This window comes from Lasiodiplodia theobromae (assembly GCF_012971845.1).
Source record: "Lasiodiplodia theobromae strain AM2As chromosome Unknown scaffold_22, whole genome shotgun sequence".
NCBI classification, from domain to species: domain Eukaryota; kingdom Fungi; phylum Ascomycota; class Dothideomycetes; order Botryosphaeriales; family Botryosphaeriaceae; genus Lasiodiplodia; species Lasiodiplodia theobromae.
In genome coordinates, this window is record NW_023336428.1 from 1 (window position 1) to 104863 (window position 104863).

A 104863-nucleotide genomic window follows, 5' to 3' on the forward strand; every position below is an offset into this window, starting at 1 on the left:
CTCCAGATACTTGGAAGGACGCTGAAATGGTGGGGGGGGGGGGTTTGCGAGCGAAGTTGGTGATTGCCATTCATTACTGGTTGGATGCTTGGTTGTGCTGTCTTGAGTTGCCGTCAGTAAAGTGTTTAGAGTAGACTGCCCGCGAATTACCTTTCCAAAATCCTGCCTTTGCTGGGAGACCTGTATTCCTGTATTTCCGATCAGGCCGTGGGAGAATGCGGAGCCAAAAAAGCTACTCGCTTAGCCGATATGAGAAGAGGCACATGAAGCCTCGATCATCGATGCACGGGCTCTATATTCAGAGTCCAGTAAGGTGGAACATATTCTGTTCATTGGCGTTTTCTTGATGATTGTAGTGGTGTTGGTCAGTAAACAGGTATGAGGAAGGTATTTGGCGCGGGGAGCTTTTTCGTTGCTGTGCCCATGTTGTTGTTTCTGGTAGCTCTCAATTGTTTCGCGGTCTGGGGTGAATTAACGATTTGGAACATCTAGGGGAAAACAAAGATCGGCACGTCTATTAGTACTCTCTCCTCATGTCTCCTTCACATCACGCGCTGCGTCAGAACAAGAGGCAGACTTGAAGCTGTTAGCACAGCAGTGGGGGTGGCGTTGGTGTCGATCCGCCCCGCCATGTCGGACTGGCGGCCGAACCGACGACGCTCGCTGCAGCGGAGCAGCCGTCGCACAAGTTTACAGTGCATCTCACCTACACAATTATTAGAAAAGGCCACATCAAACAAACATTGCAATAAGGTCCACTTCCCATTTGTTCTGCAGCTATTCCAAAATTCCAAACCACCATGTCCGACATCATCTCAATCCTCTCCGACAAGGCCTGCGCCTATCCAGCCGGACTCTTCCGTAAGTACATACCGTCGAAATTAGTTGAGAGGAACCTACAGATACTGATTGGTAGTAAGACCACGCCAAAGTCTTCAACGGCGTGGTCTATACGACCGGCCAGATCGGCGCCGACGTTGCAGGCAACCTTGTTAGCGAAGATATCAAGTTGCAGACAGAGCAAGTCCTGAAGAACCTATCTGCAATCCTCGAGGCTTCCGGTAGTTCCTTGGAGCGCGTCATCAAAGTGAACATCTACATGGTGGATCAGTCCGCATACGCCGGCATGAATGAAGTGTACAGAGCGGTTGGTAGTAGTCTTGCTTGTGCTTTCCGATGAAAGAATACTGATGATAAATCAGATGATGCCAGACCCAAAGCCGCCGAGAGCATGTGTGTTCGTCAAGGGGCTGCCCGCCGGTGCAAGCGTCGAGATGGAAATGGTTGCTGCAGTGAAATAGGAAAAAAAGGACTTTTGATTGGTATCATGGCTGAATGCAGTCTGAAAAAAAATATCATCCCTATCTGACTTCTTGGTCTTGCATCTTCATGTCTCGAAGTTCCCTCCGAGAAGGTTCATAAATTCTTCATCTAGATCCATATCAGCTGTTTCACCTGTACCTATGCCGGCCGCCATGAATTGCGCAGCAGCATCTCCAAATGGCGTTGTCGTTGCAGCGAGACGAAAATCCGGGGGTAAGCCACTGTCCGACATAGCAGACGTGGTATTATGGGAGTCACCCACAGCGCTGCTGGCTCCCGGTGAATATCCCGTACCGGCGGCTACTTGGTTCTGCAGCTCATCAAATGACAAGTTCCCCGTGGTGAAAGATGGGAATGATATCTCATCCATGTGCAGACCATCGGGCGGTCCTCTTGCAGAAGCATTCAGCAAAAGCGTATCGCCACTCGAGTCAGCCACGTTGTCAGGGCCCATATGGGTTCTTAGTCTCTGCGAAACATCGTGAACAATGGCGCGACATTTCAAGGCAGTCGGGAATTTGGTAGCAAAATTCCCAAGAACGCTGCTTGCTCTCTCGAGATCTTTCAGGGCATCGGATCTTTGCAGATACGCCGACAGTGCCTCTGGTTGGGCGGTGATAGAGTAGATGAGGGTCAGAGTAACGGTGAAGACATTGAACAGGTTGAGCCAGTTGAAGGCGTATCGTTGGTCATGATGCATGATTTCAATCTGCCGGATTGCCATTGCAGATGCTTCTGCGATCAAATGGACTTTCTCCAGGGTGAGCACGGGGCACAATGGAGACGGCCTGTAGAGCATGATGAGGTGCGTGTAGTAGTTGAGATCGTACCACGCCGTGCTTGTGTGGGGAACTTGCAGTATTCGCGCCTGAGGCAGTGGAAAGGGCATTGTGCGGCGCCACTCAACCAGCTTAGCGTGAAGCCCTCTGAGAATCTCGTCACGATCAGCAGGAGGTAGGTAGCGGTTTTTGTTGGAATACACCTGTTCGAAAATTTCACCAGCAATCCTCCTCAAGGCGAGTAGGTGCAGCGGTACCGCCATTTCAGACGCCTTAAGCGGGGGCTGTGGCAAAATGCTATCGGGCAGGATATTCTCGTCATCGACCTCGGTGAAGAGGCCGACCTCGACGTCGTCGTCGCGGATGCCAAAAGGGCGGCCGAGAGAAATGGAAACGACTCTGTCCATCATATACAAACTCCAGAAGAGACGCTTTCTGTATTCCTGTACGTCAAGCGGCAATTGCCGCGTGGTGTCGTTGGGTGCAGTATGAAGGCCCATGCCAACGGCAAGTCGGATGGCGGAGCCCACCAAGTACCATGTGTTGGAACCAACGCGGTTGAAGAACGAGTACGAGACCTGAAGCAGCAGGGCATCCAGGGCAGCCATGTTTCCGCTTGATAAGGCACCGTAGAAATAAGTCATGGCGTTGTTGAAAAATCGTGCAGACTCGGATTCGGTGCCATCAGGGACAATGGCTGACCAGGTGGTGGATCCAATTGCAAAGACCATCCACATGGTATACAGCCATGGCGCCGAAGTTTCCAGCCCCTGAGGGTCTGTCTCGGCATACATTGTTTTCAGACGCTCCATGAACCACACCTTCCGAACAAAAGGGTACAGGGTATGGGTGTGCGACCAGTAGTACTCTGCCAGGCGGAACGCTTGCTCTTGAGGCGGTAGACAGACAGGATACTGCAGCGCTGAAGGCTCACTCTCAATGGTCGAAGTAGCGGGCTGAGATTCATTGGGCGGGGGCGCGTCGTGTTGGGTGACTTCGAAGCTGAAGGGATGCTGGTCGGGTTTCAAGCGACGCAAGACAGCCTGAGTCAAGCGCGCAAACGAGACGCCCGAAGACGAGCCCAAGTACCGGTCCGCGGTAGCCTCGAGTGACAGCTGCTTTAGCTCGGAGGCCAGGTGATCTCCGCGGTCATCCTTGGTGCTAGCTCTAGATACTCGGCCTGCAGCGCTTGAAGTATCCGTCGCCAGGTCGGAATGGACGAGGGCGGACCACCGTCGGCCTTGGTCGGCCAGCAGCGGCGGGCTGGCGTCAATGGGGGTTGCTACGGAGAGGTTGGGGCTGGTGGAGGAGGGATCGCGGAGCTGTGCCTCCAGCTGGGCTACGCGTTGCTCAAGCCCACGCACATAGCTGGGCAGTCAGCAACGACGGCGTGGGGGGAAGGACAGAGACGCACGAGATGTAGAACAAGCCGGTCTCTTCCTGTTGCTCCTCGAAGCTGCACTGGACGCCTGAGTGCTCGCATGCCTGGCAGCGCGGCAGGGTGCGGGAGCACTTCTTCTTCCGATTGTAACAGCGCCTGCAGGCTTGATTGGCGCGGGCCGGCGCGGTGGTGATCATGGCGGGCGTGTCGCAAGCATGGCGAGCTTCAGGCCGTGCAGTGACATAGGTGGTGGAAGAAGTTGGGGTGATTGCAAATCCGTTATCGCAATTGGCAGAGGCGGGGTGCTTGATAAGGCAAGTGCGTCCCTGGGCGCCTCCTACATCGGCCTCAACACCTCGAATTCTCGAGGGCGTGAACGCGTGCTCTAGCTTGCTTCCCCGCTTTCGCCTTCTGCCATCGGCGCTCCCCCGCTCTGCATCACCCACACTGCATTGGCTTATCTCAGGGTCACGTGAAAGGCGGTTGCTGTCGGTCCTGCCGACGCACCATGTCGGCTTGCCCTTCGGCTTATGCCCTGCGGCGGCGGCGGCGGCGTCCAGCTGCCTGTCGGTTGCGCCGTCCAAGCCGCTCCTTATAGAAGCTCAGTGCCGCCATTTGGTTTCGTACTTGGCAGGCTTCGACCGGAATCGCATACTCTTTTCGACCATGGCCCTATCAGCTGTTGACGTCAGTGCTTATGGGGCCGTGCTTCCCCACCAATACCTCTATCTTGCCGGTGTCTTTGTCCTGGCCTATGCACTGTACAAGGTACTTTCACCACGCCCGCCCAGAATTGTCGACTAGTGCTGATTCACCCTCGAGTTTGCAACCTACACAGACATCCCCTACATCAGGGGAATCCCGGAAATCCCAGGTGCAATCCCAGTAGCCGGCCATCTCTTCAAGCTCGGCGAAGACCATGCCACAACTTGCGAGAAGTGGTGGAAAGAGTACGTCTCCCAATTGGCCCCGAAAGATCCGTCTGCTCACCATGCTACAGCTACGGCTGGTCTGTCTTCCAAATTCGCCTCGGCAACACCCGCGCCGTTGTCTTCAATTCGTTTGAAGACTGCCGCGACGTTCTCATCAAACACCAGTCGGCCGTTATTGACCGCCCCAAACTCTACACCTTCCATGGTGTCATCTCCTCGACTCAAGGCTTTACCATTGGCTCATCGCCTTGGGATGCCAGCTGCAAGAACAAGCGGAAGGCTGCCGGCACAGCCCTCAGCCGGCCTGCATTGCGGAACTACTATCCCATGTTCGATCTGGAGAGTTTCTGCATCGTTCGGGACATGCAAAAGGACAGCAAGGCCGGCGAGCTTGAAATCAGCGTCAGGCCTTACATCCAACGATACGCCCTGAACACAACCCTGACGCTCTGCTATGGCATCCGCATGGACCAAGTCTACGACACCCTGCTCCGTGAGATCCTGCACGTTGGTTCCGCCATTTCGCTTCTTCGCAGTGCCTCGGAGAACTATCAAGACTATATTCCAGCCTTGAGATACCTGCCGAACAACGAGAAGAACAGGAGATCCAAGGAGCTGCGCGCGAGAAGAGATGCATATCTAAACCATCTTCTGGATAAGGTCCGCGAGATGATCAAGAATGGCACAGACAAGCCCTGCATTTCTGCCGCCATCCTGAGGGACGAGGAGACAAAGTTGACTGGCGTCGAGGTCAGCTCCATCTGCCTCTCTCTCGTCTCCGGCGGCTTCGAAACCATTCCTGGGACTTTGACTTCCTGCATTGGATCTCTCTCCACACCAGAGGGTCAGATCTTTCAGGAGCGTGCCTATGCGGACATCAAGAGATACTATCCAAACATCAGTGACGCCTGGGAAAACAGCTACCAGGAGGAGAAGGTTCCTTACCTCCGCGCTCTGATCCAGGAGGCCGGCCGATACTACACTGTCAGCGCCATGAGTCTTCCGCGTAAGACGGTTACCGAAGTCAACTGGAACGGTGCCGTCATTCCACCAAAGACCATGATTCTCATCAATGCTCAAGCCGGAAACCATGGTAAGTGAACGTAGAACCATGCCGTCTGCCAGTTCTGTACTGATAAGCCAGACACGAACCACTTCGGTCCCACTGGCAACAAGTTCGATCCCGAGCGTTGGCTGGAGCCCATCACCGCCGAGAACCATATGGGTCCATTTGTTGAGAAGCCCCTGCACGGCGCTGCTCACCTATCATTCGGCGCTGGCGCTCGTGCCTGCTCCGGCCAGTATATCGCCGTCCGTCTGCTTTACGCCGCCTTGATCCGCATTATTTCGTCTTATCGCATCGTCGCGAGCGAATCGGAGCCGCCAAACACCGACTACGTCGACTACAACCAATTTAAAACAGCACTTGTCGCTATCCCAAGGGACTTCAAGGTGAGGTTGATACCAAGAGATAACGGCATGACAGAAGATTGCCTGGCTTCGGCATTTGAGCGTACCAAGCAGCACTACAAAGAGGACGTGAAGGGCTTTGAGGGATATGACTAAATCACGCAAGATTTGGGTGTGCAAAGATCATCAACCTCTGATTTGTTACAATCAAAATGGAGACCACCTGGCATTCGTTATCGGCCGTGAGAAATGATCAAGAGCTCCGACAGGACTGCTAGATGTGTTGACGATTCAAGACTAAGGCAGATGATCGAGGCCTAGACGGCAACAATCTTTCTCGGCGGTGGCCCAGGCCTCCTCCACATGCACTGCATCACTTACGTCAGCACGAAACAGAAGAAGAAAGAAAAGAAAAATTCACATATAGACGTTGGGAATAAAGAGGACTTACCACATGTGATACGACACCTTCCCCGCCCCACTCCTTCATATCAAACGGCACAGTCCTCACAGTCTCAAAACCGTGCTTCTCGTACAGACCCTTCCCCATGGGCGACGCACCCAGATAGGCATCCAGCCCCAGCTCATCGGCGCGATCCAACCCCCAACGCACCAACAAGCCGCCGGCACCCCTCCTGGCCTCGTCGGGGTCCGTCACCAGGGTGACCAGGTAGGCGTGGGGGCGCGTGCCCATGATGTCGCGGTGGGCGGCGCGCAGCGGGCCGAACAGGGCCCTGTAGACGTCGGCGTTGAACTCGGGGATCAGCTCGTCGTCGGAGACGGCCGTAGCAGCAGCGACGGCGGCGTCGGAGCGGGCGTGGCGGTAAAAGTCCCAGCGGGCGCAGGCGACGAGGGCGCCCGTGGCGGCGTCGACGGCCTTGACGAAGCGCGCGGCGGCGCCGTCGCGGAAGTCGCGCACGCGCTGCGCCGTCGTCCGGTCCAGCGACGCCTGCGACGGCGCCGTGTGGTAGAGCAGCCCGCTGACGCCGTCGGGCGAGTAGTAGGCCTTGTGCAGGAGCTGCGTCATCGGCGCCATGTCCTCTTCGGTCATCGGGAGGACGGTCAGGTCGTTGCTGGTGCTCATTTTTTTTTTTTTGGTGGATGCTGGACGCATTTCTTCTGTGGCTGGCTCTCTTGATATAGAACATGATCTTGGAAGTTGATGCCTGATGGGCTTTCCATAACAGGAAGGTGGGCGGGACGGGACGAATCCTTGGCGGGGGTTTCCGGGACGAAGCTTGTTCATACAACTGCCGCGATCTCCACGAGTGTTGTCTGTTTCGATGCCCGGTACTCGGATGATGGTACAGTCTGATGCGGCTGTGAAATGCTCCAATAATATAGCAAACAACTTCAATTGGCCTTTGAAGGATTTCTCCCTGAGGAGTGCATTCCTGCGCCGTGTCAAAGCCCATGTCGTTTTTCTTTTCTTTTCCCAGAAGAGAAGTAACTGTAATATCGTTTGATGAGCCTCGAGCTCCATCATTTTGGATCCCAAGATCGCCGGGTTGTTTTCGCATAACCAGTCAATTCTCCCATATTGGTGGAAAGCCTAGACGAGCAACAGAGCGGCTGTAAACTTGCAAAAATAGTAAGAACAATATCTTTCTGTATAATGAAGATAGGAAAAGAACTCCCAGTCGACGAGAAGCTTGGTAGGAGAAACGCCATCAAGCCGTGTCTTGTCTCTTACATGAGCAGGGATAGCTCCCTGAATTCCTTGTTATTCAAAGCAAAAGAGCAAGATTCTACCCTGTTTTGCAGTTGCGAAAAGAAGAAGTGTGCGGCAGTCAAAACTTCGTGGGCCCTGGCTCCTCAGCCTTCGCCCTTGCCAACCCCAACACTGCTAGCATGATGAACCTACAAAAAGCAAAAGATATAGTCCCACTGGGGATCGAACCCAGGACCTTTCGCGCTTCTACAGTTTTGCTTGTTCGTCACCTCGGGGGATGAGAATTTGCTGCGCTGTGAAGCGAACGTCATACCACTAGACCATAGGACTTGTTGTTGAAAGGCAGTGGACTGGCAGGCATTATGAAGTTACAATCCAGTCGTGGAAAGGAGAGCCAGTTTTCCGGGCGAGATTCGGCCCTGACTGGAAGCTCGGTTGTGTGGAGTAGTGTGACATGGTGCCGAGCCCCCGAAAGCAACACATTACAGGCTGCGCCGTATGCTTGCTGAATCGGAGAGACGAGACCGCTCTGATGGCAGCGTGTAGGAGAAGAACGACGCTCGATATGGTTCTCTGCAAGTTTCATCCGCCACGGGACACTGCTCCCTGAAGACATGGTAAAAGCCTGCATTTGCGTTTCGGCGTAGGTCTGCCGATCTTACCATGATTGGCATAGACAACCCTCTCAGCCGTCAAATACAACAACAAGCACTGGGCTGTAGAAAAGAAAGAAGCAAGAGTTCAAAATTGCACCTCCGGTATTAATTAATTACTGCATACGTATGGAATGTCCCTTGGCTAGGGTGCCTAATCTGTACAGGAATTCTTGTGTACTTCATGAAATAATGTATGACGTCACTGTTCACTTCGCCAGAACGAGGCTGTCTAGAGAACCAGAGCGGCAACCAGGACACCAGCAACGCCGGCAACGGGCACGGCGAACTGTGCAGCACCGCCGGTGGACGAAGCCTGAGCGGCAGAACCAGAAGCGCTACTGCTCTGGGAAGCAGAGGTAGAGGCAGCTGAAGAGAAGTCATGTCAGCGCTGCATGAGAGACATGCACAGGGGATATTCACCAGTGGCCGAGACACCGGCGCTCGTCCTCGAGCCGGACTGAGCCGCGGTGCTCGTCTCGGAAGCAGAAGAAGAGCCGGTGGCAGTGGCGCCGGCAGTGGCACTCAGCTTCTCGGCGCCGGCGGTGATGACGAGCGGACCCCATTCGACGTCGGTGCCGGTCAGAGTCTCGGTGCTCAATCCCGGGAAGTTTGCGTCGGCGCCATCGGCGGACTCGACGCAGACGGCCTTGGTGGTGCCCTCGATGGCGCAGCTGGCATCCATGGTGAAGTCGGCAGTGTAGTCGGTGGCAACCGTGTAGTCGGTGTAGTGGTACTCGAAGATGGACGGGCCCGCGGTAACAGTGAAGCCGGCGGGGATGCCGCACTCGCCCTCCTGGATGTCCGAATAGTTGCACGCGATCGAGTATGTCACGGCCTTGGAGTCAGCGGCGATGACCGAGGCGACGGGCGTGTTGTCGAAGCCCCCGGCGAGCCAGCTGGTGGTGATGGTGCTCTGCGCCACGGCGCCAGCTGCGAACATGATAGGGAGCGTCTTGTGCATTTTGCAGTTCGAAAGAGCGACTGATTGAAAGAGAGTATGGATGCAAGTCTCGGGGAACGGGGAAGACTGGGACATCTTATTGCCATGACAGCCGGCAGCCGCATGATGCACAATGAATCCTTCGTGGAGCAACTAGTGGGCGCCACAAGGCAACAACCGCAGCACTGACCACCGCTTCGTGCGGCGGTTGTTGGCCAGATGCTTGATAAGGATTCTGTGGCGCCGCAAGCGGTAGCTTGGCAGGGGTATGGCGCCAATCGAACCTGTTCTTAACTGGTCAAGCTTCCCCAAGCGAAATAAATCTTCGGCGTGGCCGGAGCCCGACTCCGGACTCGGTATGCACTGGCCGAAGATGATTTGCAGCTACCTCTAGCTTCAACGCTTGGGAACCTTTCTGCTTCCTTCCCGCCCTGCCCTTCCAACGGCTGAGCCACGCGGCAAAGGCGTACAGGTACCCATTGAAGAGTGGGCATTGTTCAGCTGTTTGAATCGTGGGCTGAATTTGGCCTTTTCTTTGGTCTGTGCTTCACAAACGCCCAACTACAGTGAAAGAAAAAGCAAGCCAGTTTGGGGAAACCAAACAACTTGAACAATCTACATTGGAAGTGTCAGTGTTGGTGCGACAGTAGCAATGCCGCCTGAGTGACGCGTAAAAGCCTCCGAGTACCTGAATCCTCCTCAAGAATTTGGAAGCAGATTCCTTGCCGCCTTTAGACAAATGGCCCGGAGATTCATGGCTTCTATCTGCCTCATCGGAACGGCAGTGGATGCAGTCCAGACGATACTTCACAGTTCCATCTCGGAGGATAATTCAGATAGGTTGGGCCCGTCAGCCTTAAACCACTACAGGACAGAATTTTCAGCGCGTGTAACGGCATTCAAATGCATGCGGTGACGTTGGTGGGACGAAACCTGTATTGACCCCGCAGCGGATCTGTTTCCTGGGTCGGCCCCACATGAGTGAGGTTTCACAAGGAAGGCCTGATCCAATTCTGAGTTTTCAACTTGCATTGTCCTGCAAACATGAACAGAAAAGAAAAACGAGAAAGAGCCGCTCAGATATCTATCATCTTTCTCAACACAGTCATATTTCACTGACCCCGGTCACCTTCAGCCCCCGCATCTCCGTGGGCTGTCCACTGGCCTTGTTCCCCATGCATTTGTTGATACCCATGTTGGTCGTTCCCCGCTGCATGGCCTTTCTCTGAAGCATACACCCCATCGACAGGATGCCACATCTGCTCCTGCATACTCTCACGCTGCCACCGATCCATGGGGCTGAGGCCCGTCATGCTTACAGCAGGCTGCTGATACGACGTAGTCCATGTGCGGTGAAAAGAATGAAAAGTCTTTGCAGTGGCGTTGTTGTTATTCCCGCCGGCGACGCTCGTGCTTTCGTTGGTGTCCGAGTCTGCAACGATTGACTGTTGGCGAGCAGGTCTGTTCGTGTGATTGGCTTCTCTGGATCCCTCTTTCGGGCTCATGTTGAAATGACTCAGGAAGCTGGAAATTTGGGAAGTAGGGAGGAGGATAAAGTGCAAGAGCGGATGCTGGCTCAGAGCTGCTTTAATCTTTTCGAAAGACGAAATATGACCTTCAATGCTACCCCAAGAGCCTCATGGATGATTGGTTGTGCTTCGTGGCCTCACCGCATACTACAATGGTAGAACACGGGCCTTACTTCCACGCCTGAGTAGAGGCAATTGGCGGCCCCAGTGCTTGGCAGTGTTGCTCGCATGGTGCTGTCATCAACGGAAGGTTATCTCAAGTTTTGAAAAGCTAAGTCAACTCATTGCCATTGGCCTATTTCTTTTGGTATCGTGGGTGTCGCCGCCACTATCATGCCACGTCCGAATTGATAGGCCTACCGTGGTGGCCCCATCAGGCTCCCAATTGCTACACAGCAGCTTGATCTAGAATTGGCGTATTTTCTCTTGGTTTGCGGCTATCTGCGGGGTTCGTCGTCTGACATGCATACTTGTCGCACGTAAAATGTACTCCGCCAGGCACCTAAAAACTACTGGTCGACGCTGCTGGCTCCATGGATATGAGGCTGACAATAATGCATAGCCTGAAACCACCCACAAACTCATATTCAGCGGCGCTCAGATATCTTGCGTTCTTAGTAGGTGGAAACTCTGGTTCGTGATGACAGCCTGTTAGCGCCTGCCCCGCACAGTGAAGCCTATCGGCTAAGAATACCTGACAAGGCTGAGACCGGCCTTGGGCTGGGGCCACCAATTAGATCAGTCTTCTGCCCTACCCACCGGCACATAAAGCAAATATACACAGCCGCGCCCCTCTCTAGGCTCCTACTCTCCACCTTTCTCCATCTTGGTGGAACCCACCATTCTCAACTTCATTTGGAAAGGGTGAGGCTCCACAGCGAGCGGACCGCTGTCCTCCAGCGAAAGCATCTCAAGAGCTTCGGCGGTCTTAAGGCTGATAAATGGTACCTCCATCGTTGACTTCCTTGGACGCCCGTTTTTGCTGCTAAAGTGCGCCCTCGAAAGATAGCAACATTTTTTTCTACGCGCCAAGGCACAGTACCTTCACATCCCTGACACTTCGTCTTAGGCCAATTGAGGATATCTTAGATAATTCATGAAGATCGCGTTTCCGCAGACTCATTTTGCTAGGAAGGGAAAGTCATATCGCATCCAATAAGACTGGGTATGCCATCATAACGCCCTCCCAAAAGTGCCAAACACGCCTCTGGGCTTCAAATCAGAAGGGGGTAAAATGTATAAAATCGTCATCTCCAAAAAGAAAAACCGAACAGTAGAAACATAAAAGAACATATTCACAAAGCCGTGCTCCGCTCCGATGAGCGCACAGCCAGCGGCAGCGGAAACAGCTCAGTCGCAGACATCCTTGTTGGAGTATACTCGGAACCCGAATAAATAGAGCTGGTTTTAGAGTCCATGTTTGTAGACAGCCAGCTCGATAGCGGAGGCGAGATATTATTAGGGTCTGATCTGGATGCCTCGACACCAAGGTTTGGATGGCTGCTGGCGGGACATGAAACACGGGGCACCTGAAGAGGCAGTTCGGGCAGTGCCTTGGCTGACGAGGCAGAACATGTACTCCGTGTGAACGACTGGTACCTTGTGCTTCCCTTTGGTAGTCGCAGACCCGATGCTCTTGGTGATGTACCGTAAGCGAGCGTGCGCAGAGGGAAGCGCGGCGAGCTGGATGGGAGGGAGTCTGCGGAAGCCAAGTTCCTACGACTGTTGGAGTCTGAAAAAAGAGACGTGCCGCCGAATGAGACACGGTTAATGTTGTTCACCGGCTGTATTTTATGATTTGTTATTGAAGACAATGATATCTCGGTATTGACCTCGATCGAGATGCTTCGCTTGCCGCCCTTGGTAAGGGATACCTGGCGATAGGGAGCTTCCACATCCAGTGTGCTCTGGCGGCCGTACGAACGTCTGCGCCAGAGACTGTCTGGATGGCGGGGAGGAAGGCACAAGCAACAGCACCATGCCCGCATGAATGCCATGTACTCCTTTCGGAATGCTGCTGTTGTACCGAAGATACACCACGCTACAATGCTGGGAACAACGCCTGGAATGTATTGGAGGAGATCCACCCTGGCTTGTTCGATACTAAATTCGGGGTTGCTCGGTGCCGTCGAAAGTCGTTGAGCGTCGTGACTGCGCTGGAAATTGACGAGCTCGTAGACGATGAGAGCGGCCTCGAAAGCACTACCATCAAAAGTCAAGTAAATTCAGCGTGGAGGCCAGATACACTCACATCAAGACAGCCATGATCAGGCTAAAACGAATGATCAACCATTTGTCAGTAGTCCTTCCGCGGTGGCCACTTCTCGTGGTAGTGGTTGCACTCGATACTGTCCCTAAACTGGATGGGCCGCCGTTCGTGGAACCGGCACGTTTGAACAAGCGTTTGAAAAGGCTCCGAGCGAGCAAGTATTTGTAGAGGATCGCCAGCACGAGGACAAACCCAACGACCATTGAAAAAGTCACTACGCCGAGTCAGTAAGACGACGCCAGGAATCGAGATACTGACATACTGATGATGTTCACAGTAACTAAGAAAAGCATCGGGTGCTTTCTCAAACCCTGTATTTGACACACAGATACCATGACTGCGGGAAGAACCAAAGCGATCGACTTGAAGACTATGGCCATGATTCTCTTCCTTTCTGACTTGATGCGGATGTTCCAAGTTCCGATGAACAGAGTGATGGCCCTGGCAGATCTGGTTAGCCTTTTGGGCTCCCAGCAGATGTGTGCTGGCCAACGATGGCTACGTACCAGAACAACACAAGAAGGGAGTCCACGTTGTAGAGATAAATAGCTGTTGAAGGGGTCAGCAATCGGAACGGAGTTCGAAAGATTTAACACCAGGTGGTTTACCAATCCCAGCCAAGACTGAGCGCCACCCAGAATCGGCTTTGCCAAACATGGCGGTTTGATCATATTGTGGTCTCTGAGACGCTTCATATCTCCCGATTTGTATTTGTCGCCAGTTGATTGTGTAGTCGAGGTGGGTGATCACTCCCTGTACCGCGCCTAGTGTAGTCGATACACCGAGCAACAGGATATCTTGAGGATCGTCAATGGAGCATTTTATGAAGCTGGAAAAGGGAAGCTTACAGCTGAGTCCCTCGCCGTGTCGCCACAACATAAAACAGAGAACAAGCCCGAGGAAAACGGCGACGAAGCCGAGGACGTGGACAAAGACTGCCAGGCCGAAAACCTCATGGGGGACCTGGCCAGACATTGTAGGCATGATGCTCAGATGCTCAGGATACCGACTCATCCATGGCTCGTGCGGAGGTAAGTGGTATGACAAGCAGGTCCTACGAGGCTGGATATAAGAAGCACGCATTAAGCCGCCATTCGAGAAACTGAGCGAGAGGTCTGCGACAAGCTATCTCAAAGACTCTTCCTTTTGTGGAGATTCGGCCGACCCAAGAAGCGTCTGTCATATCAGTAGTGTGGGACTACTACTGGGGAGGCAATTTGTGCAGGGCGCGGCGTTGGTTGCCGGCACGGCAGATCTACAATTCGCAATCGTTCCAGCCGTGCAGACGATAGACGGAACAAATACCATTTTGATGAGTGGAGAAGGAGTAGAGGCTGAACGGAAGGGGAAGCTGGGAATTGGTGAAGACCGATTGGCCGGGGGACCCCTCTTCGCGCTTCAAACATCAAAGTCGGGCAGGTCGGCATTACCGGTTTTTTCCACAACAGCTCGCAGGTAGTGGTACCCAGATGCGGAGCTGGGCTATCAGCCACGACCATCGGCAGTTGGTCGGTTGTCGGTGCGAGATTGCGTTCGCCGCCGGCAGATGTGCACTAGGGCGGAGGCAATGGCGGGGAATGTGCCTGACATAGTGGAAAATCAAGCCGGGCACAGGCAACTTCCAGCATATTCCAGGCAAACAAGCTAGCAATCAGCCAATTGGTCTATAAATGACCGGTAGATAGACTGACTACAATCACTATGCGATCTTTTCAACTGACATGGTGTCCTCCGTGAGCACATCTGCAGGTCGCGATCGCAGAGACAGTGGCGAGCTTGCTGCATCTACGCGATAGAAGCGCAGACGCCTTGCATGGGGAAGGGCTGCAGCATACGGCCGTGAGAGTTCAGCTACTGTGGAGGAGGCGTCGGGCGCAAGGACGAGCTTGCGGTGCTGAGCGTTTGACATTGGCTTCGGTTACCAGTAGCTCATGCTGGTGTGTTTCTGTTCAAAGCATCATGCGTATTTGACGGGAAATACAACGGTGATGGATATCGGGAACACAGACGCGATGGATGGTCACGCAGGGGATGACACGGCAGAATGTTTCAGGCAGCAGCGGCAGGTCAGCCGGCCACGGAGCACCACGCGCACGGGAATGTGGCTGGCGCGTCTCAGCACTCTCATTGGCTACAGAGGCGAGCTCCGCTGGCGCCCGCACGGACCTCTTGGGCCGCCCTTTTATTCGCACCGCCTCCGCTCCCCCTTCTCCTCCTTTTCTTCTCCAGCACTTCGGTGTTCACCACGGCAGCAATGCCACCCTCGGCAACCTGAGAGCTTGATCTGAGGAACTCTTCCTCTTTCCATGACTGCGCGGCTACACGAGGGACTCTGACCGGCCTCCAGCTTCGCCGCATCAGCGAGCGACCGCCACGCTTTCGATCCCGTGTCCTCCCCCGCCGCAGATTTCCGCCGCATTCGGTCTCGCTCATCACGTTCGTCCTGCAAATGCCTTCGGGCAGTCGGCTTCAGCCTCAGCCTTGGTCACGACCTAAACGGCACAACATTTGAGCGGGAGTGGCAACGTGGCCGTCGAGTGTTCCGGCCCGGTGCTGCTCTTAGCTACAACTCTACCATCATTCCTTTTCGTGGGGCGCCTAGATCTCAGATGGTGCAAGACAAGTCAGAACTCAAGTCCCGCTCGGCTCAGCCGATCGCGACCACTTCATCGCGGGTCATCACTCACGTCAATGTCGTTGGGGAGCTACAAAGCCTATGGCCTTGCCTTTGAAGGCTCAAGAGCCGGAGAGCTTATATGGCACAAGCCATGACAGAGCACTGGACTCAGTCCTTTACTCAATGAAGAAACGTCGACCCGTGACAAGCCTGGACACAAAGGCGAATCACCAAGAATGGGCAGGACGCTTTCATACTGCTATGGACACGCGATCCTATGACAACAAGCCTTGGTAAAGGCAGTCGCTGAGGACGTGTGAGACGCTACAATCGAGATGTTGGGCAACACCCACATTCGAAAATCAACACCTCAAGGTGCATTTCAACACCTCACATGGTGCAAGTCAGACACCTCGTGGTGCAATTCAGACGCCTTACATGGTGCAAGTCAGACGCCTTACATGGTGCAAGTCAGACGCCTTATACGGTGCAAGTCAGACACCTCATGGTGGCAGTCACCTTACATGGTGTAATTCAACACCTCATGGTGAAAGTTTCAAGCGGCCCAACGAGGCGGTGGGGAGCGAAGAACCAAGAGCTGCTCAAAGCTCAAAGGTGAAGCATAGTGGAGCTGTCAGTGGATCGGCTGCTTGAAGTCATCGCAGCACGACAAAACAATCCTGTACAAGCGAACACGCACCGGTCTTTGAGGAGCAAGCGCGAGAGATAGCCCGTAAGGGTAAAGAACAGTCAGATCAGGACAAAGAAGATGCTATTTGCATGAGATCCCACGGCTGCAACCGATGATGCCCAAATGTCATAATTTGGAGGCTCCGGATTTTTGGCAAAAAGGTCACCAACTTCTCGTTGGTTCACCTTGCCCATTCCCGACGCTTTTCAGACCCAGGTTGGGCTGAACGTCAAATCACACATGAGGGCTTTGTTCTCTCCCGGCATTGGTCCACTCAGGAGAAGATGACTTGGGAAGGCCCAGTCTCTAAGTGAGTGCTTGACCCCGGGATACTGTGTCCGAAGGCTTGGTACCACAAGTTACTTTACTTTCCCGGCGGTCCACGCGAAAGTGTTCGACCCAGGGATCATTCAAGACCACCACGATGGTAAAGCTGTCCAACTCCCCTCGCACGGGACAGAGAGCACTTTACCAAAGACATCGGGTTGAGTGCTCTTTCGCCTCAAGCTTCCCGTTCACTCAAACAAATAGAGCTTTGCTCCGCGCCTTGCTGTAAGGTTCAAGGGGCGTGAATTTTTCCTTTTTCCTTCCCCATGCCTCACCCCTCAACGGACGACATTGTCTCTGCAGAGGACTGGTGCGCTTCTGCGCGCGGCTGGCGAGCCCTCTTGACATCTGCGACCCAACGGGTATGTTTAATGTCTTGTATGCGGCAGCACTCGGTATCCCGAGAGCCAAAATACCTATCCGACATTGCATTCGACGATGAAGAAGTTGATGTTTGTGGCGGGTTGTTTGCGGGAGGAGATGCAGGATCAGCCGGTCACCTTGATCACTTGTGGGAGCTGGTGGCTTTCGGGCTTCCTTCCTTTCCTCTCTTCTCCTTTTCTTTACCTCTTTCCTCTTAGAGGTTCATTCCGGCTTGACTTGTCCTCGACTCCCTGCCGCATCTGCCCTGCTATTCCAAGAGCAGACCGTCCGAAGAGCCCATTCGACTGTGCGACATGCCGATGAGGCTGAAGTCGCTTTGAGAGTTTCCACAGTACGACCAAGGCCTACCTGAAAAAGGAGAGCCGGGGAACGGACGGGAGCCGTATGTACTACGTACGTGCCTAAGCATTGCGAGCTGAGCGAGAAAAGATGAGTATTTCATGCAAGCTGTTTCGATGGGCCGCTATGATGAGAGTGTGGTTGAGACTGGGAAGAAGGATAAACCTTCTATCGTTTTCATCCTCCGTGATGGTGGGCCAAATCCCACACTATTATTTTTTTTTTTCGTTGATGCTTCCGCCTTGGTTTGCGGGAGGTCGAGGAAGAAAATAGAAGCCGAAGGACTTGCGAGATAGCCCTGGTAGATCGCGATCGAGATTGCCTGTTTGCGCAGCTGCATGAGTCAAAAGGCGGGGTGGACCGCATGTGGGTCAGAAGTGTGGAAATATACATTTGATGTGGAAACTTCCCATCCTTTACTCCTCTTTCTCTACCCACATAGTCCCCACCCTTTGGAGCATGAAGAAAGGCCCGAAAAAAAATTCGGAAAGGGGGAAAACCATGGAACAAGGCCGGCGATAACGGAGGAATTAGGCCAGATTATTTGAGATTGTGGGACTCATACAACAGATGGCTATGCAAATGAGGGAAGCTACATACATATGAACTTGTCAGACTATATCAATCTATTAGCACGTACTGAAATCAGTACAACGTCGTGCTTTTTTAGTTCGACAGAACTCAGTGTATGAATAGAGAAACATCTGTATTTTCTTTTCTAGTTGTACATCTGTTCCCCTTGTGGAGTTCCTGGATGTCTTTTATCTGTACTCATATCTGTATGCAGAATGCATGATGGGTATGATCAAATACAAATGAGCATGAAGCAACAGACGCAGCTCTTCACACGCTCGAACATTAAGGTGCTTTGTAGCAAATTTTCGTACCTCTGGTCACATTGAGTAAACCAGTAGAGAAGTTGTTTCCAGCAACAAGTAGCTTAAGTTCCCCTTTGACATTGTAGAGGAACAGCCCCCACGCACTCAGACTTCCACCCTCAGAGTCCCCTGCATCCCTTGACAGACATCATGTGACAACAGCGCAACAACCCACCTTATGCGCCTTCCAATCTCTGCGCTGACATTCAGGGGAACAATACCGTACCTTCTTCAGCGAGAACACCTCATCAGCTCCCCTCTCCCGTCCTTCTCCTTTCTCCCGCATATGGCGCATCTGTAACACCTGGTTCAGCGCTACCGAAAAGAATCCTCCCCTAGCGCAGGGAACTCCTGTTGTCTCTCCACAACTCCGCTAGAGAAGACCGGCGCGACAGCCACGCGCACCGCACACTACTTTAGCGCCGCTGCCGCCGCCGCCGCCTTCAACCCCTACCCCTCGCTGAGCCCGTCCGGAAAGACGCTCGCGCCGCACCCGCAAAGCACACCCTCTCCGTCCTTGAACGAAAGCGGCACGCGCCCCGCCAGATTGTACGCGCACCCGTCGCCAGCCTCGTGCGTCCACGTGCGCGCGCGCTCCGCCATCGCCGGTAGCGTCGCCTTTCACGCGCTTAGCTCCGCGTCGTTGACGTTGACTTGGCTGAGCGAGTAGCTTGGGTGCCCGTGAAGCTTTTGTATTACGGGAGCGATTTTATGGACAATATCGAGCGTGAGCGGGATGCATGCGGCGTCGAAGATAACGCTCTGAGATCCAAGGTCGAGGCGGAGCGTCGAGGTAAGAAGCAGGACGTGCACGCCGTCGGCGGAGCGGTTGTTGATAGGGTGTTTGTGTAAATTTGAGATGATGGTGAAGATGGAATCTTTGAGGGCGATGCGGGTTTCGGGTAGTTGACGGCTGGGGAGGCGTCGCGGATGTGGCGTTCGCGGTGCGACCACATGGACGTGAGGTGAGTGTTCAGCCACGGTGTCGTGTGAGACATCGTTGTGTCGATTACGGGGAGGTGGGAAATCGGGGGATAGAGCACATTCCAAAGAATGGGACTACTGCGGCCTGGGAGTATGGGGTGTATAAAGTTCGGGAAGTAATGCGATTCAAGGACTGGGACCTGAAAATTCAACCGAGAGTGAAGAATCAGTGCTAATCTTCACTGCGATTGTGCACGGTGAAATTTGGATGGTATCCACTGCAGCGCCATTTCCGAGTTTGCTTTCATGTCATCGAAATCAGTTGAACGCAGCTAGTCAAGTTAGAAAGGCGAGCTGTGCCCGGGTGAAAGTTTGCCGTGATCTGTGTTTGGACATTGATTTGCATTGCGAAACCATCGTTTTCTGGCTTATGTATTGACGGCAGCAGATGCGGTTCCTCAGAGATGTTAGAGCGGCATCGCGTAATGAATACATTTGCAGTGTTGTCGAGAGTGACGTCGAAGAGACTCAAGTTTTCGTTGCGCCTAGAAGCGAAACACTTGACGGCGTACGGCATAGGCTGGAGCGTGAGTTGCAACGAAAGAGACTGCGGGTTTCTTAGTAAGATAGCCGTAGGGACCAGGAACGACACCCAGAGCGGGGATTCGCCATTCCACCCTCGGCTCTTGTTTGATGTTCAAGGTGAAACTCTCCGTGTTTCTTTCTCCAGAGTATTACTCGGTTCCGAATGCTAGATGGATGACCGCAAAGGATGAATGCTCTTTTTGCGTGTAAGTGTGACAAATCAGCGGAGGAGTGCCGAGCTGTCCCTTCTCGACTTCGTGAAACACGTGGAGTCTCGACCGTGGAACTGTCAACGTCACGTTCACGATGTTGGGAACAGAGGTCTAGGCCAACTGGGATGCCTCACGGCAGGTTCTAGCCATCTGCTCCAGATGAAACTCGGGTATCAGGCTAGAGCATACGTCGAAGATATGCATCTGGACCCTCAATTCCTGCAGGAAGTTGCGGCCAAGCATGAGATTGGTATCCCTGTCAACGAGGTGGAGAAGGATTGTTGCAGCTTTGCTCTGGTCTGCTTTGACTCTGCTCTTGACGAACCGAAGGAACGCCGCACAGCTTGCGCGCGTATAATACGGTTGGCAAGATGTCGTGCACTTCGTTTGGTCGTGAGCACAACTGGATCCTCAGCCTCAAACATGGTCAAGTATGTTTGGTAGAGGAGTTGAGTCAAATCAGCCTCGTCGTAGTGAAGGGCCGATACCTTGTCACTTCCCGCTGGAATGCAAGTCTTCCAGGTCAATCTACTGTGAAGCAGGGTAGCAGTGTCCTTAGCAGAGTTCGTTGGAGGGCATGGAGCACGGTCTCGGATACCGAGGACACAGGTGACGTACTTGTCCAATACTGCACGGGAAAGAGGGCTAGAAGAGTCGATAGGGCGGTAGCGTTGCCGCAGAGGAGTGCGTCCATGGGCGGCTGGTCGGCGTCGTGTCGGCGCACGAGAGATTCCGTGACAAGGTTAGAAGCTAGGCTCCTATCTAGCAGGGGTGCGGGAGCCACCAACAGGTTAATGGAACCGAAGTGGTCGATAAGATTGGATGTGTCAATAACGCTGAAGAGCAGAGGGTCTGGCCTGACCTGTAGTCATCGGCATCAAGAATCAGTGGGTCCGGCAGGTAAGGCCCACGACACCACTGGGCAGCGTCGTCAGCGGCGGTCAGTCTCTGTTGCAGCACATGGCAAAAGGTCATAGCTTCTCCCACGATGAAGGGCAGCGTGAATTGCCGAGAACGCCTCCGGAACGCGTCGCACCAGGCTTCAAACTGCAGACGGGCCGTCTTCACGGCCGGGACCAAGCCATGGGCGTGCGCCTGATTTGGGACCAGCGGAGAGGCGTTCGCTAGCGGCAGATGTGCAGAGCATAGTGGAGGGTCAGGTTGTCCATCTGGCCGGAGAACATGGGGTTAGGCAGGGCCGTGTTTGCCGTAGCGCCAGGGCCATCCGTGGTGCCGCTACGCCAGTACTGGCCGAACAGTCTAGCATAGCGTCCACGGCGGAGGGGGCGGCAGATCGTGCGGCGGTGATAACATTGGCGACCCTTCCGGTTGCTTCCTGGGGCTGCTTGGCGCGGTTGAAGTCAGCGCGGGCAGCAGCGTTGACGTAGGAGAGCCAGACGCCGCGAACGGCATGGAGTCGCAGGAGGGGCTGCGGTGCCATTTGGCCAGGCATGTTGCGGTTTCAGTCAGCGTCTTGGCCAAACAGCTGCTGTCCAGAAAGCAGTGGTAGTAGAGGCTCCAGAGGGCCGTCGTCGAGGATCAGGCTGAAGAGGAGGAGGTTGCGGGCTGTGCGCGTCAGCGGACTGGGCAGTGCACCAATGACGGAGCGCTGCAGCTAGCGACATCGATCGGGCGGGCATCAGCACGGGCTGCCTCGCAGCAGAGGACATTGCGCGCAGCCCAGGCAGAGCACGCGGGGGCAGCAGCTGCTGAGTGAGACAGGCGGCGGGCGTGTTTCCGGGCGGATAGAAGAAGGCGGCCGCCAGATCGACGTAGGCCGGATAGAACATGGTGCTAAGGCAACGGTGGAGAGGGCTGGTCGCTGGGGTTGGGGCGCCGATTGGCGGCACGGCGGGCCAGGAGGCAGAAAAGGCGCGATCGCCAGGCCTCGCGCGCGGTCTAGATCGCTGCCACGGGCAGCCGCAGCCCCGCGGTTGGCTGTCCGCCCGGCCACCTGTAATGCATTTATTAGCGGACGCGCACACGCCTCAGCGCGGGTCGGGAAAGCTGCCGCGATCGAGAGTCCAGACCGTCGGCCGTCGCGTCTGCTCTGCTCTTGAACACCTCTCGCTGTCCTCGCGATCGCCCTCGAGTTACACAGACCTTGGCACCCTCTCGACCACCTGCCTGCCTGCCTCCGACTCTGCTGAGCCGCATCCATTCTTGCCCGCCGGCCCGCTCTCCACACCACGTCGCCGTCGATCCCAGCGATCCCGAGAACTCCCCCGACGACCTTCGCCGCCGCCGCCCTGCGTGCGGCCGTCTCCTCGCCATGATTGAGACAACCACCATCGCCCCGCTGACGCTGCGCTACACCGGCCTGGACCCCGCCGACGCCCTCGCCGTGAGCCTGCGCCCCGACCTTTCCTACCACCTGCTCGAGCGCGCCCCCAAGCTGGACGGCCCCGAGGCCTACGACTCCTGGGCCTGCAATGCTGAAAACGCCCTGGCCGAGGGCGGCTACTGGGGCTTCATCGACGGCACCTGGGACCACCTCGACCGCACCGAGTGGTGGCGCCACGGCGACGCCCAGGCGCAGGAGATCATCGAGAGCTCCTGCGCCGACGCCATCCTCCAGTCGGTCCTGTCCGAGGACGGCGAGGCCAAGATCAACACGGCCGCGAAGTTGTGGCGCTTCCTGAAGGCCGCCCACGGCTGGCTGGGCGAGGTGACATACTCGGGCCTGCTGCGCCGCTGGAACAGCGTCACCATGGCCGCCTGCGTCAGCGGGGCCCGCCCCTTCGCGCGCGAGCTGATGCAGATCAACAAGGACCTCCGCGAGCTCCACGAGGCCTACGCCAAGGCCACCCTGGAGATGAACGCCTGGTTCCTGTACACGCTCAGCGAGGATTTCGACACCAAGCCCGGCCAGTGCATGGATTTCGGCGTGCTGCAGCGCAAGGTTGCTGCCTGCGAAGAGACGCTGAAGCGCGCCGTGGCTGCCGCTGCCGTCCGCACCGCCCAGATTGAGCGCGACGCCGAAGCCGCAAAAGCAAAGCTGGGCGGCTGCGGCCGTTACGTGGACCTTATGCCCGACGAGCCCGTGGCTGCTTTTGGCTTGCGCTGCGCCCCAGCACCGCCGCTTCCCGCTTCGGGATGGCACGAAAAGAGGAGGCTGGACCAGCAGTGCCGGCCCTCGAAGAGAGTCAAGACCGAAACCTGAGTCCGATTGACCCACCCCCAACACCAACACCCCCTCCCAGCCCCTCCGCTCGAATGCGGTGTGATGGCCTAGCGGCGGCTGCAGGAACCGTTGATCGCCATGAGACACGGCGGATGATCGACCTGCGGTCGCGTTGCACAGACACAGCAGCTCATATCGGCACCGTCGCCTCGCAGCTGCAGAGCCTCCCCGGAAGCGTCGGATGTGATGCATTTCCTTCGATCCCGGAGCATTTGTGACGGGCCTTCCTGGCAAGCCGGACGTTTTGCGGCCGGGATCCTCGCCCGCCCCTTGCTGGCACGTTGCACGGCAACGGTCGATCCCGCCTCTCGGCCAATAGGAAGCCTTCCGGCTCGCCGCAGTTGAGGCCGTGGCACCCTAACCACCGCAGTGCCCTTCTGCCATGTCACTTTTCGAGCTCAACGCTTTTCAACCTGTCGCATTGTCCAACCGCCCAGCGGCAGAGTAATAACCGGATTTCCAGGGGCATCCCAGAGCAGACGTTTCGCAGAGATAGCGGTAATATACAGATCCATAGCCGAGACGTGATGTCTGCGGCATGGCGAGATGTAGTGCGAGGTAATTGAAGATGGCTGGGGCGAGCGGTATATCGCGCAGCCGCCTCCGGCACAAGAGGAGGAGCGAAGGGTCTTCTCCGCGTCCAACCTAAGCCAGCCGTCCATCGCTGCAATCTTGGAACCCAATACATTGTAATCTTCAAACTCGTCAATCAAACGTACCTTGTCAATCTTCTTCGCCCCGTATAGTGAAGGTTTCACGGCTGTGCTGAGACTCGTGCGTGACGTTCACTTGTCGTATCCTCCGACTTTTACTGACATCGTTGGCCGAAGGTTACAGTGATGCAGGCCTCGCAGATGCGCGCCCGCCTTTCAACGAGGTCAATGACGCCCGACGACGATGTTTTCTCGACCCCAGGCTCGTCGTTCTTCGGCAACGCGTTGCTCTCTTCGTCTCCCCGGAATGACTCGACGCCGCCGACTTCAGACTTCGCTGGTTCGAGCCATAATACACCCGGATCGTCTCGTCACCGGACACCAGTGAAGTCATTGGACGCCCCATGGGGGGTCAGTCTTGGGGCGCAGGACCTCAGGTTCGAGTCCACGCCCCCTCCGTCCTCGCAGTTTCCGGCTGCGTGCGACATCACCCCAACCCCCGCACCGAAGATCAGGAAAGCAACACCCAATACCGTCCGACCGCCACCATGTTGCCAAATCAGCATCGCGGTTGCGCGAGACTTCATCAACAAATCCAACCCAGGCCTACCTCGGCTCTCGAACACAACCGACGAGCGTGCCTACGAGCAGTGGGCCACAATTGTCCGCGACGCCCTGATGGCGGGCAAAATGTTCAAGTTCGTCGACGGCTCGCATCCCGAACACAGCGGCACGCGCTTCCACCGCAGTGGCGACACCAAAACTGCAGACCTCATCCGTCTCGCCTATATCGACGCTGCAGGCTGTCCCGACCCGCCCGCCCTGCACAAGAGTCTGGAACTAACCGCCGCCGGTCTCTGGGATCGCATTCGCGCCGCACACACTGCCATCCCGCCAGACAACAGCACCGCCGCCATTACCTCCACCCCGCCCCTTTTCTCGTGTTCCCTCGCCACATCTTCGCTCCCGTCTCTCCCGCCTGCCCAGCCTTCTGACCACTTCGATTCGGCGTCTAGTAAGGCGCGATATCTCATGGGGAAATTCCAGTCTGCCAAGCTGGATGAGCTTGGCGGCGATGTTGGACACTTTGCCAACCATCTTGAGGCAATCGTGCACCGGTTGGAGTCGCTCAATTTCCCCCTCCCGTCCTACGTGCTCGTCTTTAAGTTTTTAGACGGCGTGGAGTGTGAGTTTAGCAAGAAGGTGAAAGAGCTTAGTCAGAAGTATGGAGATGCGTTGTGGAAGGGCGAAGATGGTGACATGGGTGATGGGCAGGGTGGCGGCTTGCCGTTTGCCGTGGTGAGAGGGGCAATTGTGGAGGAGGAGAGAAGGTTAAGGGAGGAGAAGGAGAATATGGAGAAAGACGAGGCTACGAGGCTACAGCTTGAGAGGATAGACGAGGAAGAAAGGCGTGAAAAGGCACGGAAAGAGAGGAAAGCGATTGAGCAGAAGCCGTGGTGGTCTGGAGAAGATTTCGTCGAGGTCAGGGAAGAGTGGAGAGGAAATGTGGCAGGAGAACGAATGGGTTCTGAAGACGAAGATTCGGAATCATCCGCGTCTGTAGCGGATGCGGAGCTGGAAAGATTACAGAAAGAGATTCAAGAGTCTGTGGAGTCTGACGAGGCTGACACCAGCAAAGAGGAGGAAGATATTTCGAAAAGGCCGATCTTGCAGGCCAAGAAAACTAGCCGAGACGGTGAGGAGCAGGTGCAAAAGCAGCAAGCAAATGGAATTTTACAAGTAAAGGATACTGATGACGAAGAGTCCGAGAGCCCTCTAGAAGAAACCCACCAAGGACTGGCATCCAGCGCTGGAAGGAAAGGTTCTACAACCCCAGAGCAGGCCCAAAATCCAAACGAGCGATTGAGAGTATCGGAAACTCCTGTGGTGCGGCCGGCCGTTCAACCCCACGCATCCAGCAAGACCTCATCTTCACAAGCAACCGTTCTCGCCAAGTCTCCGTCACGCGTAGGAGAGGTCCTTGGGGACTCGGTCCGACACGAATCGAGCGTCTCTGAATCCTCAACCGCAAATCTCGGTTCCTTAACCAAACTTCTTAAAGCAGGTCCTTTCTCCTCAGCTCCTGCTACTGCGTCTATCCAGAAGCTCCCAGTTTCAACCTTCCCATTGCCCAGGGACCCAGACGAGCCCTACTCCGACCGTGAATCTACCGCTGCAGCGGTCCAGCGCGCCCGCGGCGCCAAGGCCGCTGCAAAACTCATCAGGAAGCAAAGGCGCGAAGAGGCGAAGGCGAAAAAGGACAAGCCGAAGAGACGCGAGACGAAGCTTCTCGATGCCGCTCAGCAACATGAGAGTGCCGCCGGTACCATCGCCGATGACACGGCTGCGACCAGTAAGGTGCGGAGGAGGAAGACGGTGGCGGAGGCAAATGAAGCGTTTGATCGTGAATACAGCAGATCTAGCAGCATGAGGACGCCGTGTTATAGGTGTAAGAAAACGAGCCATCTGAACTATTGTCAGTGCCCGTGGAATCCCAGCGTGGCGAGGGAGGAGAATACGGGAGTCTTGATGAATGTGGCGTTTACGAGGGGGCCGTATGTCGACTTTAAGGTTGAGAAAAAGGAGAAAGAAACGAAAGAGAAGTCAGCGGTGGTGGTGGGTAAAGGAGAGGATAAGGAGAAAAAGAAGAAAAGCAAGAAGGATAAGAGAGAGAAGAAGAAGGAGAGGAAGAGGAAGCAGAGGGAAGAGGATGAGTACGAGGTCGCAGAGGTCGGGAGCCCAAGTAAAACGTTAAGGAGGGGTTCATTGGTGCTGTAGGCTATTAGGCCTTTATTTCTTACCTCTCTCTCATTTCTCTTTGTTGATGTCCACTCTCTATTCTCTTGATTTCATTTTTTGTCCTCATGGGCTCCAGTGGTTCCAACCAATGTGCTTCTTGAGATATATTCTGTGAATCTATTAGTATTATATTTGTGGAATATCAATGCATAGCCGTTTTTCTTTGGTACTTTTTGTCATTTATGAGACTGTCTATTCTTCAACTTCTTGCAGAAAATGACACAGTGATCGCACTTGGCCTTTGCCTGAAGCTCTCTGGGGGTTGAGATTGCTGCTATTAATAGCGAGCTTGATCGGATGGAAACATCCTCGAAGCGCGGTCTGTGTGCGTTTCGACCGGTGGCTGCGAGTCGAACTGGTACGTGGCCGGATCAAATGATTGTTGATGTGTATCATTCATGTTGAGATACGCTGGTGGCGACCTCCGTGATCTGAGGAAGTAGACGGTGAACTCAAGCGCCGCGATGATGACCGCCGCAACTGGGACCACTTTTCCGGTGACTATCTTGGTGCCTTGTGAAAGGCTAGTACCGGAAGACGATGTAGAACCACCGGTAGATGCAGGTGTAGCTGTTCCTGGGAGATGGTCGGTCAGTGTTGCTGGTTGCAGATGCTCCAGGCACAGCGGATAGAGACTCGCCAGCTGCTGTTAGCTGTGCCTACTGACCCATATGGAAAACATTACGGAGCCCAATACTGACTACGTAGACAAATCCGTGCACGCTTTGACTCCCAAGGGCCCACGGTACATGGCCCTCGGACGAAAGTACCGTTCTTATCTCCCAAGTTGCGGTAGAGACGGTTTGGAAGGTACTCGGAATCTGCGCCGCAACATGCCGAAGAGCTCGGGCAGATTTTGTTGTTAGGGTAAGTAAGTCCCTGGTAACCAAAGCACCAAGCGGCGAATCCACGTTGGGCGAGGAGACAGAAGATTAACCAAAAGTTGATAGACATGCCTGCTTCGGCCACAAAAGAACCCCAGAGAAAAGAGTGGAATGGGGAATTGCTGCCCATGCCTCATTTGCGCAATTAGCTGCCTGCTAGGCTGCAGTATGACCTGCATGGCCCTCTGAGATCGCGCTTCTGCGGCGCTTAACACGCTTTCCCATTGGACCCTTGGCGCAAATGAGCGCTGCATGTTATTTTTGGCGCCTCTTTGCGGATTTCATAGCTATGAGATAGTTCGCATCTGCTTCAACAGTGCAAATTGGCATACACGTGTGAGATATCTTCATGAAGCAGGATGATGTATTGAGAAAGAAATCTTGGCAGCTGAAAGGCTGAACAAGAGAAAATACACAGTCTTGCATGGCGGCGGCGATACGTCGGTGTGATAGGTACCTACCGTTGCCGAGCAGTTGGTTTTAGCGCCGGGCTGCAGATTCCCTTCCTGGAAGCAAAACGCCTACACAGGAAAGGGCACATCGCGAGGTACTTGACTGTTGAGAGGTATAAGCGACTCTAGGGCGATGGCACGTCCTTCACGGATCGTAAAACACCCAAAGCGCACAATCTTCGAGAGATGCAACTTGAGCGGCTCATGAACCCCTGTCTGCTCCCACGAATGAAGAGGCCCCGGTTTGCTACGCCGCAATGCGAAAGCAGATGCTCCGTCCCACTTCCCAAGCGCCATGTAAATTCCATAGCGCTAATTCAGCCTTGAGTAGTGCCTACTTCGCCGCCATGAGGCTCCTTTTCTACTGAGTTGCCGCCCAACTCCATTCTTCTTCATCTCCTTTCATTAATTCTGTACAACAAATCACTAGACCATTCGCCATGGTAACTCTGTATAAGACTGCCCCAAAGTCTAGAGGACGATTCGGTGCCATATTGGCTGTCACTTTCGTTGCACTTCTGATCTCACTGCACCAATATCTCTACATTGGCTACAATCCTTCTCTCGATGAAGCCAGGTCGTATTTTCATGTGGAAATCGCGGACGGAGCTGTGGACGAAACACCACAGCAACCTAATAATAAGGCCGTTACGATCGAGATTGCATCGCAATCTCCCACGACGCCCTCAATACCAGAACTGGCCCCGCCTTCATCTACGAAGCAACTGGGGCCCGCAAAGACCCAGCTTGGAGCAGTTGTGGCAGCAGGCCGTGCTTGGACAAATTTGAGCTGGATGCATGAACTTCAAGACAGGTAAGCCATGTGTCTTCTTATAGATATATCTCCTGCACAAGGCTGACTTGATCAGGTGGGAGCTTTTCCCATACAACGTCGATGATCCTTCGCCACCACAACATCTTGCCATGCCCGCCAACAAAGGCCATGAAGCGATGCCTTACCTATCTTTCATCATTGACAACTACGACAAGCTGCCGGAATACGTCATCTTCACCCACGGAGAGCGACACAGCTGGCACCACGAGGGTGACATGGCCGGGCTTATCGACAGCCTTCGCCTCCCGGTCCTCAAGGACCACGGATATATTTCCCTTCGATGCGACTGGTACCCCAGCTGCCCTCGTGAGATTCGACCCATCTCCCACGACGTCATCGTCTGGGGCGCCGGAGTCAATCGTGAGGCGACCGAATACGTGATATCCCTGTCGTGGAAAGACCTGTTTCCCAACGAGGCGCTGCCAGAAACGATAGCATCTCACTGCTGTGCTCAGTTCGCCGTCACCAGGCAGGCCATCCGAAGGCGACCCAAGTCGGACTATGAGAGGATGAGGCGATGGATTTTGGACTCCGAATTGCCCGATGACGTGACTGGTAGGGTGTTGGAGAAGATTTGGGCATACATTTTCACTGGGGAGTCCGTGAGGTAAGCTAGGCCCAACCGTCTTGCTATTGCTTGCTGTTGACAAGCTGTAGATGCCCATCGCCTAATCGCTGCTCGTGCGAGTTTTTTGGCCAGTGTGGCCCGAAGCAGTGGTTACAAACACCCGAGGGGCTGCCAGACCTTCCAGAATGGTAGCATGACTTGAACAGCGCGTTTTTCGTTCACCTTGGAATTGTACACTGTTTTTCCTGGCGGATACCTGCTATGACTCTTAGAAGATACCGTTTGCAAAAATTCCGAGTTTGCTAAAGCAGCGATCACTGCTTCCTGAGTTCTACACAAAAAATTAATCTCAAAATGATAGGCGAGCGACATGTAACTTTAAAGTGTTCCTGGGAAGCGTTTCAGCTGAAGTTGCAGAGCCCTGCCCATTGCCAATAACTTCTCTTATCAGCCGAATAGCCTCATTGCCCGTCAAGGACAAGTCTCCGTATTGCACATCAAATACAGAAAACTGCACGGGTTTGATTTCTACAAGGGTATCTTCCCACACGTTCTTCATAAATACAAGGCCGTATTGCAGCCTTAATACAGGTCTACCCTCCATCGTCAACCTTACAGCGCCCATTCATTAGTCTCGTTCATCGGCACAAACGGTTCGTCAATCTGCTTGACAGCCAATTCGCTGCACAAAATACTGTTTGCAGAAAGCGCACATGTTAGCCACGGCAGCACTCATGAAGGGGAAGAAGGATGGCAACGGAGACACTTACCAAGCTGCTGCAACCAGCTCATCCAGCTCCCTCGCCGCCCTCTCTCTACTCGCACCCGTGCTCACGCCCTTCATCACCTCCGTCTGCAACTTGCTGATCCTGTTCGCCTTGCTCCTGCCCGACTGCTCCACGACCTTCTTGCCCAAACACTCGGAATGAAACGCGTGTTGGCAAGGGAAAACGAAGAACTGCCTTGCCAGCAGCGGAAGCCGGCAAATGTAGCACTTCTCGCCCGGCTCGACGATGGCGTAGCGCGACTCCAGCTGCTTGATGTCGCGCTTGATGTGTTCGGCCGTCTGCGTGCTCTCGTCCATCTCGCGCTTCAGCGCGTCGATCTGCCGGCTATACTCTTCCAGCGCCGCGCAAATCTCCTCCTTGAAGTCGTCGATGACGACAAAGTCCGGGAAGAAGGGGATCAAGTCTTCGATCCGCAGCAGGTCCGACCGCCGGAGGAACTCGATGGCTGGCTTGATGCCTGTGCTCTGCGAGATCACCTTCTTCGCCACTGCCAGCCAGAGCTTCTTGCGCAGTGCCGGATCCGACTCAGGCCGGTCGGCGACGGAACTGGCGAGGTCGATCTCGTCGTACTTCAACGCGAGCTCCACTGCCTGGACGTATTGTGACATGGAACTGTAGATGTGAACGCAGCTTTGTACACGCTTGTGCTGAATGCAGAGGCGAAGGGCAAAATCAGCGTCGTAGTTCTGTTCCTGCGCATACGACTGGGCCTCGAGGTATTGAAGCAATGCAGATTCGTCCCTCGATGGGTGAGAGGCGTAAATAGAGATTAACGTGTTATGCACCGCGGCGTCCGTGGAATGGTGTTGATTGATCTCGAACTGGAGATAGCGGACAGCTTGGTTCTGCAAAGGTTGTTAGCGGGCCACGGCTGTTTTGTTGATTACTTGGCTAACTTGCCTGAGACAAAGACGCCTGCACAAGCTTGTTGTAGTTGAGAAGAGCAGGTATCAGCTTTCTGGCATCCAGGTTCACCTGCCGCATAAGGATCTCAACAAACTGGACCGACACGTTCGCCATCAGGACAGAGCTGTATTTATAGAAGATTTCAGGGTCGGTCTGCTTCTTCAGGACATCCAAAGACTCAGTCCAGCGTTCCCTTTGGACCCAGTAAGCCAGGACGTAATTGTAGTCGTTCACAACGGTGGCGAAGTAGAGCAGTTCCTCCTCTCTGCCGTGGCTGCTGATAATTTCATACACAGTCTTCCTGTCAAGGTCGGACTTGTGCTTCGAAACAAAGTCCTGAAACTCTCTCCGAGTGAGTGATAGTTGGTCTTCAGTATCCCGGGCATTCATGCTCTCGGACAGCTCAGCCTTGGTGCCAATGGTATCATCCAACGCGTTGAGTTTGGATATATAAATCTCGACTAGCCAAGTAGCAAGTAGGATGCGCTGCATGGTGGCAGATTTCTTGATGGTAGAAAGTTTGGTTGTAAGATATTTGCGCAATGCATCCTGTTCACCATGGTCGATGAAAGTCAGAGCGACCTGCTCAAATGGTTTGGTACTTCGTCCGTAGACACTAGCAGCCTCCAGAAACTGGCCTTTCTTGACAAGATAGTCTCCTGAAGCGGTAGCAACAGCATCCTTCTGGGACGGAGTTTTCGCAAACTGGGAAGCAGCATCAAACTGTTGTTGGTTCAAGAGAATCTTCCACACGTCGCGGCTCTCATCGTACACACTGATCTCAAAGACTTCCTGTTTGGTAAACAGCCAGAAGGTGCTCTTTTTCTGGTCAGCGACCAGATCCAACGCGGTTTCACCAGGCTCGAGCACAGCCTGATCATAAACAATGGTATCATTCAGCCTGTTGGTGCAAACAACGCGACCTTCTACCAGTTGAATGATGTGCCAGTGGCTCAGAATCATTGAACTCGCAGGGTCTTGAATCGCCCTTGGTCGGCCGCCCGCGGTTTGAGAAGGGGGAATTTTAGACCTGGGAAACATCTTGGATCCCTGGATAACCATGTTCCCTAGATTCGAAGAGTCGGCGTTGGTGAGAAGCTTGCCATGCACGACGCCATGGGAGTTTAGCCATGCGAAGGCTCGTTCGTTCTCGGTAGCGGTGGACGAGGCTACTTCCTGGGTATCTGGTGACACAGCAAGCATAGATGGGCCGGGGCGAGACCCGCCGTTCAGCTCATACGGAGTGGGGACCTCGGACTCAAAAAGACGGGCATAGATGGACCCGCTGCCCTCACGGCCGTGTCTTCCGACCTTGCCTACGAAGTGCTGCATATCCGACGGCGTGGCAACCAGAACCCTTCGCACGTCGGGCCTCCCCGGAATGGCATCAGTCCACAGACCGACAACGGGAGCGTCGGCCTTGTAGACTGCCTTCAGGTATCTCTCCTCACGGCGGTAGAATTCGGCCGAGGGCTCAATGTAGACTTCGTAGACGGTGCCGTCGGAGGCACCGATGAGGATCTCGCGGGTAGAGGCCGTGGGCTCGGAGGGGTTCCATGAAACGCTCTCGATGGGGACGCCCTTCAGCCTCGACAAGGCCTTGGGCTGGCGGCTCTGGGTGTGGAGGTAGTAGTTCTCGGCGAGGGTGGTGGTGATGATCAAGTGGGAGGCGGTCGGGTCAAGAAACATGCGGCGGATGACGCCGATCTCCGAGGGTCTCTTGGGGAGGTCAACATCTGCAAGTGTTAGGCAGAAGGCTGCAAGTGGGAAGCGGGCGAGCATGCATACCGTCAATGTCCTCGGGGCTGTCGAGGTCGAAACGGAGGATGCGGCCGGTCTCGAAGGCTAGGATCAGCACGTTGTTGGCGACCTCGGCAGCCACGAAGTCGGAGGGCCGGTCGAACTTGAGGTTGACGAGCTCGACGTTGAAGATGGGCAGCGAGGCGTCATTGAGGTCATTCAGGCTGTTGGATGCGACATAGCCGCTAGAGGGTTCGAAGGCCATATTGGAGCGGCGTGGGTCACAGGGCGACTCGAATTGTCATGCTCGGAAGAAAGAACTTATCGCATTGCCGCGCAGTGGTGCAGGGCGCGGCGTTTGTGGAGATGGAGCCAAAGCTGGAGCTGTGATGGGCGCTGGGGCGGTGGGCAGCACACTGACGGCAGCTGCATGCGCACGGGCCACCCGCCCGAGGCCTCTTAACTCCTGCCTTCCTCCGCAACCCCAATGTCTTCGTTGCTTGCAGGAAGAGTGGGATGAAGCGTGATAACGGACCCCGCCGACGACCGCGTACATATGTAGCCACCAACGGCGCACTTTGCGATCATCCAGCATCGCTTCTCCCTCCGGATCATGTCGACCGTTTTCCCTCAGCGTGCTCCGCTTCCGAGCGCCGACCAGCAGGCCGCTGGCATTGAGGCCTGTCTCAGAGTCCAACGACTCGCCATGACTCAAGGCAAGCGTCCGTTTGCTGGAGCTCTCATCGGCCCCGACAATGAGACAGTGCTGCTCACCCACTGTTCCCTGAGCCACGTCGATCACGCCGAATCAAGTCTTGCGCGCCTAGCTGCCCTGCACTACTCACAAGAATTCTTGTGGAAATGCACGCTTTACAGCACCTGGGAACCGTGTGCAATGTGCACAAGCACCATCTACTGGGCTAACATTGGGAGGATCGTCTATGCCGCCACCAACGATCAGCTGGCCGACCTGACCGGCAAGGGCAATCCTGAGAACTTTACCATGAAATGGCACTGTCGCGACATCCTGGAAGACAGCCAGAAGGACATCCAGATATTGGGACCCCTCGAAGGACTGGACAAGATTGTCATGGAGGAAAGCGACATCTATTGGAAGCCGGTCAGGGATCGCTTGTAGAGGTTCCGCCGTAATTGAAGAGTATGGTTGGCGACAACTAAACTGAATCTGTGTTGGTACGTGCTGTGTCCACACAACGGATTAAAATACAATAGCCCCGCGCCGTCCTTCTATTCTTGTTATCGTCCCCAAAATGAGAAGGCTACTTAGACCATGTCCACAGAAACCCTCTGCTCACCGACGCGATCGCGATGGTTGACTTGCTGCTGCCTTCCCGTGTTCCCAGAGCCTTTCCCCGAGACAACAAGCCTGGATATGCGAGATGGCCGCGGAAAATGCTGAAGAGAATTCTCAACAAGCCGACTTTGCCCAGTACCGAGTCAGTACGAAACGAATCAGTACCGTGGGAGAAGATTTTTGGTAAAACCTTGGCCTCAGCGAACCATCGAGATAGAATACGGGCCACGTTCGCCAGATCTCAGTATAAATACTGTTGCAATATAATGCGTACTAGGATTATTCCAGCAACGCTTTTTGGATTTTGACAAATACAACATCGATCGGCTAGCCTTTCAGCAGCCCGTTCTTGTAATAGGTGAGTGCATCATGTATGGTCGTGTCCATAGCTAATTATGATTTGTAGCTGAATCATGCCGTCACATCGCCTGGCCGTCGTGGTTTCGTTACTCGCGAGCTTGGTCTCGTCTGCAGCAATCCCCATCGATGCAACACCCAACGTTACCGCTCGGGCGGCTGATGATTGCGATACGGGGTATTGGGTCAATGCGCTTGCCTTTGAAATGACGCTCGATGAATTCCTTCAGCACCGCGAAGCCAACGACCTGCCGTGTATAACTAAGAAGGATTGGGCGTCAAACGGGTGCACTAAGTCTCCCGATAAGCCCTTCGGCGTAAACTTCCACAGTGCGTGCCTGCGTCATGACTTCGGCTATCACGCCTTCGGGAGGCTATGCGCTCTGGACCACAACACGCGCAAAATGGTGGACAAGGTTTTCCGCTGGGATCTAGAGAAAGAATGCGCCAAGCAGGGTTGGATGACAGGTCTGTTGTGCACCGCCACTAAAGAGACGTACTACCGAGCTGTGAGACTTGCTGGGCGTTTCTGGGCTCCTAACAATTGCTAAACAGAGCCGGAAACAAGGATCCCATTCAAAACCTTCCCAACGAGGCTAACAACCCCAGCCCTGTGATGGCTGGCATTCGCCTCGTTGGCCAGATTTGGATCTCGCACTTTGCTCTGAAACAAGACGCGGCGAATACGAGCAGAACACACCGCCATTCGTCTCCACGGATCAGATTAGTTCTTCTCGAATACAAAAACTTCTGCCGCTGACATCACTGCCGCCGCCAGCTCAGAAACAAAAGTCTTGAGCCTCATCTACCATGCCACAAGTCTACGTCCGCAATCTCGGCATTTGCTACCCCGGCGTCCAATAACTCCACCGTTCATCATGCGCAGCTTACGCCACCAAGTCTTGGCCTCCTGCACCACCCCACCCCCACAATCAGTCAGCCCGCCGGGGTAACCAACACCGGATCCACTCCACCCACCGGAACAAGCCACCGAGCAGACAAACAAAACGCGGGGCACCCACAAGCTCCATTATTGCTTCGGCCCGGCCAAGACCTGCTTTATAGCCTCATACCGGTACACCGGGCTTGTCCTATATGCCGCGTCGCGTGATACGTTATTTTGGTCGACTGTACTCCGCTTTTCGCTGCGCTTGGGAGGCGTCTTTCTGGGCAATTGGGAAGCCTTCCCTTCCTGGGCCACTTGCCCGCCGGCGCCATGTGAGTCGCGTACAAGTGTACGGATCTTTCATATAAATTGCTACCTTGCTTCACTCGCTTTCGATGTTCTACCAGTGCAATTCCCCACTACTGCCCTCTGAAGCCCTCCCCCCGTCTTCTGCAGCCTTTGCTCTCTCCCGGCACGATGCTCCTCTCTGGCCTGTTCGCAGCGTCGCTCGCGGCGTTGACGCAGATTTCTTCCGCTGCCACTTTCTCCAATCCGCTCAGGGAGACGGATGGGAGCGATCCGCAGATCGTGTGGCATGACGGGTACTACTACCTCATGACAACGACGTGGACGGACGTTCAACTCACGAGGGCCACCACGCTTGAGGGATTGAAGACGGGAGAGAGGAAGACGATTTGGGTTGACAGCGACCCGTCGAGATGCTGCAGTGTTTGGGCCCCTGGTACGTGGTCCCTAAGGCATTCCCTTTTGCCTTTCGTTTTCTATTGAAAGTAAAGACCTTCGTGCAAGCACTTCGAGAAGAGTGCAGACTGTCCCCAAGACCATGTGTAGTACTTAAGAGAGGCTCATGTATTATCATGACTGGCAACTATTCGGAGATATTTTTTTTCCAGAACCTTCCCACTGACTGCTGCTGCTACGTATAGAGATTCATCAACTCGATGGTACCTGGTACATCTATTACTCTGCCGGAACTGCGGAAAATCTTGACGGCCAACGTCCCCAGGTTTTGGAAGGTACGTTACGATAGACCAACCTTTTTCTTACCGGACCTGGCTGATCCCCTGAGTTTCTAGGCGGCGCTCACCCCTGGGATGATGACTACACCTGGGTAGCTACTCTCACCGATACTTGGGGCATTGACGGCACCGTCGCCACTATCGAGGACTCGCGCTACTTTATCTGGTCCTGCTTCGAGAACACAGATATCCAGTCCCTCTGCATCGCGCCCATGACCTCGCCGACCACGCTTGGCGACACCGTCCTCCTCTCGCAGCCGCTTGAAGACTGGTTTGTCCTTCTTTTACCTTCTAGTGAAACTTAGGCTAACCGCTCCCTCCACCACACAGGGAACGCGTCGACACTCCCGTCAACGAAGGCCCCTACCTCCTGCAATCCCCCTCCAGCGGAACGTACTACATCGCCTACTCGGCCTCCTTCTGCTGGACGACGTCTTACCAGCTCGGCCTCCTCACCCTCTCCTCCACTTCCGCCGACCCTCTCGACCCGGCGTCCTGGACCAAATCCGGCCCCGTCTTCTCCTCGGCCAACGGCAACCTCGGCACCGCGCACAACGCCTTCTTCTACTCGCCCGACGGCACCGAGATCTGGAACGTGTACCACGCTACCAACGTCCCGACCGGCGCATGCAATGGGAGCAGGTACACAATGGTGGATCGGGTGAACTGGAACGAGGATGGAAGCCCGGATTTCGGTGTGCCGAGTCCGGTCGGCGAGGTGATGGAGGGCCCGGCTGGTGAGCCGGATGCGTGAGTGATGAGAAAAACAGAGGAGGTGTAGCGAACGACTTTCTGAGATTTTGACAGCGCACTAAGATAGTAGATATGAAAAGGCGATGGCTTCCACGTTGCCGTACTGGAGTTGTGAGAACCAATGGTCAGAATCTAAAACTTGAGTGCCTAAAATAAGCTCGCGTAGTACCGGATTGCGTTAGTATGCGTGGTTGTCTTATTTGATTGGTCACATTCGCCTGACTTCGTAGATCGTCTTCCCAGGCAAACTGCACTTTCGGGTTAGTGCGCGAAGGTGTACACAATCCGGTCATGGATTTGCCACAGTGCTCATTGTTCACGCAGTGCTTAACCTCACTAATCTCCAGTGATACCTGGCATCCGTGACCTTTGAGGTCGAAAGTGCATTCCCATGGGCACCCAAAAAATATTCTTCTTCTCCACAACCCTATCGAATTCAGCCTTGAATTCGCTGGTTTCGTTGCAGGGAATGAGCTTGGGCGGTTGAACTTGGCTCAACAAGCTTACTCTGTTTGTGGTTAGCGATACAACGCAAAGCTCTTTGACGTTCTGCCCAAATAGATCCGTTTCGCGTTGGATCGGCTCATGCTCCGCCCACCTGCCTCGCCTATCAATCATTATACATTTCGAATATAATGAAAGGGCCTCCAGAAGTGAGAGATTGACCTCACCTATCACCGTCATTTTGTGGAACGAGATGAAAAAAAAACATGATCGATGGATGAAAGCAAGATCTCGAGCGGGCTCGCTCATTGTAGAAGCGACAGCTGGGAGGGGGCTCCTTCCCCCTCCTGCGCCCCTCGTCATCTATTTACGCAAGCAAGAGTCGAGACCACCATCCTCCCATTACATCAACGCTTTATCCATTGTTCCTTGTCTTATTCTAATCACTAGCAACGTTCACGCATCCGAGCATTTACTGAGAAGAAGGCCTCACAACGCCCATCGTCCTCCGAGAGAGGGCATCTTTGCCATACTCCAAATCGTTCCTCAGACCGCATACGCATCCACGACAATCGACCGGCCTTCAAGCTCCAGCATGGAGGTGCTTACCGAACACGGGCAGCTGCCTCGACTCCAAGCATTGCGAGGCTGCACAAGATGTCGCGGGCACGGGCAGATTTGTACCCGCGACGTGCCGGAATGCGCGCAATGCCGGGTCCGTGGCAGCTATTGCACCTGCCTCAAGTACTACGTCGCAGATCTCAAGTCCAGGGGTCAGAAGTTGTCCGGTATGGCCTGCGATAACGAAGGCGGAGTGATGGAAGCGCAGTACATGAACAAAGTACTCCATGAGATCGTCGCAATGGAGGCCCGATTCCGATCATTTATCAATGAACTTGTCGTTCTGAAGCAAATCCTTCGGGATGCCACCGGTAGCGGCGAGGGTGCTGAAAGCACTGCCGCAGACAGCAATCCCCAGAGTAGCGCCCCGCCGACAACAGGCTCCTTCAGTGTTCCGGACGACCTGTCCGGTGATCCAGCCGACCTGTCAGATGATCCAGCCAACCCTTTCAGCGATACAGCTTATCCCTTGAGCGATCAATCCGAAGTCGACTCCCCCGTTCCGAGCACACTGTCTGAGCAACAGCTCACTGTTCCCCGCACACCAACACCACAGTCGCTTAACAGCATGAAGGTACACATATCACCACGTCGGCGCCGCAAAGAAGGGGAGGAAGAAGATGAGGAAGAAAAAGAAAAAGAAGAAGAAGAGGATGTATCGTCATGAACGACGGCGCACCAATTAATGGGCTCATTTCAATAACGTGTAGCTGCAGTAGCGTTAGATGGTGATGTATGAGAAGTGGAGGGGACTTCTGATTGTTATGGTGTGCTGTTTTTTCCAGGGAGAGTTGAAGATGTAAACGGTAGCAGGAAGCATCAACGTGGATCAAGCAGCCCGATTTTGTTTCGGGAGTTCTCTTTTACTCAACGCGCTTGAATAAGAGCACATCGGTTTCGTTGCGCTCGTTTGGAGCGCGAAGTTGTACCAGACAAAGATCATTCATTTTTCCGGAGTCGCAGCACGTGAAGAGCTTTGCGCTGGCTTTTGAAATACGCAGTGGAACTATGAGATCAGCATCCGGCTGCGGTGGTAGCCAAGCCGGTTGGCAGGATTTTATAGTTGTGGTGTAGGGTGTTTCGGAAAAAGGCCCGAAGATTGGGTGGGACGTTGACGGACGGGAGAGCTGCGGATAGCGCTGTTGCGGAACGGGCGGGACGTGAGTGGCTTGATTTTCGTTATTGCGGCGGTGCGATAGCAGTGAGAATGGGTCGGAGCGCTGACCCAATTAGGCAATTGAAAGTGTCCACAGGGGTCCACCGGCGGAAGATGCGGCATTGGCGCGAATCCTCGACCTTGCCGCAAGGGAGTAAAATGGGACGGCAGTGACTGAGGGCTTAGCTTTGTGGGGGTTGCGGGTATGGCAGAGGGTGGAGGTGGTCCTTCAGTTGCTGCAAGAGCTGGATCTCCTGCTTGGACTTGGGGAAAAAGCCCGAGATCTGCATTGGCGGTCCAAATATTGCAGATCCGAGTGCTTTCATAGGCCCAAGGCTCCACAAATATAGCACATTCCAATCATCTGAAAACAACGGCTTATATTAGTTCGCAATGCAGAATCCACCTCTTTTCCGACTTGCAAAGCCCTTTTCCCGCAGACTAGTATCCTCCCCGGGGTATATTCCGCTCTCCCAGTCAAGATTAATGAAAGGATAACGCACTCAGGTCCCGCCCCGGCGTTGCCGACAACAACCACTCGATACAAAAATTGAATTACTTCTCCTCAGCGCTTCCCCTTGATGATATTTTCCATACTCTCCGTATCGCCGCCCACTCGCATCTCGTACGTGCTTCGCACTTCGTACGAATTCGTGATGATGATTTCATCCTTCTTCGGGCTCCTCCACCAGCCTTTCGATAATCTGCCACCGCCCACCACGCCCGTCGTTCCTCTGGCCATCATGGTGAAGGGCAGGCTGAGTCTGCTCTGGCTGCGACCGCGGTTGTTGGTCGATTTCGGGTAGACTCCGTCGTCGAGCATGCTCGGCATGTAGTGCTTGATCAAGGGCTTGAGCGAAATGAGGCACTGGCAAATGATTATGACGTTGATCTCGATGGTTCTAGACAGAGTTCTAGTGTCAGCCTTTTGAATTTGGTGTGAATTGTTCAAGTCACTTACGACCACAGTGAGACATGGGTCTGCTCCCAAGTGTAATCCGCGCGCTCGCGGATCCCTTGGATCGTGATAAGTCGTATTATTGCGGCAGCCACGGCACTGCAGCTCTGTCAGCTGTGCAAATTTCTAAAGGAGTTTAGAAGGGTGTATGCTTACAGAAACCCACCAGCCATAACCAATCCTACGATCATCAGTTGGCCGAATGGGAACTGGAGCTTGTGGATAATGGAGATGGGCATTATGACTACAATGCCATCTGTGGAGATGTTCACGATCGCCTGAATGAGGGTAAGGTTGTTGAGACATTGGCTCTTGGTAGCGTCAGTTGGTCTGCATATGGCCCCAACCTAAAGTCCACTGTTAATACTAGGAGCTGGCCAAAGAGCATGCCTGCCACATACCACGACGGTCGACGCCAATGAATAACCAACTATAATGGCTATCATGACATACACCACGATACGAAAGGGTTTGCTGGGGTTCAAGCGATGATACAAGAGAAGTATCGAAAATTTGGATAGTATCGGCGCCCAACTGTCACAATGGAATCAGCATTCGCGAGGAGTTCACCAGCACGCAGAATCGACATACCAGTACATCGTGAGCACAGGTATGCTCCACTTGATTCCTATCAGCATTTACTCCAGCTCGGATTCGCTGAGGACTCACTTGCGCATACTCTTTCGCCTGTGCGACGCTCACGTTCCACAGGTGCTCACCAAATCCGTACTGCATCCCTTTGATAGGCGTCAGAATCACTTCGCGTGGACAGCATAAAAATTGGGGAAAGACACAAAATGAAAGGAGGAAAACTCACACTGCAGTTCGCAAACGAAAAAGGCAACACTGAGCAACTATTATCCAGCGTCAGCCCCCATCTCCTCTCCGTTTCTTTCGTTTGCTCTTACCCAAGCTGCCACAACCGCATCTGTCGGAAATTTTAGAATCAGCCAATGCTATGCCGAGAGTTCTTCCATGACGTACAGTCATCCAGTCCAAAATGCCTCATAACGCCCGCCCGCGCCCATATCCGCAGCGCCAGCGCCACCGTCGCACCTCCAACCAGTCCGGCGCCTGTCCGGACGACTTCCCACTGCGCGCTCGTCATCGGCCCGTCGAAGGTTGACGCCTGTCCCGCGGGCGGCTGCATGGCGGGTGTTGTCGTGTTCGCCGCCGCCATGGCCGACGACAGGAAGGTCGAGGGAGGGAGAGAGGGGAGAGAGGATTCTGGAAGGAGAATGGGAGAGAGATGGAGAAAAAGCAAGTGAGGCGAGTCAGTGCCAAAACAGGCGTCTGAGGTAGCGAAGCGGAGAGATGATATGAACCCCGGACTCTGCCGAGAGGGAAGAAGATCAAGCAAGTTAATCTAAAGTGTGGCGACAGCCAGGACCGGGGAAGGTGGTCACTGTGGCTTCGGGCTCCTGCAGGAAGGCACGTGGCCGGGGAAGTAGGGCGGGAGGGCGGTTGGAGAAGAGGAGGCAAAGGCGATCCCGCGCGTGTGTGCCGAGGCGAGGCCTATGTAAATAGATGCAGTGACGAATCGACAGGAGTGGGAATGACGGACTTGGGCCCGCAATGGGCGAGGATCGGACTTGGGCCCAGCGATGGAAGCAGCGACAAGACCAAAAAAGCACACATGGGCCGGACCAATTTCTCCCAAGGGCGATATCGAAAGCTGGTGCGATCGAGTGTTGCAGGAGCGCGAACCCTGCCCATGGCGAAACGCTGAGTCGATGAGTCTTCCCCTACGCGGCAGTTGAGCGAGTTGCAAAGGGCCTGAGCCGATCATGCATCGTCCGTGCCGCCCACGGCTCTCCCGCCGCTAGCGCGCGTTTTGTTCACTGGGAGAAACCTCTAACGGCACACGGACGGCAGTCTGGAACGCCTGCAGCGCGCGCTAGCACCACCTCACCTCCGTCAGCTATATGCCCGCTAAGTCCTCGTCGGAGATGTCTTCTGCATCCAGCCGCAGCTGCTCCTCTTCTGTACAGTGCTAAGTTTAACTGCACGGCCCTGGGGTATTTTGGGCGTTGCAATTTCCCGACTCGCGAGGACTAGCCGCACGTGGATCATCTGCTACTCACGACTGTATCGCTTTTACATCAAGGGTGTCCTGGCAAGCACGCCTTGTCATCACGGCACTCTCCCGACGCAGACGTCTGCTCCCGCCGAAAAGCGGGGATCTGCCGTCGACTCTCGGGTAAAGTCTCACCTTTTGCACTAGTTTCAACCCTTGCTGTCAGACACTTGCTGTGCCATCGTTCAATAAAACCCGACCCACGACGAAACAACGGGCCACGTGCTGCCCCGAGCACCCCGCCCACTCTGCTGCGGCGCTGTACGAGTACAATAAATCCGACCAATCCGCATTAATTCGGTGGTGTAGCAAGCCATGACTAGGCGGCTTGCAGGCCTGGTATAAGAACTTGATGTTCCTTGGCCTTCGTTTTCATTTGCCAGACGCTTTGGGGCGGCGACCAAGGGATTAGGCGATTCAGCCGACTCAGAGAAGTTTGAAACGATGCAACCTCCGTTCCAAACTGCAACAAGCGCAGGGCGAATGAATAAGAACACCGTTCAATAAGCCGTCTTGTATATGACTGACCTGAGCGCGTGGATTCGGTCCTTGCATGGAGGAAGACGCTTGTTTCGACGAGTAGCAGCTAAGCGCACACATCAAACGCGACAAGAATATGCAATCCGTAACGACTTGAAGTGTCCAAAATGACGTACCTCTCTACCTCTTTCTTTACTTCTTTCTAGAGCTTCGCCTTTCCGCCCTTCTCTTCCTCCGCCGCCCTCGCCTTGAGCACTCTTCTCAAGATCTTGCCACTCACGCTCTTCGGGATCTCATCGACAAACCGTACGCCGCCTCTTAACCTCTTGTGGTGCGCGACCCTTTCAGTCAACCACTCTATTATTTCTTTCTCCGTCTTCGGGCTGGCCTCGACGGCCTTGGCCGGCACAACGTAGGCGCGGGGCACCTCGGTGGCCTGCTCTTTGTCGTAAATACCGACGACTGCCACGTCCTCGACCAAGGGATGCGAAACAAGCAAGCCTTCAAGTTCAGCAGGCGGCACTTGGAACCCTGTTTCACGATTAGCAAGGCCATGGTGAAGCGTCCAAAACCGCACCTTTGTACTTGATCAGCTCCTTCACTCGGTCCGTGATGTAGAAGTGGCCCTCGGAATCCTGGTGGCCCACATCACCCGTCCTGAAGAAGCCGTCGTCGGTCAAGGCATTCCTCGTTGCCTCCTCGTTCTTCCAGTAGCCCTTGAACACGTTTGGCCCCTTGACCCACAGCTCGCCCGTATCACCCACCGGCACCTCCTTCTCCTCGGGACTCATGTACTTGGCGACTTGATTCGGCATCAGCTTCCCCACGCTGCCGATCTTCTTGTCCCAGTCGTGCCACTCCTGCGTATGCGTCGTCGGGCTCGTCTCGCTGAGCCCATAGCCTTGCTTGACCTTCAGTTTGCGCTTCTTCCATAGCTCCTCGACAATCTCGTGCGTTAGCGGCGCCGCGCCCGAGTTGGACATGCGTAGCGAGCTGAGGTCGTACTTGTCGACCACGGGCGACTTGCTCAGAGCCAACACCACCGGCGGCACCAGATAGGCGAAGGTCACCTTGTGCGTCTGCACGTTGCTGCAGAATTTCTCGAGGTCGAACTTGTCCATGACGACGAGCTCCACGCCCGTGTACATGCCATGGTGGACGAGGCACGTGAGGCCTGCGGAGGAATGTCAGTCATGTTGCACAAGAGGGCCGTGGAGAACTCACCGTAGATATGGAAGAAGGGCAAGAAGGCGATGATCTTATCCTTGCTCCACTCGAGATTCACGCCTTCGAGCGCCCTGTTCATCAGCACGTTGGCCACAATGTTCCGATGCGTGAGCATCACGCCCTTTGGCAGACCCGTCGTCCCGCTCGAGTAGACCAAGAATGCCAGGTCTTCTTCGGGGTTCAGCCTCGTGCGGCGGAAGCGCGCCGTGCCCGAGATGTTGCGTATGCTGGTGAAGTGCTTCACCCCGCCCTGCGGATCCCGGCCGTCGCCCATGACGATGATCCGATCCTCCGGCACACCCGCCGCGGCGGCAGCTTTCTGCACGACGGGCAGCAGCGGCAGCTGCGTGACGACGGCCTTGGCGTCGGCATTCTTTAGCTGGAAGGCGAGCTCCTCGGCGCTGTAAGTGGGGTTGGCGGGGGAGATTATTCCGCCCGCCCAGTGGCAACCCCAGGTAATTGCAGGCGTGTCGATGCAGTTGGGTGAGAAGACGGCGAGGACATCGCCTTTTTGCCAATCCCAGAGGCCCTTGAGGCCTTTGCCGAAGTCGATGGCGGTGCTTTTCACTTGGGCATACGTGTAGGAGCGGTTGGTATTGGCGTCCAGGTAGATTACTGGAAGGATGTCAGTGCGAATTGAGCGGTGTGTCTCCTAGGGACCGGTGTATCATGCCCAATTCCCTTGGGAGATGAAAATAACTTTCGGTTTACCTTTGTCGTCGGGATAAGGCTTATCCTTTCTTTCAAAGAGAAAGGCCCAGATATCCAAATTGGGCACATCTATAGAAGGATAAGGCGACGAGGTGGGCATTGCAGCAGTGACTGAGGAATGTAGGTGAAAGGGAGAAACAGCGGAGAGGGGGAGAAACGGGAGAGGAAAAGGCGGCACGCGGCCGCCTCCAACAACGCGCGCAGATAGGAGTAGTAGCCGACGCTGGCCGCAGCCGGCGCCGAAGTGGTGGCTACGGCGTGCCAACGAATGACGCAGTTGGTGGAGATGGAGCGGCGGGGACAGCCAAGATCCGGGGTAAGTAGAGAGCCGAGGCCGCCATAGGCCGAGGCCCGCCGCCGTTCATCGCACCTCCGACCCCGTTTGCCATCGCGTCGCTGCCATGTAGTCGAGAGTAGCTCCTCGTGCGTTCCATACGGCCCGCCCTCTCACGCCTCCAGTCATGGCACCGACATTCGCAGAGGCCACAGCGGTGAAAGCCGTGGACTCCCACACCTACTCGGCCAGGTTCTATTCCGATTGGTGCGTTGGCTCAGGTACGTCATGCCCCTGTGTGAGCTCTGCAACCCTCAGAACACTGACCGAACTCTCCGTAGTGCCTCATGGCGGCGTTGTCACGTCGGCCTTTTTACGAGTTGCGTCGCTGCACTTCGGCACCACGCTCGTCGCCCAGAAACAGCCGCACACCATCACCCTGCATCTCGAATTCCTGCGGCGCACACAGGAGGGTCCTGCAACCTTCAAGGTCAAGGACGCGAAGCTCGGCCGGCAGACGTCGACGATCCACGTATCGCTGGAGCAGGATGGGCGGGAGGAAGTCGTCGGCTACATCACGAACTCGAACCTCGACGCTGAGGAGGGCGTGTCCTTCGAAACCGGCTGGTCCCTCCAGCCTGCGCCGCCTCCGGTCGATTTGCCAAGGCTGGCGACGGATACAGACGCCAGCTGGGCCGAGGTGACGGACAAGCCGTACCCCCACTTCCGCAAGGTGTTGAATCGCGTGCGCATGTATGTACCGCGGAAGGGCCAGGCGCTGAATAGTCTTGCGGATGAGTGGCTCCGGCTCGAGTCGGGCGAGAGGTTTACGAACGAAAGCATCGGGTTGGTGTCGGACTTCTGGCCGCAAATTATCGAGACGTATCGGCAGGCGGAGAAGAAAGACGCTCCGTTCTGGTACCCCACGCTGCTGCTAAACTTGGATGTGAAGAAGTCACTGCCGGCAGAAGGCGTGGAGTGGCTGTTCGTGCGGGTGCGAGCGAAGAAGATCAAGAACGGACGGCAGGATCTGGAGGTGGTTGTCCAAGACGAGAGCGGGGATGTTGTCGCGCTGAGTCACCACGTCGTGTTCACCTTGAGCGCAGAGAGGAACACGGCGAAACGGAGGACGCAGAACCAGAGCAAGATCTAGAGACGAGGACATAGAACCAGGTATAGAATCCGAACGAAGCTTTCTCAACGAACCGCTCGCCAGTAAGTTGGGATACTATCACGTGCGTACGCGTCGCCAACGCGACGGGAGTCGCGCCTCTCGCTCCCCGCTCTTTCCTTAATGAACCCCAAATCCACTGCCACATTCGTCAGCGCTGCTTGGACGGCTGTCCTGCACCTTGCTTTGCTAGAACCACCTTCCGAGTCTACACAATCCTCACCGTGACTCTTTGCCTGCAACGAAATCCACGTCTCGACTCGCTGCATCCCTACACGCCATGGGCATCACCGGGTAAGCTTCTGCTGACCTCAATCGGAAACTCCAGAGCTAATCGTGTAAGCCTTTGGGATGTAGTTCGGAAAAGGGCGTCAGCACGACAGGTTGATTTGGCTGTTCTCAGTGCTGAATGCATCAAAGAAAACGGCCGACCGCTACGCTTGGCTGTTGACGTCTCCAATGATGTATACAAATATTCGAATGGAACTCAAGCTGCCAGGACCGCGGGTAAGTCTCTTATTACAGCTCCAGCTGGCGCAAAAGCCGACTGACACCCTTACAGGTGGCATGAACCACCCGACCCGCACTTTTTTCTTTCATGTCCTCCATTACATGATGGTTGGTGTACAACCTATCTTTATCTTCGACGGCCCCGAGAAGCCCCCGATGAAGCGAGATCGATATGTTCCTCGGCAACCCCCATCAAACATCCCCGTGCCTGTAGCAGTCGCATCTTCACTTCGCAATGCGGGAGACATCGAGAAGGAATTCACCTATGGACACCTTGTTCGTCTATACCGCCAGGTCCTAGACGTATTGGGAGTACCTTGGCTGGAAGCACCTGGAGAGGCCGAGGCGGAGTGTGCCGCCTTGGAGAAGGCCGGAATAGTCGATGCAATCTGCACGAAGGATGGTGATGCTTTGGCCTTCGGTGGGGTACACGTGCTCCTGCCTTGCAACAAAGACGTCCGAAAAGGCCGAACGATCTTGCCTGTACAGACTTTCGAAGCGAAATCTCCCTCAAGCGGCACCGAAGTATTACCCAAAGACGATCTGGTTCTGCTTGCCCTCATGGCTGGGGGCGACTATGACCATGGAATCCCTCAATGTGGACCAGACCTCGCCATGGCTGCCGCAGAGGCAGGATATGGGAAGGACTTGATCAACTTGGCAAACTCGGGAGCTTATGTCCCTTCGAAGCTCGTGGCTTGGAGAAACAAACTGAGAACAGAAGTCCAGAACGGCAGGTTTGGTAACAGGCACCGCCATGTAGCGGATCATATCCCGACTGAGTTCCCAGAGATGAAGATACTGAATCTTTACATCCGTCCGAAAGTATCTTCAGAAGAAGAGCTTCAGCAGCTCAAACAGACAATTTGCTGGCACCGCCAGATCGACATCCAGAAGCTGCAGGATTTCACCAAGTTGCATTTCGATTGGAAGGGCCGCAACTTTGCCAAGAAGTTCATCAACGCCCTGTGCTCACCTCTTCTGGCGCGCGCTTTGCTTCATCACAGTGAGATTGGGGAAGACGCAACGGGGCTCTTCACAGGCATCAAGAAAAGAAGGGAAGCAGTGAGTAATGAGTCACCCGACGAGCTTCGTCTCGAGTTCATACCTGAGGACATTGTCCATATCAATTGGCAAGCAGAGCCTATAATGATCGGGTACAACACTCAATTTGACGAGAAAAATCGCTATGACCCAAGCGATTCATTCTGCGACTGGTTCCCAGCATTTCTGATTGAGAGTGGGGCGCCTATTCAGTACGCCTCATGGACGGAATCTCTCGCAGTGAAGAATGGCCAGAACAAGAAGCCCAGACCTGAACGGGACCCCTCACCACCTCCTGAGAGACTTACTTCTCCCAAAAAGAAAGCCAGTGGACGCCCTCGGAAAGTGCTTGACGGTCAGACAGCAGAGACTGAGGGTAGTGCACAACCTGGTTCTGGGAGAAAACGTGGACGACCAGCGAAAAAATCTGCGTTAGATGTAATTGACGTGGGGCAACAGACAGGTTCGCGCACGGAGTACAACATGGGTGCCGCCGCTTCGTCCTCCATCAATTCGACTCCGAGGAAGAGGTTGAAGGTTTTAGCACCAATCAGTTTTCGGGCTAACGACGGAGTTGAGCATGAACAGAAATCTGTTGATGTTCAAGCCCAGCCCGCATCAACATTTCCCACGAATAAACGCTCTCTCGACCCTATGCTGCCCCCTTTCAGCGAAGATAGGATCGATGATGACGTTGTCATTCTGAGTTCCCGCGTCGTAAGCAAGGATTCCCACGTGGATCCTTCACATCCCACATCGCAGAAGGACAAATCCGACGGCTCCCTTTCTGGCCCCACTACCGTATCTGGCGAAAGCCAGGAAAAGAGCAACACCACTTCCTCAAAGCTCTCTGTCATCAAATCGAAGCCAAAGAGCAGTCGCGAAAGAATGTTAAATAATAGCGCGTTTATCAAGTGACGGCGGAATATCCTCACTGCGTAGGCAGATGAAGCGAATGTCTGGGCATAGATACGTGTACCTCTGGACGATGGCTTCGACTCTCTGTTTAAGTTTTGTTTCCCCATTGATGAAATTGCGGCCTTTCCTTCTCCCCTTACCTTTCCCACTTGATATTCTCTGCGCTATGTTTCAGGAGCAATACCGACCTGTATACACACAGACATGGATTCAATTCATAGAAAGTCTTGTTGTAGGAGACTTGGGAAAGTTATTTTTTTTTCTTTCGCGACTTCTTGTATGCCAACTGCATCACACCCTTCAAGCTAAGCGGCGTTAGTTGAAAGATTGCGTAGTAATTGTATTCTTGCTATCTACCAGTCTTCTATAGACCTGATCGTTGTTTGCTTGGTACCTTCTGGAAGTTTGGCTGCTTATGCCCAGCTTGATTTTCTAGTGCGTTCACCGTTATCCTCTTCGCCTTCGATAGACACCTCGCCGACATGCCGAGCGGCTTGTATCTTGTGAAGCCTCGTCGCGCCGTCGACATCCGTTGAGCACCCGTATACCCACCTATCTACTGCAGACGGCTGCTCCCAGTAACTCATCGCCATGCGTCGTGTATGCTACGCTTGCTTGGCTCTTCATCGGCAATCTTGAATCCTGGCATGTCCCGTTACTCACATCCCTGCCACATTGGCACCCTGTTCCAAGTAAACTCGGCTCGATGCCGTTCAGACCGCACGCCTACTCCATCTTGACGTCGCATAACCACTTCCAAATCTTGCCGAAGTACTTCTCGTCCACCGGTCTGACGTTGCGAAGCGCCGGTGCAACCTTCTTTGTCTCCTCCATGGCAAATGTCCGCCTATCGCTTCCGGATCTCACTCTTTCTTCATCTGCTGCTGAAAGATGGTCCACATTCCCGTACGCATCCTTCCAGAGCCCGAGAAGCTTCAGTGCTGGATGATCCGTCTCCCCGTTCCCACTCCTCGCCTCCTCCAGCCGCTCCAGCCACACACCGGGCTCCACGACCTCAAAATCCTCCAACTTCTTCAGCCATGACAGCAATCGCATCCAATCGGGGTCGCAATGCTCGTTCAGGACGTGATAAACCTTCACATCTTGCCCTCCCCTCCCCTCACCCTCCCCGTCGTCCTTTCGCCCAGCGACAGCATGACGATCCCCATCGCCCATCGCCCCCACCGCCTCGACGAAGGCCCGCGCCGCCACGTCCACAGGCAACCAGCCCAGCGGCTCGGCGGGCAGCGCGGGCAAGCAGCCCGTCAGCCGCCCCGTGCTCAGCATCAGCGGCCACGCCTCCCGCGCGTTCCAGACGCCGTTGCGCGTGTCGCCGCTCAGCTGGCCGACGCGGAAGACGGCGATGCGGCGGCGGCCGGGATGGCGGTTGCGCGCGTCACTACTACTCGTGTGCTGCTGCTGCTGCTGCTGCTGTTGCTGGTAGTGGTCGTGCGCGCGCTGGCACACGTGCTCGGCCACCCACTTCGAGCGCGAGTAGCCCAGGGGCGAGGCGGCGGCCGGGGAGTCGAGGAGCCGCTCCGGGATGGTGGGGGAGTGTGGGTAGTTGGTCGCGCTGGCGACGGAGGAGCAGTAGGCGAAGAAGGGAGGAGAGGGGCGCGGGGAGCGCAGGGAGAGGGTGAGGAGGTTGTGGAGGCCTTTTTGGATGGGATGGTGGGTTAGCTTCGTTTCTCCTTTTTACGGATGTATACGGTGCGGCGAGGAAGGCGCGCTTGCTTACCGGCGATATTGTCCTTCTCGAAGCTGCGCAGCCGCATCCGGAAATTCACTGACCAGGCGATGTGCATGATGATGGTGGCCTCGGCGGCGATATTGGCGTATGTCTCTTCGGACAAGCCGAGGTTTGAATCGCCCAGCTGAGCCTGGAGGACGATGATCTTTGAGTTATCGGGGTGCCCTGATGCCGTCAAGCCCGGGAGGCCCTTTTGAATAAGGGCTTTGTCGACGCGTTCGCGGGCGGTGTGCGAACTGGTGCCCCGGACAAGGCAGTAGATCTTCGAAGTTTGGTCCGAGACCCTGTATAGGTGTAGTATGTGGGCTCCCAGCGCGCCGGTGGCTCCGGTGAGTAGCTGTGTTCGTGAGCGAAGGCTTACAGTAGTTCCCAGCACTTTTGCTTACGACGACATCCTTTGCATCTTCACCGTTTACAGAGCCATTGGCTTGGAATGTATTTTTCTGTTTCTCGTTAAAGTTACCGTACTTCTCGACAAGGTTCAGCATAAGCTCGAGATCGTCTTCGCTCTCTTCGTATGATTCTCCGTGGCGCAGCTTTAGCATGAAATTGCTTAATCTGCAAAGGTTCAGTCAAGTGCTTCCTTGGATATATCAACTACGGCGACTTACCTCTTCACAGTACCGCAGTCTTCTACAACGCTTAGCGGTAGTTCTGGCGAAGTCTTTGGAAGGATCTGCCGGAGGGTCAACTCTATGCTCAGTAGTTATCATGGAAAAGGCATACCTGATTTAATCCGTATCGTATTTGCATACATGCAACAGAGTCGACGCCGTAGGAGAAAAGATCATCATCCTCTTCCAGCGTTCTCGATTTCGGTATCACACTCTCGATCAAATCGATGATGAAGTTCGTTACCTCCGAATCCGGTACCTTGGAGCCGGCTCCGGCACCGAGCTTCGTATAACTCTCCTCGATGACATCCGCATACTTCTCCTCGGCCTTCCCCCTCATAACCGTCCCCTTGCTACTCTTCTCCAGAGCTTCGTGATCACGGGGCATCGGCACCAGCATATTCCGCGGTATCCGCGCGTGCTGTTGACTCTCCTCGTTAAGCTTCTCAACCAGCGGTTTTACGGCATCGATCAAGTCTCCATCAGACGTTGCCGCAAAGCCTTCACTTGGAAATAGTAGAGCGCCGGGAAACGGCCTCCCGTTCCCGAAGATCAGCACATCGTCGAGGAATGGGCTCGCCGCGATTGCGGACTCCAGGGGTGCCGGGTCAAACTTCTTCCCTGTGACGAGCGTGAGCTGCGAGTCAGCACGGGAATGATATTTCCAGGCGTTTGGTATCGTCGGATGCGGCATCATCAGGTCTGCTGTGGCGAACGATCCGTCTTCTCTGTTAGTCTTCGCCTGTCTCCACCCAAACGTCAGTGGATCATTCTCGTCAGCCCTGCCACGTCCCAAATCAAGTCAAGAGAGGTCAAAGCCACTCACCATATGCGGCCAGCCTGGTGATACAACCAACTCCGCCAGCCCCTTCCCACCATTCCCCTCGCCCGACTCAAAGCGCAGGTACTTCCCCCCAGCCTCATCACACCGCAAATACTGCCACTCCCGATCCGTCTCGTACTCGCGATGCGATGACATCAAGAACCCGCACTCGGCACTGCCGTACCGCGACACCAGCCGCACGCCCTTCTCGACCAGCCGGTCGCCGACCTCAGCCGGCAGCGCCGCGCCGCCCACGCCGACGAGCTCCATGCCGCGCAGGCGCCGCACGCCCGCGCCTGACGCATCGGCCTCCAGCATCTGCAGCACGTACGGCACCGACGAGAAGTACCTCACCGGCGGCAACGCTCCATCCTCCTTCTCCTCCGCCCCCTCCTCCGCCTCCTCCGCCTCCTTCACCGCAGCAGCAGCAGCGACGTCGAGACAAGCGCCCACATTCGCGGCCGTGATAGGCAGCGCGTGCCCGGGGAACAGGCAGACCGGCGCGTCGCTCGTCCAGGCGCGGAAGCAGTCGGCGATGCCGCCGTGGTAGAGCGGCGTGGTCGTGAAGGTCGCCTTGGCCGCCGAACCCGGCAGGTGCTGCGGCAGCGCGCAGGCGGCGCCGCCGTGCGTCTGCGGGATGGGCTTGGGCTGGCCGGACGAGGTGCCCGACGTGTGGAAGAGGAAGGCGACGTCGGTTCGTCGGATGTGGTGCGCGGGGAACGTATTTCGAAGGGAGTCGATGCTGCTGCTGCTGCTGGCGGTTTTGATAGAGGAAAGAAGGCCTGTGGGGATCACGGAGGAGAGGGAGATGGTGGACAGGACGCCTGATTTTCCGGTACCGCTATCAGTAGCTGATGCTACGTGTTCGGCAGTTTTGGCGGCCGCGGTTTGGAGAGATGGGTCGTGGAAGAGCGTCGAAGCTTCGCAGAGATGTAAAAGGTGTGCGATGGCAGGTGGTTGGCATTGCGGCGCGACCAGCAGAACAGAATGGCCTAGGCGCATCAAGGCTAACCACACGAAAATGAAGGTCGGCGAACTTGGGGACAGGAAACCCACAGTCTGCCTTCCGCTGAGGCTTTCCCCGTGTTTGCGATTGATCATGTCGGCGACGATAAGAGATCCATTCCGGAGTTCTGAGAAAGTGATGGTCCGATGCTTCAATGATGGACTGCCAGGTTGTGGCACCTCTCCGCTGGACACGTCCTCGCCATTGAGTAACTCGAATAAGCCGACGGCAGGCTTATTTCCCACAGCCCGTGCTTGAAGATCAAGGAATTCGTTGATGTTGTTGAAGCTAGAATCTCCCTCGCTCAAGCTGGCAGCTTGGCCAAGCGTACAGACGAAATAGTTGGTGTCCATTGTAGGATGCGTGAATGAGATAGCGACAGTAACGATGCCGCAATGTCTGAAGGGAGGTCATGTTGTGGGTTGAGATGCGCATCGAGTTTAGTTCGAAGTGATGAGATCATCTCCACGTTGTACCACCTAAGCCGCTTCTTGAGTTGCACCATCAGCATGGTCCCGATGCTTGAATGTGAGGGCAAAAAAAAAAACATCGATTCGGTATTTCAGCTGCAGCAGTATGGACCATTGCCTGCTGAGACGCGCAAGATGCGGTTTGCCAGGATCAGGGCTATTTATCAACGAACCACCATCGCGTTTGCTGGTACGTCACCGGGCCCGGTCCGGCCCGGCACTGGGTGAGTGGCATCTCGATCTTGGAATTCAATTGGGTATCCCTACCCCTCCTTGAGAGCTGCACATTAATTCTTTTGCTCGTAATTTTAACCCGAGTATCGTGAAGCGGGCACCGAAATGCCCGTCGCAAACTCGCATTAGTCCCCTGCAGAGCATAGCTATACAGTTAACCAATCACTTCCCGTTGCTGTCACTGATTTGGGCATACCTACCGTTGACAGTTGTCGTCCGGTCCGCCGGCCACGAGGGTCTGCTGCTCAGCCTCACTCAGGCGAAGTCAACACAGATCATGCGGATGGAAGTCCTGGTAAGCCTGACGCTTGATCGACACGATTCACCGCCTCGCAGAGGCTGTGAGCGAATCGGCCTTGGCTGAAAGCGCGATTTAAATATGTCGCATCGAAATCAAACCACGCAACAGCCACTCTCCGTCATGCTCATCGCTCCAAGATGCTCGAAAAGAGTTGCAGCAAGGCAGATTTCCCATGCCGAGCACCTCCGGACAAACTTTTTACTGGCGTAGCCAACGACGCATCGTCCCACGGCTTCCTGCCCGAATAGGAAATGGCGACGCCACGTTCCGGGGAAAGCATGTCTACCAGACCGGCGACAAGCCCCTTCGCCAAGCGTAATTGAAGTGAGCGAATTAATGATGCTGCTGCGGCACGCGACCCTTGCTTGTGTTGTAGGTGCTCTACTAACCTCACTCCCTCCTTAACACTATCACTCCCTTCCTTCCACATCAACCCCACTTCTGAGTCTAGAATAAATCGTCGTATATCGCTATAATCTCTTGTTGCTTTGGTTCCACACAGCATGCGCGAATGCTCTCTACCTCTGTCACTGCAATGCACCTCCGAAATCACTTTGCTATGCATGGAATCTTGGACGAGGAGGCTGACATCGCCATCGCTCTTCCTTTGCCGCAGCCGGTGCTCCCCAAATCACCACTCATCCGCACCTCTCCTGGACGATCCATAGCCGTCCCCACACAGCTGCACGCATTGTCCCGCACTCACAACAATACCTCGCCCCTCGACCGCCCCTATGCCTGTATAACCGCTCCCCTGGGGACGTACGAGCGTCACATCTACAACTCCTTCGCGCCAATGACCTGTCTTGGATGCAACTGCACAGCCTCGTCCTCATCTCCAGCGCCATCTCCGCCACCCACGTCCTCATCTTTGTGCAGCGTGACCCCAAAAACGGCCACGCACCTTGCCCACCAACACCCCACGACACCTCCCCCTTCCTCCAGCGACGGCAGCAATCACAAAATACAATACCAACACCGGCCCGGCTCCTCCCACAGAGCTCCGCAGCCGCCGTCTGCAGCACAACCCGCCGTCCTGCTCGATCCATCGCAATTCATCCGGCCCTCCAGACTCGTCCGGATCCTCGCGCCAACGACCAAACCCACCCCCGCCACCGCCATCCCTACCGAGAAGGACGGCAATACTTTCAAGATAGTCGCGCACTGCCCCAAGCACTCATCCGCGCTTGAGAAGTCGCAGTGCTGCTTCGACTCTCACCCTCCAGCCGTCTGGTCCTGCCGCGGTGGCGCTGCCGAGGAAGGCGAGGCGGCGGCGACGTCGACATGGGCGCCCCGCCCGTCGCGCCGGTGCTTCAGCATAGCGATAACCCTGTGCATCATCGTCTTCGTCATAGTCGTGACGCTAGCCGTGGTTTGGACGCTTGTGATACAGAAGGAAAAGTGAGTGTCAAGAGAAGCGAAGAGAAGGCTGGCGGCGGATTTGGGAAAGAATAGATTATGATATGATTGATGATAGTTATGATGTATGGTCGCGATTGATTGGCGAACTTTTACGGCCGAATAGCATGGCGCGCGGATTGCTGTATAGTAAGGGCGCCTTGGAGTACGCGAGGGTAGACTGTATAACATGGGCATTAGCAAAGCTTAGAAGAATTTCCATCACTATCTTTTACGGTATATGCACTTGACGGCTCTCTTTGGGCATCGTGGCAAGCGTAGATCTGAGAAAGAGGTGAAATGTTTAAAATGCCAACGTCTGCAGTGCATGTGCTTTGTTTGCATCTCTAAAATCCAAAATCCAAGGAGGCTCGCAGTTCACATGTCTCGACTTTGGCTAAACTGTGCCATCTACGTTCCATGGACTGAAGTCCCAGAACCATCTATTAACTTTTGCCTTGGCCTTCCTGTTTTTCTAAAACTTCATGGTCAAAAGTCCGGTAACTCTCCACAACCCTGCCGTCCGAGGACTGGCGGAACGGGGCTTACAGATAAACGCCCAGTTCTCAATGTCTAATAGAATGCTCGAAACATAACTCTTAATTTCCTCTTAATCTTCTTAGTACGTTCTCGAGTTCTCAATCTTGGTAACGAGGATATCGGAAGCGCCGATGCTGGTGAGTTCGTCCATGACGGTCGCGATCTTCTTGCGTTCGACCATGGCCTGGACGGCAACCCATCCGTCGTCTTCGAGCGAGGTAATGGTGGGGGCGCGCTTGCCAGGAGTGACCGAGCGAGCAGCGACAAGTTGGCCGCGCTCGATGTTGTAGGTGCAGAGAACGTATTTTTGAGCGGCTACCAGCACGTGTTAGTGACTCTGACGTAACGCTAGTTGCAAGAGACCTCTTACTGATGACACCCTGGATACGCGCAGCTATTAAGTCGACAAGTTTCGGGTTGGAGGGCTTCTTGGACTTGACGAGAATGGCGGTGGTCTCAACGACGGTAGAGATGGCCTTAAGACCAGCAGCGCGCATAGTCTCGCCAGACTCTATTCAAGGCAAAATGGTCAGCATCCCACCCTTCGAAATGATCCTTGGCTTTCTTCTCACTCACCAACGAGATCAACAATGCCGTCCGCAACGCCTAGAGCGCATGCTGCCTCCACACTACCACCGACGTATTTGATGTTGGTCTTGAGCTTCTCTCCTGCGTTCAATTCCTTGCCCTCCTGCTCTGCCTCCAGATTCCTGAAGTATTGCTCGGTGAGGTTGGTGAAGCTGGTGACAACGTTGCGGCCAATCAGCTGCTTCGGGTCGGAAATGTCGCCCTTCTCGGGCACCTGGACCTGCAGCTTGCAGCCGCCAAAGTCGAGGTCGAGCACCTGCTCGACGCCGGTGGTGTCGGTGGGCGGGGCGATGGCTTCGTGCTCGGCGACCTGGTCGCGGCCGGTGATGCCCAGGTCAACGCGGCCCTCGCCGACGAAGGTAGGGATGTCGGCCGCTGGCAGGAAAACGAGCGCAATGGGCAGGTTCTTGACCAGCGCAATGTCTAGCCTCGAGTGGCGGTGGAACTGGATGTCGGAGCCCTTCAGCAGGTCTAGACAGGCTTGGTGGAGTCGGCCCTCTGTTGTGTCGGTCACACCGGCGTCAGCAGCTTGTTTACTCGGTGTATGGGTCGGACGGGGAGCAATGCGCGAGCGGTATACGGACTCTTGGGCACGGCGAAAAGAAGGCGGTCATTGAGGCTGCTCTAAGGTTAACGACGCGCGAGAGCCGGTAGACGTGCGCCCTCGAAAGGCGTATACTCACTGGTTGACGAGATCCATGGTGGTTAATGGCGGGACGAAGTTTGCGCAGAGTTTGTCTCAGGTTGGAGATACGACGGCCAGGTATAAAGTAGTTGCACAAAGATCGTTACGGCCAATTGATGCGAGCGAACGGCACAGCGGGTTCGGCGGGCGTGGGTATGTTCGGCGTGACGGGTGGTGTTGCGGAGCCACGATAATTTCTGAGTGAGTCAAGCGCGGCACTGGTGGGGTCTCCCGCCGCGGCAATGACGCTGCTCTACTCGCCGGGTGCGCAACACGCGGTGCAAAATTCAAATTTTATTCGCTGCTCGAGAGCCTTGAATTGAGAACCTAAATTGCATCCGGCCGAGGCTCATTCGCGAGGCTCATTCGCTGAGTTCTACCGTCGGGCAGCGCAGCCTTGGGTAGACTGGTCCGCTGCCCTATCGCGTCTACGTAGGGTTTGGCCGACGGCGAGCGGCAGTGCGGGCGGCGGATTAAAGCGCGCCAAGAATTGCGCGGCCGCACTTTCGAAATTCCCGCTCCACATCTCGAAGCAACGCCAGCACCGACGAACACCCAACCGCGACACCAGACCCCTCCCGATCACCGCCCTTTCTCGATTCCGATACTACTTCGTCGCATCGACCAACTTCGCACAAAATGGAGAGCGCCAAGGTTCCCGTCAAGCTCGTCAAGGTCACCCGCGTCCTCGGCCGCACCGGTACGCCCATCCTGCCTCTCGCCCTGTCGCCTCGCTTCCCCTCGCCCTTCCGATGCGCTGAACGCCATCCAATCGATCACAATATGGAGGACTGCTTGGCTAATTGAGACTTCCTGTGGTGAACAGGCTCCCGTGGCGGTGTGACCCAGGTCCGCGTCGAGTTCATGGACGACACCACCCGCAGCATCATCCGTAACGTCAAGGGCCCTGGTATGCCGCTCTCCCCGCACCTTGCCCGCTACGAGAACACACCATCCCACACGGGCGAAGCTAGAAAGAAGGCATGGATCGCTAACGTTGGTACCTATGCAGTCCGTGAGAACGACATCCTCTGCCTTCTCGAGTCCGAGCGTGAGGCCAGGAGGCTCAGGTAAATGCTGCCCGTCGCTGCCGGTATCGCCATCACCGTCCTTGCACTCCACTATATTCCGGAAATGGCTGGTCGCCATGGCGCTCTGCGGCTGGATTGGTGGTGATTAGGGGAGGAAAGTCGGTGCTTTTGCATTTTCTGTACGGACACCTCAAAAAAGATCAGGGCACTTCTTGATTGGGAACCTTCAAAATTCGGGCCGGTGTTTTTTTCTTCATTGCTTGCAAACAAAGCGGCATCGGCAAACTCGGGAGTCATGCGGAAAAAGACATGGGAATGAATGCATGATCTGATACTGTGGCTCCTGTTTTTCGAAAAATGCGCACGTTTTCGTGATTCAGTCCACTCGTGCTTTTAAAAATATTGACACGAAGCATACCGGAAGCAGAAATCACGTTTACATGATTGGATCCAGCAAAAACACCCTTTTCTATCACCAGCTAACAATAACGCAGTGTTTGACCGATTCCCAGCCTGTCTTTTTTTTTTTATAGCGCGAAGCCAAAATTCGACTCACGCTATTCTAAAAAACAACCGGAACTCCTTTCCCAGCAAATATTAGTCTGCCGCACTTGAATAAACACAGAACACCAGCCACACCTTGATCCTATCTCCCGGTTCTTTTTTTTAGCCGTGTTCTGAAGCTGGCTCTTCCTTCATCCAGAGCCTGCACCTAGCAGTCTCTCCAGATCCGCCACTCTCGCCCCCCTATCCTTCTTCTTCTCCTTACTCTTCTCCGAGAACGCCAGACGCATGAGCTTCCTCTTATCCTCCTGAATCCTAAGCACGTTCTCTTCGACCGTCCCTTCCACTACCAGCCTGAACACCGTCGTCTCACGCTTCTGACCGAGCCTGTGGACACGATCGACCGCCTGGTCCTCGATGGCCGGCGCCCACCAGCTGTCGGCCAAGATGACCTGGCTCGCCGCGACAAGGTTCAGGCCAACACTGCAGACGGCCAGAGATGCCAGCAGAACGGTGCAGTCAGGGTCCGTGTCAAGAGCCTCGAGAGAAGCGTCGCGCGCGAGCGCGGACATGGTGCCGTCGATGCGGGCGAAGCGGATGCCGGCCGCTTGGAGCTGCGGCTCAAGCACGTCAAGGAAGCTGGTCCACTGGCTGAAGACAATCGTCTTGATGCCCTTATCCTTGGATGCCGTGGCCTTGAGGATCTTGAGCAGGGCTTCGATCTTGGAGCTGTTCGTGTCCGCGTCGATGGGAGGAGGGGCCGGGGCTTCTTTGGGCGGGTGAACGAGGGAGCCGGTGCTGGGGAGCTCCGCGCGGCACATGGGGCATTTGCGCTGGCCTTCGATGACGCGCTCGATACAACTGTAGCCGAATGCGTGCGCGCAGCAGGTGATGACGGCGTCGTGAAGGGGCTCCAGGCAGATGGGGCAGTCCTCTTGCGAGTCGATACTTAGCTGGAGCATGGCTTGAAGCGCAATGCAGTTCTCAGGCGTGAGATCTACGCTCTTTTGTTCCGAGAGCAATTCCATGAGCCCAGTGATGCGTTCTTCACCGCAGAGCTTCCAGTGGTTGCATACTTGGCGAAGGCGCAGGAGGATCTCGAGGAGGTGACGATATGTCTTTGCAGCGTCATTGCCAGACAGCTTTTGACGATATTGGTCGAGCGTACCCTTTGCTTGAGCTTCCAAGGCATCATATTTCTCTTGCTCGTGGGGCAAGAATTTGATACGATGGACGTATTCCGATAGCTCTGGCAGACGCAGGTCGATGAAAGGCATGTCTTTTCTCCTCCTGAGGCAAATGCTACTCATCAGCATCTGCAGCAGGAAGCTGCCATGTTCATCTCCTTGGTTGACAGGCCGGATTAGAGCGCCATTGAACAGCTCGAACCGATCCAAACCACCAGAGAGGCGAATGAACTTGGCCAAAGAGTACAAGTCCTTTAGAGTATTGATGATCGGCGTACCCGTGAGCACCCATCTTGAGCGCGCGAGCAGGTTGGTAGCAGCAACAGCCTTCTTCGATGCAGGATTGCGGATGTTGTGTCCTTCGTCAAGCACAATCCTGCGCCAATGAACAGAGAACAGGCCATCTTTCCTTGGAACGTTTTGCGAGCTCTTGCCTTGCTTAGCCCAAAACTCTGTCATGACCGTCTCATAGGTAGTAATGACCACGTCATAGTCCTTGATCGTCTTGGGATCAATAGGCCTCTTTCGAGTGCCGTGATATGTTAGAACTCGGAGCTCGTGTTCCGGTTTAACATGACGCTTGATCTGAGAACTCCAGTTGCTCATGACGCTCAGAGGCGCAAGAATCAACGTGGCATTGCTGGTCTGATCCTGTCCCCTCAGAGCACGGTCCGCCACGATCAGGGAGATGATTTGGACCGTCTTGCCCAAACCCATGTCGTCAGCGAGAATGCCGCCGGACGCTAGTTCAGGGAGCTTGTCCTTGATCGAGTAGTTCGTGCAGATGTTGGTGAACACGTTTGCCTGATGCGGTGCACGTCTCCACAGTTGCACAACATCTGCGGATCCTGCAGCAGGGAGCTGAGGATTTTCGTGATCCAGCAACCATTGCAGGCCTTGCAGCTGGTACGGCAGCAGCTCAGCGGAAATCTCCTTGGGCTGCTTGGCCATTGGAAGATTCTGAAGGTCGGCCTCTTGGGCGCCGAACTTCTCAACCATCTGGTCGACGTTTCGTGGGTTGAAGCGCTCACTCTCGCCCACAATGTCGTCGAGGCTTTGTTCGTCCGCTTGCGAAGAACCTGGTGCCACACCAGCTGCCCACTGCTGGTCAGACTTGCCTTGGCGTGCGGCACTCTTCTGCTTTTTGGCGGCCTGTTGCGCTGCTTTGAGCCTGTCTCGCTCGGCCTTCTCAATTCGTCTGAACTCGTCCAGCGGAAGTCTGTCAGCTTTCATCTCACTGGTCAGGCTCAAGCGCTCGACGGGATCACTAGTCCCGTATAATTTGACTGCAAGAGGCATGTCGAACGTGCCCTTGTGTCCAGTGATCACCCCCTCTACGATCAAGGATCTGTTGTCCATGTAGCGGGCAAGCTTTGCAGCAATCTGGCGCGGGATATGGCCAATTTGCTGCGCCTGGACGTTGAGGACTTGAATGGCATTTCCGTCATACTGCAGTGTGTTAGCGTGGTGTAAGCACATGTTCTTACGGTCATTTCAGCGGCTGGGAAGTTTAGGTAGAGACATCAGGGAGTCAGCAGCCGCAGTAAGATGCATGCCTGCTAGTCATCGTCCGTGCAGTCAAGGATCTGCTTTTGACCATCTGCTAGTGGCCCTTGAGGCCCATGGTGCCTGGCAGGATTCGCCCGGAGGGTATTCCGGCCGTTGCGCGGTCCCGCGATTGGGAATGCACTAAGCCTTCCTGCGAGAGGCGGACGGCAAGAGAGGGCGGACGAGGGAGCAGAGAACAGCTGAGGGAAAGAGATTAGGCCTACTGGATTGTGCGGCTCCCTCCGCAGCATAACCATTTCGCCAATGGTAGCATAGCCGTTGTAGTACCTCACGCCAACGATTTTGGTGCTGAGAGTGCCTGTACGCGGGAACTTTAGCGTGCGTCTTTCCTGTTCAAGGCGTCGCAAATACCATAGAGCATGTATTGAATGAAGGCACGGTCGTTGTATTCCTGCGAAGGGTCGACGACTTCCTCCAGGGCGCTCTCATCCCATTCGTCATCGTCCGGGCCGCGGCCGATCGGCACGTCGGTTAGTCGGGGATTCTTGCGCGTCTGCGAGCCGGTGATTTGGACATCATCGTCCAGATCAATTGCGCGCTTGCGGCTTGGGCCTGCCATGATGCACGGTCGACCGAAGCTGGAATGCCACGTCGTTGTTGAACAAATGGCGCGTTTGGGTGGGACTGAGGTCGCGTCTCCTTGCCTCGAAAAGCTTGAACGGCGGCCGTTGCGCGTCCGTCGATCCGCGAAACCACGCCGTCTCACGTGATGAGGCTGAAGGCAAGGCGAGGTAAGACAAGGGCAGGCAACAAGGCTCCAGTATCGCTTGACCGGTCCCCGCAATTGCAGGTAACAGTGCGCAGTCAGGGCTCCGACCCCCCTATGCAGTGCGTGCGTGGCTCTAAATGACCGGCCACCACAAGGCCCGACCTCTGAACACGCTGTATGTGATGGCGCTGGCCGAAGTCATTTGTCACTTTCTCATGGTCGGGCCTGCGAGACACAAGCAGTCAAGAAGATCGGGCGCAGCTGGCCGCATCGAGCGCACTGGCCGGGCGGCCTCGGTCAGCTGCACCGCTGGGCGAGCCACACCATCAACGCGCATCACATCTGGTCCCCGCCGTGGTCGCAGAGAAAGCCGGCTCGACACGCCTGCTTCCCCGCGACACCCATCGGCCAGGGTCTCGTCGGCGCGCAGTGATTCGCCGGCGCAGCGCATCCTTGCGTCGCGGGCGAGCTGCAGCGCAGGCAACCGCATGGGCCTGCAGGCTGAGAGATTAGAGTGCGCTATCACGGCAGGCGGCTAAGCAGCAGAGCAGCAGCAGCGTACGAGCGCGGGCGGCAGTATTGCGGCATCTTCAGCGCGTCTGCTGCCCACACTAGTGTAAGAAATGATGGCGAAGGCGTGATCACGACTGGCAAGTCGGGCATGCGCCACCGGCGAGTGCTCTCAGCGTCGTCGCGGAGGCTGAAGCGCGGTGGTCGCGATGACGGCATTCGCTTTGGGCTGCTCGCAATGCCTGTTCTTTTAAAAGGTGCCCTCCGCATGTTACTTATCTTGCCGTATCTTAGCGCCCTATCGACAAGTGACCCGTGACTCGTCCTGCCGCCGCGAGCTCCCCGGCCGCGACCTCTCGCGCAGACCGACTGCTCGCCCTCCTCTCCCAACCACAGCACGCCTCCCCTATATACGCCGCCCTCTGATCGCCCCCCGGTCTCCCTCGCCCTCCCCGCGCTTCTTTTTCCTTTGTTCCTGCGCCCACCCGAGCCGCAGCTGCGCCTCCAGATAGCTGCCCGTGCAGCTCCAACCGCTCGCTGACTCGACCGCCTATCCCCGTACAACGCCGCCGCCGCGTCCACCTCCTCGACCAGGCCAACCAGACAAGCCGCGCTCGCTTGTGTTTCCTGCCGTCCCACCTCGGAGCCGTCGTCCGTCAAGCCTTACGCTCGCTCGCTCGAAGCTCCGCGTTATCGCCTCCGACTAGTCGCCGCGGCCCATGTCCCACGTCATTGCCTCGACCACGTACCCTCACCTCCGGTGATCGCAGCGACCTACTAGCCCCGTCGCTGTCGGCTGAGGTAACGTCCAGTCCGCCGGCCGTCGTTCACGATGGCAACTCCGACACACCCATCGCACGCCGCGAGCCCGCGGAGGTCTTCGACCATGCAGTCCGCCGCCGACAACTCGGACACCATGGTGGGCTCGTTCAGAAGGATGAACCAGATTGGCAAGGGAAGCTTCGCGACCGTCTACAAGGGCGTCCACATAGTACGTGCCTCCCCCACCCCCGCTCTGCCTCGCGCAGCGCCGCTAGACAATGCTCGGCCACTCTGATCTAACGTAGCTCGTCACTGCAGAAGAAACGGGAGCTCGTCGTAGCCATCAAATCGGTCGACACGACCAAGCTCAACAAGAAGCTCAAGGATAATCTCTCAACTGAAATCCAGATTCTCCGCAATTTGACCCATCCGCACATCGTCGCGCTCATCGACTGCAAGGAGGTACCCAAGTACATACACATCGTGACCGAGTTCTGTGAGCTTGGTGACCTGTCGAGCTTCATCAAGAAGCGAGCAACCCTTGCAGATCACCCCGCCACTGCACACATGATGAAGAAGTATCCCAACCCTCCGGTCGGTGGTCTGAATGAGGTTCTCTGCCGTCACTTCTTGAAGCAGATCGCAAGTGCGCTCGAGTTCATCCACGCCAAGAACTACGTTCACCGCGACCTGAAACCCCAGAACCTTCTTCTCAACCCCTCGCCTCTGTACTATCAGACCTATCGTCCGAATGAGGTCCCCTATGCTGCTGCGGCGGACTCGATGGTTCCAGCCGTTGGTATCGCCTCCCTGCCCATGCTCAAGGTCGCCGACTTCGGATTCGCCCGCTGGCTCCCTAAATCATCGCTTGCGGAGACTCTCTGCGGTTCTCCCCTTTACATGGCCCCGGAGATTCTTCGCTACGAGAAATACGATGCAAAGGCTGACCTGTGGTCCACCGGAACTGTTCTGCACGAGATGCTCGTTGGAAAGCCGCCGTTCCGTGCATCCAACCACGTTGAGCTGCTCCGTCGTATCGAAAAGCAGGACGACAGGATCAGCTTTGGTGAAATTCCGATCAGCAGAGACATGAAGAACATCGTACGAGCCCTCCTGAAAAAGACCCCAACAGAAAGAATCTCTCACGAGAAGTTCTTCTCTGACGTGGTCATCGCCGGCGAAATTCCTGGCTTGCACCCCGAGGATGCAGCTCAGGGCTCTATTCATGAGTCCTTGGGACGATCGGCTGACGAGAGACGTGCTCCGATGAACGAGCAAGTTGCTACGCCCCAGCCTACAGAGATGGAAATGACTCCTAGGCACAGAGTTGCTTCAGGAACAACCCCGCCTCAACGTTCCTCGCCCCGCCCCACCATCGCAGGACCATCGTCATCCAACCAACCAGTCAGACGCGTCAGCAATGCTACAGCTCCGACTCAGGACCGCCCGCCCTCTGCTCAGGCAGAGCGCCGTCCCACGGTAACGCACCACGCCACCGCTCCTGCCAAAGCACCCTTGGTCCAAGAACGGCCTACTGCGGCGGCTGTCACCATGAACAGACGAAGCAGCCGCCATTCGCCTTCACCAAGTTCCTCGGCCCTCCGAGATCACCTCGACACGCAACGTAACCCTCAGAGGTCTGATGAAAGGGCATCTCGAGAGGCAAAGGAGCGTGCCGCTCAGGATGTTGCCTTCGAGCGTGACTACGTCCTTGTGGAAAAGCGCACGGTCGAGGTGAATGCTTTTGCCGATGAATTGGCGGCCAGTCCTCAATTCAGCAGAGATCACCCGCCGCAGCAAGGAGCAATGGTCCGGCGAGCAACGACGCAGGGCACACCGACGTCCACGACTGGCGCCCAAAGCAACACCTCCCGTGCGATCCAGATCGCAACAGGCAGGCGTCCCGAATCACTTCATCACAGGAACAGCTCCTATGAAAGACGCTACGGGGCTAGCCCGGGTTCTGCCACGTCTGCTATCTCCAAAGCCCTCAACATGGCCAGCTATAGGATTTTTGGAACCGGTGCTTCTCCTCCCGGTCGCGGCCCTTCTCCGCCGAAGGGTTACACACAGTTCCCCATGTATCCTACGGCCCAAAGTAGCATGCTGGTCATCGGTGATGGAGGCAAAACAACTACCGACAAGTCTAGGGACAAAGATGTGAGGGTTCTCGAGGTCGTGGAAGAACTCGCTCAACGCAGCCATGTGATCTATGGTTTCGCCGAGGTTAAGTACAGACAATTGCTGCCTCCACCTCCCAGTGACCAAGGGCTGGGCATTGTTCAGGGCACTCATCCTCGCACAGACGATGAGGAGGATGCCCTAGACGAGGATCTGACCGTGGATGCAATTTTGACTATCTCAGAAGAGGCGCTAGTCTTGTATGTCAAGGCTCTGGCTCTCTTGGCCAAGTCAATCGACCTCGCGGGTAGTTGGTGGGGACAGCGCAACCGTGGAGAAGTTATCGGCGATAGTCATACGTCGCGCCCTTCCGGAAACTCCAACGTTGCAGCCGTCGGCACAAAAATGAATCAGATCGTGCAATGGGTGCGCACACGTTTCAATGAGTGCGTGGAGAAGTCCGAATTCGTCGGACGTAAGCTCCTTGACGCCCAGAAACAGCTGCCACTCGATCATCCGGCTCATCCCAACAACCTACCCTCCAACTCGACCTCAACCACAAGCGCAGGTACTTCTGTGGAAAACATTCATCTTCCCACGGGAATCACAGCTGAGAAGCTCATGTACGACCGAGCTATCGAAATGAGCCGAGCCGCGGCTGTGAACGAGCTCGTCGGTGAAGACCTGCCAGGTTGCGAGCTGAACTACACGACGGCGATCCGCATGCTCGAAGCCATATTCGAAAGCGAGGAGGAAATGCTGGGCCGCAAATCAGGCAACAAGAAGCAAGACGATGATGTCATTCAAGGACTGGAGGAGGAAGATAGAGCGTCTGTTCTGAAGTGTAAGTCGTTTACATTACTCATTTAGGTGGTTGTCGCTAATCGTAGGATAGTGATTGAGAGCATGAGGGCCAGACTCAAAGCGCTGCGCAAGAAGATCGAAATCCAGAGGTCGCAGAAGCGAGCCTCACTGACAGGGCCAGGCAGAGGTTCACCCTCATCGACGCCTGTTGCAGCCAACGCATCACCCCGCTGAGTTCCGGAGCATTTCACAAACTTGGTTCAGTCATACGGGAGGTGAGAAGCAGCACGATTCACTTTAGCATTATTTCACGGTACGGAGTTTTTGGGCGTGTCTTTCTCACATGGAGCGGCGACGCACGACCGCTCTCCGGCCTCTTTTCTGCATGAAACAGCACACCCCAACCATTTGTCCTTTTGACACGGCGCATGTTGGGTCCTGGCGCATAGGCAGACGAGGCCACAATTGGCGGGGCACAGAGCATGATACCACGGTCATCGGCGCAAGCATTACGAGTTTTTTTTATTTCTTTTTCTTTTCGTTGTCGGCAGATGGATGGAGGGTTGGATTCACAAAGGCGTAGGCGAAATCTGGGGCACCCTATTTCCTCTGGTTTTGCACAAGATGTTGATTTCTCTTTTCGTTCTCTTAATTTCCTCTACTTCATTGGCTACAGCATTCCGACTTGGCGCCTAATGCAATACAGCCCAGCGTAGCCATGAGGCATTTTGGCAGAGTCAGGATGGGTTTCGGGTTCTTTATGGATTAGGGATGGGAGGATAGGTGTGTATAGGGAAACGAAGCGCAGCTTCTCGGATGGCGAATCGGGGGCAGGATAGGAACACTCTTGTGCATAGGTTGGGCAGATTGAATACGAAACTGGAGTAATCGCAGTGGACCGAGCGCGTGTTCAGTGAAATTGACCAAGAACTGACTTTCTTCACGGAGGTCTTCCGTGACTCGTCGCACAATCTTCCTGGGACCGAGGGCGGAAGTTTGAGCGAGGCAGACGCAACTAAAGCCGATTAGCCGGCGCTCAGCAAAGCATGGGCATTCCCTCATCATCCGACGAGGCGAAGCACACGGGTCGACGGCGCAGCAAGAGGTGACGAGAGGGCTGTGGTACATTCGATGAGCTAATAAACTTACGGCGAAAGCTTATCCATACCGCTTCAGAAGGCGGACTGAGTCGACGCCATTCGATTTTGGCTCCATGATCAGACGACTAGACCGCGTTGGGGAGGCGCGTGGCGGGCAGCACGGCGCGTTCCATTTTAGCAACAAGCACCCTGCACCAAAGTCTAAATCGTTCACTTGCGGTGACGGCGGCGGAGACGCACGGGAAGCTAGTGCTCGCCTGCGACCCTCTTTCCGCCATTGTACATACACTGCTGCTTGCTCCTGCAGTGCGAGCTCGCAAGCTCCCGACTTCCTATCGCTCACCCCACAGCTGCGCACGCCAAAAAAAAGATGGGGCTCGGTGTGCTGGAAGATCGCTGGCTCGAGCGCGTCCCTGGTGCGTTCCTGAGGACTCCACTTTCTTTCTGACTGCCGTTGCCTGCTCTTACGTCCTACTTGGCCGTGCCATGCTGACGACAATGATGCGACCTCTCCAGGCACCGTCCTCATGGACGAGGACGCGCAGCGCAGAGACAGCTTGCCCCTGGACCCCAACCTAAAGTACGACCGCAGCGGGCCGCATCCGATCCTCTTGGTCCCGCAGCCCAGCGATGATCCGAACGACCCACTCGTACGTCCTATCCTCCCTCCGAACCGTGCCTGTACAGAGTCCCTGAACCACAATGCTGCCAGAAAGGAAAAAGAGAAGGGAGGAAAGGATCTATCGGGACTGAGATAGGCTGACTTGTGCCTCTCTTCCGGGCGTGCGATGTATAGAATTGGCCCCTCTGGCGACGCGACGTGATCCTGCTCGTGCTGTCGCTCCTCTCGGTCATCGCGTCGACGCTGTCGCCGCTGCTCGCCGCCAACACGCTGACGCTGGCCTTCGAGTTCCACCGTACCTTCACCGACATGGCGCTGCTGACGGGCTACCACCTGCTGGGCGTGGGGCTGGCGGGCTTCCTGTTCGTTCCGTCGGCGCGCATCTGGGGCAAACGCCACGCCTTCCTGCTCGGCACCGTCGTGCTGATCTTCAGCAGCGCCTGGGGCGGCGCCGCCGGCCACAACTACGCCTCGCTGCTGTGGGCGCGCATCTTCCAGGGCGTCGGCCTGGCCCCCTTCGAGGCTCTGGTCAACGCCGTCGTGGGCGACTTGTACTTTGTGCACGAGCGCGGCAAGCGCATGGCGTTGAGCAACTTGGCGCTTTTCGGCGGCGCCTTCTTCACCCCCGTGATTGTGGGCAAGATGACGGATACGATGGGCTGGGAGTGGACCTTCTACTTTGTTGCAATCTTTTCGGGCGTGCTGCTGCCGCCGCTGTTCTTCTTCTGCCCGGAGACGGCGTATCGACGCGACGAGCGGCTGAATCTGGATATGGGTGATTATCAGGGCGGCAAGAGGAGGAGGAGCAGTAGAGCTGGCGATAGCTTCGAGAACAGCAGAGGCACAGAGATGGCGGAGGCGAAGGCTGAGGAGGGCGGTGGTGGTGCAAACAGCCAGGATGGCTCAATCGTCGGCGAATGCAAGAGCGAGATGGAGACACAGGCGCTCCATACGCGCACGGCGGCGGCCGAAACAACATCAACAACAGCGCTTCCTCCGCTGCCACCCAAGGACAGCTTTGCAAAGACGCTGCTCCCGTTCAACGGTCGTAAGACTGATGAGAGCTTCTGGAAGTTGGCGCTGCGGCCGTTCCCGCTGTTCTTGCAACCCGGTATCCTCTGGGTATGTTCAAGCAGCACTTCCCAATTCAAATCAAGCCCCTTCACCCCTGTCTGTAAGCTCAGCGACTGACCCTTTTACAGTCCTGCCTCATCCAAGGCACCCTCATCGGTTGGACCGTCATGATCGGTGTTGTCCTCGCTGCTGTCATGCTGGGTCCGCCGCTTTTCTTCACTGAAGTAGAAACGGGCTACATGTACACAGGGGCCTTCGTGGGCGCCCTGATCGGCTTCGCCATCGCGGGCCTTCTGGCCGACTCGGTGCCGGCGCTCCTCACGCGCCTCAACAACGGCGTCTACGAGCCCGAGTTCCGCATGGTGCTCGTGATCCCGCAACTCATCCTAGGCTGCGCGGGGCTCTACGGCTTCGGCATCGTCAGCGCCGACATCCCACGCTACGGCTGGTTCTGGCCCGACTTCTTCTTCGCCCTCGAGGTCGCCGGCATGGTGCTCGGCGCCGTCGCCAGCGCCCTGTACATCGTCGACGCCCACCGCGACGTCGCCGTCGAGGCCTTCACCTGCCTGCTCGTCTTCAAGAACATCTTCTCGTTCGGCCTGACGTTCAAGGGCTACGACTGGATCGTCAAGGGCGGCGTGCGCGACGTCTTCGTCGCCGTCGGCAGCGTCCAGGTCGCCGTGTGCGCCCTGACGGTGCTGATGTACGTCTTCGGCAAGTGGAACCGTAGCTTCTTCGCCAGATACGATCTGCTGCGGTTGTTGCACCTGTGGTAGTCGGATGGCAGTGGGGGAATGATAATGTATTAACTGCAGGGTTGAGGAGCGGATGGATTAATAGTAATTTTGAAGCCTTTTCTGCTTGATAGCTACAAGAAATAGAACAGTTTAATAGCATATTATTGCGTGATGGAGGGCTGCATTTCTTGTGTAATCATTTTAGCTCATTAGCGGACCAGAACTCATCACTTTTATTCCGTCTCTTTTATTGGGTTGCCCCAAGTCAGCATACTAGATAGGGAGAATACAATGTGCCTACGATTATCATGCCAAACCTCACTAGCCCCCCAGCAAGACTCTACCTTTACCCACTCTGCATTGCACCATGGACGTGACTCCTTTAAGCTGAATAGACGTCAAACTGAGCCGGCGACAATCAGAGTGTAAAAGTACGTGTCAGCCAAGTCGAAGCAGCCGAAGAGTAAAGAACCAAGGATTAGAGCATGGCTAAACACCCATCGCTCTAACCAAGTCCAAGCGGTCACACATATTATCAGAAGCACAAATAATTTCTTGAATGTGACTGTTTGGATTGATGATGATCTATCGCAGCTTATCAGGAGTCAAAACTCTTACTTCCACCCAATTGCGAAACAAAGTCGAAAACGCGCAGTCTTGCAAGTACGCACTCGCACGCAATGAAGAGTGTAAAAGCAGCGATCCAGGTGATGCAAGAAAAACGGAAATGAGAAAAGAGAAGATACTTGGAAAAACACTTTTTTTAGGATCCGATCCCATTGCAGCCCCCTCGCTTGCTGTTATATAATTTCCGCGCTCTGAGGAGAAATAAAGAAGCAAGTCAAGTTCGTTGGCTTTTCCCCCTCTCTAAACGAACATTGTGCAGAAAACCCGGACCCAGGTGAGAGTACGGACCTCTCCTCTTCTTTTGACCCTAACCCGAAGATTGAATAAAAGAAGAAAAGAGAACAGACCCGCGCTTTCTTTCGTTCGTCGTAACCTCGTTAAAAGCCAAAAAGGGAAAAAGAACCGGCAAAACCCGTTTTTTCTATGGCGCTCCATCCAGCCTGAGAAGAAAGAGAAGGCCTCATATGCCATTAGGACCCATCGCGCCGTGCCCCGTCTATAAAAACTGGTTGAGGCAGCGCAACAAATCCATGCATTACTCTTTTTGGTATGCCTTCCCACTCGATATGAACGCCATCTGTGAACGTGCCCTGCACGACGGAAACCAGAGAAAACGACCTGTCGAGAAAGTCTTTCCCACCATCCCGTCGTCCATGTGAAACGATAAAAACGTGACCGGCATATGCAAGGGCTGCAGGATCGCTTTTGGAGAGGACCGTATTAGAAAAAGGAAAAAAAGAAAACAAGTCGGCATCCGAAGGGCCCAGTGAAGACGTGTCTATTTGCTGTGCTCCCCGGGCAGCACCGTCGATGGAGCAAAAGGCGTACAAAGTCGTGAAGCGTCGGCTGTCGAACCCGCGTCATTCCTCCCGTCTCGAGTCGAAAAAGTTCATCGTGGAAGGTGTGTCGCAGTTGGAAGTCAACGCTGTCTATATGCTGATCGGGGTATGAGAAAGCAAATGCCGGACCTTCGAATGGATCTGACGAGTCCAGTGAAAACCAGAAAGAAAGCAAAACCGGAAAGGAAAAAAAGAAAACCTCAATCAAAAGTTGGCCAGGCGGCGCATGTGAGGAATGTCATGCACCACAACCAGTCCGAGGGTGGTGCGTTTACCACCAAGAAGACTGGCCGCCAGGGCCAGAGGGGTTGCCGTAGCCACCGCCGTAGCCACCGCTGTAACCACCGCTGTAGCCACCGCCGCCGCCACCGCCGCTGTAGCCACCGTGGCCACCACTGTAGCCACCGCCAAAGCCGCCAGCAGCAGCAGGCGGGCCGCCCCAGCCCCCAGCGTTACCACCACCAAAGCGACGGACATCGCGAGTAGCAGTAGCACCACGACCGCGGCCGCCACGGCCACCACGGCCGCCACCGTAGCCAGAGCCCTCCCTGGCAATGCTCTCGAGGAACGAGGGCACCTCCTGGTTAGCCTCCTTAAGGAGCTCGATCAGGTCGCGCACGACGCCACGGTTGCCACGGTTGAAGAAGGCAGTAGAGATACCGGTGTTACCGGCACGGCCAGTACGACCGATACGGTGGACGTAGTCATCGATGTCGGTGGGGAGATCGTAGTTGACGACGTGGGTGACGTTGGGGATATCGAGACCACGAGCAGCGACGGCAGTAGCAACGAGGATCGGGCAGCGGCCGCTGCGGAACATCTCCAGAGCCTTTTCACGCTCGCGCTGGGTACGGTCACCGTGGATGGAAGTTGCGGGGAAGCCCTGGTTGATGAGGAAGTCGGAGAGCGAGTCGGCCATGCGCTTGGTCTCGACGAAAATCAGGGTCAGACCGGTGCCGACGGTGTGGAGAATGTCGAGCAGGACGGAGCGCTTGTCAACGTCTTCGACGTACTCAACCTTCTGGGTGATGTTCTCGGAAGTGGAACCGACACGGCCGACGGACAGGAAGATGTAGTCCTTCAAGAAGTCGCGGGCGAGCATTTGGATATCGCGGGGGAAGGTGGCAGAGAACATGAGGGTCTGGCGACCGTCGACCGGAGGCATGTCCTCACCCTCAACGATCCTGCGGATCTGAGGCTCGAAACCCATGTCCAACATGCGATCGGCCTCGTCGAGGACGAGGTACTTGATGTTCTGGAGCGAGATGCGGCCACGCTCCATCAAGTCGACGAGACGACCGGGGGTGGCGACGAGGAGATCACAGCCACGCTCGATCTGACGCAGCTGGGAACCGATATCCGCACCACCGTAAACGACGCACGGCCTGACCCACGAACGGTAGGCGAACTTCCTGGCCTCGTCGAAGATCTGGGAGACAAGCTCACGGGTGGGAGCGAGGATGAGCGAGGTGGGGTAAGCCTTGCGGCTGCGGCCGTAGCCAAAGTTGCCAGCCTGCGCCGGGATGGGGCTCGGACCAGTCTTGAACGCTTGAGAAAGGATGGGGAAGAGGAAACCACCAGTCTTTCCGGAACCGGTCTGGGCGCAGGCCATCAGGTCACGGCCACCCATCACGATGGGAATCGAGTACTTCTGAACGGGCGTGGGAACCTTGTAGCTGGCGAGGCTGATGTTGCTGATGAGGTGGTCGTCGAGAGGCGGGTTCTCGAAGGTCGAAACGGGCTCGGGAACGCCCTGGCCGGAGGCCTCGACGGGGATATCGTCGTACTTCTCGAAGTTGATGCCGGTGTGTTGCTTCGAGGGGTCGTTGGGGACGCCGAAAAGCTCGCGCTCAACACGAGGGTTGCTAGGACCGGGGATGTGCTTGCCATCCTTCCACTGTCCATCACCAGAACCCCGTGCGGCACCAGCGTTGTTGCCACCTGTGGGTTTGCCGTAAGCAGTTGGATCGAAGGAAGCCGAGGGCTGGTTGCTCCAGGACCCTCCAGCAGGAGTGTTGTTGTTGCTACCTCTGTCGTTGAATGCAGCGCGCTCGCCGCCGTTGCTCCAGTTGCCGCGACCGCCCATGCCACCGCGGGGACCGCCGTAGCTGTGGTTTCCGTGTCAGCTGCTGTTCCGAAGTGAGATGTGGTGTCGTGTGGCGACTTACCCTCTGTTACCACCCCAGCCGCCGCCGCCGCCGCCGTTCATGGGCGGGGGGCCGCCGTTCATAGCCACGTGTCCGCCGTCCATAGCGGCGGGCGGTGGCCTGTTGCGCAGGTGAGGGGGGATGTAGGCAGCGCGCTCGGTGAAGCCGCCGTTCTGGGGGGCGTGCTGCGACTCGTTCAGGGAAAGGTTTCCCATCTTCAGCTGGTCAGCCATGCTGGGTAGATGTCGCTGAGCTGATATTGTTGTTTTGGACGTGTTGGCGCTTCAAGCGTGTCGGGTGTGCAGGAGGGCGACCGGGAAGCCGATTAAGGACGATTACGGTCGGCGGACGCGGACGGGCCACGCGAAGTTGGAAAGGACAAGCTTAAGCTGTGAGGCAGAAACGCGCCTGAAACGGTTCCTGACGAGAAAAGAGAGGATGGAAAGGCCTCTATCTTCTCAAACGACAGGATATTAGAAAAAGCGCAAGATGCAAAGAAAAGCGGTCGGTGTTGTGGGGAGGAGGATGTGTGGGCGAGGGAGAGGTGGTGAGAAGAGCCTGGGCCCAGTGCTGTGAAATTTTGTAAGGGCCGCAGCAGGAGGCGAAAGCCAGCTGGAAGCGGTTTAGCGCGGCAAACGCTTGAGCGCGACCAGCAGCCGCGACGCTGCCACTGCCACCCGACGCCGCGCCCAGCCAGTCACCCGCCGCGCTTATCTGAGGGGAGCGGTCAGAGACGAGAATCTCACGGCGCCCCCAACGCTTCCCCAGCACCGCGTCCCGCCGGATGACTCTGCGCGCCCCGGCATTGTGTGCGGCGCGGCCTTTGCTCGGTCGCCGCCGCTGCTGACTGTCGGCAGCCTCTGATGTGGCGCGGTGCTCCGTCATCGTCATAGCTGCCGTCACATGCGTGTCACCCGTGCAAGGCATCCAGTCACCGCCCAGTTTATTCTACTACCTACGCTAGCCGCAGCCCGAACCGCCCTTAAGCCATGGTCTTGTCCCACTTTTCAGCCTTCGAGTGGTACCGCACAAAGAGGAAGACGAGCCCTCCAATGACGCCCAAGCCGAACAGCTTCTGCCCAAGGCTCAACCCGGCAGAGGGGCTGCTATGCTCCTCGACCTTCTCTGCCTCCGCCTCCTCCCCTGCTCCTGCCACGAACTCGGCTGTGCCGAAAGTAGTATCTTGAGGTTTCGTGTATCAGCCGACGGTGGACCGGGTGCTGCAAATGCGCCATCTAGAGCTCAACGTGGATACCTTCTTCAGGGACTTCCAGCTCGCCGCTCTTGGCGATGACCACGTTCACCACGGGCTTGTCGCCCGGCTTCTTGGCCACATTCTGGATCTTGTCGACGACATCGTAGCCCTCGAGGACCTCGCCGAACACGACGTGGCGGCCATCGAGCCACGACGTGACGGCAGTGGTGATGAAGAACTGGCTGCCGTTGGTGTCCTTGCCAGAGTTGGCCATGCCTGTCTCCCGTCAGCATCCTGTACGAGAAGAGTCGCAGCGCACTCACTCAGAACACCCTTCTTGGTGTGCTTGATCTTGAAGTTCTCATCGGGGAACTTCTGGCCATAGATGGACTTGCCGCCGGTGCCATCGCCGTTGGTGAAGTCGCCACCCTGAATCATGAAGTCCTTGATGACACGGTGGAAGGTAGAGCCCTCATAACCGAAGCCCTTCTCGCCAGTGGCAAGAGCACTGGGGTCCTGTCAGCAATTGTATCGTGGGCGTTACGTAGAGGTCGTGCCGTACCGGAAGTTCTCCGCAGTCTGCAGCAGGTCTGTATCAGCAACGTGTCATGGAGCAGGCACGAGTGGGGACATACCTTGGGGGTGGTCTTGCCGTAAAGGCCCATAACAATGCGGCCTAGGTCCTCATCGCCCTGCTTGATGTCGAAGTAGACCTGTAGAAAGCGTCAATGCCAGCTCTGCGCGTGTCCTGAGCTTGAAGCCACATATGCGCACCTTGTGGGTGATCTTGGGGCCCTTGGCGGCCTCCGCCGTCTGGGCGAAGTAGACGAAGGTAACGCCTAGGAAGACAAGCAAAGAAACGAGCAGCTTCTGAAATCCGGCCATTGTGAATGGGATTGCAATGGACTCTGGAAGGGGTTGAAGATGGTGGCGGGGAGCTTTTGTAGTTCCGCGGGTGCCCCAGCGTCCCGCGCGCGCTTCTGAAACGCAAGGGACCGCCTGCTTCTGGGCCTGCGCTGCCTCTGCCCCGTCCGACAGGCTTATCGCGACTGCGTCTTGACGGCCACTGGACGCTTGTTTCGACAGGAATTCTTCGCCCTGGATTTCCCTGCGGTGCTACACAGCTAATCCAGGGTCCTGTCACAGAAACCGGCAACTACTTTAAATCCCGCACGTGACGCGGAGGTCCGAGAAATTGTCTCCGAGCAGTCGCGCCCAGGCGTCCACCACCACGCCCGTTGCGAAAGCCATTTGCCGTCACAATGGTACCTCTCGACGTCCCGTAACACAGGCTGCAGAGAGCTAATCAATTGCCGCAGGTTTTCATCTTGGGACTGAATTTCGCCGAAGGGCATATGGTCGCAGTATGCAACGCAATACCCACCTCCGCCGCGTCCAACTAACGTGCACCGCTGTGCAGAAAGCCCTGCAGTCTTTCTATGGCATCGGCCCCAACATCACGAAGCAGGTCATGAGCCGCTTCTACATCCACAAACGTGCCACCATCGGCGAGCTCGATAGCCAACAGGTCCTCGACCTGAACGCTCACCTCTCCACCTTGAAGATCGAAAACGACTTGCGCCGCTCCCTGGTTGACAATATCAAGCGCCTAAGAGACATGGGTACCTACAGGGGGAGGAGACACGCCATGGGCCTGCCAGTGAGAGGACAAAGGACAAGGACACAGATCAATACCGCGCGGAAGTTGAACAGAGTGGAGCGCAAGGGCTGAGCAACGCTGGCTGGAGCAGGTTGTACTATTTTTCTGGCTAGGCATATGGGCGGCGCAATTGAACTGACAATGGAAGATTGAGATTCAACTCCAAAACGACTGAAGCAGATGAATAGGGAAGATCCACAGGGGTGCCACCGCTACGTTACAGATGTTTTCTGAACCAACAAATTGCCCAATCTCTCCCGCCGGAAGGCACCAGAATTCATCAGGCAAACGCATGCGACGTTGATCCGGTTCAACCATGTGGAGCTTGTCGAACTTGGTAATGTCATGACTAAACTTTGCCGTAGTCGCATTGGAGGAGTGGCGCGTGATAGGTGGTATGCAACCTCCGCAAAATCCCAGCGCTGGAAGGGAATTTGATGAGAGATTTAGCGTTAGCCACGATGAGCCCCAAAGCTGGACCAACATAGCGCCCAGGGAGGATGACTGGTTCTGTGCTCTTCGCATTCTGGGGGCTCTTTGTAATTGGCCAAAGAGTCGCACAAACGCACCGCAGGATCCATCTCTTGCCTCTTCGCGCGCAGTGCAGGTACAAAGACAGAGCAAGTGTGCCAAGGTCCCTCAATCGAATTTGAGGTGTTTATCTACACCGTTCGAATGTTCTGGGTAATGGAAAGCTCGGCCAAAAACTTATCTAATCAACATTCTAGCAGCCCTTTGCTATGGCCCACCCGACTCCAAGACTCGTAAAACTTTCAGCCAGCTCCTGTGTATGACAAAAGGTCCGCATAGTGCAGGCTAGGCAAAAGTTATGACCTGAGCGGCACGGTATGGTCTGATCCTTTGGCAACGACTTTTGGTGCAACCTCGTGCTTCCAAATCGGCCCCCTCAGACAATTCCATCCGTCGTGTTTGACAGTTTTAAAGCATTTTGTCAACTTCAAGCTAGCTTACAAGGATTAAGCGTGTACGAGAATGGAACGTTTACAGCACGTTAAAAGCTTGCGTATCTGGTCTCCGCTTCCCACCATCAAGGTACTCGATTTACGTAGACTGAGGACTACAAGGTGCTTCGCCCCAACGTCAGATTGTACATTTCACCCACCACGGCTGTTCTACAATCAAATTCTCCAATTGTGGCATTTCAACTCCTATTCAGCTTCTGGAGTGCAAAATGAACAAAACAGACTTCAAAGGAAGAGCCGACTCTCTCACGAACATCCACAACGAGTATCCTCGCTCGAAAGTCAGCGACACAAGACCAAGCGCACAGAGGCGAAGCGTTCTGCGAAGTGTACCGCTCGATTCCAAGTACTCGTTCGACCTCTCCCACGAGATTCAACGGGCCTGGTCGACAGAGCTCACCTGCTGCCCGGACCTGCACGCCGGACAACTATCCAGTCTCGTCCCTCGTCCTCCCCCCCTCTCCAACTACCGCAAACCGCTCTCTCACCACCTTTCCACGCCCGACTCCCTCTTCCAGTCCCTCACTTCGCGCCCCGTCAACCCGCAACCCGGCTCGCCGCTCTTCTCCAAGCTCCCGCCCGAAATCCGCGAGCAGATCTACTCCCACCTCCTCACATACTCGGGCGTCATTCTCTGCGTGACGGACGGCGGCCTGCCCACGCCGCGCTACGGGCTGGAGCCCGGCATCCTGACGACCTGCCGGCGCGCGGCGCTGGAGGCGCTACCGCTACTATACGGCGGCCGCAACCGCTTCTCCGTCTTCCACATCCCGAACCTGCTGCGGTCGCGCGGCGCGCCGCCGCGGTTCGCGCTGTGGCCACGCTGCTTCGCGCTCGTGCGCCGCCTCAACGTCGACGTGCCCGACAAGTTCATCGAGCGCTGGTACCGCGCGCCGTGGAGCGCCGCGGCCGACGGCTTCGAGAGCTACGCCGCCGTGACGGGCGCGCTGGTCGCTCTGGCGGCGCGGAGCGGCCGTCTGAGGCACCTGCAGCTGAGCCTGGTGCGGAACTGCGCGCTCGAGAGCTACACGTCGTGGGGCCCGTACGTCGCGGAGGAGGCGCCGCTCATGCAGGCAATTGCGAAGCACTTCTTGCCGGGCGTCTTCGGGGACGGCTTTGCGGGCGCGGACGGGAGGAGCGCGACGTTCTTGCTTGTGGTGCCGTGCGGATCGGCGAGTGCGGCTGGCGGGCCGGAGGCGCAGAGGGCGTTTGATGTGCTGAGGCCGGATGCCCCCGCGGTGGTACATGCGGTGGCGAGAAGCTTAGGAACTCTCCAGAAGACAGCGAGGCTTAATGGGTTGAAGTTGGAGGACAGTCTGAAGGTGGTGGTCAAGGAGAATGATGGAGACGGGGACGAAGTCATCTGTGGGGAATCAAGAACAGAAATTTTAGTAGACGAAGAGAGTCAACATGAGAGTGAAGGAAACAGAGTCATCGCGCTTGAGGTGTCATTTTAGCGTACTCATGGAATATCTCAACTGTTCATGCTTACAAAATCAAAAACTGAAGAGGACTCCACTTGAAGAAGAAATATATATACGGCCAGCCAGCAAGCCTCGCAATGCAAGGCGTCTGCGAATACGTTCCAGCGTGGGTTTGACATTGAGTTGTGCCCGCGGTTGCGACTTGACGTTCTGCAAAGATAGTCCTGAGACAGCCACTGCTCGTAGAGGGATTACTGCTCTTGAGCGGCATTGCCTTTGCATGATTCACGCGCGCTACCTCTCCTTTCACGTCGCCCCACGCTGGCCAGCCTTGGTGCGGCAAACCTCGTGGCGTTCGCGCGTCCATACGCTGCCTACGACGTACCTTCTGGGAAGTCGCGCCTGCCCGCTCCTCCCGCGCTCGCCTATCCGCCGCCAAATTGCCCTCGTCAATCTGCACCATCCTCTTGCGCCTACTTACGCCAGCCGCTGTGTGAGCCCTGCGCCGTGAGCCGGCTTCTGTGTGAGCATCGTGCAAGGTGCCATTCGACCGGCGCTCTGCCGACTTTCATTCCACGGCTTCGGCCTACTTTGCATCTGTCGACGCATACCATGGACTACTTTAACGGGTTTGACTCCGATAAGGATGATGAGGAACCTACGTTGTCCTCAACTTCACTCTTCCAAAACGCCGGCCAGCAATTCAAAATGGCCATGGCTGCTATGGCAGATGAACAATGGCAGCAAGTTCAAGGATCAAGCACTCAAAGGACTTCTCTAATTACCTCTCAATTTCCTCGAACCATGGCCGGGCTTTAGCAGAGTCCATACGCCGCATGACTCCAGAAGCCATTACGCTGGAATTTTGCGCCCGTAGCCTCCGCGGACAACAGGAGTTCTCAAGGACTAAAAAATATTTGGGATGCGTTTACAGAAGTCATGAACTTGTCGTAAGTCTTCTTAATCTTTCAGCGATATGCTTTACTAATGTCAATACAGCTTTGATGATGATAAGCCTCCCGGGCGTGATGATATTATCAAATTCGCCAACACCCTTATCACCAATACAAAATCTCGTACTGGTGGTACCGTTCCCTGCTTGACAACTATTCAAAGTACCCTCGGGCTGCTTCAAAAGTATCTCACGTGGAGATATTCAACGTTTGTTTGGGGTGATTATGAAGCAGCCGGCCTCGAGTCCTTTCTCAATGCTGCTTGCCAGGATAACCGCCTACTCCGAGGTATTCCATCTGAGCAGATCTGGGTTGGTGTTCATCTTGTACGCCTCATGACTACGAAATGGCTTCAACATCATCTCACCTCTGGATCCTCTTCGTGGGATATCACCGTGCTCAAGCTGCTCGGTGTTGTTCTTCTTTCGGGTGTCAGCGCTCGACTAGGAGATCTCTCTTTTAATTAAAAGTATGACTGCGGGAACCTTACCGTTCGCCTCGAGGTAGCACTGCAATCAATCAGTAGATAACTGACTGCGAATTGGCCATATGCGCATAGCCAAAAAAAAAAAAAAGCAAAGAAATGTTCCGCAGATCTCATCTTGCACAGACCAAGATAGTTGTAGAACATAAGCGTCGACATGCAGGGGTAACCAGCGCAGTGTGCTCTGTGATGCATCTCATACAGTCCCCCCTCGCAGCCGATGGCTAACGTGGATTTTTTTTTTTTGCTCATGTCATGGGTAGCTGGAGCTATCGTCTAGACGTGTATGTAGAATTCTAAATTCCACACTCTCGTCCGGACGATAGCTTCAACTACCCACATATGTTAATTTTTCTAAGGCAGAGCTGGAGCATACCTAGTTACACTATGTTCTAGAGCCCTGCTATTCTTCGCACTAGCCATCGGCTGCAACACCTCTCTGTACATCTTCACCCAGCCACCTTCTGTCGAATTCCGATCTTCCCCCGCTGTAGGATGTGAAACATCGTCGTTTGCTTGCTGGGTTATGTGATGTGTTTCTCTTCTTTTTTTACGCCTCGCCTTCAAGGGTTTGTTGGAGAGCTGACCGGGGCAATGGAGATAGCCAAGTGGTTTGATGTGGAAACAGTGGTCTTCAATAAGAAAATCTCAGAGTGGGGAATTCATATCCTTTGCTTCTTAGCGGGGAAACCCCTCTTCATTAGCTTGTTGAGTCGAAGAATCAAGCTGAAGTTATGATCACCACGATCAGGAGAGTTTTAGTTGTACTGGATCTTTAGCGGAATTGTTCAAGTGGAAACCAAGAAAAAAAAAGAAAGCAAATACCAAAAATTCTTATCTGGTTCCCAGACCCGAGTAATACTCTCTCAAAAGCGATTGGCATAATATGACCTTATTAGGCTCAAAGCACCGATAACGCCATGACGGTCCACATTATTGCACAATTCCCGCATCCCTTGGCTCTCATTGGCCTTTCTCGCCACATCCGACACGATCTTGCTGGCCGACTCATTGTAAAGCCGCAGCACCCCAACCCTGAACTTCTCCACATCGACCCCTGCTCCCGCCGGGCCTTCCCAGACCTGCATAACCAGCACTACCACGAGGACGATAAAGACGACGTTGGTAAGGAACGCGACGAGGCGGTCGGTGGCGCGGAAAGCGAGCGCGAAGCAGCTGTACAGCGGCCAGAGGACCAGGAGCGTTATGAACAGCGCGACGGCGGCCGAGTAGAGCAGGTTGGTGCTGACGTGCACGGTGGCGGCGAGGCTGGACGTCGTGGTGCCGCTGTCTTGGGAGACGAATCCGGTGTTCCAGTGATTGTTGCGGGTCGTGAAGAAGGCGATGGTGAAGGTGATGGCGCTGAAAGCAATCCTGAGGGAGGGTGGGAGAAAGAAGAGCATTTTAGTGTCGTGCTTGATAAGATAAATCGCCGGTGCTGTGGGTTGGTGGATGTGTGGCTGAAGATATACTGCTCTTTTGGATTGAGATGCGGAGATGATGATGGACAGTTGGGGTTACGAATGGAGAGGTGAAGACAAAGAATCATGCGGCAGGCCTCTGTGAAAGATGGTATACGTGATCTCTTTGTTAATTGAATATTAAGGCTGTCTCCACTGTAACTCCTTTGTTAACTTTTTTATTCCCGGCAGAGTCGCTAAATGAGGGCTTTAACAGATTTTTAGGATTTCAAGCAAAAGCTGCGACTTGCGGGGTTTCTATGGATCTTTACTGTACGTTCAGCTCTTTGCAAGAGATCACCCATATGTTCTGCAAAAGCAATTGGCCAGGGAAACTCCCACAGTCGAAACTTACTTGAGGCTTTCAACATGGGCTAAGAAAAAGCGAATACAACGCTCTTGGTTCAATAAAGTGCATCTGGAAGGATTTTCTGATTGCTGACCCAAACACTGTGGCGATTTGAAGGATGACGTGTAGTTTGTTTGACTGTAGCTTTATTGCAGGGCCGAGGACGAGATATGTTCTGAGAGCTTTGGGTGAGAATAGTGCGAAGACTCGCAGTATGGATCATCGTCAGCAATAGAGGCTCCATCACACGCTGTCGACGTACCCAGCGGCATGTACAAGTAGTTACCCCACATTAGTAGTGTGTTCCAGGAACAGACTTGACCATGTGTATGGTTCAAGAAAGCCATGATATATTGCTGGTTTCATGATATCTTCTTGGTATTTTCCTCTCTCCTCGTAATAAAGTGCGGCTTTGTCGAGGCTTGGAAACCAGCTCATCAGTTCCAACCCTCCAGCACGTGATTGTTTACCGGCCGTGTTCTGAGATAAATCAAATATGTGAAGCGACACGATGTTCGTTGAACGGTATATGAATGGCTTGAAAATAGTCTTTGTGGAGTCGGTCCTTCGCGCAACGCCGAGAGCAGCGGCTATCTATGAAACACACCTTAGCATTAAGTTTAGCTGTTTTACTGAGCATGAAGTGTTGGTGGGATTCTGTAAGGCACAAAAGTCCCTTCGGCTGAGTGCTCAAAGGATGGGCGGTTCAGTGCATAAGCGGCGATGATAGAGTTACGGATGAAGTGCGGTGGGAATCTCTGCTATCAATTATTCTTATTGATGAAAATGGGCGCTCATACGTGAAGGGACGCTCTGATGCTTTCGAACGCTCGTTGTACGCGTAGCTGTGGAATACACAAAGAAAGTCCCCGACGTTGAGCTTGGTCGCAGAGATTACTAGTGATCAAACTGCATACAGGTCATCTGCTTGAAACTTTTTGATAACGGGCGCTACCGGCATTTGCGGGGCCGTAACTGCAGGTCAGATCATGACGCATATCAGCAAATTCCACATTCCATCCGAATGAATACGCAGGTGTGCGGAGATGCCCCACAAGTGGGGATTTCATGAAGAATGTGCCAGCAAGCGGGAGGTAAGTGGAACGTTGCTAGAACATCACCATAGGTACCGCTGCATAATGGCCCCACGCAAGGCGCGAGATATCGAATGCCGTGATACCCACCAGTCGATCCTTGAGGATGCTCAAAGTAGTTTAAATTCAGCCAAGGTCTTGGCCAGACGTCCGAAGGTGATGTCCTCGGCCGCTACAGCAGGTTAGTGAGCTTCGAACGGTCCAGATCGCGAGGTTCAAAGCCAGGGACGAAGCTTGACATGCAGTGCTACGAACCAGCAGGAACGAGGCACACCCGTTTGGCTCCAGATCAGCCAAGGCCTTGGCTAGACGTTCGACGTTAATGCCAGCTTGATGGAATGTTGCAAGATGGTGCATATCATCATGAAGAGTGCTGGAACAAGTTGAAGCCTTACCCTGAAAATAGCCGTTGGGGCCCTGAGCCGTTCCGTCAGGTCCGAATACTGGCTTCAGAACCAGCAGCATGTTGCAAGAACGCTTTTGGAGACCTAAGGCCGGCAATCAGAGGTGCCATCGTCGGTCCGGCGGGAGTTGAGCGGGAATAACAACTCCTTGCATGCCGAGACAAGTGCGTCGGGCCACATCTGTCGAGTGGACTAGCTCCGATAAGGGTCATCATCCCTTTGAACTTGTGGCGCCGCTGCTGATGGAATCGTTCCTACAGGCATTAGTCTTTGCAAAATGTCGGTGCAAGGTACCATGTGATTTGGTGCGCCTCAAGATGCGCCGAATAGCGCCGCCTCTACGCCATTATTGTGGTCACCTGGGCGATTTCACATCGAAGCGTACAGACCAATGCATCTCATTCGCCAAGCTTCCTCTGCAAAGCCCAGATAGGATTGCTTCCCCTCCAGCGTTGCACAAGCTCGAGTTGCGTTGCGAGGTGAGAAGGCAGGATGCGCTACCAACGGAAACACAAGGGCTGAACTTAGGAATGGAGCGGCTGTGTCCGAAAAGGGGATTTTGGGAAAGTAAATGAATTTTTGGAAGCCTAAATAAGAGGGTAGTCATCCTGAAAGCGAGCAGAAAATCCCGGTGAACCAATCCAGGATTGAAACCTCGCTTACAGAAAGCTGCTGCTCATAAATCATCGAAACTGTCTTGATCGCATTTTTTTCTCTCCCAAGGTCAATAAGCGAAGTTGATGAGTACATGCAGCGCTGCCAAATAGTCTGGTGTCAGAGTGGATGTGCAAGCCAGGGCCCTGCCGCATAACGTCATCGACGAGGTATGAAACAGCCCATTTTTGTGATTTCAAATTCCTTAGTCGCTGTGGCTGCATGTAGGCTGATGAATCCCAGCCAAAAGACGATGCACTAACACCGACAAGGGACAGAGGCTTCTGCCCGCTCTTCCTACCTGGTGTGGAGGGCAAAAAATTTGAGTATATATATGCAACAATCTGGAGCAGGTCTCAAGAACAACAATCTCCGTTATGGTCTAGGGGTTAGGATTCTCCGCTTTCAATGTCCTTGTTGACTTGATGATCCGGAGCGGCCCGGGTTCGATTCCCGGTAACGGAATAAGCGTAGTTCTTTTGCCATTTCTTTTTATCTGGCGGTGGAGCTCCATCTGTGGTCGTTTTGAAGTTGCAGTGCAAAGTGCCGACGCGTGGTGTTGTAAACGTGGTGTTTAAAGGGCCTGATTTGACCTTCACATGGGGCGGCAACAATAAGCGAACCAAGAGACAATGCTGTTAACACAACGGATGCAGATGGACGACTTACAGCTGTCAGCTGTAATTGAGTACCATTACTATTCTCGACCTACGGCCTTAACGGGAAAACAGTCGAGCTTAGGCGTGCTTAGAATATTGGGACTTGTATGTTTGGGGCCCGTGGCATATGGTACATCATTTTGTCCGGATTGCATAGTAGCTACAGTGGTGTACCGTTTCCTTTGGAGTCTCCACAATGGGCAAGAGTGTCACGAGTTGTCTACGCGTACGACTGTAACCACGGTATAGCATAGTGGCTTAGGAATACGTTTACCATGGTCGCGGTGTGTAGGCACTGCCACTTTTCGTGTACTTAGTCTAGAACCCCGTTCTTATTTTTCCGGGTCGAGATGTCCCCACGTTTCTACCCACGGGGATTTCTCACGGCAAGGCCGCCTTGCCAGGGGCGCAACGGTTTAGTATCCTCTACATTTTCGAACGCTCTACAGCCAAGAACTCAGAAGGCGATATTTAGCTACCCAGCGAATCGGGCTGTGCTTCATGCGAACAGGCTCTTTGGTATGACGAGACAGTCTTGGAAAAGAATCAGTCCCTGCTTGCGCATGGACGTGATTGGATTGACGCAGTCAGTAATTGACGTTCAGCCTTACGGCGGTACAACCCGCAATCTCTAACCACGGTTCAAGATTCTGTCGCGCACAGTCGACTTTGATGAAGCTTGCGCTTTGGAGGAAAAGCCGTTGCAAAGTCGTATGCAAGCCTCTTCCCTGGCCGCAGCACGTGGGTTCCCAGAAACCTTCCATTAACGGTTAAGCCAGCCATAGCGAATCTCAGCTGCCGCCTGGAACTCGAACCATGATGATGGCACCGGTAACGGACCGCCTCGGCCGTAGGCTGTGCTGTCGAATTCAAATATGGACTCGCTGTCGCGTTTCCTCAGCCACCTTTGACGATTGTGCTTTATTTTCCATCATTCACTCACACTTATGTTCAGTAATGTGCTCCGCACCAGCGCCGCCGCGGCGCTCCTCTCGGCGTCTGGCGTGGCGGCATTCATGAAGTTGCCGCTCAAGGCAAGAGGCGTTCCGGCCGATGCTACCGATGTCAAGACCATCGTCTCGCCAACCAATGTCACTATTCGCTATAAAGAGCCGGGCAAGGCGGGCATCTGCGAGACGACTCCTGGTGTCAATTCGTAGGTTTAGCACTCCTGGAAAGCTTCGCCGCTGACTGTCCAGCTACTCTGGGTACATCGATATTGCTCCAAATGTGCATACCTTCTTCTGGTTTTTCGGTAGGCTCCAGATCAGAGTCGGTATAATCGAGTGCTAAATGTTGCAGAATCAAGAAGAGACCCCGCCAGCGACCCCATTACTTTGTGGTTGAACGGTGGCCCTGGCTCCGACTCCTTGATCGGGCTGTTTGCAGGTGGATATTGACTCGTCCAGAGCTCGGCGCGTTCATGGCTGACCATTTCCGTCCAGAGCTCGGCCCTTGCAATCTCACCGAGAATCTAACCTCAAACCTGAACCCGTACTCGTGGACTGAGGTATCTAATCTGCTCTTTCTTAGCCAGCCGCTTGGCACCGGCTTTTCATACGCTGAGGAGGGTGTTGGAAGCCTGGACCCCGATACCGGCATCATCCACCCGAGCAACGAAAGCACCGCAGCCGGCCGGTATCCTGTTATCAACGCAACCGAGGTCGATACGACGGACTTGGCGGCGGTTGCGGCATATCACGTCCTGCAAGGCTTCTTGGGTGCTCTCCCAATGCTTGACAGCAAAGTCAAGAGCAGGGAATTCAACTTGTGGACGGAGAGCTACGGGTGAGTAGACGTCTTGATCCCTCGAGTAGATGCTGACGGCATGCTAGCGGCCACTACGGGCCTGCTTTCTTCAAATACTTCTATGAACAAAATGAAGCCATCGCCAACGGGTCAGCAGCGGGCGTTCAGCTGAATTTCAACTCTCTCGGCGTAGGTTTTCAAGCTGGTAAGAAGGGAACGAATCTAAAAAGGAAACAGATTGGGAACGGTATCATCGATGAGGCCATCCAGGTTCCGCACTTTCCCAAATTTGCTGTCAACAACACATACGGCATCAAAGTCTACGATGACACCGTCTACGACTACGCGCAAATGGCCCTCCACATGCCGGGCGGCTGCCTTGACCAGGTTAGTATTCAAACCGCCGGTGCGATATTAACTGCTGTCTAACGCTTGATAAAGCTCAGCGCCTGCCGTACATTGGACAAATCCACGATCGCCGGCAAAGCCATGTGCTCGAGCGCCCAAGTCATGTGCACCGACAACGTTGAGCGTTTGTACATGACCTATGGAGGTAATGCAAATTCAGCCGTTCTCTCAGGCACAGGGCGAAGAATCGAATGCTGACGCGTTGTTCAGACCGTGGCGCCTACGACATCCGCCAGTCGGCAGCGAACCTCGCGCCGCCCATGTACTTTGAACGTTACCTGAATCAAGACTGGGTACAGAACGCCATCGGAGGTACGCTTAATGGCATAATCTCGAAACGCATCCCCTCGCGAGATCCGAGGGAGGAAAAGGAAGAAAGGCAGGAGAGAAATGGACGGCATAAGGCTAACACCTCCAAATCGTCTTGACCAGTCAATCTCAACTACACCAAATCCAACAACGAAATCTTCCCCGCCTTCCAGCAAACCGGCGACCTGGTCTACGACCACTTCCTCGCCGACATCGAGGAGCTGCTCGCGGCGGGCGTGCGCGTGGCCCTCTACTACGGCGACGCCGACTACATCTGCAACTGGTTCGGCGGCGAGGCCGTGTCGCTGGCCGTCGAGTACGCCCACGCCGCCGAGTTCCGCGGCGCCGGCTACGCCCCCTTTGTCGTCGGCGGCACCGAGTACGGCGTGGTGCGCCAGTACGGCAACTTCTCCTTCATGCGCATCTACGAGGCTGGCCACACGGTGCCCTACTTCCAGCCCGAGGCCAGCTTGCAGATGTTCAACCGCACCCTCTTCCACTACGACCTCGCCACCGGCACCGAGAAGGTGACGGCCGAGCTGGAGACGAACGGCTGCCCCAATTCGACGCATACCGAGGCCCATGTTCCGTTGCCCAACGAGACGGGCAAGAGGTCGGTGGCGCAGAAGGCGTGCCTGCCTATTTTGTAAGTGATTGATTTTAGAACATTGTCTTGATTTTTCTTTTCTCTTGTCCATAAATATTGTCTTTCTCCCGTTTGTTTCACTCTTCAGCAAATCTCGTAGATAGACTGCAAGTGAATGTGATACTAGAATATTACTGGAATCTGCCAGAATATGCAGATTTGAGTACGAACAAATCCCGGTCCAGTCTTAATTAGGGCTCTTCAGGTAGCCTTTGCAGCGCAACCGACTCTCCCAAGGCCGCCCGCAGTTGTCATTACCTGGAAATCGGTAAACCCACTCTTGTTGAGCCCAACTCTTATGTGGCTCTATGTGTTATTCCAGGTGACGATACTTTCGCTATTTGGTATGTGTTGCCTTCAGAAACCCACAAGATACACTGAAAGTGTTCCAGACCTGGGTGAAGTGCTTGCTCTTCCTTGCAAGGCCATCGTCCGGGCGTGGATGTCTAATTGTTAATTTTACATGTACGTCGATACCCGTGACACGAGCGGAAATGTTTGCCATTTGCCTGCTCAAATCGTTTACTCCCCACCAACGATCGACAGCCAGCAGATAGTGTGGCTTCCAGTTGCCACCTGATTCCCTTCCTTCTTTTCATAGAGGCAGCGGTATTCCTGTCTGCTGATGACTTTGTAGCTCGCTGTCGGCCCTGAAGCGAGTCTACGGAACTGGTAGTCTTTGATGTGCTGAGATTGACCAATGTTTTCAGCTTCATCTCCAGCTTCATTGACTATTACTTGCTTACCGGAGCCCCCTCGTCATGTACGGCATCACGGACCTCCTCTTTACCATCCGAAGGATTCGGATTCAAGGAGAGCAGGGCGCCTGTAAGCGATCTAATGCGAGGCGCTGAGCGGTGACACGTTGCGAAGGGAGCCGTGCAATCAAACGATAGCGCGGAGTAGAACTGGCTGACGACTCAGTTTTGAAGGAGCGAGTTTATCAGTTACGACAGTTGAGCTCCAAGCTGAATTGGTGGACAACATGATGTAGAGAAGGCCTGAAACAAGTCACAGCCCCCTCAAGATAACCACAAAGAACGTTAAGCTCGAAGGCAGTAGGTACACAACATGTACGGTTAAGAGGATCAAACAACCAGGGCGATTGGTACAAACTCTAAATGGGGCTATTCTTGGAGAAATTGGCAAGCTTCTGGAATATGTCAAGAATCGGCCCGTGTCTCTTTCGGGTAGGGCTGTGCTAGATACGGAGGCAGTGCTCCGGCGGGAGCGTCGGCTGTGGTATGCCGCGCACGGGGCGGGCTGACCTAAGTTACTGTTGAAGTAACGCAGGCTGGAACGACGGTGCTGACGAAACAAGGCGGGCTTGGCGTTTTCAGGATACCAAGTGTTGCGTCAATGCCAATGCATGGCTATAACGGCGATCAGCGTCACGACGGCAGTGCTAGGTCGGCGGTGTTCGCCAAAAGGCCTGGCGCAGCGTTGCCAAGTCCATGGAGATAGGCATGTTCCGTTTCGCGAACGTATCGCTGTGAAGTGTTAGTCCCGCCGTTTGTTGCAGCGAATAGCGCAGTCTGAAGTACGGCGATCTGCTCGACAGGACGATCTGCGGGGCAGACGAGGGCGCAGTCCGCATTGCCGGGAAGGTGGAGTATGAGGCAGTACGACATGGCACAGGGCATCATCCATGACTCGTGAGGCCCCTTCTTCAGGGACAGGGCCTGCAAACCGTCACTGGCTAAGAGCCATGATGGATATTCGCTCAGATGGCGGTTGCGAGTAGAGCAGAGGTGGTGTAGCACTTGGCAGAGAGGAGAGTCATGTCGAGCTCGGCTCGTGTTTTCGAGTCAATCTGGCTCGATGGGGGTTTCCATATAGTGCCAAGGCTAAGGCTGGTTCCGCTGACAGTGGTAGAGGCCAAGCATCGCGAGAGACTGCCGAGAGTGTTGACGACGACGGGGTGCGCGTTTGAGGCAGGTCTTGTGAGTATTATCAGCCCACAGACACTTTCTGACAGCAGGGTAAAGTATAGGGGATGCTGGAATTAAACTCAAAGATTAGGCTTCGCGATCGCCCAATGCTTAGCGCCGCGCCGCTGCGAGACGGCGGCGTGTCAGCTGCCAAGATGCGTGGAATACGATTGCGCAGCAGCACAGCCAGCGCAGACACAGCCGTCTATCGTGGATATGTTGTGTGTTGTCGCAAAGATGTCGAGGGAGGAGTTGGAGAGAGGGTGAAAGGAGGAAGGTCCTGGCCTTGGCGAACGCAGGAAGGAAGGAAGGGAGGAAGGAGGAAGGAGGCGCGCCTTCTTTTCTCGCCTAAGGACGTCGCGTCCACCGTCTCAAGCACTCCGCTCTCCGCCCTCATCTCCCTCTCCTCCATGACGCACCCCGTCGCCAAGGCCGAAACGCTGGCCGCGTGGCATTGCTCTCCGCCGTTCGGTACCGACTCGCACGTTCGGCTGTCGAGTCAGCCTGTTCCAGCTTGCAATAACACCCCCGTACTTTGATTATTTCTATCTTTTCCCCGGCCGGTTGGTGGAAATGCAAGAGGCTTCAAGTGCCGCGTGCCCACCCCATCAAACGGTGGCGTGGTGTAGTCAGCGCCATGGCCTCAGCCTCGTTGGTCCTGCATTCGCCATTCTGTTCCCTCAAACAGTTTGCCAAGTCTCCCTCATTCGGAGCCATATGCCAAGCTCTGGGTCTGGTTGTTGACTGGAAATCCCCGCTTGCCACAGCCCACGGCTAGAATTGAGGTCTGATCCAAGCTTACCGTATCTTGGACGAGTTTGGGCCTTCTGCTGCCTATACTTCTACAGTCTTATAAAGCCTCCGCCCCTCTCAAGCACTTCATCATCATCAACACTCAGCATTCTCCAGCAACCCTGCCTTGAAGCTTAGGCCTCCAAACATCTTCACCAAGCAGACATACTTCCTACTTCGGCTAAAATGCTTGCCTACTTTGTTCCATTGGCAGCTTTCCTGCCCACCATCCTTGCCTGCCCTGATCACTCCAGCTCTGCTTCCAACGCCATCTACAAGCGTCAGGACGTTCCTGATACCGGAAATGGCCAGTGGACTACTCGGAACTCCAGCTCCAGGGACTGGGCATACGAGGCTTCCTATGACTGGGGCCGCATCAGTCCCGGTAAGTCCGCGTGTGACCTGCGCAAGCATACAATATGCTTACGAACAACAGACTATGAGCTCTGCCAGACCGGCACCCAACAATCTCCCATCAATCTGAATACCGCCGCCTTGGGCAACAAGGTCCACACCCCGTACTTCACCGGCTACAAGGGCACGTGGGCCGGTCAGTACTTCAACTGGGGCTACGGCTCCGCCTTCAGCCTCGACCGCCCGGAGGGCGATTACTCGCAGCTGCCGTCGATGGAGTTCGACAACCAGACCGTCTACATGGTCGGCTGGCACATCCACGCCCCTGGCGACCACCGCATCGACGGCAAAACGACCAGGGCCGAGCTGCACCTGGTGCACGTCGACGCCGAGGGCCACGAGAAGGCCGTGCTGGGCTTCATGATGGACCCCACCGGTGGCCTCGACGACACGACCTACAACTCGAGCTTCATCGACCAGCTTCCCTCGCCCATGCTGCACTTCAACGAGACCAACCGCCAGCTCGCCATGGAGATGCGCTTCGACCTCGCCCTCGACGAGGTCAACGGCTTCGACGACTTCTGGACCTACAAGGGCAGCTTGACCAGCCCGCCCTGTCACGAGGGTCTCCGCTGGTTCGTCGCCAGGGACAAGATGCTGACCAGTGTGCCTCAGATGCGCGAGATCCTGCGCGTCAGCACCTTCTCTGCCCGCCAAATCCAGCAGGAGTGGCTGCACGGTGTCAATGTGTAGGCGAATAGCTTGACGCGGTGATGACGGTATGACGGAGGCACTTTGGTAGACTGGTCCGAGGCGCAAAGTGGGCTTGGCTTGAAGGGGGGTGGCGGCTTTTGTGGTTTCTGTTCGACTTTCCACGTCTTCGTTTTCATCTTCTTCTGTGAATATTGGTTTGTTTTCCATTCTTCAAATTGTAAATATACACTTCAGTACCCCAATTTTCAACTCACACGTGTGACTTATTCTCCACCTCGAAGTGAAGAGCAATCATCCCTCTCAAGATACACTCAGCGCTAAACTATCAACATGGATCAGATTCTTGGATGAGCCGTCATGCGACGACACAGTAAGACAACGGGAAAATGTTTCTTGTAAGACGAGGGTGTGCTGTCTGCGCTACTCACCATGTAACATGATAGACTTTCTTGGAAGGCGTGAGGGCGGAGATCTTGGCAGCTGTCTGGGTGCCAAGGAAGAGGTAAGCTGAGATAATTGGGCGGGAAGAAATTCGTTGGTTTCCACCGCCAAGACAGTATACGACGCAGGGGTGGACTTCGTTTACACGGCAAAGATAGATACTGCAGCCGAAGCCTAACGTGGATTTGCTTTTCGCTCGTGCCATGGGAAGCAATCCGGACGGAGCATGTAAAATTAGCAATTCTGCATCCACATCCGGAGGATAACTTCCACCCCCACCATATGTTGCTTCTCGCAAGAAAAATATGGAGGCATAGTTGTCCTTTGTATAGGGCCCTGCTGTTCCTCGCGCTAACCTTTAACTATGATACCCCACTTTGCATCGTCGGAGATTGCCGCAAGCATGGTTGAGTCAGGGTGGCTGCTGCTCGGTTCCGTAAACGGTGGCTAAGAGAAAGAGAATGAGAATGAGAAAGCGGAGAAAAAACTATACGACATGCATTTTGCAGTATTCCATCATCTGTCTCTCGAGTCGATTGGTCTCAATCTACACACAGCTAATATATATATCGGAAGTTCAAGTTCTCCTTATCCGTCAAGTCGCTGAAAGCCGTGCTGTCCATTTCTGCCTCTTGGCGCCCAGGGTCGACCATGCCTTCGACGTTTTGCAGTTGATCTCGCTTACGATTCTCTCTCCGTAAAAGAAACCATAGCAAGCTCACAACTACAACCTCAAGCAAATGAGACACAATCATACTCCAGATGCCGAGGCTGTATACAGGCGCTTGGTCCTCTTTGTAAAAGAAAGGGCCTGCAATATTCCCAACGCAATACCCGACAAACAAACACGCGTTGGTCACAACCTTTTTGGTGTGGCCTGCGATATTGCCAGTTGTCAGAGCAAGGAGCATGACAAAAGATGCATTGTACGAGCCGGTCAACTGGAACCCCCATCAGCACAATGGGAGTATAAGAAATGCTTGGAATGGAAACTCACGTAATAGCAGATTAATCGCCCAACTTTCTGCTCCGTTGAGACGAATCGCATGCCGAATGTTGCGGCAACATTGGGGGCCAGGAAAACCAAAAGCATGAGACATCTTTTGTTTCCAGGTACCTTGTTGTTGATAAAGACGCACGCAAGGATTACAAACGATATAAAAGCGCCGTAGGGAATCTGAAGGAGGTTCGTTCCAACTATGATCGTGAGCGCCCAGACTTCATTTTGGACAGACACTGTAAACTTACGTGTGGAGTAGCCGAATCCTTTCACAATTAACGTCCCAAAGTTTGTTATTCCGCCGTTGACCATGGCTTGTAGCAAAGCAATCATGAAAAACAGGAACACCTTAACGTCTGTCACGGCTTCCACCATCTGATAGAGCTTGAACTGCTTGTTCTCCACTCCAGTCTGATTTTCGCGGAGGCGCTCCACAGCCATCTTTCTTTGTTTCAAAGACAAGACCGGAGCAGTTACTGGGGAGTCGGGCAGGAGGAAGAACATGACAACACCCCAAGCGGAGCATAGTGCTCCGACAATCAGGAACTCATACTTCCAGCTTGGGAGTACGTGACGGATCTGCCCGATTCCGTAACCCAGGAGGCCACCGCCCGCAATTCCAAGACCGAGTGACGTGTACCAGAGGCCGATCCGGATCGGTTGTTCTCGCCGTGTGTACCACATGACGGTGATGATCATGAATGCGGGATCCGCACAGGCTTCTGCGGCACCACTGAGCGCTCGGAGAGCGGCCAGCGAGGCGAAGTTGGTCGCGGCCGCCTGGAGCATGAGGAGGATACCCCATGCAATGATGTTGATGCTAAGGTATTTGCCAATTGGATATCGTTGCATCAGAAGGTTGGTCGGTAACGCCCAGATCATGAACCCGAAGTAGAAGATTGAGGACAACCAGCTGTATTCATTGCCGACGAGGTGAAGATCTTCCGAGATGCCAAAAATTGCTGCGTAAGAGAGCGTAGTCTTGTCGAGCTACTTTTTGGTCAGCCATTATTTTCGCATACTGGGAAGCATTGGCAGTGAAGAGAAGTTTCACGGTCACCTTCTAAACCACTCTTTGAATAGAGGGAAGGGCTTACATAGAAGAAGACATAACAAACGGATAGATACGGGAGGATCATCCAGTCAATCTTCCTAATGAGTTCCTTCTCTTCGGCCGGGTCGTGCGGTTGACTGATCTCGTCGACATCACTGAAGAGAGCAAGCGCGGTGTCTGCACCGCCTCGAGCGCTCTTGAACTTCCGGTGCCTGAGATCATCGGCATCGGCATTTTCGATATGAAGGGTAGACAGTTTGATTCTGTCGTTTCCACTATCGCTAGGGGCGGCGGTGGTGGTCATCGTATGGTGCGCGCTCATGCTCATATGTCAGCAGTATTCGCAGACGGTACTGTTTGATACGAGTTCGTTCTCAATCAACTCGAAGGAAGTCGTTGTCATGGGGGGCTTGGAAGGGATGCGAGAAGGGAGGCGTTATACCCGTCGTGGGTGAGATTTGTTCTATCTCCATAACACCCCACTACTAAGGCCTGAAGATAGCCGGATTACACTTTTCCGAATCTCTCCCCACGGGGAAAACTACTGATCTACACATATTCGTCTGTATGTGGGGTACGTGGGGCACGCCTCCTCGATGTGATAGGATAGCGAACGTCTAAGCTCGAGCCCCGCTTCTCGGACACTTGCCAAACCCTTGTATCATTCAAGCTTTGGCGGAAAAGCTTACCGAACAATGGAGGTGTTTCTTTGAGGTCTCTCGTTGGAGATGAGATCGGAAAAGCTTTTGTCAATTTCAGTTGTGATGGGAAACGCCGGTGGATGCTCTATTTTGCATGCTGCAGACGTGCAATAAAATTGGTTTTCGTGAACGACAATATTTATACACATGATGGCACTTGACTGCCTTACTGTTAGCTATAATGATTGGCAAATAGTCGAGATATCGCATGCTTTTCTTCTTTTTTGGTATCCTCTACCAATGAAATCCTTCTGCCAGCTAGTAATATAGTTATCATCTTGCTAAAATGCCTTAAACACCAGCCTTTCATTGAACTGCTCCGCTCTGCTATCAAGATTTATCTTCACGAAAAGTAAAATCCAGTAACAAGATCAATTCAGCATTATTGCCCTCGCTTAAGACTTGACCACGATTTTGATGCTGCTTGGGAATTTGGTCCTCGTTGGGGACATTCTGGTTTTAAGCTTTGAGCCTCGGTCAATGCTGAGGTGGCAGGTACGTTTTAGTGGGTAGAACGTGGCTCTTTCCTCGAAAGGTAAGCGCTCATCCTATAAGTTGTGCGGGGCATGTGTACATTTTCTGAGACGAGACATGACTTGTGCATCCTGGACAACAATGAAGCTGATGGACTTGTTCATTCTTTAGTAAGATGATACATATCGCCTGATTAGCGCCCAACCAGGCCCGATGATTTCGACAGTGAGACGCATGCGCGCAGCGAGGCCCAATCGCGGTTTCGACACCAACAAATTCCCTTCCTATGGAGACGTAACACCAGAAACCCCTCAAATCAAGAGTGACACCATGCCCTCAGCCCGCCACCTTTCCCCTCCATCATCCAATCCCTTGCATTCCTTTTCCCTGGATATACGCACAACAAAAAAAAACAAACAGTAATCCGCCACCACCGGCCACGAGACCGTCGTCATCACCAACCAATCACCACCGCGCGACCACATGGCGTCCACAAACACGTCTCGCTTACCCATCTCCCTCGGCCCCCATGCAGTCGCAGATCCGCGGTCTGTACACCTACCAAACGTGATCCACAGTGCTATCTGTGACGCAAAAAAAGGTGAACCGCACGCCGCCGACCCAACGCTCCGAAACCCGTCGAACTGGCTTCCCACGACCTGTGCACGCTGGCCACCCTGCGCCACACACTCCCGCCAGCAGAGGGCACGACTGATCGGGCGCGCACCACCAGCTCCTGCATCTTGACGCAACCCTCCCTCAGCCCTCACATCGCGAGAATGGAGAGAGCGCAGAAAATGTGTGTGCCCGAGGGCGCGAGAAGAGCTCTCCACGTGTTCTACCGGCTACGTGGTGAAGGACGTGGAACGAACTCGAAGACTGTCAGAAAAAGACCAGTGATGGGGTATCCTGCATATGCACTGCATAGCCCCCAAAATCTTGTGTGTACGCTATGATGTCATGGAGATGGACAATAACGGTGCTGCCGCTTGCCGTCGTCGCCTGCCGAGGGCGATGGGAGTGTCAGGAGTGAGGGAAGCGGAGGGTGAGGAGCACGTACATGCGCGGTATGCTAGTAGCCGTGCTGTGCCAATCACATCGCTTTCTTTTGGCAATGCACGAGCGGGCTGTTTGTGCGTTCGTTGATTTGTTGCCGCTTGTGCCGCTGTACTTTCAATTGTCTTTGCTTGAGGACAGGAGAGGCAAAAAGGGAATACGCTAAGAAGTGCAAGAAAGGGCCAAGAGAGCAAAAGAAATAGAGAAAGATCCCATCGCTTTGCTTCAGTCTCCTCTTCAAGAAGAAAAAGGCAGGAAGAAATATAGACAGATAGAGAACAGAAGAAGATATGGCCTCGTGGCCTGACTGTACTCCCGTTTGTCCTTCCCACCGTCACTCTCCACTTCTCGAAAGTATCCATAGAACAAAAAGAGGGCGAACGCACAGCGCAAGCCTGCCAGCTCACCAGCGAGTGATCCCAACGCAAGAAGATGATCAAAAACCTCGCGAAACCACGACGATAGGAAATAACACCCTTCTCTTCTAATGCAAGAAATATATGCAGCCATGAGTTTCCCTATCTCCAATGCCACGCTTTCATCAGAAATAAAAAATCCAGTCACGCTCCCCACACACCTCGAACCCATCCAAAGAATCCAGAAAAGTCTCCATGTCCCCTCCCGTCTGGCCTGTGACACTAACTCCGATCCCAACGATATCATGTCTCCCTGTCCAGTAAAGAAAATTCGATCCAATCCACACCCCTATCGGTACACACATCCATCCGGCTCCAAGCGCCCTGATAGCGCTTCACGCAGATGTTTCCGCCATGCCTTCCTACCACACAATCACAAAATCACTGCCTTGACGGATCGACCCAGAATTCCCTCTCTCTTTCCTTTTCGCGCTGACGATCCCGTTCCCTCTCGCGGAAATCCTCATGCGGCTCTTTCGACGGTTCGATCATGCGAGGCGCCCGGTGTCTTTCCCTGGCATCCTCCTCATCCTCGTCGCTCTCATACGAGGAGTCGTCGTCCCTGTCTCTGTGCTTGCGGCGGGACGAGCGGTGGCTGCTGCGGTGCTCGCCACGGTCGCGATCACGGCTGCGATCTTCACCGCCGCCGCGGTGGTACTCTTCTTCTTTGGGGCGCGTTAGCACATCGATAACAGTGTCAAGAATGCCGGTCAAAGTCTTCGACTTTGAAAGCTTCTCTGAACTCTCGGACAAAACAGAAGAAATGGGGTCCACATCTTGATGGTGGTGATGGTGATGTTTGTCTTCGTCCTCATCGTCATGCCGGTGATGACTTCGAGAGCGACGTTTGCGATGATGCTTGTGCTCAGAGGAAGATGGGTCATCTCGGTCCTGGTCTCGGGCATTGCTATCCGATGATGACCCAGACGAGGAATGTGCGAGAGATTTCTTCGAATCCGCAAGAAAAGACGAATAAAGCGCAGCAGAATCAGGTGGGTAATTACCTCTGGCTTCACGGATCTCTCTTGTGCGATCCGCAAGCTTCTGAATATCCTCGCGCGTGAGGACCCGGAGCACAATCACGCAGTCCTTTCTCTCTTCGAACCTTTCCTTGGCTTCCTCCAATGCTTCGGGATTGACGAGCCGACGGTCGATCTTGGTCCAGCGAGCGTCAGGAGGGATGTCTTTGCCCTTCTTTGCGTCCTTCATTGGCGCAACTCCCTCCCTAATAGGATTCGGGTCCTCAGGAAACTTCTCGGTGGGTTTGCGCAAGATACCTTTTGGAGGGGGTGGGGATTCTTTATCAGACTTCGGGGGTGACACAATGCGGACTCGGTTGTCGCGGTCTTTTTCCTCTGCTGCGGACAGTGGAGCAGGCTCATCCACTATAGATTCACCGAAGACGCTGTTGCTCCGTTCGCTGTTCCGATCTGGCTTCTGGTCCGGTCCAAGGTCTCCGTTACGTTCCGGTCGAGGGGCATCACGAGTAGCAGCCTCCGGTACGCGGTCCTTGGGAGCTTCGCCTCTGTCTCGATCGCGTCTACGGCGCTCTTTTTCACGATCGGACTCGCTATCCCTGTCGCGAATCGAGCCAGTGGAGCGCTCCATCTCCTGCTGGAGACGGCGTCGGTACTCCTCGTCCGGATCAATATTCGAAGAAGCTTGTCTGCGATCCTCTCGGTCTCTCACGTCATCCTTGTCAACGTAGTGTCGCTCACGAGGCGTCTCGCCGTCGTCAGATGACGAAGCCTTACGAGCGCGTCGCTTCTTTTCTTCATCGGAATCGCTTCGGTGTTCTCGCTCGCGTTCTCGCTGGTGGCGTACCGCAGCACTTTCAGCCATATGTTGAGCACCATACGCGGCTCCAACAGCCGCAGCAGCAGCTGGTACAACACTCGGAATATGGCTGTCTCTGTCGCGACGGTCCTCACGACGATCATCACGGCGGTCTTCGCGGTCTCTTTCGCGGTCGCGCTCTCGGTCATAGCCTTTGGATCGATCCCAATCGCGATCGCCGTTCCGGTCGTTGGTGCGATCCCGCTCATAGTCCCTGTAGTCCCTGGCGTGGCGTTCGGGCTCCCCACGCGCTGAGCGCGGAGGGTCCGGGATATAATCACGAGCATTTGGTACAGGAATTCCGGCATCGGGAGGAGGATAGGCCGGAACTGATGCAGGGGGGAGAGGAGGAGGGGCATACCGCCGGTCGAGAATCTCATCCCGAGTTGAGTGGTAAGGATCGTTACCAGGACCGACACTGCTTGGCCGACCAACACTGGGGGCTCTGATGCCGAATCCCCTCGCTTCAACATCGGGATCCTCATAGCGTTTGGACGTGCGAAGGCGGTCACGGTCTTCGACCTCATCTCGGTAGCCATAGCGGTCATCGCGCCGGTCATCTCGGCGATCGTCGCGTCGATCCTCTCGCCTATCGTTGAAGTCTTGGTGAAGGGCCGGGGCGGCACGCACAGATGAAGAGCGCGGAGGCGGCGCATACATGGCCTCGTCACGATAGTACGAATCTGCGGTGCTGCTTCTCTCGTGTGATCGCTCGCGTGACGAGGCTCGCGCATGGCCATAGTCTCTCAGACTCCCGCTGCGGGCAACAGCAGAAGCAGCTGCAACACCTCCATTGATCTTATCAAAGCCTCGTGTTGTCACAGGAGGCCCAGAAAGATCGCGAGCCGATGAACGAGGGCCGTAGCTCTCGACCATGCTCACCGGTCGCCTCGTGCGGCTTTCGACGCTCCCTGAGCGAGCGCGCCAGCTGGGCTCCGTGTCTCGGTACATACCGGCGGCATCCGTGTACGAGTAGCCCTCGTCAACCGTGTCCTGCACTGGATAACGCTGGGTGGTGGTGTGGTAAGTTTTGGAGTTTGACCGGCTGTGGCCGTTGTGGCGACGGAGCTCTGCTTCACGCGGATCCACCCTGACAGCCTTGCCGTCGTCGATGCTGTAGAACTTTTTGTGCCCGTGGCTGTGACCTTGTCTGGAGGATGGTGTGGCAACGGGGGCGGCAGCAGTGGCAACGGTATACGCGCTGCCGCGGCCGTCGTAGCTTCGAGCCAGCGGGCTCGACGGTCGGTCGTGAGAGTGCACGACGGTGCTGTGGGTGGTGGTGCGGATGGGCACGCCGGAGGTCAGCGTGCTTGCCGGGCGGCGTGAGCCTTCGAGCGTGGAACTGCGCGGCCTGCCCGTGTATGCATCATACCCCGCACTGGCTCGAGTGGCGGCGCTCGGGGCGGTCGAGTAGTTGGAGGTGCTGGACGAGGACACAAGGCGGTCGCCGCTGGACCGTGGCGACCTGCTGTAGGGGTCGTAGTAGGTGTCGTAAGAGCTGAAGGATCCGGTAGTCGCGCGACCTGGGTTGTGTATGCGGCGGCTTCCAGGCGAGGAGGACCTGTGGTAGCCCGAGTAGCGCGGCTCCATGGTTTGGTGTCGCGGTGAGGCGGGGTTGAGGTTCGAGGGCTGTGGCGGGGTATACGGGAGCGTAGTGCAGCGAGGAAGGGAGGGAGGCTTCCCGTGACCGTGAGCGAGCGGAAAGGGCTGGGTGATGGGGAGGGAAAGACGTCGATTGAAAGGCGCTTTGCAGTCGGGCGCCGCTGGGCGGCAGCTGCTTGGGACCGCCATATCAGCTACAGACTCGGGCGCACCGGGCGCTTCTGGAAGGGTGGGAAGAGCTCACATCTTATTCAGGGCGCTAGGCAGGCGGTATATTCGTAGGGTCTGGGGTGGAGCTGCAGTGCGTCGTGCGCGAGCGATCGCGACCCGATGCCCTAGTGCGCAAGGCGGGCAGGCAAGGATGAAGCGCGGACGCGGGCCAACAAGTGCTAGCGGAGGAGAGAGCGGACGCGAGAAATGGAAGCTCGTGCGTGGGATCGCCGGGGGGGTTAGAAGTTTTGCAGACGCAGCAGAGGAAGGCAAGTTGTGGTCGGCTTGCTCTCTCGCAATCTAGGCAGGCTGCGCCGCCAATCGGTATGACGCCACACAGTACCTCCCACGACAGACACGGTTGACGACACTCACGCCGCCCCCAGCGCCAGCACTGCTCTTCTTACCGCGAAACGCAGCCTCCTCCTTCCGCTCGGCGCATCGGCTAATTGGTCGCTGCCTGTCCCCTGCTTGCGCCGGGGAGGAGTGAGGCTTCGCCTGCCGAGTGCCGCACACATCCAGCCAAGTCGCGATCAGCGAATCGTCCCGAGCTTTCCAGCTCATCGCCTGCACCAAGCGCCCCAATTGCCGTCAATGATGAAGCCTGGAGACTGCCGGAATGGGCGTCGCCGGCACTCCGCTCCCACGTGTTCTTCTAGCGCTGGTCTGGATCAGCGAGTGCACGGCTTCGTGTCGAAGTACATTCCGGCCAGCCCTACACATCCGGGCCTAAGGAAATAATGCCTCACAGACCGACGAATCGGCCTAGTCAGCAAAACTCCACATCGCCTCGATGCTGTTTCGGCTCGACGTTTCAACAGTCGGTGCTCTTATTAACCCTGCCCGTCGCCGCCGCGGGGTGCGTTTCCCATCTCCACTGTGAGCCAGCATCCTCCACAGAGACCGTTGGTGACAATCTTGCCGCAAACGGCATCCTCCAGATTCTGCATCTATCTCCATTGGCTGCCCCTCCGCTCTTGCAATTGCTCGGCAGAACGGCGTTTCTCTAATCTTCAGATCATATGTGGAGACTAAAACAATAGCAGCTTCCTGCGAGTACACGCATCAGATGGAGACGCAGCTCGCCCCAAGGTGGCGTCCCACCTCCTATGCATGCTCTGGTCATCCGCCAATTCCTCTGCAATGAGCTGCCCGGCGCCGCAAACTGTACCCACCCCATGCCTACGGACATCGCTGCGCAGTCCCAAGGACCACCTCCTGCCAATCGGGCCACATCTACAGCTTCAACTAATGCGGGACCTGGCACACCTGACGGAATTCTGTTGCCCCGCGAGGGCCGTTTCCGCTGCACGCTCGAGGCCTGTCGGTATCATGGACCCTTATTGCGGGCCGTTGAAATCGCTTCATGCTTCATCGCCGCGGGATCTGCAATTATCAGCATATCTTCGAGCTGTTGACGTAAGGCTGTGCTGCTGGCCATGACTCGCCCTTCCTAAAGAAGAATAGCTGAGCCACGACACCGCTCCGAGGGCGAACAAGAATCTCGCCCCGAATGGGGCGCGACTCGGCAGACGGTGACTTGAAGGAATGCATGTGCGTGCAGCATACGGATAGATCACCTGGCGGACAATCGTACCGCATTCTGGTGCGGATTGTCCTTTTCTGACTGCTAGCTAACGGTGATGCTGCACATTGCTGCCCGAAGCGCTGGCAGCCTCGTGCTTGAAGCTTACTTTGCGACACGGCTTAAACACCTTCTTTCGTTCCTCCATGCGTTCATGTCGTGTAACCTGTCCTTCAATCTTTTCCTTCGTGCGTGCTGCCCCAAACGGCAATTGGTCGCACAACAATGAATTGCCACGCGATGAAGGATCGTATCTTCACGCATTACCTGGGAATATCAACGACTGACCAATCATCAGCGCCGGCACCTACCACCAAAGTCCGATACGTCTATCAGCCCATCGTCTCGTAAGCCTACCGGAACGGCGCCCGGTGGAGAGAATTCCAGAGGCAGCAAGACTTGCAGTTCCTGCGTTACTCAGCCTGCAGCATTCAGCGTTGCCCTCGCTGGCCAAGTTGGTGGTGCCAGAACGTCGCTAAACCCCACATCTTTCAACCGTGTCTGTGGGTCTCGTGGCGTGGCTCGGATCATCCACAAACGATGTGCGGACGCTCGCAACAGCAGTTGATCAACTACCCGGAGTTTCGGTCGCGAAACATCCTGCTGTATCTGCCGTCCTGATCTGCAAAGCCCCACACCGGATTTGATCTCGAGATCAGGGAATCATGCCAACATCGCCGCAACCAACGAACACGTCAACGCTGACCTGGAGAAGCTTCTCACCGACTAAACTCAGTCTCCACGCGCCATGAATGAACGCGAACCCGAGTCGTCTCATGGACATCTCAACGCTGCTTGACTCCATTTTCTTTTGGTTTGGTGAGAGTTTTGCCGGAAATGGGGCTGACTATGCTACTTCTGTTCGCAGCTGGAAATATGACGGACGTCACCTCCCTCTTTTTCCTCTCGCCATGGCCTCAGGAAGCCAGCGCATGGTCTTTTGGCGTCCCCGATAGCTCTCGACGCCCTCGTATCATCGTCCAACCTTTCGTCTCTGCGACGTTCAAGCTATGCTTTCATTACACCCCTGACCACATCTGGCCACACACACACATACAGAAAGAATGGATACCGCAGTACATGTACTCCAACACGCGATGCATCATCTCGTGGCTGCAGTTGAGGTGTAGATCCGCCGAAGTTAGAACACTTTGTCTTCTATTACTGTGCTGTCAACACCATCAGCGCCACAGTCACCAGCTAACGACTTCTTGTCCACAGGATGTTGCCTACCAGTAATCCGAACCTGAAAGCCCTCTTGAATCAATCGCTATAGCAAAGTTGAAAGCTGTGCGTCAGGATCTTTGAACGATCGGCACGGACAATGGTCGCGTCGGCCAAGAAAGCGTTCTCGAACACCCTAAGAGGTGTTTAAACATACTTTTGTCCCGATATCTTCTTCAGATGCTGATAAGACGTGGATATATAGGATTAACTCCGTTACTATCCCAACAAAGCTGGGTAGTTGGAGCTCTTGTCCGGACGCATTTGTTCATATTTATATCGTACATTTGTGTCCGGACAACAGCTCAATCTCCCCTGGCTGGTGTGGATTTGTTTTTATTACTCATGTCATGGGTAGTTGAAGCTATCGTCCGGACGTGTATGTAGAATTAAAAATTCTACATACACGTCCGGACGATAGCTTCAACTACTCACATGTGTTTATTTCTAAGGCAGAGCTGGGCCATAGTTACTCCATATTCTAGAGCCCTGCTCTTCTTCGTGCTAGCCATCGACTGCAGCACCCCTCTGTAACACTTACTCTCGTTCTCCTTTACGAACCAGTCTACAGCTGGGACTCTACCGCCTACATCTTCTACACAATCCCTTTCGCGCTATGCTCCACTGCTATCTTCCCTCCTCACCCTTTCTCTGGCAGACAATGACCAGCGCAAAGGAAGTAAGGGCTCAGAATAGGGGACGATCGTGTCCATGTGAACGATGTGATAGGTCAAACTCGCTAGTGGCTTCTGGTTTGAGGACTTGACAGACCTCTGATGCACCGAAAAAGCAATCCACGCCATCCTCTGCGAGAGGGGATTGTAGATAAACTTCCAAGGATTTTACGTAGATCCTGTTGGCCAATGCCTAAAGGTTACACGGTTTTGACTGACGCATCACTGCGTGTTTTGCATGCATAACACGCTTTTTTTTTTTAAAAAAAAAAAAGAAAAGAAAACCGACTATCATCAATTTCCAATTCGAGATACGTATCTACTATATTTTAGATGGTGATGTGTCTTAGTGTAAACTGCTTGGAATATGTTGCCTTTGTATTTGAACTTAAAACCGGCCCCCCAGCTGTCACACAAGTGAAAACAAAAATAGCTATTTAATTGCGAAATTAACACAAGGCTGAAACCACGTTTAATTTTCTGGCAACATCGATAACCAATAATATCTGCTCAAGCCTGGGACACGGAGAATTCTCGATCAGATAGTCCAAATTCGGATGTGGCCATGGAATCCATATGGCCCAGCTTCTATCACCCATCTCATAATCTGATTCTCAATCGCAGTTGCTGCAAAGAACAAAGCCATGAGCACAGAGCGTTGGAATACAATAAAAAAAGTCGTTCATATGACTTGCCGGATGTATTCTCTCAAGATTTGCTATGTATGTCGAAACCAAAGAAACCAATGTTTGAAGTGACCAGTGCCGATCCAGAGACGGCCCCGTCCTCGAAGCCTTTCTCTGAAGTGTGAAATTCTCATCCCCGGCTCCCTTCGAGTAGCATCAACCCGATTCGAAATGGTAAGAAGTATTAGCGCTCCAAATCGCCTCCTATTTACCTACAATTTTATGTGGGGGTGGACTTATGTCGATTTTTAAGTGCTAGGAACCCTATTGGCCGGCTCGCGTTGCTGTGTAGATAATAGTGCCTTGAAATTTCACCCTCGGACTATTGAAC

At 54.9% G+C, this 104863-nt stretch overlaps 33 protein-coding genes across 33 annotated transcripts; 18 read left to right on the top strand and 15 right to left on the bottom strand.

Annotated features, from left to right (window-relative positions):
* Nucleotides 1–800: 800 nt before the first annotated feature.
* LTHEOB_7281 (Endoribonuclease L-PSP) lies at nucleotides 801–1301 on the top strand (the record flags this gene model as incomplete). The annotated part of the gene is made up of 3 exons (XM_035516630.1): nucleotides 801–861; nucleotides 921–1147; nucleotides 1203–1301. The coding sequence occupies 3 exons, from the start codon at nucleotides 801–803 to the stop codon at nucleotides 1299–1301; spliced, it is 387 nt and encodes a 128-aa protein (XP_035371252.1).
* An 86-nt stretch (nucleotides 1302–1387) lies between these two features.
* On the bottom strand, nucleotides 1388–3680 carry LTHEOB_7282 (C6 zinc finger domain containing protein; the record flags this gene model as incomplete). The annotated part of the gene is made up of 2 exons (XM_035516631.1): nucleotides 1388–3470; nucleotides 3517–3680. The coding sequence occupies 2 exons, from the start codon at nucleotides 3678–3680 to the stop codon at nucleotides 1388–1390; spliced, it is 2247 nt and encodes a 748-aa protein (XP_035371253.1).
* Nucleotides 3681–4149: 469 nt separating this feature from the next.
* Nucleotides 4150–5981, top strand: LTHEOB_7283 (Phenylacetate 2-hydroxylase protein; the record flags this gene model as incomplete). The annotated part of the gene is made up of 4 exons (XM_035516632.1): nucleotides 4150–4251; nucleotides 4306–4433; nucleotides 4484–5508; nucleotides 5560–5981. 4 exons carry the CDS (start codon nucleotides 4150–4152, stop codon nucleotides 5979–5981), a joined length of 1677 nt encoding a protein of 558 aa, XP_035371254.1.
* Nucleotides 5982–6142: 161 nt separating this feature from the next.
* LTHEOB_7284 (Acyl-n-acyltransferase) lies at nucleotides 6143–6909 on the bottom strand (the record flags this gene model as incomplete). The annotated part of the gene is made up of 2 exons (XM_035516633.1): nucleotides 6143–6193; nucleotides 6277–6909. The coding sequence occupies 2 exons, from the start codon at nucleotides 6907–6909 to the stop codon at nucleotides 6143–6145; spliced, it is 684 nt and encodes a 227-aa protein (XP_035371255.1).
* A 1473-nt stretch (nucleotides 6910–8382) lies between these two features.
* On the bottom strand, nucleotides 8383–9114 carry LTHEOB_7285 (GPI anchored cell wall protein; the record flags this gene model as incomplete). The annotated part of the gene is made up of 2 exons (XM_035516634.1): nucleotides 8383–8519; nucleotides 8574–9114. 2 exons carry the CDS (start codon nucleotides 9112–9114, stop codon nucleotides 8383–8385), a joined length of 678 nt encoding a protein of 225 aa, XP_035371256.1.
* Nucleotides 9115–13102: 3988 nt separating this feature from the next.
* LTHEOB_7286 (Glycoside hydrolase protein) lies at nucleotides 13103–13875 on the bottom strand (the record flags this gene model as incomplete). The annotated part of the gene is made up of 5 exons (XM_035516635.1): nucleotides 13103–13105; nucleotides 13224–13332; nucleotides 13398–13440; nucleotides 13500–13688; nucleotides 13740–13875. The coding sequence occupies 5 exons, from the start codon at nucleotides 13873–13875 to the stop codon at nucleotides 13103–13105; spliced, it is 480 nt and encodes a 159-aa protein (XP_035371257.1).
* An 8245-nt stretch (nucleotides 13876–22120) lies between these two features.
* LTHEOB_7287 (uncharacterized protein) lies at nucleotides 22121–23011 on the top strand (the record flags this gene model as incomplete). The annotated part of the gene is made up of 1 exon (XM_035516636.1): nucleotides 22121–23011. The coding sequence occupies one exon, from the start codon at nucleotides 22121–22123 to the stop codon at nucleotides 23009–23011; it is 891 nt and encodes a 296-aa protein (XP_035371258.1).
* Nucleotides 23012–23913: 902 nt separating this feature from the next.
* Nucleotides 23914–26463, top strand: LTHEOB_7288 (uncharacterized protein; the record flags this gene model as incomplete). Its single annotated transcript, XM_035516637.1, has 1 exon — nucleotides 23914–26463. The coding sequence occupies one exon, from the start codon at nucleotides 23914–23916 to the stop codon at nucleotides 26461–26463; it is 2550 nt and encodes an 849-aa protein (XP_035371259.1).
* A 2281-nt stretch (nucleotides 26464–28744) lies between these two features.
* LTHEOB_7289 (uncharacterized protein) lies at nucleotides 28745–29415 on the top strand (the record flags this gene model as incomplete). Its single annotated transcript, XM_035516638.1, has 2 exons — nucleotides 28745–29262; nucleotides 29313–29415. 2 exons carry the CDS (start codon nucleotides 28745–28747, stop codon nucleotides 29413–29415), a joined length of 621 nt encoding a protein of 206 aa, XP_035371260.1.
* Nucleotides 29416–29835: 420 nt separating this feature from the next.
* On the bottom strand, nucleotides 29836–32922 carry LTHEOB_7290 (Vacuolar protein sorting protein; the record flags this gene model as incomplete). The annotated part of the gene is made up of 4 exons (XM_035516640.1): nucleotides 29836–29917; nucleotides 29994–30849; nucleotides 30908–32653; nucleotides 32706–32922. The coding sequence occupies 4 exons, from the start codon at nucleotides 32920–32922 to the stop codon at nucleotides 29836–29838; spliced, it is 2901 nt and encodes a 966-aa protein (XP_035371261.1).
* A 348-nt stretch (nucleotides 32923–33270) lies between these two features.
* On the top strand, nucleotides 33271–33795 carry LTHEOB_7291 (CMP/dCMP deaminase zinc-binding protein; the record flags this gene model as incomplete). Its single annotated transcript, XM_035516641.1, has 1 exon — nucleotides 33271–33795. One exon carries the CDS (start codon nucleotides 33271–33273, stop codon nucleotides 33793–33795), a length of 525 nt encoding a protein of 174 aa, XP_035371262.1.
* Nucleotides 33796–35692: 1897 nt separating this feature from the next.
* Nucleotides 35693–37009, top strand: LTHEOB_7292 (Glycoside hydrolase family 43; the record flags this gene model as incomplete). Its single annotated transcript, XM_035516642.1, has 4 exons — nucleotides 35693–35957; nucleotides 36163–36252; nucleotides 36313–36526; nucleotides 36586–37009. The coding sequence occupies 4 exons, from the start codon at nucleotides 35693–35695 to the stop codon at nucleotides 37007–37009; spliced, it is 993 nt and encodes a 330-aa protein (XP_035371263.1).
* Nucleotides 37010–38314: 1305 nt separating this feature from the next.
* On the top strand, nucleotides 38315–38740 carry LTHEOB_7293 (uncharacterized protein; the record flags this gene model as incomplete). Its single annotated transcript, XM_035516643.1, has 1 exon — nucleotides 38315–38740. The coding sequence occupies one exon, from the start codon at nucleotides 38315–38317 to the stop codon at nucleotides 38738–38740; it is 426 nt and encodes a 141-aa protein (XP_035371264.1).
* A 1054-nt stretch (nucleotides 38741–39794) lies between these two features.
* LTHEOB_7294 (Integral membrane protein) lies at nucleotides 39795–41367 on the bottom strand (the record flags this gene model as incomplete). The annotated part of the gene is made up of 9 exons (XM_035516644.1): nucleotides 39795–40131; nucleotides 40191–40286; nucleotides 40344–40498; nucleotides 40589–40721; nucleotides 40779–40807; nucleotides 40857–40924; nucleotides 41005–41041; nucleotides 41096–41115; nucleotides 41172–41367. 9 exons carry the CDS (start codon nucleotides 41365–41367, stop codon nucleotides 39795–39797), a joined length of 1071 nt encoding a protein of 356 aa, XP_035371265.1.
* Nucleotides 41368–42946: 1579 nt separating this feature from the next.
* On the bottom strand, nucleotides 42947–44782 carry LTHEOB_7295 (Phenylacetyl- protein; the record flags this gene model as incomplete). Its single annotated transcript, XM_035516645.1, has 4 exons — nucleotides 42947–43275; nucleotides 43322–43918; nucleotides 43969–44586; nucleotides 44683–44782. 4 exons carry the CDS (start codon nucleotides 44780–44782, stop codon nucleotides 42947–42949), a joined length of 1644 nt encoding a protein of 547 aa, XP_035371266.1.
* Nucleotides 44783–45143: 361 nt separating this feature from the next.
* On the top strand, nucleotides 45144–46109 carry LTHEOB_7296 (Thioesterase family protein; the record flags this gene model as incomplete). The annotated part of the gene is made up of 2 exons (XM_035516646.1): nucleotides 45144–45237; nucleotides 45298–46109. The coding sequence occupies 2 exons, from the start codon at nucleotides 45144–45146 to the stop codon at nucleotides 46107–46109; spliced, it is 906 nt and encodes a 301-aa protein (XP_035371267.1).
* A 298-nt stretch (nucleotides 46110–46407) lies between these two features.
* Nucleotides 46408–48599, top strand: LTHEOB_7297 (Flap structure-specific endonuclease; the record flags this gene model as incomplete). Its single annotated transcript, XM_035516647.1, has 3 exons — nucleotides 46408–46421; nucleotides 46471–46634; nucleotides 46690–48599. The coding sequence occupies 3 exons, from the start codon at nucleotides 46408–46410 to the stop codon at nucleotides 48597–48599; spliced, it is 2088 nt and encodes a 695-aa protein (XP_035371268.1).
* A 726-nt stretch (nucleotides 48600–49325) lies between these two features.
* LTHEOB_7298 (Acetyl-synthetase-like protein) lies at nucleotides 49326–53145 on the bottom strand (the record flags this gene model as incomplete). Its single annotated transcript, XM_035516648.1, has 6 exons — nucleotides 49326–50254; nucleotides 50338–50686; nucleotides 50736–50907; nucleotides 50961–51025; nucleotides 51076–51705; nucleotides 51790–53145. The coding sequence occupies 6 exons, from the start codon at nucleotides 53143–53145 to the stop codon at nucleotides 49326–49328; spliced, it is 3501 nt and encodes a 1166-aa protein (XP_035371269.1).
* A 1187-nt stretch (nucleotides 53146–54332) lies between these two features.
* LTHEOB_7299 (DNA helicase ino80) lies at nucleotides 54333–55202 on the top strand (the record flags this gene model as incomplete). The annotated part of the gene is made up of 1 exon (XM_035516649.1): nucleotides 54333–55202. One exon carries the CDS (start codon nucleotides 54333–54335, stop codon nucleotides 55200–55202), a length of 870 nt encoding a protein of 289 aa, XP_035371270.1.
* Nucleotides 55203–55814: 612 nt separating this feature from the next.
* On the bottom strand, nucleotides 55815–57023 carry LTHEOB_7300 (ATP phosphoribosyltransferase; the record flags this gene model as incomplete). Its single annotated transcript, XM_035516652.1, has 5 exons — nucleotides 55815–56050; nucleotides 56106–56246; nucleotides 56312–56821; nucleotides 56908–56942; nucleotides 57007–57023. The coding sequence occupies 5 exons, from the start codon at nucleotides 57021–57023 to the stop codon at nucleotides 55815–55817; spliced, it is 939 nt and encodes a 312-aa protein (XP_035371271.1).
* Nucleotides 57024–57647: 624 nt separating this feature from the next.
* On the top strand, nucleotides 57648–58082 carry LTHEOB_7301 (40s ribosomal protein s28; the record flags this gene model as incomplete). Its single annotated transcript, XM_035516653.1, has 3 exons — nucleotides 57648–57708; nucleotides 57835–57918; nucleotides 58021–58082. The coding sequence occupies 3 exons, from the start codon at nucleotides 57648–57650 to the stop codon at nucleotides 58080–58082; spliced, it is 207 nt and encodes a 68-aa protein (XP_035371272.1).
* A 652-nt stretch (nucleotides 58083–58734) lies between these two features.
* On the bottom strand, nucleotides 58735–61858 carry LTHEOB_7302 (Snf2 family helicase; the record flags this gene model as incomplete). Its single annotated transcript, XM_035516654.1, has 3 exons — nucleotides 58735–61179; nucleotides 61503–61597; nucleotides 61651–61858. 3 exons carry the CDS (start codon nucleotides 61856–61858, stop codon nucleotides 58735–58737), a joined length of 2748 nt encoding a protein of 915 aa, XP_035371273.1.
* Nucleotides 61859–63404: 1546 nt separating this feature from the next.
* Nucleotides 63405–66439, top strand: LTHEOB_7303 (Ulk protein kinase; the record flags this gene model as incomplete). The annotated part of the gene is made up of 3 exons (XM_035516655.1): nucleotides 63405–63509; nucleotides 63599–66245; nucleotides 66297–66439. 3 exons carry the CDS (start codon nucleotides 63405–63407, stop codon nucleotides 66437–66439), a joined length of 2895 nt encoding a protein of 964 aa, XP_035371274.1.
* A 1236-nt stretch (nucleotides 66440–67675) lies between these two features.
* On the top strand, nucleotides 67676–69777 carry LTHEOB_7304 (MFS transporter; the record flags this gene model as incomplete). The annotated part of the gene is made up of 4 exons (XM_035516656.1): nucleotides 67676–67721; nucleotides 67822–67955; nucleotides 68102–69049; nucleotides 69130–69777. The coding sequence occupies 4 exons, from the start codon at nucleotides 67676–67678 to the stop codon at nucleotides 69775–69777; spliced, it is 1776 nt and encodes a 591-aa protein (XP_035371275.1).
* A 1698-nt stretch (nucleotides 69778–71475) lies between these two features.
* Nucleotides 71476–73584, bottom strand: LTHEOB_7305 (RNA helicase ATP-dependent DEAD-box conserved site; the record flags this gene model as incomplete). Its single annotated transcript, XM_035516657.1, has 2 exons — nucleotides 71476–73312; nucleotides 73373–73584. The coding sequence occupies 2 exons, from the start codon at nucleotides 73582–73584 to the stop codon at nucleotides 71476–71478; spliced, it is 2049 nt and encodes a 682-aa protein (XP_035371276.1).
* A 749-nt stretch (nucleotides 73585–74333) lies between these two features.
* On the bottom strand, nucleotides 74334–75431 carry LTHEOB_7306 (Peptidyl-prolyl cis-trans isomerase; the record flags this gene model as incomplete). Its single annotated transcript, XM_035516658.1, has 6 exons — nucleotides 74334–74533; nucleotides 74607–74822; nucleotides 74870–75054; nucleotides 75109–75125; nucleotides 75182–75259; nucleotides 75321–75431. The coding sequence occupies 6 exons, from the start codon at nucleotides 75429–75431 to the stop codon at nucleotides 74334–74336; spliced, it is 807 nt and encodes a 268-aa protein (XP_035371277.1).
* A 377-nt stretch (nucleotides 75432–75808) lies between these two features.
* Nucleotides 75809–76278, top strand: LTHEOB_7307 (40s ribosomal protein s13; the record flags this gene model as incomplete). Its single annotated transcript, XM_035516659.1, has 3 exons — nucleotides 75809–75811; nucleotides 75866–75910; nucleotides 75967–76278. 3 exons carry the CDS (start codon nucleotides 75809–75811, stop codon nucleotides 76276–76278), a joined length of 360 nt encoding a protein of 119 aa, XP_035371278.1.
* A 1120-nt stretch (nucleotides 76279–77398) lies between these two features.
* Nucleotides 77399–78646, top strand: LTHEOB_7308 (uncharacterized protein; the record flags this gene model as incomplete). Its single annotated transcript, XM_035516660.1, has 1 exon — nucleotides 77399–78646. The coding sequence occupies one exon, from the start codon at nucleotides 77399–77401 to the stop codon at nucleotides 78644–78646; it is 1248 nt and encodes a 415-aa protein (XP_035371279.1).
* Nucleotides 78647–80916: 2270 nt separating this feature from the next.
* LTHEOB_7309 (uncharacterized protein) lies at nucleotides 80917–81453 on the bottom strand (the record flags this gene model as incomplete). The annotated part of the gene is made up of 1 exon (XM_035516661.1): nucleotides 80917–81453. The coding sequence occupies one exon, from the start codon at nucleotides 81451–81453 to the stop codon at nucleotides 80917–80919; it is 537 nt and encodes a 178-aa protein (XP_035371280.1).
* Nucleotides 81454–85617: 4164 nt separating this feature from the next.
* On the top strand, nucleotides 85618–87786 carry LTHEOB_7310 (Carboxypeptidase s1; the record flags this gene model as incomplete). Its single annotated transcript, XM_035516663.1, has 9 exons — nucleotides 85618–85826; nucleotides 85870–85925; nucleotides 85973–86059; nucleotides 86116–86458; nucleotides 86506–86608; nucleotides 86657–86806; nucleotides 86861–86972; nucleotides 87038–87139; nucleotides 87260–87786. The coding sequence occupies 9 exons, from the start codon at nucleotides 85618–85620 to the stop codon at nucleotides 87784–87786; spliced, it is 1689 nt and encodes a 562-aa protein (XP_035371281.1).
* A 2905-nt stretch (nucleotides 87787–90691) lies between these two features.
* LTHEOB_7311 (Carbonic anhydrase) lies at nucleotides 90692–91612 on the top strand (the record flags this gene model as incomplete). The annotated part of the gene is made up of 2 exons (XM_035516664.1): nucleotides 90692–90890; nucleotides 90942–91612. 2 exons carry the CDS (start codon nucleotides 90692–90694, stop codon nucleotides 91610–91612), a joined length of 870 nt encoding a protein of 289 aa, XP_035371282.1.
* Nucleotides 91613–92571: 959 nt separating this feature from the next.
* On the bottom strand, nucleotides 92572–94372 carry LTHEOB_7312 (MFS allantoate transporter; the record flags this gene model as incomplete). Its single annotated transcript, XM_035516665.1, has 4 exons — nucleotides 92572–92955; nucleotides 93012–93211; nucleotides 93263–94004; nucleotides 94112–94372. The coding sequence occupies 4 exons, from the start codon at nucleotides 94370–94372 to the stop codon at nucleotides 92572–92574; spliced, it is 1587 nt and encodes a 528-aa protein (XP_035371283.1).
* A 2724-nt stretch (nucleotides 94373–97096) lies between these two features.
* LTHEOB_7313 (Zinc finger protein dhhc domain containing protein) lies at nucleotides 97097–100141 on the bottom strand (the record flags this gene model as incomplete). The annotated part of the gene is made up of 1 exon (XM_035516666.1): nucleotides 97097–100141. One exon carries the CDS (start codon nucleotides 100139–100141, stop codon nucleotides 97097–97099), a length of 3045 nt encoding a protein of 1014 aa, XP_035371284.1.
* Nucleotides 100142–104863: the final 4722 nt, after the last annotated feature.